The following is a 104,957-nucleotide window of genomic DNA, read 5'->3' on the forward strand; positions in this document are numbered from 1 at the left end:
ACTTTTGTCCCCGACACTGACATGCATGCTAAGTCGCTCAGTCATGTCTGACTCTTTGTAACCCTATGGGCCGTAGCCCGCCAGGCTCGTCACTCCATGGGATTCTCCAGGCAAAGATACTGGAGGGGGTTGCGATGCCGTCCTCCAGGGGATCTTCACGACCCGGGGATTGAACCTGCATCCCTTACATCTTCTGCACGGGCAGGCGGGTTCCTTGCCACTAGCGCCACCTGGGAAGCCTGCCCTGCAGGCTCCGATCAGGCCTCCGCTAAACCACCAGGGGAGCGTGATCACAGCCTCTTTTGAGCTGAATCTTGTATGAGGTCTGAGGGCGCATCCAGTTAGTTCTCTGTCTACAACAGCCAGCCGCGCCACGGCCACCTGGAGAGAGTCTGTACTCTGCTGGACTGCCTTGACGCTCTTGTCAAGAACTGTTACCAAGTCCAAGCCCCCTCTGCTCACCGCACAATAGGCCAATGAATCCAAGAGATGAGGTGGTGAGGCGAGGAAGAGACTTTTTTCAGAAAGCCAGCTGACCAAGAAGACGGCAGGCTAGCCCCTCAAAATAACCATCTTTTGGGGGTCTGGATGCCAGGTTCTTTTATAGATCAGAGATGGGGTGAGGTGAGGAAGCAAAGTAAAAAGGCTAGGAATCTTGTAAACACCTCCTAGAATGGCTAGCCTCAGGCAGGGGATGTGTTCATTTCTTCCCTCCTGCCATCTACAAGTGGACTGGATTCTGAACCAAAGCACTTTCATTTAACAGCCAGGCAGAGGGGCAGGATTATCTGAGGCAAACCATTCTGTAAGACTATAATCGTAAAAGCAACAAAAAGCAAGTCAAAGAAATGGTTCCAACCTGGAGTCAGAATGGCTTCCTCTCACAACAAAACCAGCGGGCATATTTGTCTTCATGCTTATGTGTTGTGATCAGCTCACAGAGCTGCTGAGAGTGTTACATGTGCAACGTGGACACTCAGATCTGTGCTGCCAATGGGCTGGTACACCTTGGTCAGCATGATGGTACAGGAAAGGCCAGGTCCCCATAGGCCTGCAGTGGCCCTCAGCAGCCTCCCGCCATCCCGCCCAGTGGCCGCTACAGGGACACACACAAGCCCTTGGTAAGTCCAGAGGGACTCAGCCAAAGCTCTGCCTGGACAAGCGTGCCCTGGGGTTGTCACCCCTTCACCACACAGGCCCCACTGCTAGTCTGATGGCAGAGGCACACAGGGGTGGGGGAGGAAGTATCCTTGACGTCCTCATACTGGGCACCAGGCATGGGCTCCACCCATGAGCTCTGAGTCAACCAGCTGGGCTCATTACCCCTCCCCGGAGCCCACATTATTAGGGCCCCAAAGAGCCCCTCCCAGCACCAGTCTCTGAGCTGCCCCCCTCTCCTGTTCTCTTGACCCGGGTCCCCTCCTACCGCTGAGCCATTTCCTCCTCGTTCCTTCCCTGAAGCTGAACAACAGCTGGGACCCATCTCTGCGCAGGCTGAGTGCGCAGCACCACCCCGACCCCTGCTCCATCTTCCCCTTTACAGCCCCAGGGTCCCCTGGTGTCACCTGGGAAGATCCATTGCCCCAAGGGCCGCTTGCTGCACTGCTGAGCCTTCTCCACTTGCTTCAAATTATGGTCGCAAAGGAAAACCAGTCCCACCTGGAGATAGGGCGGGGCGCTGCGGGGCTCCACTCAGCCCCTGTTTAATCAGCACCTACTATGTCCCAGGTGTGACTGGAAAGTCAGACTCAGGCGTGTTGAGTCTTTGTGACCCCTATAGCCCACCAGGCTCCTCTGTCCATGGGATTCTCCAGGCAAGAATACTGGAGTGGGTTGCCATGCCCTTCTCCAGGGGATTTTCCTGACCCAGGGATCAAACCTGGTTCCCCTGTATTGCAGGCCAGGAAAGCCCAGTATAACCGGGAAGGGTTAATTTTGAGTTCAAGCTGGATCTGCTTATGTGACTTCAACCCTCATCCTGCAGCTTTTGTTATTGTGTGTGTGCTGTGCTTAGTGGCTCAGTTGTGTCCAGCTCTTTGCAACCCCATGGACTGTAGCCCTTCAGTCTCCTCTGTCCATTGGAATCTCCAGGCAAGAATACTGGAGTGGGTTGCCATGCCCTCCTCCAGGGGATCTTCCCAACCCAGAGACTGAACCCAGGTCTCCCATATTGCAGGCGGATTCTTTACCATCTGAGCCACCAGTCTTGTCTGACTCTTTGCAACCCCGTGGCCTCTACAGTTCATGGAATTCTCTAGGCAAGAGTACTGGAGTGGGTAACCTTTCCCTTCTCCAGGGAATCTTCCCAACTCAGGGATAAAACCCAGGTCTCCCACAGCGCAGATTCTTTACCAGCTGAGCCACTAGGGAAGCCCAAGCTACAAGTTATTGTCGGCATACATAATGGCCTGCCTCAGGGAGGTAACCTGAGCCCCCCACCTGTGAAGGACTGTAAGCAAGGGAAACTAACACAGCCCCCTGCCTTGCGCTTGCCATTCTAGGGGGCAGTTGGAAGGACTGACAGTTTTTTCACTTCGTTTCCTCACCTCCCCCCCACCCATCTCTGATCCATAAAAGATCCTGGCATCCAGGCCCCAACAAGATGGTTATTTTGAGGCCCTAGCCTGCCATCTTCTCCGTCAGCCAGCTCCCAAATAAAGTCCCTTCCTTGTCTTAGGGACACCAGCTCGTCTCTGATTGTTGGCCTACCAGGCAGCGGATAGAGTGAGCTTGGACTTTGGTAAAAGGCAGGCTGCTCCATGCTGCAGGGCAGAGAAGTAGCCAAAGCACGCTTCCTTCCTCCCCGCAACGGAGCCAGGCTCTGACTGACGGAGAAGTGACGGTGGGCAAGGGGGGATTGGGTAAGGGTTGGAGCAGCCAGATATGCAGTGCTGTGGGGACAGGGGGCGAGGAGGCCAGCTGTGTTGCTGAAAGACCAGGAGGGCCTGGGCCCACGGCGGCCCCAGGAGTGTAGTCTCTGAGAGCAGGAAGGAGACACATCCGACTTCAGGAGGGGGAAGAAAGGGTTCAAGGGCTGCGAGTGGGGCAGGCAGGGAGGCAGGCTCACCTGTGGGATTGGAGGAGTCCTGCCTCCACCCCAATAACCCCCTTTAACACCGGCCCTGCTTGTGGCCCTGGGGCCCTCATCCCCCAGCAGGACGGAGGTGGTGAGGCATCACAGGCCAACCTTCCAGCACCACCCTGGAGTCACTGAAATCAAAGTCAGGGGAGGGGAGGGGTGTGGACTAAAGTCACTGAAAATGTTATTTTACGGTGATGGATTCAGCACAGTTCAGTTCAGTCTTTCAGTCGTGTCTGACTCTTTGCAACCCTATGGACTGCAGCACGCCAGGCTTCCCTGTCCATCACCAACTCCCGGAGTTTGCTCAAACTCATGTCCATTGAGTCGGTGATGCCATCCAACCATCTCATCCTCTGTCACCCCCTTCTCCTCCCGCCTTCAACCTTTCCTGGATTATGTAGTAGCAAACTTCACACGCAGGTTAAGGGTGACTGATAACAAGGCCTCAGAGAGGTCTCACCAGCCCAGCGCCCTGGAGAACGGGCTGCTTGTCCCCGTCCTCCCGAGTGGGCTACCTGGGGAGAAGTGTGAGAATTCTAGGCTTTACCAGGAAGCTGCAAGCACGCCCCTGGCAGAGGCTGCCTGTGAAGGGAGCAGCAGGAAGCCATTCCCCACGCGCTGAGAAAGAATCCCAGACCAGCGGTCCTGGGGGGCCGGAGCTGTGGAGGGGCAGGGAGAGTCAGGGGCTGGGGGCTTGCAGACACTGGCCCCAGGGTCACTGGGCTGGGAGAGAAGACCCCGCAGACAGCTGCAAAGACTCCCCGTTGTTAGAATCCGCCTAACGGGGGACCTGCCCCATCCTCACGCCTAACGAGGGTCTGGTCCAGCGGCGGCGGCGGCTCAGAGATCCTCCCGTGGCCACAGACACAGCCCAGCGGCCGTCTAGTCGGCACACAGTCACTCCCGAATGTCCTTGTCCTGAGTGAGTAAGGTTCCCGCTGCCCGTCACAGAAGTCCCTCCTGTTCCCATGAACAGAATGACTCCCCTCACCGTTCAATAAAGGCAGCATTTTGGTGACGACTGGATCCTGACTCGAGGTCATCAGGCTGCTCTCCCCATCTCTCTCTCTTCTGTCTCTCTGTCTGTCTGTCTGTCTCTCTCTCTCTGCCATTCAGCCCTGCTTGGCACAGTGATCGCCAGCAACACCAGGCTACAGCATCGTGCCATGAGGACCAGGGGTCTCCGTCTCCCAGGGCCCACATCTCACTCCCAAGAAAGGCTCGAACTGGCTCTTCTGGGTCACGCACTGCAGCCAAGAGAAAGGGACCCTCCGCTGGTCCAGCTCTGCTGGCGGGGACAAGAGACATCATAACTAGCCCTCCGTCAGCGCTTTCCAACTGTGTTTCCTGGACAGCAAGGAGATCAAACCAGTCCATCCTAAAGGAAACCAACCCTGAATATTCACTGGAAGGACTAATACTGAAGCGGATGCTTCAATACTTTGGCCCCTGAGGCGAAGAGCTGACTCATTGGAAAAGACCCTGATGCTGGGAAAGATTGAGGGCAGGAAGAGAAGGGAACGACAGAGGATGAGATGGTTGGATAGCATCACAGACTCAATGGACATGAGTTTGCGAAAACTCTGGGAAATAGTGAAGGACAGGGAGGCCTGGCGTGCTGCAGTCCATGGTGTCGCACAGAGTCAGACACGACTGAGTGACTGAACAAGAACAACAGCACAGAAGGCAAAGAGCAGGGCCCGTCCACCCCTCCCACACCCTCAGCCACAGACACTGATGGTAAAGAAGCTGCCCGCCAACACAGGAGACATCACAGATGGGGATTCCGTCCCTGGGTTGAGAAGATCTCCTGGAGAAGGATATGGCAACCCACCTCAGTATTCTTGCCTGGAGAATCCCATGGACAGAGGAGCCTGGGGGGCTACAGTCCATGGGGTCTCAAAGAGGCAGACACGCCTGAGCAGCTAACACACCGGGGGCTCAGATGATCAAGAATCTGTTTGCAGTGTGGGAGACCCAGCTTCGATCCTTGGGTCAGGAAGATCCTCCGGAGTAAGAAAGGGCAACCCACTCCAGTATTCTTGCCCGGAAAATTCCATGGACAGAGGAGCCTGGTGGGCTGCGGTCCATGGGTCACAGAGTTGGACACAACTGAGCTATATTACAGTTATAATAGCCGTTCTGATGCATCCAGGCACAGGGACAGCATCCTGATCACCTAGTCCTGCCTGGCACTGGTAGAATATGTGGGCCATACAGCAAGGGCCTGGTCATTCGCCATCCCTGCTCCTGCCCACAGGCTGGCAGAGCCTGTAGAATCCTTCAACTGAGGTCAAAATGTCATCAGCTCCCCAAATGGCTAATGTTCCTTCCCTCCACCACTGGCCTTGCTGAGAGTCATGCGTGTAGAATTATCGGCTGGAAAATGCTGTGTCCCCAGCTCACCTAGCCTTTGACAAAGGAAATCGAGACGCTGAGGCAGGAAGCCCCCAGTGAGAAGCCTGGTGCACCTGGGCGAGTGGCATGGCTAAAAATAGAGCTGACTCACACTTGGCTGGAAGGGCCAAACCGCAGCTCCAGCAAGGTTACCCGCCTTCAGCGCCACCCTGGGCGTCCAAGGGGCAGAACCGCATGTCCTGAGCGGACAGATAGGCGTGGGCAGGTCTTGCAGCCACACGTCCACCCAGACCGGGCTCCCGCCAGGAGTCACGTGGCTCCTCACATTACATGAGCGCATCCGGCACCACCTGGCCAGGCCTGGAGCCCACTCGGAGTCCCTACATAAACACGGCCGTCACCTAGGAAAACAGAGCTACGTTTTCCATAGCGATGAAACCAATCTCCAGGGGGTATTTACAAAAACGCCTGCTCTGTCTGCTAAGGGCCCGTGGGGTTCGTGCTGATTAACTAGAACAGGAAGGCCAGGGTCTTAGCACAACATAAAGGAAAGAAGTCAGAGAAGGAACCAGAGTGAGGAAAGGGAAGCCCAGTAGGTCCATGTTCAAATTAGACAAATGTTATAGTTACAGACAGTCCCTGATTTATACACAGGGCAAGTTCCAGGGCTGTGTGTGCAGGTCAGCCCTTTGGAGTTTGAGATGTATTTTCCCAAAGACACCATGTTCCTTGGTCATCCTTCCTTGTATTGTCAGGATTCTTACGGGCGGAGTGCCTCACGCTGGCCTCCAACACTTGGTCATGAAGTTAACCCATAGCTGTCTCTTCCTCTGATAACCTATGAAAATATGTTATCATTTTCACCTTTCCGTTTCCCTCAACATCAAGTCTAGCATTGTTTCTTAAGTAGATAAATTCTGAGGCCAGAGCAGGTTAAGAGAGGCCCTCTCTCCTGGTCAATCCTGAGGGAAATCAGTTCTGGATATTCATTGGAAGGACCGATGCTGAAGCTGAAACTCCAATACTTTGGCCACCTGATGCGAAGAACTGACTCCTTGGAAAAGACCCTGATGCTGGGAAAGACTGAGGGCAGGAGAAGGGGATCACAGAGGATGAGATGGTTGGATGGCATCACTGACTCAAAGGACATGAGTTTGAGCAAGCTCCGGGAGTTGGTGAAGGACAGGGAAGCCTGGCGTGCTGCAGTCCATGGGGTCACAAAAAGTCAGACACGACTGAGCGACTGAACTGAACTGTCTCCTGATGGGGGATGGAGGTGGAGAGGGCTGGGTGATGGATGACAAGCTCCCAGGAGCCTGGGTGGGAGCAGTGAGACTGGGTGGGTGGCCATCAGCTCCGTGCTTAAATCCCAGGACAGCCTGCAAGCTCTGGCAGGATCCGTTACCCCTTTACCTTGGTCTACTCATCTCTGAACAGTTCCTGCCTTGTGTTGTAGCTGCTGGGAGGATTAAGTGGCAGAAAAAGCATATGTAGAGTGCAAGATGCTGGGCTTGGCTCCAAACAAGACGAATGGTGGCTGTTAGTTTACTGTTATCTTTTGTGCGGGAGAGACCTTGATTGTCAGTTCTAAGCATCAGTGTTTAAGGGGTGTTCACTGAGTGTTTCCAACAAAGGGCAGGGCCACATCTGTTTTATTCTAATTCCCCTGCATGGCCCAAAGTAAGCTCTAACAAGGATCAGATGGATGAATGTGGATGGGTGGATGGATGAGTAGATAGATGAGGGGATGAGTGGATGGATAAGTGGATGGATATGGATGGGTGGCTGAATATGGGTGGGTGGATGGATGAGTAGGTGAATGCATGGGTGGGTGGGTGGATAATAAGTGTATGTATGTGTGTATGGATGGATAGATATGGATGGATGAATGTGGATGGGTGGGTAGATGAAGGGATGAGTGGATGGATAAGTGACTTGATGGGTGGATGGATGAATAGATGGACAGACAGAGGGATGAACAGATGAATGAATAAATGTATGAAGATCAAATATGTTCTGCCTTCTTCTCATTCACCATTGCCTCTGGCTTGAGTCTGGGGCCCTCCTCTCAGGGTCCTCTGCCCCTTAGCACTGTCACAGACTTTGATGTGTTGACTCCACCCAATCACTGAAACTCTTCTACTGTAGGCTCTGAGGAATTATCTCTTTGCACCAGCTCTTCCTTAGCCTTTTTCCTTGACAGTTAGTCCCTCGGGTGCCATGTCCATAGAAGTATTTCCTTGGCTCTCCCTCAACCCCATCCTCCCTTTTTCTCTACTCTCTCCATGAGCATCATTCTCCCATTGAGTCCCATTCTCCCATCTCTTTTATCCATTCATTTCCAGCCTTAGTCTCTTAAGCGTTAATTGCTCAGTAGTGTCCAACTCTTTCTGACCCCATAGACTATAGACCGCCAGGCTCCTCTGTTCATGGAATTCTCAAGTCTGGAATACTGGAGTGGGTTGCCATTCCTTTCTTCAGGGGACCTTCCCAACCCAGGGATCAAACCCAGGTCTCCTGCATTGCAGGCAGATTCTTTACCATCTGAGCCACCAGGGAAGCCCCTTAGTCTCTCATCTGTGCAGTAAATAAAACTCAAAATGCCTTATGGTTATTTATCTACTGTGATCCCATCAGCACCTTAAATCCCAAACCAGAATACTTTCTTTTTCTTGTTTCCTTCCCCAAACAGGTCTCCCCTCCTCCCAGGTCTCCAGCTCCCTCTGAGGACCATCTCACCCTCGCATTCACAGGCTTGGACTCTCAGAACCTCTGCACTTCCCTTATCCTTCCCATCTAGCCAATCAGGTCATGAGGACTGTTTCCGCACAGCCTCCCAGTCTTTGCACCTGGGCCACCAAGCAGGCCCTGCTGTCTCCTGGCTGGTCTGCTACGCTATCCGCTGTTACACCAAGGAAACATACACCAGCTGGTGCAACAAACACCCCCACCAATAACGGTACCACCAAGTCTCCTCTCTCACATCATTGGGTATCTATTGCCATGCACAAACCATCCCAAGATTCAGTGGCTCAAAACCACCCTTCTCTTTTCACTCATGATTCTGCCAGGCGGACAAGTTCAGCTGGGAGGTTCTTCTGCTCCAAGCATGTTGGCTGGGGAGGCAGTCGTCTTGGGCCCAGACTGGGCAGCAACGTCCAGCATGGCTCACCCAGAGATTTGGCCTCTTAGGAGAAATGGCCAGAACACCCAACTGAGCTGGGACACTGAGGAAGCTGAGCACATTTTCCCTCTGCGTAGCTTCAGGGCATCTCCCTCCACACCTGGTAAGTTTGGCAGGGCAGTGAAACTTCTTCAGTGGCATCTTAGGGCTCCCCAAATGGGAAAGCATCTGCTGCCAAGCCTCCCTAGAACTTGGCTCCATAACTGGTCCAATACCTCTTCTGGAACCTTCTACTGGCTCATGGGACTCAAAGGACCAGCCCAGATTCAGCTTTCCACAAGGACGCTCCATGCACTGAATGTCTCATCCCCACAGTGATGATGTCAGGAGATGTGAGATTTGAGAGCTGAGGCGTGGCTGCGTCACGAAGGCAGAGCCCTCAAGAATGGGATTAGTGCCCTTATAACAGAGGTCCAGTGAGTTCCCCTGCACCCTCCACATGAGAGGGCACTGGAAAAAGACAGCCATCTATGAACCAGGAAGCTCTCACCAGATTCCAAACCTGTCAGCCCCTTGATCCTGGACTGCCCAGCCTCTAGAACTGGAGGAAGTAGACGTCGATGGTTTATAAGCCACCCAGCTTATGACATTGTATTACAGCAGCTCGAAAAGACTGAAACAGGTGTGAAGACTAGGAAGTGTGGTTCCTTGGAGCCATCTTCCGAGACTGAGGACCACATGCCCTCAAGCCACAGCCCTCGGCGGGTGGGTGGCTCATCTGCATCTTGCTGCTAACATCATTTTCAATGTGTGCTTCCAAGGGCATCACGGTGGAGGAACAGAGAGAGGGGGCTGGAGGAGGAACAGTGGCTTTTAACAAACTCTGCTCAAAAGTGACACAGCACTTCCCACTGGCCAGAACTAATCCTATGTCACCCCCCACCTTGACCACAGGAAGGCATAGAAATGTGCACAAGGGGATGGCTATTCCCACATCATCTATCTCTTTAAAGGATAGTGTCCCACATGGGTGAACAGAGACCCCACTCTCTGCTGTGGGGACAGCCTTAGCTAGAGGACAGTGTGGCCCCCAGCTGCCTGCTTGCTCCTGGCTGGGTGTGGAGACCACATCATGCACAGAACCTCCAGCTCAGAGGCTCAGTGGGTATTACTCAGCCACGGACGACAAGGGCTGAGTAATGTCAGGACACCAACCTCCGGTCTTCTTTGCAGAGCTTTCTGTGTTGCTGGCTGGGATGGAGAGGAATTCATTCCTCTCAAGGGTGGAGGCTGCCTGGATGACCCAGCTGGTTCCCACCTAGTTCAGGAGGAGAACACACAGCGTCACTGCGGGAGGAAAATTGGCCACGGGGGGGGCAAGTTGATCTGTGTAGCCTTTTCACAACGCTGTGCCCGATTCAGGGTGCCATGTGAGCACAAAGGTGGAGAAACCAGAGAGGGATCCAAGAGCAACAAAACCACTTGACCTCTAAAGTGAAGGTGGAAGGGACTGGGATTAACTCGCCAAAAGAACAGGAAATGAATCAGCATCAATGCCTGTGAGCAGCAAGTCATCCAGAGTGTGGACCTGGTGTCCAGCAAGCCTGGTTCCGAGCGCTGACTCCATCCCTCCCAGGCTGTGGGGCCTTAGTCACACGCTAACATCTCTGGACGTCACTTTCCTCGTCTGTGAAATGGCCAGAGTCGTGGTAGCTCCCGTGCTCGTGTGACCGCTGGATTCGATGGGGTGTGTGCTGGCTCGTGCGTGCTAAGCAGTCAGTAAACGCGGGCAGTGTTCTGGCCGTGGATGCTGTGGATGAAAAGCGCCACCTGTCACATCAGGAAACAAAGTACGATGCCGCCATCAAGCCAGCAGCCACTGCAGCCGTCCCAGACTGTGCCCTGGGGGCATTCAGGATGAGAAAGCAGGAGATAGCCCTAGACAGGTAAGGTGCACATCAAAGAGATGACTTCAATGAGCCCAGACTCCGGCATCTTACCACACCTAGAAAAACACTAAATCCACTATGTATGTGTTAGTCACTCAGTCATGCCTGACTCTGCAACCCCATGAACTGTAGCCCACCCTGCTTCTCTGTCCATGGAATTCTCCAGGCAAAAATACTGGAGTGAGTTGCCATTCCCTTCTCCAGGGGATCTTCCCAACCCGGGGATCGAGCCCGGCTCTCTTGCACTGCAGGCAGACTCTACCACCTGAGCTACCTGGAAAGCCTGTTAACCTGAGATACTTGGTTTTTCTCTAATGAACAGTAATATTTTGATGTCCTGACACTTGGTTTTGGTTGCAAAAAGTCCTATATATCCTGGCTCCCCCCTCACCTCTTCAGAGTGGTCCCTTAGAATGATCTGAGAGGCTATATCCCGGGCTTAAATCCTCAGCAAGTCTGCCAAATAAAACATAATTCTCAGCTTTTAGTTTGTGCATCTTTTTTTAGCCAACAAGGTTGTTATGCCCATTTCCAACTCTGGTGGGTTAACAGGATGATTTCTGTGAGTTATCAGGTTAGTGGGGAGGGGAAATTGTTCACAGTCAATGACAGGACCGAGCCTCAGGGCTGCAGAGCAAACCCGTCCATCTCTCTGCAGTGACCCTAGCGCTCACCACACCCCCATCCCCGAGGAAGAGCTTACGGTTTGAACTAGTTATGGATCTTCCAGATGAATTTGGATGAACTTAAGCAAATGAGGGATGTACTGAAATCCAAAGAGTCACCTAAGGGTCAGGATCAGGAGAGGCAAGAACCAGGCAGCACTTGGTGAGAGGAGGACTTCAGAGGCTGTCCTAGGCACTTTGAGTTTCATATTCATGTGGAAGGCGGGCCAGGCTCGCAGGAAGACAAATGGGCTGGGATGGCTAGAGTGCAACTTAGAAAGGAGAACCAAGTTAGTGAGGGCTTCTGGGAAACCTGCCTCAGCACCGTCAGATGGGCACACCTGGTTTGGGGTGTGTGGGACATTAGGGTGAGAGGCGACTCTGAGGCTTCAGGCTCAAGTGTGCTTTATTCCCCTGGAGGAGATGGCAGCCCCCCGCCCCCCATTGTTCTTGCCTGGAGAGTCCCATGGACAGAGGAGCCTGGTGGGCTACAGTCATGGGCTCACAGGCAGCTGGACACAACTGAGCAACTGAGCACTCACTCGTGTCTTATTTTGTGTTAGAAAAAACTGCCGAGATACCAAACTCTTGGTTTTATGTGATTACTACTTAGGGATTGCGAAAAATAGGGCTTGACTTTAAAAGAATCCATTTCAAAGAGTAAGCAAATAGAGGCAGCACGTGGATACAAGTCACCAAAGGGCTTCCAGGATTCATGGAGCTGAAGGAATATGGCCTTGAGGGACGGCTGTAGGGGGCTCATTATACATACATGTGTCCTGATGAGCCCAGGGTCCTAAATACAGCTGTTTTCAGGGATGAGACAGGAACTCTGAGAAAAGTGGGCCAGGTGTGAGACAACACGGAGTGGTGGAGACTGGGGCAAACTGGGGGGGCCCCATCCCACCAGCTCGACTCCATTCAAGTGTTGTTGTGGAGAAACACAGGCCCAGGGTGGACAGACCTTCTGCTTGCAAAGAAGAGTTGGACATTCTAGAACTTTATGATAATTTTTCAGATTTGTCAATGTGAATAGCTAGCTCAAAAGTTGTAAAACAATGGGTGACTCACAATCGCAGAGCAGATCACAGACAGAACCCTGCTCACGGGCCAGCACCTCCGGCCCACCGAGACGGGAGAGAGACCCGAGTGCAGACAGCTGTGGGGCATAAATCGCCCCTCACTGTTTCTCTGCAAAGAGAAAGGAAGAACCGTGTAACCACGTTCTAGGGAGAGATGGTCATGCCAGAAACTTACCTGCCTCTCCCCACTGAAAGATGGAAATGTTCCTGAAAGAGAGCATTTCTTTTATCATATTTTATTAAGAGAATGTTTGAACATGCAGCAATGTTGAAAACCCCTCTCAGCGAATATCCGTAACTCCTCCACCCTGTTTCTACTGTCAGCATATCACTGTATTTGCTTTATCTCACGTCAGTCTATACATCCAGCCCTCCATCCACCCGTCGACATAAACTCATGATGCATTGTGGTTTAGTCGCTTAAGTCGTGTCCGACTCTTGCGGCCCCACCGACTGTAGCCTGCCAGGCTCCTCTGTCCGTGGGATTCTCCAGGCAAGAATACTGGAGTGGGTTGCCATACAGCTTCCAGGAAATTAGCACGGATGAGGCTGTGAACGGTCAGCTGAGAGTTGGGCAGCTGGTCAGCTCCCTGTTTTCTTTCAGATTCATTTCCTCATATTTCCTTCCTCTCCTCTGTATCAAAGGGAAATACAATTCCCAGGCCCTGTTGTCTTCTTTTAATTTCATGGCTGCAGTCACCACCCCCCACAGTGATTTTGGTGCCCGAGAAAAGAAAATCTGTCACTACTTCCACTTTTTCCCCATCTATTTGCCACAAAGTGATGGGACTGGATGCCATGATCTTAGTTTTTTTGAATGTTGAGTTTCATGCCAGCTTTTTCACTCTGCTATGACAGACCTAGACAATGTATTAAAAAGGCAGAGATATCACTTTGCTGACAAAAGCCCATATAGTCAAAGCTATGGTTTTTCCAGTAGTCATGTACAGATGTGAGAGTTGGACCATAAAGAAGGCTGAGTGCCAAAGAATTGATGCTTTCAAACTGTGATGCTGGAGAAGACTCTTGAGAGTCCCTTGAACTGCAAGATCAAATCAGTCAATGCTGCTGCTGCTGCTGCTGCTAAGTCGCTTCAGTCGTGTCTGACTCTGTGTGACCCCATAGACGGCAGCCCACCAGGGTCCCCCGTCCCTGGGATTCTCCAGGCAAGAACACTGGAGTGGGTTGCCATTTCCTTCTCCAGTGCATGGAAGTGGAAAGTGAAAGTGAAGTCGCTCAGTCGTGTCCAACTCCTAGCGACCCCACAGACTGCAGCCCACCAGGCCCCTCCGTCCATGGGATTTTCCAGGCAAGAGTACTGGAGTGGGTTGCCATTGCCTTCTCCGTCAGTCAATGCTAAGGGAAATCAACTCTGAATATCGATTGGAAGGAGTGATGCTGAAGCTGAAGCTCCAATACTTTTGCCCACTTGATGCAAAAAGCTGATTCATTGGAAAAGACCCTGATGCTGGGAAAGACAGGGCAGGAGGAGAAGAGGGTGGCAGAGGATGAGATGGCTGGATGGCATCACTGACTCAATGGACATGAGTTTGAGAAAATTCTTGGAGAGAGTGAGGGACAGAGGATCCTGGCGTACCGCAGTCCATGGGATCGCAGAGTTGGGTATGACTTGGCTGCTAAACAACAAACTGTCTTCTAGCTCCTAGCTGGGTTTAGACAAAGGAAAACACTGCGGGGGAGACAGGCAGGGGAGAAGTCAGGGTACTTCTACTTCTCTCTCTCTTTCTGCTTCTCCATTTTACGTGGCTGCCAACCTGACTACAAAGGACTGCCCACCCATCCATCCCGGAGCCCAGCTCCTATCTGCCCTGCCTGAAATGACTCCAGTGTCCAGCAGATGGCCCCAAATATCCGACTCCAGGGATAACTCCTTCTCCTGTCATCCCTCTGGGCCTAAAGGTGAGAGCTGCTTCCTCCTCTTGGTAATGTCCTGATTGCCTTATTATTCTGTGTTCTGCTTCTTACCTTTTTTCTGCCGCTTGTGGAAACACTTTCTGCACTGTGCCCTCTCTCTGAAATAACCAGAAGGAGTCCGTGGTCTTAGCTGGATTCTGGCTGAAATAAGAGGTTGGCAAGTATGTGACTCGTGGTCTTTGGGAGACATTGGCCATGCCAGAGGTGAGTGCAAGATACATAAGATACATGTGGACAATGCCTGGGAAGGAAGGAGGCGAGGGAGCAGGCGAGGCGGGAGACACCAGCAGGGAGGGGGAAGGGGAACAGAGATGGGGGTGCTCAGACTGCCGTACTGGCCGCAGCTGGCCCCGTGAGCTTCCTGCGCTGGGTAGAAATACCCAGGCCTTGAACCCCTCACTCTACCCAGAGTGTGTCCAGAGCTGCCCATGGGAGCAGCCTGAGCTCACGCACCAGAATGGATGCCAACAAACTCACTCTCCAGCTTTCCAGCAAGTTCTTTCTTAAAGGGAAATCCAAGTGGCTCACCTCCACGTTGGCAAGAGCAAGCTACTCTTTTGTAAAAAAAAAATTGTCTCAATTACATCTTGATTTCACCCTGGAGGAACCCCTTTCTAGTAAGAATAGGGGCCCGACCCTAAGAACCTGATGTGTGTAGCCCCAGAGCCAAACTTTCTTCTCCAAAGAAACTTTTAAATGGGTGATTAATCACATGAGCTGCAGGGGATGAGCGGGTTAGGGCCCAGCTGGGATGAGTTAAATTATCCTCAGAATGCAGAGGACTCTTTTAAGAGATAAATCTCATCCAGCTGTCAACTGGAACATGGGAAGAGCATGTGTGTGTGTGTGTGTGTGTGTGTGTGTGTGTGTGCACGCATGCGCAAGTGAGTGCTGTTGTGTCTGACTCTTTGGGACCCCATGCACTGTAGCCTGCCATCCTCCTCTGTCTATGGGTTTTCCAGGCAAGAATCCTGGAGTGGGTTGCCATTTCCTCCTCCAAGGGATCTTCCTGACCCAGGGATCAAACCCACATCTCCTGTCTCCTGTGTTGGCAGATGGATTCTTTACCACTGAGCCACGTGAGGAGCCCAACTACACTCTAAAACTGACGTCTATAACCAGCTCTGCCGCCAAGCCAAAAACCTCCTGCTCAGACTGAGGGAAGCCTATCCTTTACAATCATATATAATTTATGCCCAAATGCACTCATTCCAAATGGATATTTCAATGATTATTTTCTTTCTATTAATATGTAATTAGAGGGTATAAGAGAAACATTTCTAGTGAATTTACCCAGAAGCAAAAGAAAATCCTTGTTTTCAATTATATATTTTATATGAAAGGAGAGCAAAAACTGAAGTTCAGTGAATATGTACTTATTTATTTATTTTTATTGAAGTTTAGTTGATCTACAATGCCAAGTTAGTTTCTAGGCACATAGCATAGTGATTCAGTTTTATGTACACACACACACACATGTCCATCAACAGATGAATGGATCATGATTCCTGGTGAATGTGTACACCTGTGTACATTAAGTACATTTTTCATGAGTTTTGACAAATGTAACCATGGAGCCACTGCTTCAGTGAGGTCAGAGAACACTTTCGTCACCCACAAGGACCCCTCATGCCCCTTCTTACTCACCACCACCCTCAGCTCCAGACAACTTCTTACCTAAGTCAAATTTTGGAGCTTGCTGTGTGTGAATGCTCCGTGTCCTCTCGTGTCTGGCTTCTCTCCCGCAGCACGTCTGTGAGAACCGCTCAGGCCGCTCGGTTATCACCAGCGTGCCGCTTTTCACTGAGGGCCATCAGCACTGCGCGGCACAGAGGACCCTGTCTGACCCACCCTCACCTGTTGACAGACAGCCCCATGCTTTCCGACTGTGGGCAATTATGCCGTGAACTTTGCATACACGTTTTCATACCTCTTTTAACTCATTTGCTTCCTTTAACTTTTTACTTTGAGATCACTGTGGCCTCACATGTAGTTATAAGAAGTCACACAGAGATAGTTTCCATCAGTAGTAGCAATTTGCATAATAATACAGTGTCACAACCAAGAAATTGGCCTTGATACGATTCATCAGCTTTATTCAGACTTTACCAGCTTTGTGCACTTGTGCGGATACAGACGTGTGTGTGTGTGTGTGTGTGTGTGTGTGTGTGCGCCATGCAGTCTTCCCACACGTCCTGAATCCTGTAGCCTCCATCACAGTGAAGGTGGAGGCTCCATCACAGCGATGCCTTTCACAGCCCCAGTCGCATTCCTCTCCCTTCTCCTCAAACCTGGCAACCACTAATCTGTCCTCCCCCTCCATAAACTCATCATGTCAAGAAGGCCACTGAAATGCTGCCACTCAGTGTGTGACCTCTGGACACTGACTCTTTTCGTACAGCAGGACTCCCTTGAGATCAGTCCAAGAAGTGCCACACACCAGCAGTCCGTCCCTTTTATGCTGAGAAGCATTTCAACACACAGCTGCACCACAGTTTAAAGTCGTTTACCCTTTCACACATTCAAGGATGCTGAGTTGTTCCCATTTTGGGGCTGATACAGATAAAGCTTCTATGAACATTTGTATACAAGTTTTGGTGTGAGCATACATTTTCAAATTTCTGGAATCAATGGCCAGTCATGCAATTGCAAGGCCCTATGGGAGAAGGCGATGGCACCCCACTCCAGTACTCTTGCCTGGAAAATCCCATGGATGGAGGAGCCTGGAAGGCTGCAGTCCATGAGGTCGCCGAGGGTTGGACATGACTGAGCGACTTCACTTTCACTTTTCACTTTCACGCATTGGAGAAGGAAATGGCAACTCACTCCAGTGTTCTTGCCTGGAGAATCCCAGGGACAGGGGAGCCTGGTGGGCTGCCGTCTATGGGGTCGCACAGAGTCGGACGCGACTGAAGCGACTCAGCAGCAGCAGCGTGGTAAGGGCATGTTTACTTTTATAGGAACTGCCACCCTCTTTTCCAAAGGGGCATCCCATCTTACATTTCTAGCAGTGAGTATAAATGATCTAGTTTCTCCGTTTGCTGTTACCCCTACTTTTCTGTTTCAGCCACTCATAGTAATGATGTGTCTCTGTGGGTGTCATTTGCATTTGCCTAAAAACTCATGATATTCCCTCATAGCTCAATCGGTTAAGAATCTACCTGTGATGCAGGAGACCCAGGTTTGATTCCTAGGTTGGAAAGATCCCCTGGAGAAGGAAATGGCAACCCACTCCAGGGCTCTTGCCTGAAGAATCCTGTGGACAGAGGAGCCTGGCGGGCTACAGTCCATGGGGTCGCAAGAGTCGGACACAACTTAGGGACTAAACCACCACTACCAACGACAGTGAATATCTTTTCTGGCTTATTTGCCATCTGTGTGCTCTCTTTGGTGATATGCCTGTTCGTCACTTTTGCCCGTTCTGTAATTGGATTGTTTGGGGGATTTTTCACTGTTGAGTGTTGAGTTCTTTATGTACCCCAGATACTAATCCTTTGTTGCCTGTGTGGTTTGCAAATACATTCTCCCAGCATGCAGCTTTTCTTTCCATCCTCTTAACAGAGGTTTTCACAGAGCAAGGGTTACAGTTTGGGTACATTCTGGCTTATCCTTCTTATTTTTTTGCTGTTACAGACAGTGCTTTTGTTGTGAAGTCAAACAACTAACCCTTCACCTAACCCTTGGTCTAAAATACTCTCTTTTTTTCATTAAAAGTTTATTGGTTTTATACTTCAAAGTTAAGTCTGTGATCCAGGTGTAATTGACTTTTTGTAAAATGTGTCGGACTTGGGTTGAGGCTCATTTCTTTGCCCGTGGATGCCCACTTGCTCCAACACCATTTGTTGAAAAGTCTGTCCTTGCTGGATGGTGTTCTTGCATCTTAGGCAAACATCAGCTGAAGACATGGAAGCAATCTGACTATCAAGAGAGGAATGGATAAAAATGTGGTACATATATACAATGGAATATTACTTGGCCATAAAAATGAATGAAATAATACCATTTGCATCAACATGGAAGGACCTAGAGATGATCATACTAAATGAAGTAAGTCAGACAGAGAAAAGACAAATACCATATGATATCACTCGTATGTGGAATCTAATTTTTAAACAATGATATAAATGAACTGATTTATGAAACAGAAATTCATAAACTTCAAAAACAGACTTGAAATTTTCTGTTTTCAAAACAGACTTCAGATTTCAAGAACAAATTTGTGGTGACCAAAGCAGAAACATGAGGGGGTCAGGTAAATTAGGAGCTTGGGCTTAACACACATAAACACACATAAAGTAGACAACTAACAAGGACCCACAGTATAGCATAGAGAGCTCTAATCAATATTCTGTAATAACCTATATGGGGAAAGAATATGAAAAAGAATATTTATGTATGTATATGTATAACTGAATCATTACACTGTACCCCTGAAACTAACACGTTGTCAATCAATTATGCCTTAATAATTTTTTAAAGGGGAAAAAAATGTATCAATTGAGCATGTTTGTGTGGATCTATTACTGTTTCTCCTTTTTTTAGATTTTTCTTTTAATGTGGACCACTTTTTAAAGTCTTTATTGAACTTGTTACAATATTTCTTCTGTTTTATGTTTTGGTTTTTTGGTTATGAGGCATGTGGGATCTTCACTCCCCAACCAAGGATCGAACCTGCACCCCCTACGTTGGAAGGGGGTCTTAACCACTGGACCACCAGGGAAGTCCTCTCTCATTTTCCATTTTGGAGCCATTGATCTCCGTGTCAATACAGAACAGTCTTAATTACCATAGCGCTATAGTGGCCCTAACATCTGGGCTTCCCGGGTGGTGCTAGTGGTAAAGAATCCTCCTGCCAATGTAGGAGACACAAGAGGTGTGGGTTCCGTCCCTGGGTTGGGAAGATCCCCTGCAATTGGGAATGGCGACCCACTCCAGGACTCTTGCCTGGAGAATCCTGTGGACAGAGGAGCCTGGTGGGCTACAGTCCACAGGGTCACAAAGAGTTGGACATGACTGAGCATAATGATGACCCTAACATCATAGTGCATTCTTTTTTTAAGAAAGTGAAGTCATCTGAACTAAATTTGTATCCACATTTCCTCACATCCTTTGAAGGTCCTGCCAGAGTTAGGGCAAAGTGAGCATGCTGCTGCTAAGTTGCTTCAGTCGTGTCCGACTCTGTACAACCGGTATAGACGGCAGCCCACCAGGCTCCACCGTGCCCGGGATTCTCCAGGCAAGAACACTGGAGTGGGTTGCCATAGATGGTCCTTAACCCGGGCACTATAGTGAAGAGGCGTGAGGTCCTTGGGCGGGGGAGGGGATGGAAACGGCCAGCAGGGGGGTGGGGTTGGGGTGGGGTAGCCACTGGGCACTGGAGATCTGGGCACAGGGCAGGGAGTTCCAGTGGCACCCCTGCTGGGGGCTGGACCAACTGCAGGGTCTCAGGGCACAGGGAGAAATGAGAGCTGAGGGTCCATCTGAACCCGGTGCTGTGACCGGAAGTGATTTACTGGTAACCACAAGCTCCGTGCCTGAAGCCTCTGTCCTGAGGACGGACGGGAGTCGGTGGGTGAAGAGTCAGCACCCTCCGTCCAGGCTGGGATGACTCCGGGCAGGCACACCCCTCCTCCCCACCTCCCAGGAGGCACTGCTCCGATCGCCCATGGTGAAACTGACTTGGTAACATACTCCATGCCCTCAGTCCCCGGCCTCGATTCCCCTCTCCCTTACAGGTGCTTCCCTGGAATGGCCTCCCAAAATAAATCATTTGCATCAAATACGCTCCGCGTCTGCTCCTGGGGGACACAAGCTGAGAGCAGGGCCCAGGCTTGCTTTGTGCTGGTTGCCCTTAGTCTGTATCTGCACTGGCAGCATGGTGGCTTCCCTGGAGGCTCAGACGGTAAAGCGTCTGCCTGCAATGCGGGACACCAGGGTTCGATCCCTGGGTTGGGCAGATCCCCTGGAGAAGGCAACGGCAACCCACTCCAGTACTCTTGCCTAGAAAATCCCATGGACAGAGGAGCCTTGTAGGCTACAGTCCATGGGGTCGCAAAGAGTCAGACAGGACTGAGCAACTTCACTTTCTTTCTTTCTTTTCTTTTGATACTTCCGCACCAGATACTCCCTAATATTCAACCCGCACATGATGAAGCTTTCCGTCTCAGCCAACAGTAAGTGCAACCTGGGAAATTTTATCTAGAGGCTTCCAGAGGGGGGAAATTATTTGAGAGCTCTGTTTTATTCTCGTCTTACCAAAATGAATAGGGCTGTAGACTCAAGGTTCGCATCCCTTCAAAATTCATATGGTGAGCCCTAAACCCCATGTGACTGTATTTGGAGACAGGGCTCGTGAGGGGAGGGAGAAAGTTTACTGAAGTCATAAGGGTGGGGTCCTGATCCGATACGACTGGTGTCCTTATAAGAACAGGAGGAGCCAGGACAAATCTCTCTCCTTCTCTGTCCACACAGACTCACAGAGGAAAGGCCACGCGAGGACACAGCACAGCGAGGAGGCAGCCATTGGCAAGCCAAGAAGAAAGCGCTTCTCAGAAACCAGACCGGTGGGAAGCTTGATCCTGGACTTGTAGCCTCCAAAAGGGGGAGAACATTGCTTGCTACGGTTTAAGCCACCGAGTCTGCGGTGTTTTCTTACAGCAGCCCAAGCAGACTCATAGTTGGTAAACAGGAAGGAAGGGAGGGAGGGAGGAAGAAGGTGTTCCTACGAGTGATGTCTCTTTAACTCAGTCCAGTGGGACAGCGATGGAACACTTTAGAAGGGCCAGCAACAGAGAGCCCTTCACTTCGATCAACGCTCACTAGATCCAAGGAGAAGAACCATAAAGTGGGTAAGTTCGTCTCATCCAGCCAGCCCGGCTCAGCTCCCAAGCACCTTGTCTGCAAATGGACAAGGGTGGGGTGTGCCCCCTGGGGCTGGAACTGCCCAGCTGCTTCATCAGGGTCCGAACTCATCATGTGCAGGGACACACGGATGTGCCCAGTGGGCTCCGGCCACCAGATTTGGGATGCTTTCCAGGCTGGAGGACTTCCCGGCCGGCAGATGTCCATTCCGGACTTCACACAAGGGACGTTTTGGCAGGACCGTTGCAGGCTTTGCCCTCCAGACGTCTGAAGTCATCCTGCCTGTGAAATCAAGCATAGATGTGCTAGGGCTCCAAAGACCATCGAGTTGAAACCAGACACCTCCAGACCTGGCAAGCCATTGAGCAGAAGAATATAAACCTTAAAGCTCGCTGCTAGGTCTGCCCCGGAGAAGTCTGTGATTATAGAGGTGCCTCAGTCACTCATGGAGATCAGATAGGGCAGCCTGACAGCGCCCCCAAGCTCCTTGTGGTGGGGGTGGGGGCTGCGTGGGCTCCAGGTCAGGGCAGGTGGACAGAGGGCATTTGTGGGGCTGAGACCAGAGCCTGGGGATTCTGGGTCCCCGGGGTGAGCAGGGCCGGCTGTAGTAACCCACTCTGGCCAGGAGAGAGCAGCAGAGGGCAGCGGGAACCAGCCTGTGGACCACAGAGTCCCACAGGGGCTGGCCTGAAGGGTTCTTTCCTAGGTTCCAGGATGAACTTCCAGAAGGTACAGACCTCCAGGTCAGTGGCCACTGCCCTCCGTCCTGAGCTGCTGGAGGGCAGACAGCCTATTACACTCCAAGGCCAAGGGAGCTGTGGGAGAGAGACCAGGGGAAACCTAGCAAGTGGGCAGGGGAGATGCCCACACTAGAAGCTCCCTCTGCAGAGAGGTGGGGCATTTACTGGGTGAGATGAGGGTGGCTCAGATGCTAAAGAATCCGCCTGCAATGCAGGAGGCCCAGGTTCGATCCCTGGGTCAGGAAGATCCCCAGGAGAAGGGAATGGCTACACACTCTGGTATTCTTGCCTGGAGAATTCCACGGACAGAGCAGCCTGGCAGGCTACAGTCCATGGGGTCACAAAGAGTCAGACACGACTGAGCTACTAACACTCAATTTCTTGTTCACTAGGAGAACAGCTCTGGGGCTTTTTAGAGGGTACCAGTGTAACCTCCGGGCTTCCCTGGTGGCTCAGATGGTAAAGAATTTTTCTAGAAATGTGGGAGACCTGGATTCGATCCCTGGATTGGGAAGGTCCCCTGGAAGAGGGCATGGCAGCCCACTCCAGTATTCTTGCCTGGAGAATCCCATGGACAGAGGAGCCTGGTGGGCTACAGTCCATGGGATGGCAGAGTTGGACACCACTGAGCTGCCTGGGCCCCCTCCACAGGCAGGTGGTGTGAAAGAACCCTCCAGGGCGGACAAAGCCCCCCAGCCCTCTGTCTTAGTCTTAGGCTCTGTCTTGACTTAGTAGGACCCAACTAAGCACAGGGTACCCTCCAGGCTAGGGTGCGGGGGCCAGGTCTGTGGTAAGGGGTCAGAGAAGGGTCTGGAAGGGAAAGGTGATGGAGAGGTTGGAGAGACACGTGCTGGTGCCTGACCTCCACCCAAGGGCCAGCCCAGCAGTCACCAGACTGGGGGTCAGCAGAGTCTGGCCTCAGCTGTCAATCTCCCCGGGACCAGCATGGGGGCGCCAGTGGCCCAGGGGGGCCTTTCTGGTGGAGCGGTTCAGACCTGAGAGGGAACCAGCCCCACCGCACTGTCCAGTGACCTTTGGAGAGTCACTCCGCTGACACTCACCCTGCCTGAGCCCCGGCCTCCTGATCGGTAAAGCGGGGGTGTTTGCAGCAGTGTTTATCCCACAGGAGCGCCCTGGGGACTGAGGGACGTTATCTCAGTGACCCGGCACACGGCTGCAAGTGGCACCAGGGCCCCATGTCCCGGAGCCAGTCTTAGATTGGCGGTCACCACCTGACGGGCAGCGGGAGCAGTTGACTGCCACCTGGGCCAGGGCACCGCCCCGTTCACAGGGCCCTGGGGACACCAGCACTGCACCCCGGCCCCCGTGAAGCCCGAGGTCACCTCCCCCGCTCCCGAGGGGTGGTGTTTCTTTGCAAATGCGCAGTGGGACTCAGCACCCACTTACTCACTGGCCCCACAGCTGTGTGCTGAGCGCCGGCTCTGCAGACACCATGGTGGGTGCCCGGCCCACAGATGGGAACGAAATCAGGTGGGATGCGGGAGACAGAGGGGCGGGGAGGCTCTGTCCTCCCTGGAGCCTCCCCTCACATTGCCTTCCTGGGAGGGGTCCCGGGGCCAGAGGGCCGGCAGACTTGGGTGGGATCAGCAGCCTCTCACACCACCAGCTGCTGCTCTGAGGGACCCAGAAGCCTGGGCAGAAAGGGCTGCCGGGGACTCAGGGACATGCAGGGCCAGCCCACGGTTGGTGGGGGGAGATGTTTGCCCCTTCAGAGGCTCCCCACCCCGCTCTGGGTCCCAGGCCCTGACCTCTGTGGCCAGCATCAACTGCAGGCCTGCCTGCTTCTGGCTTCCCAGCAGACTCAGCCAGTGAGGGGTGCCACCAGGCCGGGAGAGCGCGCTCCTTGTCCCCTCCCTGCCCGCAGCGGCCCTGGATGTGCTGCCCGCACAGCGCTGGTGACACGGCCTCTTGCAGCTCCACACTCCACAGGCCTGAAAACCCCTCAGCTGCCCCTTAAAACCCAGCGTGGCAACGGCCTCGGCTCTGGCCTTCCTGTGGCCTCCTCCATGGCCTCGGTTGTAGCCTCCCCTGTGGCCCCCCACTGTGGCCTCCCCCATGGCCCCCTGCTGTGGCCTCCCCCATGGCCTCCCTTCTGGCCTCCCCTATGGCCCCCGCTGTGCCCTCCTCCGTGGTCTCCGCTCTGACCTCCCCCGTGGCCTCCGCTGTGGCCTCCTCCATGGCCTCCATCCTGACCTCCCCCATGGCCCCCACTGTGGCCTCCTCCATGGCCTCTGTTCTGACCTCCTCCATGGCCCCCACTGTGGCCTCCTCCATGGCCTCTGTTCTGACCTCCTCCATGGCCCCCACTGTGGCCTCCTCCAAGGCCTCCGTTCTGACCTCCCCCATGGCCCCTGCTGTGGCCTCCTCCATGGCCCCTGCTGTGCCCTCCTCCATGGCCTCTGCTATGACCTCTGCAGTGGCCTCCACTGTGACCAGCTCCAGGGCCAAGTCTGCCTCCTGTACTAGTTCCCTCAACTCGGCCCACTCCTCTGCCCAGGGCCCCTGGGCAGCAACCCTTCTGGCTGTTTCCTGCCCAGACCCTGGCTGTAGGGAGCAGGCGCTCAGGGTCACCTGTGGGGTGCACAGCCAGGCTGGTAGGAGAGCAGTTGTAAGACAGCAGTGGAGCAAACCCCGGGCTGAGGGAGCAGTGGTCCCAGGGCCGGCCGCCCCAGAGATCAGTGCAGCAGTGACAAGCGGAAGGACCCCGCCCTCGGGGAAGTTCCTTGGGTAGTGGGTGCTGGGTGCAGACCGTGAGAAGGAGGCTTTCCGGCGTCTCTGCAGAGCGCTGACTCAGCACCCTGCAACCCAGGACACATGTTCCCACAGCCTCAGCGGCCGGCCCCACGCCAGGAACCACAGAACCCGTGACACGACTGAGCCGCCAAGAGTCACGGATGGGCTCCCACTGTTTCCTGGGCAATGGTCGACCAAGGTCCCACCCGTCCGCCTCCCAAGAGTTAGGGTAACTCTGGCCCCTTCTCTCACCCAGCCTTCAGGCCCACCCACCTGCTGCCCCCCTGCCCTGCAGCAGTGGCCAGAAGCGACGCCCCCTCGGGTCTGCCCTGTTGGAGGGGGGGCAGGGACCAGGGCTCCTTGGGTGGTTCCAGACAGAAGGGAGTTTCCAGGAGCAACTTCCTAGCAGGAGCTGCCAGTTGGGGGTGGAGAGCAAGGGCAGCCTGGCTGGAGAGCCCCAGGCGTCATGGGGGAGGGGGGGTGGTCCCTGGAGGCCTCTGCTGGCCCCGAGGTCCAGGAGCTGTGATGGGCACCAGGCCAGGGATCTCAACCCCGGATGTGTGGGTGGAGGGAAATCCCGGCTCTGGTGCCGCCCCACCCTCTCCCAGCCCGGGAGGACTCGGGGCTCCCTCAGCTGTACCGGGAGCATGGGGCGGGGAGGGTGGGGGGCAAAGTGATGCCAGTCGGGGTCCCCGCAGTCGTGAATGACAGCCCTCTGGGAGGGGACTTCCCCAGGAGCCCAGCACTCGGGGGCCTGGGCCCCGACCAAGCAGGGCAGGTGCACCAAGAGATGAGATTTCCCTTAAACTCAGTTCTAAAAACAAAACAATAAAATACATTCAAGTAATGACTGTAGGTGAAAACCTTGGCTGGGATGGGTGCGGGCAGAGGGGGGCTGTTCCTAAATTGTCAGGACTGCTCCCTGGCCTGGGCTGGCTTTATCTCGAATCACACTGTGGGCAGGCGGTAATATACCCCATGTTCTAGGCTGGAAGGCCCTAGTCATCACTGATGCGCCGTAATTGTGAGGTTTTGATGAGGGTCTCCTAGTCAAAGGGCGGGAGAGAGGTGGGGGCTCCGTGTCCGAGGGGGAGTGAGTACACTGGAGAGGGGCACCCCCCAGGGTCGCAGGAGGCCCTGGAGAGCTCTGGGCTTCCCTGCTGCTGGGCTGGGATGGAGGATCTCCTGTGGGCCCCACCCCAGGGGACAGACGTGAGAGGGTGGGCAGGGCGCCCGCATGCTTGTGCAGGGCCCGCCCTCCAGCAGAAGCCGCGTCCCTGTCTTTAATTATGCGTTTGAATTAATCTCTTTGGCCACAAATGGAACGCCTCTGAGGCCTCAGGCAGGCCCAGATGGAGGCGTGGGTGGACTTAGTGGGGACGTGGGGTGGGAAGGAGGGAGCCTGGCTAGTGAGGGTGAGACGGGACCTCATTCCCACTGTGGGAATCCCGCTGCATGGGCACCCCCCTCCAGCTGCGTGGGTGCCCCTTCCAGCTGCCAGCACTTTCCCAGAGCCTCCTCATGCTCTCTGAGTGCAGGAAGGTGTCCCATTGTTAAAGGTGGGAAAGCAGGACTCACAGGCAAGAGACCGGGCCAGCCTCAGCGGACCTTAGAGGGTTGACCGCCTCCGCCCTGCGGCCTCCTTTAGAACAGGAGGTTGTGCACCGTGTGGAACCCACGAGGCCGAAGGTTAGGATGCAGGAAGGAGGCAGGAAGAGAGGTGGAGCAGGAGGAAGGTCAGTGCATTTCACACAAACACAACAAAGACAAAGAAATACTAACCGCTAAAGTTCACTGAGCCACACAAGAGGGGTGGGGCATACGCCTTCCTGCCCCTCCTTCTACTTACTGCGTATCTTTGTCAGGCGCTCACACCCCCTGAAATGGGGACAGAACTGGCCCCGACCTCCCAGGGTAGCTGTGAGGATTAAAGGTGACTGACTGTCTCACCTTCAGAATAGTTCCTGGCTCTGAATGAATTGTCACTAACGCTCCCTTCCTCACCTTCCTCATTAAATCAGCAGCACATTCTGCTACAATCTCAGAAAACCCAACGTATGCTGGCCTCAATAGTGGGTATTTGTTTTCTCCCCATAACAAGGAGTTCAGAGGTGACTGCCTGCCAGGAGCACCAGCCATGCCCTCAGGGCTCCAGGCTCATCTTTCCACCCCAGGGGCCTTAGCAGGGAGGCTTTCTACCCTTACCCTCTCCTCCTGGTTGCCAGATACCTGCTGCAGCTCCAGAGCTCACATCCAAGTTCCAGGTGGAAAGAAAGGGAAAGCACAATTCGCACAGGTTTACCCCAGTGAGGTTTTCCTGCTTTGTTCCGGAAAGGACTCTCTCTCCAGGAACTCCCACGTCTCTGTCATCCGGAACTATGCCTTGTGGTCCATCCTAGCTGCAAGGGAGGCTGGAAAGCTGTGTATTCTCAGCCAGGAGCACCTCTTCTCTCCCTGAGAACAGTGTAGAAGGGATATGGTCGTTGAGCGGGCACCAAAAGTGTCGCCAGAGTGTTGTATGATTCATCTCACTGCCAGATAAAGTACACTACTTCCATCTTGCAGACAGAGAAATAGAAGCTCGGTAAGGTTGAAAATGGTCCCCACAATCACACAGAAAGTAGATAACACCCTGGTCTCTTGATTCTAAGTACTAATATTTCATAAATCCATGACTTATAATTGATTATTGAGGGCTTTCTGACATTGATTTTAAAGCACTGACATTGATATATGACTGCTGCTGCTGCTAAGTCACTTGAGTCGTGTTCGACTCTGTGCAGCCCCATAGACGGCAGCCCACCAGCCTCCTCTGTCCCTGGGATTCTCCAGGCAAGAACACTGGAGTGGGTTGCCATTTCCTTCTCCAGGGGTGACTATGGGCCCACCCTAAAGAAGCTGGGCCCACCCCCAGTGAAGCTGGGCCCACCCCCTGATATGTGTCAGCTGCTTTAAAATCCGTGCCAGTTAAGTCCAACATCTGACTCATCTAAGTATTGGCCTCTGTTCACTGTCTTTTCTCATCCAGTAGTTTTCCAGGCTCTTGGTAGCACCAGTGATTTTGTATTATATCCGAGACATTTTGGCTATTATGTTAGGATACCCCATCCTAATAAAATCTTCGGTTTTAGCAACAGTCATCTGTTTAGTTGACGTGTAGGTCCTGGCCTACTTTGGGGGGCTTCAGTTCAAGACCTTTTAGTGTCCTGAGTCCTCACTGAGTCACACGGGTCTTCATTCTTCCTGTGCTGCTGGGGGTCCCACTCAGTCCACTTGGTCTCTGCTGGCTGTGTCTGTGGGGCCAGGAGGCACTGCTCTGGGCCACTTGCCATCACTAGGCGGACCTCAGGCTGGTGGGGAAGAAACCACTGGCCTGGGTCTTCTTATGCCACTGGGTGGAAGGCAAGGAGACACAAGGCCTTATAACAGAGCAGGACCCTATGTTATCTTCCTAGGACAGACTCCATATCCTCTGCTGTGGCTCCTCTGAGAGGTACCTACATAGGGACTTCCCTGATGGTCCAGTGGCTAAGGCTCCATGCTCCCAATCCAGGAGACCCTGGGTTTGATCCCTAGTCAGGAAACTAGATCCCACAAGCCACAGCTAAGTCCCAGTGTGACCAAATAAATAAATAATAATTTTTTTAAAAGACGTAAAGCTTCCCCTATGGCTCAGTGGGTAAAGAATCCACCTGCAATGCAGGAGACACAGGAGACGCGATTTCACTCCCTGGGTCGGGAAGACTACCTACAGAAGGAAATGGCAATGCACTCCAGTATTCTTGTCTAGGAAATCCCATGGACAGAGAAGCCTGGTTGGCTACAATCCATGGGGTTGCAAAGAGTCGGACAAGACTAAGCATACAAGCACAAAAAAGAAGTACCTAGGTAATAGAATCTGATGCACATTACCTGTTTTACAGATGCTAAAGCCTCCACCAAAGAGAAGAAATTGACTACTTGCTGATCATGACCTTGCAGCCCCGACCTATCGGTGCTGAAGGATGGATAATGTTTACCCCTGTGACGTAACCTTGTTATTGCACCATCAACCATCAGAGAATTGTGCACGAGCCAATCACACACCCTGGGATACCCCTCCCTCATCTGGTCTTTAAAATTGTTTTTCTGAAACCCATCAGGGATTTCAAGCCTGTTGAGCATGAGCTACCTGGACTCCTTGCTTGGTTCTTGCAATAAACATTGCACTTTCCTTCACCACAATCCTGTCAGTAGACTGGCTTTACTGAGCATGGGTGAGTGGGCCCAGGATTGGCTCGGTAACAGCTTCACAGCTGTGGGCAGATGGATTGCCCAGGGGCCCAGCTGTGGAGGAGCTGGGGTGACCTGGATGCTGTCACTGCTGCTCACAGATCAGAATGCCTGCTGGGATCGCGGTTGTTGAACGGGGAGGGCATCCCCTCATCAAGTTTCTATTGGACTTCCCCTTCCCCAGTACTTTAACCAGAAGGGTAGACTTTTCTAGGTGTGGGTTTTTTTTAAATCTATGCCTGTTGGAGGTTCTGGTTGCAGATTTCTCTGGCACCCATCCCAGGGCTGTGCAGAAGACCAGAGGAAACTGCAGGGAACTCACCACATGGTCCTTCCTCCAGTCATGAGGTCTCTGGCCCATCCACCCTCTTCCACCCATCTTTCAGAGTCCTTGTATCATTTGTTAAACAATTTCCAGGGTATTTATTTGCTTTTAGGATAGATGAGCAGGGAAAATTGAGTTTATGCAACTTATTCCAGGACCAAAATCCTAAATCCTTTTCAATTGAACATTCTAAATGCCTGGCAACCCCTCAGTTCAGTTCAGTTCAGTTCAGTTGCTCAGTCATGTCCGACTCTTTGTGACCCCATGAATCACAGCACGCCAGGCCTCCCTGTCCATCACCAACTCACAGAGTTTACTTAAACTCATGTCCATGGAGTTGGTGATACCATCTAGCCATCTCATCCTCTGTCGTCCCCTCCTCCTCCTGCCCCCAATTCCTCCCAGCATCAGAGACTTTTCCAATGAGTCAACTCTTCACATGAGGTGGCCAAAGTACTGGAGTTTCAGCTTTAGCATCAGTCCTTCCAATGAACACCCTGAAATGATCTGCTTTAGGATAGACTGGTTGGATCTCCTTGCAGTCCAAGGGACTCTCAAGAGTCTTCTCCAACACCACAGTTCAAAAGCATCAATTCTTCGGTGCTCAGCTTTCTTCACAGTCCAAATTTCACATCCATACATGACCACAGGAAAAACCATAGCCTTGACTAGATGGACTTTTGTTGGCAAAGTAATGTCTCTGCTTTTGAATATGCTATCTAGGTTGGTCATAACTTTTCTGCCAAGGAGTAAGCATCTTTTAATTTCATGGCTGCAATCACCATCTGCAGTGATTTTGGAGCCCAACAAAATAAAGTCTGACACTGTTTCCACTGTTTCCCCATCTATTTCCCATGAAGTGATGGGACCAGATGTCATGATCTTCGTTTTCTGAATGTTGAGCTTTAAGCCAACTTTTTCACTCTCCTCTTTCACTTTCATCAAGAGGCTTTTGAGTTCCTCTTCCCTTTCTGCCATAAGGGTGGTGTCATCTGCATGTCTGAGGTTATTGATATTTCTCATGGCAATCTTGATTCCAGCTTGTGCTTCTTCCAGCCCAGTGTTTCTCATAATGTACTCTGCGTAGAAGTTAAATAAGCAGGGTGATGATATACAGCCTTGATGTAGTCCTTTTCCTATTTGGAACCAGTCTGTTGTTCCATGTCCAGTTCTAACTGTTGCTTCCTGACCTGCATATAGATTTCTCAAGAGGCAGGTCAGATGGTCTGGTATTCTCATCTCTTTCAGAATTTTCCACAGTTTATTGTGATCCACACAGTCAAAGGCTTTGGCATAGTCAATAAAGCAGAAGTAGATGTTTTTCTGGAACTCTCTTGCTTTTTCGATGATCCAGCGGATGTTGACAATTTGATCTCTGGTTCCTCTGCCTTTTCTAAACCAGCTTGGACATCTGGAAGTTCACAGTTCACGTATTGCTGAAGCCTAGCTTGGAGAATTTTGAGCATTACTTTACTAGCGTGTGAGATGAGTGCAATTGTGCGGTAGTTTGAGCATTCTTTGGCATTGCCTTTCTTTGGGATTGGGATGAAAACTGACCTTTTCCAGTCCTGTGGCCACTGCTGAATTTTCCAAATTTGCTGGCATATTGAGTGCAGCACTTTCATAGCATCATCTTTCAGGATTTGGAATAGCTCAACTGGAATTCCATCACTTCCACTAGCTTTGTTCATAGTGATGCTTTCTAAGGCTCACTTGACTTCACATTCCAGGATTTCTGGCTGTAGGTGAGTGATCACACCATCATGATTATCTTGGTCGTGAAGATCTTTTTTGTACAGTTCTTCTGTGTATTCTTTTCTCCTTTGCTTTTCACTTCTCTTCTTTTCACAGCTATTTGTAAGGCCTCCCCAGACAGCCATTTTGCTTTTTTGCATTTCTTTTCCATGGGGATGGTCTTGATCCCTGTCTCCTGTACAATGTCACAAACCTCCATCCATAGTTCATCAGGCACTCTATCTTTCAGATCTAGTCCCTTCAATTTATTTCTCACTTTCACTGTATAATCATAAGGGATTTGATTTAGGTCATACCTGAATGGTCTAGTGGTTTTCCCTACTTTCTTCAACTTAAGTCTGAATTTGGCAATAAGGAGTTCATAATCTGAGCCACAGTCAGCTCCCTCCTGGTCTTGTTTTTGCTGACTGTATAGAGCTTCTCCATCTTTGGCTGCAAAGAATATAATCAATCTGATTTCAGTGTTGACCATCTGGTGATGTCCATGTGTAGAGTCTTCTCTTGTGTTGTTGGAAGAGGGTGTTTGCTAAGACCAGTGCATTCTCTTGGCAAAACTCTATTAGCCTTTGCCCTGCTTCATTCCATATTCCAAGGCCAAATTTGCCTGTTACCCCAGGTGTTTCTTGACTTCCTACTTTTGCATTCCAGTCCCCTATAATGAAAAGAACATCTTTTTGGGGTGTTAGTTCTACAATGTCCTGGAGGTCTTCATAGAACCATTCAACTTCAGCTTCTTCAGTGTTACTGGTTGGGGCATAGGCTTGGATTACTGTGATATTGAATGGTTTACCTGGGAAACTAACAGAGATCATTCTGTCGTTTTTGAGATTGCATCCAAGTACTGCATTTCAGACTCTTTTGTTGACCATGATAGCTACTCCATTTCTTCTAAGAGATTCCTGCCCGCAGTAGTAGATATAATGGTCATCTGAGTTAAATTCACCCATTCCAGTCCATTTCAGTTCGCTGATTCCTAGAATGTCGACATTCACTCTTGCCATCTTCTGTTTGACCACTTCCAATTTGCCTTGATTCATGGACCTGACATTCCAGGTTCCTATGCAATATTGCTCTTTACAGCATCAGACCTTGGTTCTATCACCAGTCACATCCACAGCTGGGTGTTGTTTTTGCTTTGGCTCCATCCCTTCATTCTTTCTGGTGTTATTTCTCCACTGATCTCCAGTAGCATACTGGGCACCTACCGACCTGGGGAGTTCCTCTTTCAGTGTTCTATAATTTTGCCTTTTCATACTGTTCATGGGGTTCTCAAGGCAAGAACCCCTAGTACACACCAATCCCAGGGACTGCTAGTGTCTCAATGCAGGGTACCATATAAAGGGTTTAGCATCAGATATTGGGCAACAGAAGCAACTAGATCAGCCGTGGTGAGAGGGACACTGTACAGCTGGACCCATACAGACACTAAGGTGGCCAAGCACAGAGGCTGCCCTCCTCAGGAAGGGGCTCCTAATATATCTATCCATTTAGTGTCCCTTCTGCTGGAGACAGCCTCTGCTGGGCACCGACTTGAGACACAAGAGTCACCCACGGTACTCACTCCCGAGATTCACACGCACGCCCCTCTGTCTCCAGTCTTCCCATCTTATTTCCTCCAGTTACCTGATCAGTCAGAGAAGCTTGCATTAATGCCTAAACCTGCGGCGGAATTCTCCCATCCTCTAGCCCCACTCAAACCTGCCAGACTTCCAAAAAATTTACTGAATGGATTGTAGCAGTATTCCCAAGCGAGGCATATGTCACCTCCAAAATCCAGAGTTTCATCCAGCAGGTGGCTCTGTCTCTGTGGTAGGGACCCCAAAGTGAGTAAGTTGCCTTTACCTTAGAGGATACCTTCCAGCCTACTCTAGATCATTAGAGCCCTAAAACGTCACCAAAGTTGCATCCCTCTGAATCTTTATAGGATCTGCTTCCAACTTCTGGAGCCTGTAAGTCTTACCTGGACAACCAGAGGGATTGCCACTTCCAGTACGCTGGATCTAAGTAGGAAAGGTTCATCTGTGTGCTGAACAAGCATGGCCAAGGTTCCCGAGGATGATACCGTGACAGGTACCAGAGACTTAACACAACCTTACATAACAGATCCAGTCTCACGTTCTTACTTCCCTAGGCCCTCTAAGCTCTTCCTTAATACTCTAGCAAGACAATCTCAGTGCCTACATCGCATTTACATCATGCTCAAGACTTGCAGAGCCCTTCCCACCCCCTTGAAAACTTGGGGAGACTGGGGTGGGTTAGCGGGTTTACAAAAAAGGCACAAAGCAGTGTGTTAAAATAATTTCTAAGTGTCCTTGCCAGGAAGTCCAATCCTGGCGCGTGGGAGCATTCTTGCAAACCAATAAACTCAATTCAGCATCTCCAAGGTTCACACCCGCACATTTCTCTCTGTCACTGGGTGAGACCTACTGGCCACGATCTGTCACTGTGTTGGTGAGGAGCATATTTGTTCCCAGTTTTATTTTCCCACTTAGGCTCTGCTGAGACCTGGCCCCAGTTCGTAATCTAGAGGAAATAAGGCGAGATGAGGACACATCTTGAGGACAAGCGTCTCATTGTAGGACATCCACCCCCAGTAAAGTCTTCCCATCTCTGGGTACCAGCATCTAAAAGGGCTGCTTCTCTATGCTCAGAGCATTCTGGGAAATCCAGGTGTTGAAGGTTAAACTCCCCCACCCAAATGTCCCCATCCTAAGGCCACAGGACGCCAGCACTTTCCTCTCAAGGTCCTGATGTTAGCATAGAAAACACACTCAGGGTGTTCCCTCTGTAGCACTGGCATGTATCTGCCAGATGTCAGTACCAGATGCCTGGTTAAATTCGAACTTCACATAAACAGCAAATAATATTTTAGTATAAGTGTGTATGCTCCATGAAAGACTTAGAACAAGCTGATGCAAAAGAAATTGTTCATTGTTTATCTAAAATTCAAATTTAGCTGGGCATCCTATGTTTTATCTGGAAACCGTCTAGTGGCAACTCCACGGTAAATTCTGCCTGATTATCAGCACAGTCTGCCCATAGGTGGCTGGACACGTGGGTTCTGCAAACACTGCCGTGATCAACATTCCAGCTTTCATGTCAAGCCCTGAGGACAGAGACCCAAGCCTGCTGCTCTGGTTCACAAGGGTGTTGGGTTTTTATTACAGTTTTTAAATGACTTCGAACCTGAACATTCTAATCAAGTGTGTCCAGAAACCCGAAATAACACTTACAAAGCTAATTTCAAAACCAGTGACCTAGCTTGGCCCCTAAAGCAGGTAGAATTTGAGCCAGTTTGGAAGGTGAAGGAGAAAAAAAGGAAAGGCATGAAAGCCCAGTTTGACATCAAGTTTCCACCCCGAATGGAAGGCGTAGTTTATACTCCAGGAAACAAGCAAGCCCGTGAGGCTTCATGGGGTCAGGAAGCTGGGAACTGGAAGTGGGTGTGGGGTTCAGGGAGGATGTGGGGAACTGGATAGTTATCACGAGTGTGGCAGAGAGCAGGGGGCTGGGGGAGAGGGCGGGGAGGCTCCATGGGCTGGGTGGGGTGGGGGCGCATTTCTCAGCTGGCAGCGGGCTTTGGCCGTGGGACGAGACACTGCTGCAAGGCACTCCTGTTCTGGGTCGCGTTTCAGCTGGCACTGACCCCCAAGCCCTGTGCTGGCACCAGACAGAGAGAGTGAGGGTGGCGGCGGCTCCAGGGAGAGGTCTTGTGACCGACTTCCCCGCAGGGAAGGGCATCAGCAACACTGCAAATATTCCGGAACATTCGTCCGAGAGTTGAACGTGAAGTGCCACTCATACGCTGTTGAAGCTGAATCAGGTCGTTCTGGGACTCACGGGCCTGAGTGCCGGGTTCACAGAAGGAACTGACATGGTCACACCGTGATGCGGGGACCCGGGCCTGGGGGTGATGAGGGCAGGAGGCCCTTGGGGGCTCGCCTGGCCGCTGCCCTCCGTGGGCCCTGGCAGGTAACCACCAGAGGGGCTCTGGGTTTGCTTTTCCAGGTCTGCTCGTCACAGCTTCTCCGCTCCTGGCTCTGGGGCGCTAACTGAGCAGGTCCCTTCCTCTGTAGGGAAAGTCTGACCCCTGGCCAGGTGGAAGCCTAGGCTTTGAGACACTCAGACCTGGGCTTGAATCTGATCTCCTGTCTCTAACTGCATGAACTTGAACTAGCGTCTTAGCTTCCTGACCTGCACAATCCAACTAAGTCAGGCACCTGTGTAATACAATACAGAGTGTAAAGGTCAGATACCCAACGCAATCGAGATTATATAAGTCAGGCACCCAGACGGTGCTCACTGGGCACGCAGTAGGTCTTCAGGCCAGTTCCCTCCATGCTCCTCCCCTTCATAAGCATGACTGCGATTTTCAGAAGGGAGGTCTTCTGAGAACAGAGCATAAAACTTAATCGCCTCAGTTCCTCTCCTTCAGTTTGAAACTTTTCTGCTCAGTTTCTGAATCCCTGATGGTGAAAGCTCCTAGTTCAGCTATTTTAGGGAAAGGCAAGGGCCCACCAGCCTCACATGACCTGACGCTTCCAAAACTCCCAAAACCTGCATGGTCTGATGGCTTTAGAGTCAAGGGTTTCATTCCTCAGGAGATTTCCCCCTCTTCTTGGCTAGCTTGGCTGGCTTGGCTGGCTATTTAGAGCTCCTTCTCAGCACTTATCAAAATCAATCCCTTATGTGTTCAGATGAGGGGGAAGCAATTTGCCAAAACGAGCACTTGTACATGGGGTAGAAACAGGCAAATGAATCCCCTGCAGGTTTGAGTAGACAGGGGCTGTTCGCGCCCTCCAACACACCCTTCCAGAGAGAAAATGCAAGGATCTCAGACCGAGACGGGGAGGGGCTGAGCTGAGCTGGGCGTTGGGCTGTGGAGGGTGAGAGAAATAGGGGAAGGACATCCCCAGAAGGTCTCCCTCTTCCATCCCTGCCACCTGCCTTCCCACCATCCTTCTCAACTGACCCTTCTCCCTGGGAAGATGCTATGAGCTCAGTCCACCAGGGCAGTGGGGGCAGGGCTCTGTTTGGAAAATACTCATCAGTCAAAGTTAAAATCAAGAGCATCCTCAAAACCTGCAATTATGATTATCAAGCAGCATTTATTCAACAAGTAGTTCTCAAAGGCCAACCATGTGCCAAGCACCGTGTACTGCAGCAAGAATATCCCACAGTCCTAGGCCCCAGAGCTGTGTGACTTTGGGTGCATACCACACCCTCTCTGATCACCAGTTTTCTCATCTGTAAGAGACAGGACTGAACCACACAGCCTTCCGAAAAGGAAGGTAGCCCCATGTATGGCCTCAGTTACAGAAAGTGAACATCCCAGACCTGGAGCTCCAGAGCTTAGAGCAGGGGAGCAAAGACGTTACCAGGCCTTCTCACGAATGTGGTGGGTAAGCCAGGAGACAGGTTCTGCAAGAACGCGCAGGCGAAAATGGGGAGTCTCATAGTGGGGAGGGGTGGACCATCAGGAAATGCTTTTCGGAGGGAAGGACAGCTGAGCTGAGACCCTAACGCAGTGGGGCTTACACGAGCAAGCAAGTGGGGCAGGGACATCATTTCAAAAAGGACTGGAGCCCAGAGCTAGAGGGAAGGAGGGCGGGGGCTGAGAGAGCAGCCGGGCGCTTTCCTGGCGTGGTTCTGACCCAAGACACACAGCTCAGGGGCCACTGTGTGCACTGCACCGAGTGGAGGGCAGTCACGGGGCCCTGCGTACTGAAGAGCCGGCGGGCAGCAGGTCAGGCGACACCTCCTCCAAGGCCCAAGGGTTCCCCGCCCAGAAGAACAAGCACAAGGCCAGGGGAACGCTTTCCAAAGCAGGACTCTCCTCAGTTTTTCAGATTTAAAAAAGAAAGAAAATTATTCAGTATCTGATGTAAATGCATTTTCTTCTGTAAAAATTTTTCTTGGTGTTTAGTTGATTTACAAGGTCGCATTAGTCTCCAGTATACAGCAAGTGAATGAGTTAAACATATACACATATCCACTCTTTTTTAGATTCTTTTCCCATATAGGTCATTACAGAGTATTGAGCAGAGTTCCCCGTGCTATACAGAAGGTCCTCATTAGTCACCTATATTATATATAGTATTGTGTACTTGTCGATCCCAGTCTCCCAACTTATCCCTCCCCACTCCCTGCTTTCTCCCCTGGTAACCATAAGTTTGTTTTCTACATCTGTGACTCTATTTCTGTTTTGCAAATAAGTTCATTTGCACCATTTATAGCTGAACACCGAATAATTGATGCTTTTGAACTGTGGTGTTGGAAAGACTCTTGAGAGTCCCTTGGACTGCAAGGAGATCCAATCAGTCCATCCTAAAGGAAATCAATCCTGGGTGTTCATTGGAAGGACTGATGCTGAAGCTGAAATTCCAATACTTTGGCCACCTGATGAGAAGAACTGATTCATTGGAAAAGACCCTGATGCTGGGAAAGATTGAAGGCAGGAGGAGAAGGGGACAACAGAGGATGAGATGGTTGGATGGCATTACCGACTCGACGGACATGAGTTTGAGCAAGCTCCAAGAGTTGGTGAAGGACGGGGAAGCCTGGCATGCTGCAGTCCATGGGGCCACAAAGAGTCGGACACAACTGAGTGACTGAACTGTGCCATTTAAATGTATTTTCTTTTAAATTATAGTTAACAGAGTGGCTTCCCTAGTGGCTCAGAGGGTAAAGCAACTGCCCACAATGCGGGAGACCCGGGTTCTATCCCTGGGTCGGGAAGATCCCCTGGAGAAGGAAATGGCAACCCACTCCAGTACTCTTGCCCAGAAAATCCCAAGGACGGAGGAGCCTGGTAGGCTATGGTCCATGGCGTCACAGAGTCGGACACTGAGCAACTTCACTTATAGTTTTCAGAACATGACTGGGGTTGAGGGTGATACTCTACATGTGTTCAACTTTCTGGGTGTTCATCTCAAAAATCCAGATGTTCCGGGAGGCCCAAAGGCAAACTAGCCCAGTGGATTCCGACAGGGGAGAAGGCAGGGTGGACTGAACTGCTGCTGCTGGTCAGCTGAAGAGGACCCAGGGAAGGTGGTGGACAGGGGACCACAGGCCTTTCAGCATGAACCCTGCACCTGCCTTCTCGGGGAAGCTGGCACTTCCAGACACTGTAGGATGCTCTCCAGCAGGCCAGGGTCCTCCTCTCCCCAGGGTGCCCTCTTCACCGCCAGAGATAAGGAGAGTCCCAGCCTAGCCCTCAAAGGGACTTGCCTGCCCAGCTACCCCCAGAGACAGGGATATTAAAGGGCCCTCCCCTGGGACCCACCTTCCATGCTGATCTTCCTGAAGGCATGGACAAGACAGCCCTCCGGCCTTGCTTGTCCTGTCCACTTCAAATCTCAGAGAAACCAGCGTCTCCAGCCACTTTGAGACAAGGAGGTGGGGAGGGGCCCTCTACTGCCCTCTGGTGTCCACCCACCAGGCCGACTTCTTGAAGGTCTGCCATGGCTTTACGCAAGTCTCCCTGTTGCGGAGGCGAGCCTCCCTGACTCCCTGTATGACCTTGGGTGTAACTGATGCTCCTCTCCGAGCATCAGTTTTCTCTAAGAGACAGGATTGGACCACATAGTCTAGAAAAAGAAAGCCAGCTCCAAGCAAGTGAACAGGAAGGACAGACACAGGGCAGAGGCAAAAAGTCAGGGAGCCAGAGAGCACCACCACGGCCCATGGGGGCCCCTGAGAAGCTCGGAAGTGGAGGAGGGGGCCAGGGCCCCAAAGATAAGGGCGGGGCAAGAGTGCCAGGAGGAGGAGCAACAACCCACCCCAAGGTCCTAGCCAGCGGCCACCAGGCTCATCTCCCCACTCCCCTGTCCTCTGTTCCCCCCCTCCAAAAGCTACATTAAGAAATCATTCTGAACCGAATCCTTCAAAATAAAGGATATTGTTGAGACAAATGACAAAACTGGAAAGAGTTCTCACGATTATACACAGCAACATATCGTTTACTGAGTTGGACGGGTGGATTGAAATTTTGTTGATTGTCCTTGTTTGCACAACCCACACTGAAGCATCAGGTCAGCAACTTACACATTGGAGGGAGGAGTTCTTTGTATAATACTTGTACATTTTTGTTATTTTGAGATTGTTTCAATAACTTAAACTTTTTAAATTCTAGTCTAGAAGTTTCTCTTAAGAATTGCATACGTCCTTTGACTCAGCAATTCAATTTTAGGACTTTGTTGGATAGATATAATTGTTTTCATTTGTGTGTTGAATGATACATATGTATGTATAATTATATTTATATATCACTTTTATATATCACATATAATTATATTTATATATCACTTATATATCACAAGATTCTCCTTAATTCAGCATGGCTAGCTGTCAGTTTAAAAGATTTAATAGATACTTATAACAAATGAGCATCTGTGTTCCTGTTGATGGATTTAGGACACTGGGGTGATTCACTGTCTCAAGCTAACTCAGCCGAAAGCAGGAATTCCTAAGATAACACTTCCTCAGATCTCAGTGATGCTTTATTGCGACTGCGCTAAGTACGGTTATCGTCTTGATTTTACATACTTTCATCACCTTTTTGGAAAAGGAAACGGCAACCCACTCCACTATTCTTGCCTGGAGAATCCCATGGACAAAGGAGCCTGGTGTGCTACAGTCCATGGGGTTGCAAAGAGTTGGACATGACTGAGCGACTAACACACACATATATCACTTTAAACATGTATATGTCAGTAATACTAAGTATTATCTGTAATATATTTATGGCAGAAATAATTTAAATAGAAAAAAACCCAAAGTTAACAGTCCATCAATAGGACAGTAGTGAAATAATGACAGTAAACTCATGGCAGTGGATACTCTGCGACCATTAAAAAGAATGAATTGGGTCTATACTAAACGTTGTTCGTCGCTAAGTCATGTCCAACTCTTTGCAACCCCATGAACTGCAGCGCACGAGCCTTCCCTGTCCTTCACTATCTCCCCTCCTGGAGTTTGCTCAAATTGATGTCTGTTAAATTGGTGATGCCATCCAAGCAGCTCATCCTTTGTTGTCCCCTTCTCCTCCTGTCCTCAATCTTGCCCAGCATCAGGGTCTTTTCCAAATAGTGGTTAATATTCACCAAGCATTCACCCCGTGGCAGGTCTAATCTGAGCGCTTTGTGTATATTGATTCAGAACAAGCCTGCTCTGTAGATCCTATTGCTATTCCCCACCATGTAGAAGTGAGAACTGAGCCGGGGAGGCTAAGTAGCAGCCCAGCGATGATGTACTCAGCTGGGGTCCAACTCCTGCAGCTGGTTCCAGAGTCCACATGCTTAACCACACACAGTAATCGGGAAGAGTGCACACACACCACTGCTAAAGATTGCTCTGGGGAAATGGGCTTGGGAGGGGGAATAAGGTTGAGCTTGACTTGTCATTTTATACTGGACAAGGTTATATTCTTTACGGTATATCTTTATCATATATCACCACATGTCAGCTTTGCACATTTTAAAAAACCCACTAATTCAAATAAATAAGCACAAACGCATAAAAAAAACATTTAAAGACTATGGAAAACAATATGGAAGTTACTTTAAAAAGTAAAAAAGAGCTACCACATGATCCAGCAATCCGACCATTGAGCGTAGATCTGGAAAAGATGAAAATTCTAATTCAAAAAGATACACGCGCCCCAGTGTTCATAGTAGCAGAGTTCACAATAGCAAAGACTTGGAATTAATGTAAGTGTCCATCAACAGAAGAATGGATAAAGAAGAAGTGGTATTCAAAATGTCTACAATGGATGCTGGAGAAGGTGCAGAGAAAAGGGAACCCTCTTACACTGTTGGTAGGAATGCAAACTAGTACATCCACTATGGAGAACAGTGTGGAGATTCCTTAAAAAACTGGAAATAGAACTGCCATATGACCCAGTGATCCCACTGCTGGGCATACACCCTGAGGAAACCAGAATTGAAAGAGACACATGTACCCCAATGTTCATCGCAGCACTGTTTATAATAGCCAGGACATGGAAGCAACCTAGATGTCCTAGATGGATGATAAGAAAGCTGTGGTACATATACACAATGGAGTATTACTCAGCCATTAAAAATAATGCATTTGAATCAGTTCTGGTGAGGTGAATGAAGCTGGAGCCTATTATACAGAGTGAAGTAAGTCAGAAAGAAAAATAGCAATATAGTGCATATATTAATGCATATATATGGAATTTAGAAAGATGGTAACGATAATCCTATATGAGAGATAGCGAAAGAGACACAGATGTAAAGAACAGACCTTTGGACTCTGTGGGAGAAGACAAGGGTGGGGTGATTTGAGAGAATAGCATTGAAACATGTATATTACCATATGTGAAACAGATCGCCAGTCCAGGTTCAATGCATGAGACAGGGAGCTCAAGGCTGGTGCACTGGGATGACCCTGAGGGATGGGATGGGGAGGGAGGTAGGAGTGGGGTTCAGGATGGGGGACACATGTACACTCGAGGCTGATTCATGTCAATGTATGGCAAAAACCACTACAATATTGTAAAGTAATTAGCCTCCAATTAAAAGAAATAAATTTACAAAAAAAAAAAAGAAGTGGTATTATATGCAACAGAATATTCAGTCAGTTCAATTAAGTCGCTCAGTCATGTCAGACTTTTTGAGACCCCATGAATCTCAGCACACCAGGCCTCCCTGTCCATCACCAACTCCCGGAGTTCACTGAAACTGACATCCATCCAGTCGGTGATGCCATCCAGCCATCTCATCCTCTGTTGTCCCCTTCTCTTCCTGCCCCCAATCCCTCCCAGCATCCGAGTCTTTTTCAACGAGTCCACTCTTCTCATGAAGTGGCCAACGTACTGGAGTTTCAGCTTTAGCATCATTCCTTCCAAAGAACACCCAGGGCTGATCTCCTTCAGAATGGACTGGTTGGATCTCTTTGCAGTCCAAGGGACTCTCAAGAGTCTTCTCCAACACCACAGTTCAAAAGCATCAGTTCTTTGGCACTCAGCTTTCTTCACAGGCCAACTCTCACACCCATACATGACCACTGGAAATACCATAGCCTTGACTAGAAGAACCTTTGTTGGCAAAGTAATGTCTCTGCTTTTCAGTATGCTATCTAGGTTGGTCATAACTTTCCTTCCAAGGAGTAAGCGTCTTTTAATTTCATGGCTGCAATCACCATCTGCAGTGATTTTGGAGCCCAACAAAATAAAGTCTGACACTGTTTCCACTGTTTCCCCATCTATTTCCCATGAAGTGATGGGACCAGATGCCATGATCTTTGTTTTCTGAATGTTGAGCTGTAAGCCAACTTTTTCACTCTCCTCTTTCACTTTCATCAAGAGGCTTTTGAGTTCCTCTTCACTTTCTGCCATAAGGGTGGTGTCATCTGCATATCTGAGGTTATTGATATTTCTTCCAGCAATCTTGATTCCAGCTTGTGCTTCTTCCAGCCCAGCGTTTCTCATGATGTACTCTGCATATAAGTTAAATAAGCAGGGTGACAATATACAGCCTTGACGAACTCCTTTTCCTATTTGGAACCAGTCTGTTGTTCCATGTCCAGTTCTAACTGTTGCTTCCTGACCTGCATATAGGTTTCTCAAGAGGCAGGTCAGGTGGTCTGGTATTCCCATCTCTCTCAGAATTTTCCACAGTTTATTGTGATCCACACAGTCAAAGGCTTACTCAGCCATAAAAAAGAATGAAATATTGCCATGCACAGCAACATGAATGGACCTAGAGATTATCATACCAAGTGAAGTAAATCAGATAGAGACAAATATCATATGATATCACTTATATGTGGAATCTAAAAGGAGGATACAAATGAACTTATTTTTATAAAACAGAAAGACTCACAGACACAGAAAACAAACTTATGGTTCCCGAAGAGGAGAGGAGGAGAGAGAGAAATTAGAGGTTTGGGATTAATATATAAACACTACTATAGATGAAATAATAAACAACAAGGACCTACTGTATAGTATGTGGAACATATTAAAAATCTTGTAATAATCTATAATGCAAAGGGAATCTGAAAAGCAGTATGTGTGTGTCAATCACTTTGCTGTGAAACTAACACCTGAAACTAACGCAGTGTTGTAAACCAACTATACTTCAATTTAAAAACAAAAAATAGGTGAAAGATTAAAAAAAAAAATTAACTTTTGCCTTAAGCAATTTACAGTTCTGATAGCAACTTTTAAGGGATCTGTTAATTTATAAGCAATTGTGAAGTTTATGGTAAGGAAATGACAAACACAAGAATTGTTCACAGGGTTTCTGGAAACTCTGGGTTAAGTGTCCCTATTTCTGGGCTCGCACACACAGTGGCCGGTGTTTGGCCAGAGCTGCTGCCACCCTGGGGGCCTGAAATAACCCAAATGCACTTACAGTGCTTCGCGCAGCAGACAACCAACACTCCAACCAGGGCAGAAACGTGTGGCTTTTGAAAACGCCTTGTAAATTATCCAATGTGAGGTCACAACAATCCTGTAAGGTATAATTTCCTCTTCTGCAAAATGGAGATATTCATGTCTGTTCACCTAATAACCCTGATCATTTATGTATTTCTTTATGTTCGTATTCCCATTTCACAGATATGGAAAAGTAGTTTCTGAGGGTAAGAATGTACTTCTTGTTCAATCTTCTTTTGGTAAGGGAGAGGGAGAAGGCGAGCATGGCTCTCCTGTGCCCTAGTCCGGAAAGGAGAGGGAAGGTGGTGATGCCTTTAATGTCCAGGGGATTTGGGAAGGACAAGCAGGCACGGTGGGCTGGAGCTGCTGGCGGTATTTGGGGACCTGTGGATTTGAGGTGCTCCTGAAATGGTATGGACCTAACAGAAGCAGAAGATATTAAGAAGAGGTGGCAAGAATACACAGAAGAACTGCACAAAAAAGATCTTCACGACCAGATAATCACAATGGTGTGATTACTGACCTAGAGCCAGACATCCTGGAATGTGAAGTCAAGTGAGCCTTAGAAAGCATCACTACGAACAAAGCTAGTGGAGGTGATGGAATTCCAGTTGAGCTATTTCAAATCCTGAAAGATGATGTTGTGAAAGTGCTGCACTCAATATGCCAGCAAATTTGGAAAACTCAGCAGTAGCCACAGGAATGGAAAAGGTCAGTTTTCAATCCCAAAGAAAGGCAATGCCAAAGAATGCTCAAACTACTGCACAATTGCACTCATCTCACACGCTAGTAAAGTAATGCTTAAAATTCTCCAAGCCAGGCTTAAGCAATACGTGAACCATGAACTTCCAGATGTTCAAGCTGGTTTTAGAAAAGGCAGAGGAACCAGAGATCAAACTGCCAACATCCGCTGAATCATCAAAAAAGCAAGAGAGTTCCAGAAAAACATCTACTTCTGCTTTATTGACTATGCCAAAGCCTTTGACTGTGTGGATCACAATAAACTGTGGAAAAATCTAAAAGAGATGGGAATACCAGACCACCTGACCTGCCTCTTGAGAAACCTGTATGCAGGTCAGGAAGCAACAGTTAGAACTGGACATGGAACAACAGACTAGTTTCAAATAGGAAAAGGAGTTCATCAAGGCTGTATATTGTCACCCTGTTTATTTAACTTATATGCAGAGTACATTATGAGAAATGCTGGGCTGGAAGAAGCACAAACTGGAATCAAGATTGCTGGAAGAAATATCAATAACCTCAGATATGCAGATGTCACCACCCTTATGGCAGAAAGTGAAGAGGAACTCAAAAGCCTCTTGATGAAAGTGAAAGAGGAGAGTGAAAAAGTTGGCTTAAAGCTCAACATTCAGAAAACAAAGATCATGGCATCTGGTCCCATCACTTCATGGGAAATAGATGGGGAAACAGTGGAAACAGTGTCAGACTTTATTTTTTGGGCTCCAAAATCACTGCAGATGGTGATTGCAGCCATGAAATTAAAAGACGCTTAGTCCTTGGCAGAAAAGTTATGACCAACCTAGATAGCATATTGAAAAGCAGAGACATTACTTTGCCAACAAAGTTCCATCTAGTCAAGGCTATGGTATTTCCAGTGGTCATGTATGGATGTGAGAGTTGGACTGTGAAGAAAGCTGAGTGCCAAAGAATTGATGCTTTTGAACTGTGGTGTTGGAGAAGACTCTTGAGAGTCCCTTGGACTGCAAGGAGATCCAACCAGTCCATTCTGAAGGAGATCAGCCCTGGGTGTTCTTTGGAAGGAATGATGCTAAAGCTGAAACTCCAGTAAGTTGGCCACCTCATGAGAAGAGTTGACTCACTGGAAAAGATTCGGATGCTGGGAGGGATTGGGGGCAGGAGAAGGGGACAACAGAGGATGAGATGGCTGGATGGCATCACCAACTGGATGGATGTGAGTTTCAGTGAACTCCGGGAGTTGGTGATGGACAGGGAGGCCTGGCGTGCTGCTATTCATGGGGTCTCAACGAGTCGGACAAGACTGAGCAACTGAACTGAACTGAACTGAGCCACCTGATGCGAAGAACCGACCATTGGAAATCCAAGACCCTGATTGTGGGAAAAATTGAAGGCGGGAGAAGGGAGCGACAGAGGATGAGACGGTTGGATGGCATCACCGACTCAATGGGCATGAGTTTAAGCAAACTCCGGGAGTTGGTGATGGACAGGGAGGCCTGGCTTGCTGCAGTCCATTGGGTCGCAGAGTCAGACACGACTGAGCGACTGAACTGAGCTCGTGGAGAGAGAAGCGGCGGCAGGCTCGGAGGAGGTTCCCCGGCTGCCCTCCGCTCGCTCCCCCGAGGGCACCCTCCGGTCTGTTCCCTCCCGGTCTGCGGGCGGATGCTGACTCCGCCGACTCTTCTTGATGGGCGAGGTCTCGGGACCCTTCCCGCGGCGGCGATCCTGGGGCTGGGGCTTCTCGCTCCAAAGTCCCCCTTACCCGCCAGCGTTCCCACGCGTTAGTCGGCGGCTTTAGGGAATGCGCCTTCCTGAGCCTCGGTGTCCCTTCTGTGAAGCCGGAGTGAATAGCAGAGTAAACTGCAGAGCTGGGATGGGAATTAAGTCAGAAAGCGTGCGGTCCGAGGGCGCGAGAGGCCCGCAGGTCCCTCCGCGCCGAGGGCTACCGCGGCGGCCGCGTTACCGGCCCGACTCCCCAGATGCGGACCCGGCCCTGTCCTCCCTTCCGCCGCCGCCTTCCTCCGCCAAGCGGGCTGTGGGCGAGGAGCGATGGTCGCTGCCCTGCGCTGGCGCCTCCCGCGCGGGCGCCCGGGTGCCCGCCCCGCCCGCCGCCCGCACCCGGAGGTGCTCGCTGCTCCCGGAGCTGGGTGGGGCGGGCGCGGCCCTCGTGATCCCCGCGGGCGCCCGGACCTCGCCCTCCCCCCGCCCTGCGCCCTGCCCGGCCCGATCGGCCCGCCTGGCCTCAGAGCCCCAAGCCCCGACGCCGGCCTGTGGCCTCTCTCTCCCTGGCAGGACCGGAGCGGGCAACCCCGGAGTCCCGGCGGCCAGGGCCGACACCCCTGGGAACGGAGTCGGTGAGTTCAGGGAGAACCCGGGCGGGTGGCGGGTCCCCGGTGCTAGCTGCAGCCCCGCCGGTGTGAAAACGCCCCCAACAGGCCCCCAGGCCTCGGTCCCTCCTGACTGATAAGGAGGACGCGCCCAGCCCCCCACCCATCCCCCCTCCCCGAACCCCAAAGCCAAGCTTCACCTGGAGAGCCTAACCGGAGATCTGGGTCCTCCGGAGCCCATTTTGGGCAAATTGGTGGTTTCCATCAGAAGTCCTGTTGGCGATGGCCCTGCAGACAGGGCTGAGCCTGCCACTCCGAGACTAAGTGGGGGCAGGTCACTCCGGCGAGGCTGTTTGGGGAGCAACTCCTGCCAGAAAGAGAGCCCTAGGGCGTCCTGGCATTGGAGGAGGTGTCCTGGATTTGGGGCCCCTGAAAGCCCCACTTGTATTGGAATTTTGTTTGCTGACAGGCCCACAGACCAGCCCACAGGGCCCAGGGGATGGGTCTGCAGGTGAAGGGAGTCAGGTAGTGGCCACTGGCCCCAGGCCCCTGCCCAAGCCAGAAAGTGAGGAACGCTTCAGCTGTGGCCCGCCAGGCTCCTCTGTCCATGGGGTGCTCCAGGCAGGAATACTGGAGGGGGTTGCTGTGCCCTCCTCCAGGGGACCTTCCCGACCCACCAGGGATCGAACATTTGTCTCTGGTGTCTCCTCTTTACATGAGCACCACCTGGGAAGCCTGAGCCAGCCCTGCTTACAAAGGCCCTCCGGTCTCCCAAGCTCAGACACCTGTGTCCTACCCACCTTAACCACATGTTGAGAACCCCACTCCATTTTCAGGTGGGCTGGGACCTTTACATTTTTCTGTTTTGATTTTTTTCCGTCTTAGTTCCATATTTCTTTCTGAGAGGCTGGAGAGATTAAGGGGGTGGCGAGGCCCCACTGGCCCACTGGGTGCAAAGGCAGCAATGCCCATCGCCATGAAGCCCAGGGAGACAGTCAGGCTTAAAGACCATGGTGGGGGAGCAGTGACATTGGCACCCAGGTTCAGCCACTCACGTCCATCTTTTACCATCTAGCCCTCTGTTGGCTGCTCCGCTAGGCCTCAGCAAGACCCAGCTTTCTTGGGCAAAAGCCCTGTACCTGGATCTCCAGGGCCTTATGCCTTAGAATCCAAGTACCAGTCATAGGTCCCTGCGCTCCGCCTACGTCTAAACTCTGGACGCAGTGGTAGGTGCCCCGCAGGAGTGACTGAGGACTGGTCCAGGTACACAGACTAGCAGGCAAGGGGCCTTATTGATTAAAGCATTAGTAACTGAAACATTAAGGCCAGCTCAGGGGGAGGCTTGGGGATTGGTGAAGAGGAGCCAGAGCCCCGCAGGCTACTCGGAAGGGTGGCTTTGGTGCTCTCGGATGGCAGCATGGTGATGGCCTATGGGGGCCCCCGCCCCTGCCATCAGGTCAGCGTTCAGGAGCTGCCTGTCTCATCCTCTGCAGAAGCAATCTCTGGAGGATGAGGCCCCCTCCCCTGCACCCACCCTATGACCTCTCCCTCTAATTCCGACATCCTGGCATCACTCAAGGCTAGAGAGAGCTGGAGAAGTCATGGCACAGCTGTAAACACTGAGACCACAGAGGAAGGGGACTGGTCCCCAGTCATGGGGGCCGGCTGGTGCCTGAACCGGGATTGGAGCCCAGCCCCTGATCCTCAGGGCATTCTTGTCCCGCAGCATCACCTGGGGCTCCATCCTTGCTCTGGAGTCTGTAGCTGAGGATTCGTGCAAGTGTGGAAGGATGTCCATGTAGAAACAAGGTTTCCAGCAGCTCCCCAGGGAGCTGAGAGAGTGGAGAGATGGAGCAAGAGGGAGGCAAGTGGCAGGGCCCGAGCTGCTGGGGTGATTTCAGAGCACCTGCAGGGGCAGGGTGCCTCCGGGGTGAAAACGTGCTCATGTTGCAGCTGAGGAAGGTTGAGGGGTTGGTTGCGTGTCTGGGAAGCCAGCCCTGCCTGCAGAAGTAACCGCACAGCCCCGCTCTGAGGACAGCATTTGGGAAGGATGCACAGCCCCCCTGCCCCCAGCTAGCACCCGGGCCTTCCTCCTGAATGCACCTGTACCTTTGTCGGTAGGGGTCACCCACCTGATTCTGAGTCAGAGCGCATTCCTGCCATTGTTAGTAGGGCGTTGAAGAGGAACTTGGGCTTGCTGGAAAGTTTATCAGCTCAGGTGGTGACGGCCGTGAGGACTCGTTCTTGCGTTTGTTCCCAGGCTCAGGGGGCCCCTCCAGCCCAAGTTGTGTGTAGGAAGAACCCCCACCCATATTTCCCCTCAATGGGGTCAAAATATGAACTCAAATCTTTAACAGACACAGATGAGCCACGGCTGAAATGCAGTGATCTGGGTTCAGGCTACCCACTTTGTAAAACCAGTTCCACTGTCTCTTTCCAACTCATTAACTTCCATGTAAGGTTCTCTTTCCTCCATTACAACTTATAAATGACTGAGGAGGGCTAACAGTCAAAGATTAACAATGTGATTAAATCTGAGCCCTGGACCAGGCACAAATTGAAAGCGTTTTGTTCAGGAAGCTCATGACTAGGCGTTATCTACACCCGAGTGGAACCAGGGGCAGATAGAGCCTGGGGAGTCCACCCTCCCCAGCACGCACGCCCTGGGAGGTTCCCCCGGGCCAGGGCAGGTCAGAACCCTGTCCGCTCTGTGGGTCGGGAACGACCCGCGTTAGCAGGGCACTTAGGCAGACCCAGGTCAGGCTCTGCTCCCACGTTCCCCCCTGACTGTGGTGGTTGGAGGGATACCTGGTGGAGACCAGGGTCTTGGTGAGAAAAGTGGGGGGTGGTGGGAGAGATGACCATGGCTGAAAGGCTGCCCCCTCCATGAATCCAGGGTCCTTATGCGTGGCCGTACCTGACAGAGCATCTGGCAGAGCTTCTACGACATCCCAAGTGCCCCATCAACATACCAGCCTGGCACAAGCCGGAAGGGCGCTAACGGCTCATGGCCCAATTGCCGGTGTCTTTTGGTTTATGCCCTTTGGTTGCTGAAATCAAGCATATTCTCCATTCAGTTTAAGGTTATTTTCTAAAGATAGTTTTTAAAAAGCTTTAGCAACCTAAATGTCTACCAACAGAGAAATGGATAAAGAAAATGTGGTACATACATACAATGGAATATTCAGTTCAGTTCAGTCACTCAGTCATGTCCAACTCTTTGCAACTCCATGGACTGCATTACGCCAGGCTTCCTTGTCCATCACCAGTTCCCAGAGCTTGCTCAAATTCATGTCCATTTTGTCCATGATGCCATCCAACCATCTCATCCTCTGTCATCCCCTTCTCCTCCTGCCCTCACTCTTTCCCAGCATAAGGGTCTTTTCCAATGAGTCAGTTCTTCACGTCAGGTGGCCAAAGTATTGGAGTTTCAGCTTTAGCATCTGTCCTTCCAATGAATATTCAGGACTGATCTCCTTCAGAATGGACTGGTTGGATCTCCTTGCAGTCCAAGGGACTCTCAAGAGTCTTCTCCAACACCACAGTTCAAAAGCATCAATTCTTCAGTGCTCAGCTTTCTTTATAGTCCAATTCTCACATCCATACATGACTACTGGAAAAAACCATAACTTTGACTAGACAGAACTTTGTTGGTTAAGTAATGGAATATTACTCTGCCATTAAAACTGAAATGCCATTTGCAGCAACATGGATGACCTAGAGATTGTCATACTGAGCAAAGTCTGTCAGAGAAGAAGAAATATGGTTTGACATTGCTTATATTTTTAATCTAAAAAGAAATTATACAAATGAATTTATAAAACAGAAGCAGACTCAAAGAGAATGAACTTACCACTGCCCTTGGAAAGATAGGAGGAAGGGATGGATAGGGAGTTTGGGACAGACATGTTCATGCTGCTATATTTTAAATGGATAATCAACAAGGACCTACTGTATAGCACATGGAACTCTGCTCAATGTTATGTGGCAGCCTGGATGGGGGGGGAGTTTGGGGGAGAAGGGGTACATGTGTGTGTATGGCTGAGTCTCAGCGGTTCACGTGAAACTATCACACTGTCGGTTAATTGGCTGCACCCTAATGAAAAATTAAAAGTTTAAAAAAAAAAAAAACTAGCTAGAACCAACTGGGTCCAAAATGGAAGGAAAAAAGATTTAAACTACCACCTCCGCCCACCCCCATCACCACCGCCACCAACAACAAAGTAAACTAACAAAAATAATTAAAAGCTTTAAGCCTCTGCACTTCATCAGCTCACTGAATGGGAAGGTTGGTCACCGTAATAAAGCCCCGTGTCGGGACCACAGGCTGCTGACCCCTGGCTGCCCTGGGAACCTGCTTCCCTGGGAGGCATCACCTCCCGGCTGCATGGCATAGGGTCCGATGGATGGGGTTGGTCTGAAGTTTCCAATCAGTCTCCTCCCCTCCTCTCCCAGCAGAGCTAAAAACAGGCACCAGAGTAAAAGTTTTCAGATTATGTCTACCCCATGAAGTACCGACAGTCCGCTCTTGGGTCAGCTACGTGGGATGCTTGTTCTTCAAACTCTGTATCACCTCATTCCTGGCTTCACTAAACAGCATCATGAACACACATCAGTTTCCCTGGTGGCTTAGACCGTAAAGAATCTGCCTGCACTGTTTGAGACCTGAGTTTGATCCCTGGGTCGGGAAGATCCCCTGGAGAGGGGAATGACTACACACTCCAGTATTCTTGCCTGGAGAATCCCATGGACAGAGGCGGGCTACAGTCCATGGGTATAGGGGGTGGGGGGGCAGTCACAAGCTGTCGGACACCACTGAGAGACGAACACTTTCACTTAACAACTCAGGGTCAACCCTGGCACCTCCGAGTTGGTGCTAAGTCATGATGCCCTGGTTCCCTTGAAGCACTGTGCCCTGGCCATCTCTCTCTGTTCACGTCTCAGCAGCTTCTGCCCGGCCTCACTCCAGGCAGCGGGCAGCCAGCCTGGGTGTCTTCCCCACCCCATCCCTGGCAGGCACCCTGCTCTCTGGAGGTGACTCCCTGGTCCAGTATCGCCAGTCCCTAGGCTGCGATCAACTTTGCTGTCTGCGCAGGGAAGCCAGGTGCCATCCTTGTTAGAAAGAAGCATCAAACAGAAGAGACAGGCTTGAGAGGGGCCCAGGGTGCGTCCTCTGGCTGTGAAGCCTCCAGGCAGGCGTTCTGACCCCTAGTGGGTCCTTCATCCATGGGTCATCAGTCACTGACCCACTCTAAGACAGTTAAACTTGCATGGCAAGGAAAATATACTGGTTTCTTTTTGTTTTATTTTTCTCCCTCACACCTCACAAGTTAAGTTTCTTGAAATGAAGCCTGAAATTGTGACTTTTCCTTTAGGAGAGGAGAGAGAATGCTGACTACTCAGCTGATAGTCACGGCTTTCATCTGCTCTGAAAATAGAATTTCAAATGAATGTTCTTCTTATGATAGAATTTTCTCAACGACAGTAAAAAGCAAAGATGAATAAACCCCAGGCATCCATCAAATGACTTTTTGTTCCATTTTTTAAAGACAAACAGAAGCTATGTGCTCTGGGGAAGCGTCAAGAGTCAGTTTGGGTTTAACGTTTTCACGTCCAAAAATCTCAGTTCAAGTGTAAAGAAAATAATTTGAATGATTCTGACCCATCAGGGCATCCTATTAATACAACATTCATAGCGCAGTGCTTGAGTTTGGAAATATTGAGAGGGTCAGTGCAAAAAAAAAAATTAGAAATTATTTTTCACCTATTTTAAGGCATAGTTTGACAGCCACCGGATCTCTGTGGCCACTTTCATTTCAAGTGGTATCTGAGTGTTACTCAGAAAATGACAGTCTTCATAATTAACCTCTTGTACAGCAAACTTGCTTTCTAGCACAGAGCAAGTGTTGCTTGCATTTGCACAGAGATCACTTTCAGGAGGTCAGCATCAGTGAATGGAGATGCTGCTCAGAATTCAGAAGCAGATTTGCGTCTTTGGTTGGTGTTTGAGGCTTCCCAGTGAGACCAGACAGACTGGGTCCCTTCTCTGATATTCCTGAAAAGCGGGTTTCGGTCCTTCATGAAGACTCGCTGAAGTCACACAGAGATTCTTGAGCTTTCAGTTCCCACCAGGATCCCATCACCCAAACAGAATCTGCCCCCCAACCCCGTCCCGCCAGAACAGAGCTGGACTGAGTGCAGCAATCATGGTCTCTGGCCAAGGGTCAGCTGTCCACCTGCCACAGACCAGAGAAGTGGGGGCACCAAAATGTGTCCCCGAGTGCCAGGGGGAGGTTGCGGTCATCACGATATATGAAATGATGCTCCACTAGCTGTTAGGAGGTGTGAAGACACACTCAAGGGGTGGGCGTGCTGAGGTAGGGGAGACAGGTGGAGGACCCCTCGAGGACCTTGTCAGAACACAGATTCTGAATCAGGAGGGCCCGGGCCTGGGAGTCTGCATTTCTCACAGGCTCCAGGAGATGCTGCTGGTCCACGGAGCACACCCTGAGTAGCGAGAAAGGTGGTTCTGCTTCTGCTTCTCTTGCTTTGTGACAGCTGGGTTTTCCTTCCTTTGTCCTCTTGGTGTGAATTGAGATCTTCAGTGTCCAGAAAGGGCAGTGTCATCTGAATTCTGACTCTGAGCTGTGGGGACTCTACACGTGGGTTCCCTTATTTTGACTGTGTGTGTTTCCAGACACATGTTTGCCTGTTTTCAAAAACGACCTAACCCAGGTTCCAGCTCCTGGGAAATTGGTGGTTTCTGCGTTGTCTCTTCCTTTGTGACTCGCCCGGCACCCGCACGGGCTTCCTGGGCTGACTGCTGGGCCCTGTGTTACTCCAGGTGTGACCTCGATGAGCAGCAGAGATGGGGAAGACACTGGATCTTTCCAAGCTCACGGATGAAGAGGCCAAGCATGTCTGGGAGGTGGTTCAACGGGACTTCGACCTTCGGAGGAAAGAAGAGGAAAGACTAGAGTGAGTGTGTGGCGGGGCCCTCGCAGCTGGGACCCGTGCAGCTGGGACCCGTGCAGCTGGAGCCCTTGCAGCTGGGACCTTTGCAGCTGGGACCCTTGCAGCTGGGGCCCTTGCAGCTGGGGCCCATGCAGCTGGCCCTAGCATCTCTGGAGGGGATCCCTGGGGGCCTCTGGGTAGGCAGACAGCAGTAACTCGGTGGAGGACACTGGATGAAAGTCACCTGCTTTCTGGCCTCAGTTCCCCCTTAATTAAAACCAGGAGCTCTGACTTCCCTCCTGATGGTCAGACGTTCCCTGAATAGTTTTATTTCAACTTGATCCAGTGCCAGGTGACATTCTTTGCTAATGCTGAGACCACGGCCTTGCATGAGTAAAGGTGATGAAGAGGGAAAGTCTTGATGCTGATCTGCAACACCCAGAAGCCAGGATCAAGGGCTTTCAGGACAAAGGCAGACTTTTACCTCTTCCCAGCAGAGCTGGGGGCACTCCATCCTCACTGTGGAGACCCCAGCACCATCTTGCAGGTCTCTCCCATGGGCTGAGCTAAAGCCCCCTTGGTGTTAAATGTTCTTCCTCTGCTTTGCTTCTTCCTCCACCAAACTTCCAAGGCTTAGCTGTTTCCTGGGCTCCCTTGTTGCCTTGGGGTATTTTGTGGGTTGGCAGGCCTATTGCAAAGGAGAAGTTAAGTGAAGACTCAAGGCAGGTGGGAAGTGGCCAAAGAAAGGCCTGAAAGGCTCCTGGCGGTGGAGGGCAGAGAGGAGGTCAGAGCTGGGGTGGGGGCCGAGGGTCTAGCGGGGACGTGGACTGGCTGTTCTCTGCGTGGCCGCAGGCCTTTAGGCGAGGGAGTAACAAGACCCGGACTCTGCTCTGCAGCCGGCGGCTACTGAGAAGTGGTCAGATGAGCTGACAAGGGGGAGCCGGCAAGTTTGCCGAAGGGCTGGCTGTGGGGTCTTGATTTTAGGGGCGGCGTTGAGGTCACGGATGACTCCAGAGTCAGGGCCTGAGTAACTGTGGCTGTGGAGGGGTCCTCACTTCACCCGGGGAAGCTGAGTGCGGAACAGGTGTGGAGGGAACCAGGACACAGATCTGTGGACACTGGGTGGCCCATTAGACACGAGGTGGACAGGGCGGCCCCCCACACACCAGACGGGAGCCCAGCAAGACAGGAGCCCAGCAAGACAGGACTGTGGGAGTGTCCACCTACAGAGGCCATGGCTACTGTAATCAAGCCAAACCCCGTGGCCTAAAGCAAGCACACAACTCTCTTCTGGGCCTGGAGCTTAGGAGTCAAGGTGTTGACAAGCTGTCCAGTGAAACAAGTTCAGTGGAGCCCAGCACCCCTTGGTGATGGTGGGGAAGGGTCTGGGGCAGCACCAGGAGGCTTCTTGCTGCCTCTCTGCACAGCCTGCCTCCCCTCTGCTCTGTCCTGGGCTGCAGGTCACCCCCAGGGTTTTCATTACAAAGCAGCTTTCACCCCACTGGTATCTGGAGCCCTGACTCCCATCAGTTGCCACAACCCCAGGACCAGGGCCCAGAGCCAGCCTCGGGCGTCGTCCCGGTCCTGACTGGGGCAGGCGCCCACCTTGCCTCGTGTCTCCTGTCTTTGCCTCAACCTGGAAGCTGCACCTAGGACCACGGCCACACGCTCTTAGTGACAGAGCCCGCCTGGTCCTTCCTGTCTGGGGATCACAGACCCTCCAGGCAGCCCAGCTGTTGTCACTCTTATTTTTAATGGCAGCTCAGACCCTCCCATTCCATGCCTTTATAGAAGCACAGATCGATCGGAGGGCAGGGGATCCCAGTTCTCCAGGGAGACCTTTGAGGGCGTCAGCCCCTCCCTCTGTCCAGGCAGAACCCAGGTAGTTTTGCAGAAATTCCTGTTTCTTGCCTATTGGGAGCACCACACCCTGCTGACCCCCATCACCCTATTTTCCATATTTCTTGTAGCCATTTCGGGTTGCAAAGGGGAGACACACCCTGGTAGCCTCCAGTTACTGCTAGAAAGGAAGTCTCCAAAGGATCCCGCTGGTGACACCTCTCTCCTGGGGGTGCCCATGGATCAGGTCAGGTCCCTGGTCAGTCGTTTAAGGTCAGGGTGACGTCCTTGTTCAGAAGGCCCCGAAGCCTCCTGCTCAGAATTTAGCGTCTTCTCGGCCAGACATGTGACAATCAGGGGTGAGCTTCTTAAATACAACAGCGCAGGACGTGGTCCCTGGAAGTGTCCGCGTGCGGAGAGGTGGTGGTTGGGAGAATCCACGCCAGAGCCAAGGCGAGGATGCTGGCACCCCGGAAGTGCTGCTCTGTTAGCTCCTGTGCGCACCGGCCCACTGGTGATGCACTTGGAAAAGATAAGCCGCGGGGCTGAGTGAAGGGCGTTCGTGGAAACACCGATGTGCTTGTCTCTTGCTCGGTGTCGTTGGCTATCTGTGCAGCAAGAGGTGAAGCCACCTCTGCCTGTGCAAGCCTTTTCCCCAGTGTCCCCCTGACCCCCAGGGAGCAGGACCCAGGCATGTGGTCATGCGGCTCCGTGAGGCCAGAGCCCACGGGTTCACATTCCACTCGGGCGGGGCTGAGACTTAGGAAGGGCACAGCTCAGAATAAGGACCGTTTGGCGTGTGGACACACGTTGGTTCTGTAGAGTGCATTGGCTAAAATACCAGCAGTCTGTTATGAAACTGAAGACATTTTAAAAATCATAAACCTCCTTCTTCCTGGCCTTATCTCAGTGTTAATCTCTGCATTTAACCAATTTCGATGTTAACCATCCATTTCCTGCAACCACAATATCCCAGTCTCTGTAGCACACTGGGGTTTCTGCATGGTCCCTTGGGGTCCTCATTGTGCTCCCAGTTCCTGGGTCTCTAATCTCTGAGTCAACAACTGCCTGAATGCAGGCACTGGCCCTCAGCTGAGCACTGAGCAGGTGCCTGTAACAAACTGAGCAGCTCGGGGGTTGTTCAGATGAGCAGGGTTTTTTTTAATTGTTATTGAAATATAGTTGATTTACAAGGCTGCGTTAGTTTCAGATGTACAGCAATCAGATGAGTTTCTGATGTCTTTGACACACTCCAAAAGAGAGGCCAAATGGATGGGCCAGCTCAAAACCTTACCAAGGTCATTGAGAGAACAAAGTCAATAGGGGGGAAAAAACTGTGAAACCAAGAACCAAACATATTCGTTACTCGGAAAGAACTTTCCCATCCTGAGTACACATCAGGTGGACACAGTGTGTGCGCTCAAGGTCGGCTCACCAGCAGCAAGGTCGATTTACTGAGAGACGATTCACCAAGTATACCCATTAGGAAACAATCAAACAAAAATGCGTTTCATTTCATACTTACAAAGTGAACAGAAGTGTGTGTTAGATGGGTTGCTGTTCGGTTTTTCTCCCCAAGTGGGAGCATCCCCCTGTAAAGGATACTGGGGCAGGGCCTGGGCGAAGGTTCCAGCACCCTGTCCCACGTGGCAGGACCAGCACTTTGACTTCTCCTGTCAAAGTGAGTGACCAGTGAGCTGGCCCAGGCCCTGACCCTAATTCCCAATGCCCGGTAGACCATCCCCACAACATGAAAGCCTCTGACCCCTCGGCCAGGCCTGACCTCCTGCCGTTTGTGGGGGACACTTGCGGCCCCGTGGGGAAGACGGATGCCAGCCAGTGTTGAAGGGCACAGGCTGGAGCATCTTGGTCTGTGTTCGCTGCGAGCCTCCTAACGAGATGTCCCGCACAGAACACATTTGTTCCAGGGACCACCAGGCCTGCTGGTAGACCTCTCGGACAGCTCCCCTCCAAACTGACCAGGAGGATGTCCCTGGGAGGCTAGCTCCTGAGTGACAGAGGCCTTGTGGAGCTTCCAAACAGCTTTCCCTGCAGACTATTTTGGGAATTTAAGGAGGAAGGGGGAGGCTGTATAGCCTCTGATTTAGCCCCAGGCAGATATAATGTCTCCCTGAAGTTGGCTTGTGCGACTGGGGAGTGGGGTATTTACTGTGCGGAGTGTGATGTTATTCTTGGCTTCCCCTCAGAACACAGGGCTGCACTCCAGAGGACCCCAAACCCCAAAACGCACAGAAACCTTTAGGCAGTTCATCAAGCCTTCACTCCCCTCCAAGACCCCGGGCCTTGGAATGAGCTCGCCTGCTTCCTCACAGAAGGCTCGAGGCTGCCAGGCACCACCTCCCCCATCCCTGCACTTACCATATTCACATCCACCCTGTCTTCCTTCTCCGGGTCCTCGCCGGCACTCTGGACCTTTCCTCTGCTCCCCGCTCCTGGAGCTGCCTCAGCTACTCCCTTTCTGTCCTCTGGCTTCTGCTTGGAATGTCAGTAGGGTCTAGCACCACATTGAAACAAACAAAGCAAAAGCAAGAACAAACAAAAAACATGGAAAGCCTTTCCTTTGGCCCCAGCGCCCCGCTGAATGCTGGCACATCTTGCTCACTTCATTTCAGATGATCCAAGTGCTGCACATCCTTCCATCTGCCTCACGACCCACTGGTCTGTCTTGGCAGCTACGCCTCGGGGCCCACTCGAAGCCCCTTCTCAGCCCCTAGTCTTCCCTGACCTTGGACTCTGCCCTCCTCACCGATCCCGTGTCTGTAACTGGTGTTTCTTTTCCCACACCTTCCTGGCTTTTCTCTGTGGTTACTTTGAAGGCCCCTCGTCCTTCTTCTGGTGCATTAAAGGGATAAGTTGCCTAAGACATGTCTTCTCAAAGTCCATGAAAGCATATGGACCCCTTCAGATCTTTAGTCTTTCACATACCCAAAGGACAAAGAATTCCTACGTTGTTTAAACCGCTTCAGACCGGGAAAAAAAATGTTCATTAGGCTCACTCTGATAGCCTATATTAACAAAGATAAAGGAGGAAAAATACAACTCAGTTAAATCACCATTTTAATATGCCTAAGGCTGTCATGGAGGCCACTAGCCACGTGTGTCTATTTAAATTAATTGAGTGCAACTTAAAAATCAGTTTTTCTGTCTCATTAGTCAGATGTCAAATTTTCAGTAGCCACACACATGGATAGTGGCTGCCACACTGGACCAGCAAATATAGAACATTTCCATCATCACTGAAATTGTATTGGACGTCACAGGCTAAGGAGACAAAACTTACGCTTATCTCAGTACTGTGGAAGAGTGTTTGGTAGCACACTATTTTTGATGATTTTTTTTTGATGATTTTTTAAGTAATAAAATTGAAATTAAAGGATACTTTTTTAACATGATGAAAAAATGCTTCAAACAAGAGCCGTCATGATACATTAATGTTAGAAACAAGAAAAGAATTTCTTTCATTGCCGCTTATCATGACCAATTTAGAATGTTCTATTAGTGCTAGTCAATGCAGTTAGAGAAAGTAACAAAATACGGAGTATACCAATGGACAGGGAAATCCAAAACTATTACCTGCAGAAGATAAAAACTAAGATAGTTACCTACAAAATTAAAAAAAAGAGAGAGAGAGAATTTAGTAGTCTAGTTATATAAGATACAAGAATATAAAAGAAAATCAGTGTCCCCTTTGTAGACATCAGAGGCAACCAATCAGAATGTACATAGAAAAATCCTATTTATAAAAAGAAAATATGAAGTACCTAAGGAGGAAGGGGAAGGTGAGGTGAATTGGGAGAGTAGCTTTGACATAAATACACTCCCATGTATAAAATAGCTAGCTAGTGGGATCCTGCTGAATAGCACAGGCAGTTCAATTCGATGTTCTGTGATAACCTAGATGGGGGAGTGGGTGGGACGTCCAAGAGGGAGGCGCTATATGTATACATACGGCTGACTCACTTCATTGTACAGCAGAAACCAACAGAACACTGTAAAGAAATTATACTCCAATAAAAAAAGAAATATGTAATAGCCACATAAAGAATAGTATAAAACATCCTTAAACAACATACCAAAACTGTAAATTGTAACAGATGGTATCCCATCCTCTGTATGGGAAGAATGCGGCAATGATGTTGGCTCTTGAGGAATGAGTGTCAAATTCCTAAGGCATTTGGGGGAATATGAAAAAAACATTATAGCAAATGAAGACGTAAGACACTGCAATTTAAATAAGACTAATAAGCAGGGCCGTATTCCAGGAGATAACAAAAAGTATTTGAGGCTACATTAATTAGCATAGCATGGGTCTTTCACAGATGTAAGTAATCAGTGCACCAGCGTGAAAGCTCTAAAATGCAACCCAGTGTGTGTAACAGTTTCCAGTACAGCGGCAGCATTTCATATCAGTGAGAAAGGGAAGGATTAATTACAGCGGAGTGTCGGGACAGTTGACCGTGAGTGCAAGACTGGGGGAGGGAGTGTGACCTAAGTTCAATTTCTAATTGATATATTAAACATGTAAAGCATGAACTATGAAAATTACTGGAAGAAAATATAGATGAACATGTACCTAATCTTGAGGTGGGAAAACCTACCTGTGACAAGACAGGTACAAATCACAGCATATCGATAAGTATTGACTAAACATGTACATCTGAAGTTTAAAAGACAATGTTTACTGTTTAAAAATTAGAAGAAAGTTTTAACAGAAATGGCAATGAGTTATATCTTTGACCTATAAAGAAAGTCTTAAAATTAGAATGATAAAGAAGTCTCCAAATTAGAAAAACACAGAAACCCCCATGTTCAAAAAGGAAAGGGGTAAATGAGAATGTGTGGGTGACTCATGTCGCTGGGTGAGGACCCGAATTTTCCTACATAGAACACTGTTTCCAAGGGCACAGCCCACAAGTCAAATATTAGGCTGTGAACCACCCCCAGAAAGGCAAACAGGTGGTGATGTGGATTTGTAATCTTTGCAAACAAACCCAAATGCCTGAGATTATCCATGAAAGATCTCCTGGTGTGAGGCATGGCTTGCAAACCATAACTTGCTTTAAAAATAAATAAATAATAAGGAATTTGAAGTCACCCTTTGCTGGGCCACTTAGCACCACTGACAGACAACTCCAGGGTTGAAAACACAGAAGCTGAACCAGGAAGTCAGCTGCCAGCAAAGCCTGGAGATTAACTTTGGTCTGAGATCACTTACGAGATTTCGGTGAGGCTCCCTCTCAGCAGCCTGTCGTTCACACATCACTATATAATTCCTCTTTATCCTTTTTTTCATCATTTGCTTATGCTGTTCAGAAGACTTCAAAGAACTTTGCTGTTGTTGTTCAGTCCCCAAGTCGTATCTGACTCTTTGCAAGCTTATGGATGCAGCACTCCAGGCTCCTCTGTCCTTCACATCTCCCGGAGCTTGCTCAAACTCATGTGCATCGAGTCGGTGATGCTATCTAACCATGTCATCGTCTGCTGCCCCTTCTCCTCCTGCCTTCAATCTTTCTCAGCATCAAGGTCCTTTCCAATGAGTCAACTCTTCGCACTGGGTGGCCAAAGTGTTGGAGCTTCAGCTTCAGCATCAGTCCTTCAATGAATATTCAGGGTAGATTTCCTTTAGGATTAACTGGTGTAATCTCCTTGCTGTCCAAGGGCCTCTCAAGAGTCTTTAGCACTGCAGTTTGAAAGCATCAGCTCTTCAGGGCTCAACCTTCTTTATGGTCCAACTCTCACATCCATATATGACTGCTGGAAAAACCAGTGAACTTCAGCAAGTTTCCGTTTCCCTCATTAAATTTCCTGATACTTATTCGTATAGTCAGGACCTTAGATCATGTACTTTCTTTTGATCCTTACTACTTGATGCTTGTCCTCTTTCAGCAATTCTCTCTGACACTTATGTTTCATCTGGTTGACATACTTTTAATACTATTTTCCCTCAGTTCTTTGTCCCATTGGTTCTTTCACACTCATTCTTAAGGGTCATACTAGAGATTCGGTTTTCGGTCCTCTGGAGCACATCTTCAAGTTGTTTTCTCAGGAAAGACGGGGTAGGAAGTTCATACTTGAAATCTCTCAGTTGGGAGTAAGATCTCTGCTCACACACTTTCCCCTCTGAATCCTGGCAGAATAACAAACCCCAAAACATGCCCATTTCCTAATCCCCCAATCTATGAGTATGTTGGGCTATGTGGCAAAGGGGAATAAAAATTGCAGGTGCAATAAAACCTGCTAGTCAGGGGCCTGGGTGTCGGGGGACAATCGGGTTAACTGGGTAGGTCAGTATGATCACAAGGAGCCTGATAAATAAAGGAAGGGGGAGACAGGACAACGTATAGGTGTCATTTATTGTGAGAAGGACTCAACCCACCACTGCTGACTCTGAAGATGGAAGAAGAGCCATGAGCCAGAGAATGCAGGTGCCTTCTAGAAGCTGGAAAAAACAAGGGACCAGACCTTCCCCCAGAGCCTCCAGGAAGGATCACACTCCTGCCAACACCTTGATTTTAGGTGCCATCTAGAACTTTCATAGCTAGAGAGGAGAAGTCAATGCCTGGCTTCAAAGTGCCAAAGGTCAGGCTGACCCTCTTTTAGGGGCTAATGCAGCCGATGACTTTAAGTTGAAGCCAGTGCTCATTTACCATTGTGAAAATCCCAAGGCCCTGAAGAGCTGCCAGATCCACTGTGCCTGTGCTCTGTAAACGGAGCAACAGAGCCTGGATGAACAGCGCATCTGTGTACAATATGGTTCACTGGATATTCTAAGCTGACTGATGAGACCCACTGCTCAGAAAAAGATTCCTTTCAAAATATTACTACTCACTGACAATGGGAAACATCCCCCAAGAGCTCTTATGGAGATGAACAGTGATATTAATAGAGTTTTCATACTTTATAACACACGTTCACCCTGCACCCATGGTTCAAGGAGGAATGTTGACTTTCAAGTCTTATTCTTTAAGAAATCTCTTTCAGGAGGCTATAGCTGCCGTAGGTAGTGATTCCTCGGATAGATCTGGGGAAAATAAATGGAAAACCTTTTGGAAGAGACTTGTCATTCTGGATGCTTTGAAGAACACCCGTGATTCATGGGAAGAGGTCAAAGACCAACATTAGCAGGAGTGTGGAAGAAGTTGATTCCAGCCCTCACAGGTGGCTTTAAGGAGTTCAAGACTTCAATGAAGGAAATCACTGCAGATGTGATGGAAGTATCAAGAGAACTAGAATGAGAGGTGGAGCCTAAGATGTGAGGGAATTGATGCAATCTCATGGTTCAACTTAAACAGATGAGGAGTTGCTTCTTACGAATGAGCAAGGAAAGTGGTTTCTTGAGATCCTGGTGAAGATGGTGTAAAGGTTGTTGAAATGATTTTTTTTTAAAGCATTTAGAATATTCATAAACTTGATTGGCAAAGCAAAACGGAATTTGAGAGAATTAACTCCAATTTTGAAAGAAGTTCTACTATGGGTAAATTGCTGTCAAATAGCATTGCATACTCGGAGAAGGCAATGGCACCCCACTCCAGTACTCTTGCCTGGAAAATCCCAGGGACAGGGGAGCCTGGTGGGCTGCCATCTATGGGGTCACACAGAGTCGGACATGACTGAAGTGACTTAGCAGCAGCAGCAGCAGCAGCAGCAGCACTGCATGCTACAAAAAATCTGTTCGTGAAAGGAAGAGTCCATCCACAAGCAGACTTCATTGTCTTATTTTAAGAAGTTGCCACAGCCATCCCAGCCTTCAGCAACTACTTCCCTGATCAGTCAGCAGCCATCAGCACAGAGCTGTCCCCCCACCATCAAACAGAACATGACTCAGAAGATGGTTAACAATTTATAATGCTTAAGTACTTTAAAGTATGTGCATTGTTTTTTCAAACATAATGCTGTTGCGTACCTACTAGACCTCAGTATAGTGCAAACATAACTTTTATTTGCACTGGGAAACCAAGAAATTCCTGTGACTCACTTTATTGCAATACTCGCTTTATTGTGGTGGTCTGGTGCAAACCCACAGTGACACCGAGGTGTGCCTGAATTACCCGCCAGGTGTTTGCCCTTCTCTGCCCTGGCCATCATCTTCTCTCCGCACTCCTATCTCTTCAGCCCTTTCCTCTGCGTTCAGGAGAGTAAACGTGTGGCTTCAAAATAAGTGGTTCTCAAGCATTTTGCCCTGAGGGACCTGATAGATTCTTAAATTTTTGAAAACTCCAAAGAGGTTTTGCTTACCTGGGTTATGTCTGTCTATACTTACCCACCAAAAGTTGCAACTGGGCATTTAAAAAGTAGTTGTTCATTTATTTAAAGTACAATAGCCCCCTTATAACATAATAAAAATGTTATGAAAAATACATTTTTCCACAACAAAAACATAAATGAGGACAATGGCATTGTTCTGTGTGTTTTGAAAACCCCTTCCATGTCTGGCTTGATTGGAGATGACTGAATTCTGATACTTCCTCTGCACTCAGGGTGTTGTAATGTGTTGTTGAAGAAATTCGGACTTCATACAGATGTAGTAGGAAAAAGAAGGAGGAGCCTTTCCAGATGATTATGGGTGTTATGTTCTGACAATACATGAAAACCCTGTGACTGGTAGTTTCTTAAAGTTGTAATGTGGAATCTGAAGCCATGTCAATGAACTTCCCCGTTACATTAAGATCCACTGGTCCGTGTCGCACATGGAATGGTTCTTCTATCCACATGTGCTTTGCTGACACCTGTGCAGACTTTCCCGATGTCAGTACGTTTCATTATACATAACCAAAGCAATTCATCATTATCGCTGCTGATCTCATCAGAAACCTCTCTGTGACAGAAAACTCTGAAGCTCAGGGCAGCAGAGACAAAAGTTTTCCAAAAGTCTTTTCTGAGCTTGAAAGCCTGGGTTTCGTCACCAGCAACTAATACCATCACTTGACATACTCTTTAATTAATTAGTTTATTTTGGGCTGTGCTGGGTCTTTGTTGCTGCATGCAGGCTTTTTCCAGTTGCAGTGAGCAGCGGCTACTCTTCATTGCTGTGTGAGGGCCTCTCATTGCGATGGCTTCTCTTGTTGTGGAACTCTAGGGCCAGTCCATCCTAAAGGAAACCATCCCTGAATATTCATTAGAAGGGCTGATGTTGAAGCTGAAGCTCCAACAATACTTTGGCCACCTGATGCGAAGACCGGACTCATTGGAAAAGACCGTGATGTTGGGGCACATGGAGGGCATGAGGAGAAGGGGGTGACAGAGGATGAGATGGTTGGATGGCATCATCGACTCAATGGACATGAGTTTGAGCAAGCTCTGGAAAATGGTGAAGGGCAGGGAAGCCTGACATGCTGCAGCCCGTGGGGTTGCAAAGAGTCAGACACGACTGAGTGACTGAACAGGGCAGGTGGGCTTCCATATGGCCTGGTGGCATGTGGGATCATCACAGACACAGAAGAACCCGTGTCCCCGGCATTGGCAGGCGGATTCCTAACCCCTGGACACCAGGAAAGTCCCACGTGGCATGCTTTCAATCAAAGACACAGTCATAAGACACGCTTTCCTTTTCTTTCTGAGAGCAGAGGGACAGTCTGCTCCTCTGGCTTGATCTGTTCTGAGCCCAGAACTTTCACCCACCACCACTTTCACACTGCCAGTGCAGGGGCCCAAGAGCAGAAAAGACAAACGTTAGTGTTATTATGAAAAGACTTTTGACACTGTGGCCCCTGTTGAGGGGTCTGGGGTACCCCTGGCGGCCCCTGGACCACACTTTGAGAACCACTGTTCTGAATCACTGGACTTGATGTTCTGCCCGTTCCCCTCATCGTCACCAACTTCAGTTCCTTTCCATCTTCACTTTAGCCCAGTCTTCTCCATCTCAGTGGATGTGGTCTGTGGTCTTCCCATCTCAGCCTGGCTTCTTCTTACCTCCTGCTCCTCCCTCTTATGCCCACTCAGCACAGCACACAGATGGCTCCAAGCCTTCCTCTGTTTCTGGTGGCACATCTCATTCAGGCATCTGTATTCCTGAAGGTGACCTTTACCTGCAGCTTCATGTTGGGCTTTTGCCCGCTGAAGCGCCTGTAGTGCAGGGACATCTGGTCAACCCCGTGTTTGCTGTCAGCAGGCTGTGGATGTCTCTGGCCCCTCAGATTCTCCAGGTTGGTGGATATGCTCTGTGGCTGGCCGGCATCTGGTGTTACTCTGCTGGACCAACATGGGGTCCCCCTCTTCCTGCCTTCCTGTTCTCCAGCTGTGAAGAAGAGAAGTTATGTTTTAAAGAGTCTAAAGCAGAGTATCTTTATCTGTTCCCCCCAAAATTCAACACCTGAAATGCATCCACCTCCTGTGGACTCTATGAGCTCTTATTTAAGAGGACCTCATGCCCTGTACTTGCACTTTCACATCCTGAGCTCCCCCTACCTCCCCATATCCTGATCTTTCTTCCCAGGGGGTCTGACTCTACCTGGATGGAGAACGAGGACACTTATGGAGAGAAGCTGGACACGGCCCTGCCGAGCCAAGGCGTGGCCTCTAGGTTCTCTGGCTGAAGTAGAGACAGCAAGAGTGAACCTGAAGACTAGGCCCTTCCCCCGGGCCCAGGTGCTCCGCTGGGCCAGGTGGGAAGCCTGAGGCAGACCCTTTCTTTGCCTTGTCAATGCAGTTTTATCTAGACTGGCAGTGAATAATAGTATTTTTAGGTTCTTGCTACCTCTAGACTGTGTTTCTTGGCTTGGGGGGCCAAGTTATTTTGTCTGTCTTCATGCGTACTTTAGTGCACAGTGGGGAGAGGGAAGTCAGCGCAGTGCAGCCAACGCCTAGCTCGATCAGGAGGTTCCCAGAGCTCCATAGAATCACTGCCTTGTCTTAGACCCCCACCCTGCTCTGGGGCGTCGCCATCAGAAACCACAGTTTCTGCGGAGTTCTCTGGGGACAATGGCATCTAGTGTCTGGCTAATCTCTGTCACTAAGAATGGATTAATTTTATCTCATCTAAAACTAAAAATATTACGTTTGGCACACATTCTCTGCAGCCAGAACAAGAGCAGTGTGTTCATTGTTGGGGGCACATTTACCAGTCAGTTCCACTTGGCAAGTTCACCGGGAAGCTGCGACTGAACACTTGCTGGTGTGAAGAACTGGTTTGCCTGGGACTCTTCAGTCTTATTCAGGAGAACCAACTTGGGGAGTCAGCTCAACCTGCTCCAGGAGGAAATACTGTCTGACTTTGCCCTTAGGACTCTCTGTGTCACCTTTTTAGGGAGGTTATTCGGGCAGTTCAGACAGTAAAGAATCTGCCTACAATGCAGGAGACCAGGGTTTGATCTCTGGGTTGGGAAGATCCCCGGAGAAGGGAATGGCAACCCACTCCAGTATGTTCACCCAGAGAATCCCATGGACAGAGGAGCCTGGCGGGCTACAGTCATGGGTCGCAAAGAGTCAGACACGACTGAGGGACTGAGCATATTCAGGCAGCAGTGGGACCATGTGATTCTGAACCTTTATGGCTCCCTTAACCTGGTCTGGGTTGAGCTTCTCAACTCTCACAATCAGGTCCCGACCTGACCTCCACTTACCTAGTATTGTCCCCAGCTCAGCACCATTCACTCAGGCCAGGGAGGCAGAGCAGCTGTGGCCAGCCAGGCCACATCTGGAGAAGGCAGCATCACCCAGACATCTGGATGAGGCTTCTCACATCGTCCTCTCTGACTCCTGCTGCTGTTCCGACCAGACCAGGACCTCCTGGATTTTCTGTCTTCTCTAACCTCCTCTTCTGTTTATTTATTTGGCTGTGCTGGGTCTTAGTTGCAGCATGAGCGATCTTCGTTTGCAGCACTAGGAATCTTTAGTCAGAGCATGTAAAATCTTAGTTGCGGCCTATGGGATCTAATTTCCTCTTAAACAATGAAACTGGGCAACAGATTTACTCTAGATAACCATGTGGCCTGACCAGGGTGCACCCCTCCAGAATCCCCCCTGGCTCCATCTCTGCTAGTTTCCTGGAGCCGCCGACCCCACCTGGTCTGAGGGAGCTTGGACCCTGGGTCCTAGTGGCCACAGGTCCACGCTCGTCCAGCTGCACAGGGTGCCTGGGTAGAGCCTGCAGGCTGTGGGCTTTGCATCAGAAAATCCCTGGGCTCAGGGTCAGAGCTGGGGGATGAACCTGGGCTCCAGGACCTCTGTCCATCCTCATGTTACACTGAGTCACGTGAGATTGTGCGGGCCGTGGTGGGGAGCCCCTCCCATGAGGCTGAATCTGTACAGTTTGCACCCCTTTGGCAATGAAAGAAAGTCATGGGCACACTGCCTGGGGAAACGTAACCTCATAGAGAGTCACAGAAGTGCTCAAATGCAATTTCACATCTATGAACGTAGCAGGTTTCGATTCCAGCCTACCTGGATGGCACGTGTTTGAACCCAGCTTGCTGGTCTTCCCTGGAGTGGGATGGGGCGGTGCTGTGGACAGTAAGGCCTGCCTGTGGCGCCATTACCTGACTTTGGGGTCGCTATTGTCTGAATCTCTGAATGTGATAGCTCTCTGTGTGTGTACACATTTAAAGCTTGTTGTAAAAACAAGGGGTCCAATATTTTCTTGTTTCCAATAAAGGGGGTTGAAGGGCAAGATTAAGAAGGAAAACTCCAAGAGGGAGCTGCTTTCAGACACGGCCCACCTGAACAACACCCACTGTGCCCGCTGCCTGCAGCCCTTCCGGCTCCTTGAGACCCCCAAGAGGCAGTGCCTGGCCTGCCACCTCTTCACCTGCAGAGGCTGCGGCCACCCCCACCCAGAGGAGCAAGGCTGGCTCTGTGACCCCTGCCATCTGGCCAGGTGAGTGGGACCTCGAGGTCGGAGGGTCCTGCAGATGAGGGGCTTGGCCTGTCCCTTCCAGGGACTCGTGTGTGTGTGTGTGCACCCCCCAGGGCAAGGCATGGGCCTGAGCTCCATGTCCCCGCCTGCAGGGTCGTGAAGATGGGCTCACTGGAGTGGTACTACAGCCACGTGAGAGCCCGCTTCAAGCGCTTCGGGAGCGCCCAGGTGGTCCGGTCCCTCTGCGGGCGGCTGCAGGGAGCAGGTAAGGAGTGGGCCTCCTCCCTAGGTGTCTGATTTGGCACCTGGACTCTGTCTTTTCAACAAACATTTCCCGTTGAGTCTGATGATAATCAAGACTTGAAGAGATGGATTATAACTCAATCAGTGGCTTTTATATTTTGAATCCAAGTATTTATTCCATGAAGAACTTGAAATTCAGACTGTGCTCTTACACTCAACGTGTGTTCACCTGTATTGTCCACCTTGAAGCCATTTGGGTAGACGAATATTTCAGAGAAGGCTCTGAGGTTGCCTGAACTTGAAAGTTCCTCCTAAACTTGGATGGGGAGAACTGAGCAGTGTTTTCAGGAAGCACTAGCCTGTCACCCTGTCACCTGAGCCCCAGGCTGGGCAGTTACACCTGGCCAGGCATCCAGGCCACGAGAGCTATTAGGCCGCTGTCTGGGGGCTCAGCATCTTGACTGTCTCTACCTGGGGAACCAAGGCCAGTTCCCTCGGGTCTGGATCCCCTGCAGGTCCAGAAAAGGTGCCATGCTCCTGAGACTGAGGGTGTCCTCACTGTGCCCCAGCCTGGCCATCTGCCCGGGGCCTCCTGGGGAGGTGCCGCCTTGTGTCCTGTGACCCTTAAAGCCTCAGGTTAATGGGAGGATGCAGAAGTTGGGCATGGCCACCCCCAGGGCATTTGCACACGCACTGGGCCTGGCACAGGTTTCAGAGGGGTCTCAGCACACTCTTGTGTGTTTTTATTGTATTTGTTCGTATTTCTTTGGCTTCCCAGGGTCTTAGTTGTGGTACTTGGGGTCTTAGGTCTTTGCAGCACACGGGATCGTTGCACCATCTGAACCCTTAGTTGCAGCATGAGGGATCTACTTCCCTGACCAGGGATCGAACCCAGGCCCCCTGCATTGGTAGCTTGGAGTCTTAGCCGACTGGACCGCCAGGGCAGTCCCTTAGGACACTGTTGAATTTAGCACAGACCACCCAGAGGCACCCTCACCTGTAATAGCTCTTGGCACCTGGAGGAACAGACCACGGCGGGGTGAGGGACCTTCCCTGGGCGGGGGCTGTGGGGGCATGTGATAAATCATTGAAACCAGGACATTTTTAAGAGTAAAGCAGCCCTCCTGAGAACCACACTGAGACAGCCAGCATCACTAAGGGTGCCCCGGGGACATGGGAAGGCACCGTCACCCTATTCTTGTGAGGTTTCCCCACCTCCTCCCTGGGCTGCTTCTCCATGACCCATATCTCTGTCTCGGCTGGAGCGTATCAGTAAATCCCCGTGCCGGCTCGGCCAGCCAGCCAAGGGGCCCCCTGCGCAGGGCTCAGGCGTGGGAACCACAGGCAACGTGGGAAAAGCCATCCTGCGGAGCATCTGATAATCTCAAGTCCCCGCTCGCGGTGGGTAACCACAGCCACATCACAACCCTGAGGACCTGGGCCTCGCTCCGGTGTAGGGGGCGCTTATTTCTAGAGACCCGAGTGGGCTCAGGAATCCGCCTTAGGTAAAAAGCCAGGAGGATTCTGACGGCCCAGCCAGGGCCCTTTAAAGCTGCAGGAGCCGGTACCACCCGGAACCTCCCGTTTCCGAACTGTCAACGCTGCCGGCCAGGAGGTGGCGCTGCGGAGCAACCAAAGTCCTGGTTCCGGCCGCTGCCGGTGGGGGGCGGCGGGCAGCGCGGCGGGCCCAGGCCGGGTGATGGTTCCGGGGGGCTGCCTTCTCCCTGCTGGCCCCTGTCAGTGCAGCAGACAAGAAAGGGCGCCGGGAGCGAGCGCGAAATGGGGAAGTCGTGCCTTTAAAAAAAGTATTCAAGCTTACAGAGAAGAAAGGATCAAAGTGAATGTTTTGAAACCTGGCCCAGGCAGGGTAGCAGGTGGGGGGCCCGCTGGGGTCTTCCCTGCGTGGGAGGCTTCAGAGCGGTGGGCGCGTTCCCCACGCCCCCCTCCTCCGCCCCCGAAACAGGACGGGCAGGCAGTGGGGGGGGGGGGGGGTGCAGGAAAGGAAGCCCGGCTCGGGCAGGTGGCTCCCGGAGAATGCCGGTCCCCTCAGCGCCTTTTCCTCCATCGTAGGTTTACCTGATAGAGTGCGGAGTGCGCCCGACGTCCACAGTAAGTCCTTCCTGCTCACACAGGTGCCAGGGTGCCCTCGCCCCCTGAGCAGGGGGGATGATCCCTGAGGCTGCCAGACTGAACCCCAGAATTCACGGGGTCATCCTGGTAGTGTCTTAAGAGAAGAACCCAGGCCGGGCCAGGGCGAACAGGAGAAAAGAGGGAAAAATGAGGTTGCAGTGGGGATAACGGGGGATGGGGGGGGCCAGGCCTGGGGACGCAGGTGAGGAAACACCGGGGTCAGGAGGAGAGAGGCGGGGAGGAGCGCCAGGGGCTGAGCCTCGCCCCGCAGTCTTGGGGCCCTGCTGAGAAGGAGGTGAATGGACTGCAGGTGAAGAGGTTTGTTGGGCTAAGCAGTGACAGCTCCAGGGCCCCTTCGCCCACCGCACCGCAGTGTCTTCAGATCCCTAGGAGGCGGTCAGTGAAGGCGGCTGTTGGTGAAAGTGATGCGGGGCGTTGGTTTCCTGCTGTGGATTCAGACCAGCCCTATGCGATGCTCTGACAGGGCTCTGGAGGCCAGCAGAGGGCCTGGTCGGGTAGCTTCACAGCAGGTGGAGGTGGGGGGATGGACGGATGCGTGGGTGGGTGGGTGGATGAATGGTTTGTCCCGGTCTCTCTCCCTGGTGGAGTCACGCAGGCATCCACTGCAGGTGGGCCTGAGCAGATGCCCGGACACCCAAGTGGAGAGGAAGAGCAGACTGATGAGGATGGAGAAGGGGACACAGCGGCCCAGGCCCAGCCCCTTGGCAGCCAAGTAGGTCTTCCCGCAGCCCCGCCCACTCCCCCCCCCCCACTCCCCCGCCCCGAAGCTGGAGCCTCTGTTCTGATTTCCGGAGAAACCTCAGGCTCTGTGTTCCTCCACTAGCTAACCTGGCAGGAGCCGGGAGACTCAGCCACCTCCGCCGTGCTCCGGGGTCTCTGAGATGGCTGGGTACCAAATCCAGATGTCCTCTCAGCTCTCAGCATCGGTATCCCGGTGGGAACCCAGAGCACGCAGCGGAGGGCAGGGCCTGCCTGGACCTCCAGCCTGGCCCATCCGGCCAAGAGTCCTGGGTCTTGTCCTGAGGGCACGGGTGTCCCCGAGTCAGCCTTTGTACCTTTCAGGGAAGCAGCCCCCTCCCGCTCTCCTCTGTAAACTTTCTTGCTTTTGTTTATAGCCAACCATGAGTCTTGTTTTTATTAGTCTATGCCTGTTTTCACCTATTTTTTCAAGGCTGTGTTCTTTATTTTATTTATTATTTTTGGCCCTGCCCAGGCTTTGCGGCTGCGTGTTGGCCTTCTCTAGTTGCGGCGAGCGGGGCTTTCTCTCTAGTTGCAGTGCTCATCTTTCTCACTGGAGGGGCCTCTGCTGTTGCAAGGGCTTCCCTTGTGGCTCAGACGGTAAAGCATCTGCCTGCAATGTGGAAGACCTGGGTTCGATCCCTGGGGTTGGGAATATCCCCTGGAGAAGGAAATGGCAACCCACTCCAGTCTTCATGCCTGAAAAATCCCACAGACAGAGGAGCATGGTGGGCTACAGTCCACGGAGTTGCAAAGAGTCGGACACGACTGAGCAACTTCACTCACTGCTGTTACAAAGCACGTGCTCTGGGCTACACGGGCTTCAGGACCTTCAGCACAGGGGCTCAGTAGCTGTGGCTCCCGGGCTCTGGAACACAGGCTCAGTGATTCTGTTGCTTGGGTTTAGTTGCTCCTTGGCACGTGGGATCTTCCCACCAGGGATCAAACCCGTGTGTCCTGCATTGACAGGTGGATTCTGCCACTGAGCCACCAGGGAAGCCCCGTTTTCACTTAGTTTTTAACTTATTTTTGGAGACAAAGGCAGGAGAGAGAACCTCTGGGGGTCTGGGCGGGACGACAGAAGAGGATCGGGGCAGGGGCAGGGCAGGGTGGGCGGTGCTGGATGGAGACCCTTGGAGAGTTAGGGGGTCTCTGAGAGCCACACTGGCAGTTCTGCCGGCTGCTCCCTGGGGAGCACATGCATCTTCTTATGAAAATAAAACTGTACTCGTGCTATTTACTGGGCTCCGGAAACACTCTCTAGTGTCTGAAATATTCCCTGCAAATACATTCAAAGGGTGGAAACCCTTATGAAGGAAGGATTTGGAACTCAGCTCTGCTCTAGCATCTAGAGGTGAAGGAGCTCTTGGGGGCCCCATTCCCCACCTTCTCCCCGTGCTGGGCGCCCCTCTTTCACCAAGGGGGGAGGGCCAGGAGGCCCCCCCCTTAGCCCGAGAAACCCTGCCTGCCCCCCAAGGCTGCGGCCCAGGCCTGTGACCTCAGTGCCTCTGAGCAGCCAGGTGCCCGTCGGAGGCCCAGCGGGTGTTTCCCCCTGCTCTTCTAAGAGGGGCTGGGCGTGCAGATCCTGTGATGGGGGTGGACTCTGGGCGGCCCTAGGAGCCTTCTCGGGGTCTGCTTGGGTTCGTGTCTAGCACAGAAGGCAGATGGGTCCGTGGAGGAGCCCTCCCCCGCCACCCCCTGCTGCCCGGGGTTGGGATGTCTGGCCCCCGCCATCAGGCTGACCCTCCCTCCCCTCTCCCTGGAATCCCTTTCTGCTCAGAAAAAGCGCCTCATCCCCATCCATGGCTGGGACTTTGAGGCCGACTCGGACGACTCTGATCCATCCTGTGGTCACCCACCAAGCCTGTCCTCAGTCTCAGGGGCCACGGACGGCCTGCAGGTCAGTGGGCTCTCTTTTCGCCCCTGAGTTAACCTGGGGGACAGGTTTTCGGGCCCCAGGAAAGGACAGCATTCTGGGGGACAGTCTGATGGCCCTGCAGGCATAGCATCGGGGGGAGGCAACTGGAGTCGGGGTACAGAGGCCTCACACCCTCCTGTCCTGGAGAGCCTGGGTGGACTGCTTTGAGAAGAGGGGTGCGGGGCCAATGAGTCGGGGGCCTGGGTTGTCTGTCCTCTAATGAAGGCAGACCCCCCGTGACTCAGGAGCACAAGGTAGAGGAGTCAGACGGTCCCCGAGTCCAGCACCCCTGGTCTGATCCGCAGGGCTCCTGTACCTTATTGCCCAAGCTAGGACGGTCTTGTGGTGGAAGAGGCTGTTGGTAATCACACCAGGACACGGGGCCTCCGCAGGGCTGCCGGGGAGAGCCCGGCCGTGTGGTCCCTCGGCTCCTTGGCTCTGTGCCCTTGGTCTGGGCAACCTGTGTGAAGCTCCCCACCTCTCACCTCATCTGGTAAAGGGGTGATCTCTGCCTCACAGAATCCCTTCCACGAGGGATTGGAGACTGAGCCTGGCACACCCCAGCCTCAGAGTGACGGTGCCCCAGCTGGAGCCCTGACATCTCAGTGCCCTGGCTCGGGTGGTGCCAGCCCAGGATGGGGTCCACCCAGGGCGATCTATGGACCCCTGGGTGCAGGGTCCAATAGGGAAGAGAGCTGGGACCCAGCACCCATCAGGTCTTTGGTCCACGGTCCTGCTCTGGTAGCAAGTCCAGCCCTTTGAAATGAAAGGGAGTTGAATTGCTGGGGTGCAGAGGAGGGGTGACTTGTGTTTGGTCGGTCGAATGATACCTGAAAACTCTCAGTCCTTGGACTGGAAAGACATTCCAAGGAGCTGCCTGTTCCTAGTGAAACCTGCTGACCATTCCCGTGTGCTCAGGCCCTCACAGATGACCCCTGCGTGGAGGAGACCACCTCCCAGGAGGCCAGGATCCTGGACCAGGCTGATGCCAGGGCCCCCGGGTGCCACCCCTGTCCAGAAGAGCAGAGGGTCGGCCTCTCACCTGCTGGACCAGACGAGCTCTCGGAGCTCTACCTGCCGGGAGAGTCCTGCACCGCAGGCCCAGGGGTCGCTGCCACTCCCGGTAAGTGTGCTTGACCGTGGTCTTCCACACAGGCTCCACACAGGAGCAGGGGGTCGCCGGAGCCCGGCCCCCCGCAACGCCGGGACACTGGCTGATTGCCAGGAGCCCCTTCCTTCCTGGGATTGTCCAGCGTGTGCAGTCCTGGCAGACGCCGTTGTCAGCGGAGCTCCCTGGGGTGGGGTGACTCCCCATAACCCTCAGAGGTACCAGCTCAACCCCCTGGCTGGCCACACAGCTCACTGCCGCCTGTGACGGGGGATGTCGAGTGGGAGTGGGATAGAGACACGCAGGTGTCCCTGAAATGCCTAGGGTCACCGGTCACCTGGACCAACTTTCCTGACCGCTGGACCAGGCAGTTCCAAACCTGGGACCGAGATAGGGCGCAGGTCCATCTGGGCTGCCTGCCTGCCTGCTGTGACTCGGGAGGTCTGCAAGTGCTGAGACCCTGGGTTCGCTCAGTTTGATTTTGTTGTCAGTTGGCTTAGAGATGAAATCTCGAATCGCTGTCTGTGTCTGTGCCCTGTGGGAGTGGGCACCGGGGTCCGGGGGGTCAGGTGTCCGAGTGATGTAGAAGCCGATGAGACCATAGACAGCCCAGGCTGCCCGCCACGATGTGCTTCCGCCTGACCTTACCACAGTGGGGACCAGCTCCCGGGAAATGTAGTTAAGACGGTGTCTGCCAGGAAACGGGCCTTCTTTCCATTTTCCCTTTTCATTGTATTATAGGGACTCTAATCTCATGATCCACACACCCATTAAGATGCTGGAGGCATTTGGGGGGTGGGGAGGGGACTTTTATTTCCCCATAAACAATGGATAAGTGAATCTACATTGACTGAGTCTTTGGATGAAGACGTAGATCAGCACATTTCCTCCCAGGATCCCTAATCACCCCCAGCACGTGGATGGCGGGGGCAGTGGGAGGGGAGAGGAAGACAGACTCTGTGGAGCTGGGGCAGGTGCCTGGGGGGACAGGCAGCTCTGAGTACCAAGCCCAGCTCTGCTGACCAACTCGCCACCCTATCTCACGGACTCTAAGACACATTCTGTCACCTTGCCTCTTAAATTGGGAGCATCTTACAGCAAGTGTGGGAGATTGATCCGTAGTGCCATCTCAATAAATGTATCAGACAAGCCACAAGGTCTGAGCTTTAAAGGAGTACGGTGTGTGCTTGATCAAACCCCTTAACCACCGGGCTCAGTGTCCTCATTGTAAACCAGGGCCAGCACCTAACTCACCACACTGTTGGGGACTTTAAATGGGATGGTGTATCTGTTAGCTATTGCCGAGTAACAACTTATCACAAACGTACTGGCTTAAAGCTACACACGTTGACAAGCCCACAGGGGCCAGGTGTCTGGCAGGGCTTCCCCAGGTCCTCAGCACAGGTCTCCTGGGCTGCAACCACAGGGTCGGCAGGGCCAGAGCCTCATCCGAGCTCAGAGCCCCGCCCCCAGGCCATGCAGGGCGTCGGCAGAGCCCCACGGCAGGTCAGGCACAAGAGCAGCTTGTGGACGCTGACTCCCGGGACACGGGCTTCTGTGTGTCCTCCCACGCAAGCTCGCCCCCTCCCTGTTCCAGCACGGCTGTGTATGGTGCGCTCCAGGCCAACTTGGAGCTTGGAGGGTACTTCCTGGTGAGGACTTGGGGGATCTTCCACCACCAGAGCCCAGGAATAAGTCTCTGAAGCCACACCTTCGGTGACCCATGCCCATGAGTCTGGGAATCACTAGTCTGGCAGGAAAGCCAGCCCCCAGAGACTAAGGTGGAAAGACTTCCCAAAGTCACGTCCACGCATGGAAACTTGCCGGGACCCACGTCTGCCACACCAGGCACCACCTGGCTTCCAACACTTGGAGCCCCCAGTGAGTGCCGGCCGGGCCAGGGGCTTCTGTCCCCAAAGTTCCTTGTGGGGGGGACAAGGACTCTGCTCCCTTCTTATCTTAGTTGAGGGATCTTCAGCCCCGTATCATCAGTGGAGTAGAATCATGTCTCTGTTGTCTTTGATCTCTCATTTTTCTTCATTGGATAAAACACCCACTGGCTTCAGTTTTTCACCACAACCCCATTCTTACTCCACAGGGACAGACATCCTCAGGAATGAGCAGCTGCCCTCCCAGTATCTGGCCGACGTGGACACCTCGGATGAAGAAAGCATCTGGACTCAGAGAGTGGCCTCTCACCATCCCAGACAGAAAGGCTGGACTGCCTCTGAGAGCCAGGTAAAGCGGGGCGGAAAGAACGCATTCTGGTTGCTTCTCTGGGTCTGAAGTCTTTTTACCTTAATGTCAGTTCACCTCTGAGAGCTTAAAGCTCTTACAACTTTTAAACTACAAGATTGGCAAGCCTACATAACAGAGATGCGGTGTCTTCAAAATATATTTTTTATTGACATGAAATTCACATAGCACACAATGAACCATTTTAAAGTGAACAGTCCAGGGCTTCCCTGGTGGCTCGGTAGTGAAGAATCCGCCTGCCACTGCAGGAGACACGGGTTCCATCTCTGGTCTGGGAGGATTCCACATGCTACGGAGCAGCTAAGCCCATGGGCCACAAATACTGAGCCTGTGCTCTGGAGCCTGCCCGTGCAGCAATGAAGACCCAGCACAGCCAAATAAATAAATAAAATTTTAAAAATAAAATAAACGATGCATTTAGCAGAATAAACGTTTAGCAAAATAAACAATCTGCACCTAGCAGATTCACAAGGTGGTGCAAACACCCCCTCTGTCAGCTCCAATCCATCTCTGTCACCACAAAGGGAAGCTTGTATCCTCCCGCCCCACAAACACCGGCCTGCTTTTTGTCTCTGCGGACTTGCCTCTTCTGGACAGTCCACATACAGTCCGCGACCGTACAATCTGTGACCTTTTGTTCCTGGCTTCTCTCACTGAGAGCAGTGTTCTTGAGGTTGATCGCGTTATAGCAGGTATCAGTACTTGATCCCCTGAAATGAAAATATCTATTTTATACTTTATCAAGTATTGTGTGTTTAGGGAATTCCCTGGGTGTCCAGGGGTTAGGACTCTGACCTTCCACTGCAGGGGACTCGGGTTCCATCAGTGGTTGGGGATCTTAAGATATATATATATATATATTTCACAAGAGGAAGAAGCAACCTGTTATTCCAAAGCCTTTCAGTTCAGTTCAGTCTCTCAGTCATGCCCAACTGTTTGAAACCCATGGACTGCAGCATACCACGCTTCCCTTTCCATCAGGAGTTGGCCTGGAGCTTGGTCAAACTCATGTCCATTAAGTCGGTGATGCCGTACAACCATCTCAGCCTGTATCCCCTTCTCCTCCTGCCTTCAATTTTGTCCAGCATTAGGGTCTTTTCCAGTGAGTTAGCTCTTCGCATCAGGTAACCAAAGGATTGGAGTTTCAGCTTCAGCATCAGTCCTTCCAATGATTATTCAGGACTGATTTCCTTTAGGATGGACTGGTTGGATCTCCTTGCAGTCCAAGGGACTCTCAAGAGTCTTCTCCAATACCACAGTTCAAAAGCATCGGTTCTTCGGCTCTCAGCTTTTTTTATAGTCCAACTCTCACATCCATACATGACTACTGGAAAAACCATAGTTTTGACTAGAGGGACCTTTGTTGGCAAAGTAATGTCTCTGCTTTTTAATATGCTATCTAGGTTGGTCATAGCTTTTCTTCCAAGGAGCAAACATCTTTTAATTTCATGGCTGCAGTCACCATCTGCAGTGATTTTGGAGCCCTAAAAAATAAAGTCTCTCACTATTTCCAATATTTCTCCATCTATTTGCCATGAAGTGATGGGACCAGATGCCATGATCTTCACTTTCTGAATGCTGAGTTTTAAGCCAACTTTTTCACTCTCCTCTTTCACTTTCATCAAGAGGCTCTTTAGTTCCTCTTCACTTTCTGCCATGAGGGTGATGTCATCTGTATAACTGAGCTTATTGATATTTCTCCCGGCAGTCTTGATTCCAGCTTGTGCTTCATCCAGCCTGGTGTCACAGGCTACCAACTGCTCCCCAGGGCCTTGGGGATGAGAAGTAGGGCTGCCCAGCGGGTAGGGCCTTCGCTGAGCCCCCCGCCCCAGCACTGACAGCAGGAGATCTGCTCTTCTCCAGCAGGGAGGGTGGGGTGCCGGCCTGTCCTCTGTCCAAGCCTGGAACGGGCGAGGGGCCTTTCCAGCCTCAGGCCCTTCGTGACTGCACTCGGAAGGTGGCCTGACTTGTAGGAGGAGCCTGTTTTTGCCTGGCTCTTTGGTGAATCAGTGTCAGGTTTGGGCTAAAGCATCAGTGGGGCAGATGCTCAGCTTCAGCTCTGCGTGTCTCCCTCTCCGGAGTCCGTGCCCTCAGCCCACTGGCCCTCGTTCCTGTAACACCGCCTGGAGGTGTCGCCCGACCCGGGGCCAGGCATTCCTCCTGCTCCCACCTCCATCCCCGAGAGATTTCGCTGACCCTTTGCCCTGAGCGCAGCAGGGTGTGAGAGGCCCTGAGAAGGCCTGCGGGGAAGGGCAGTCTCTCTCTGCCGTGCGACCCAGGGGGGTCTCACTTCCTTTGGGGAACAGCTGGGGAGATTCTGACACAAAGGAAGTGTGCTTTGATTCAGACCGGGGGTCACTGGCTTGGCCCCTGCGGGGTGGGGGAGGATGGTGGTGGAGGGAAAGGCCACTCCAAGACAGAGACCTCCCCCGACAGAGACCTCTCCAGGACAGAGAACTCCCCAGGACAGAGACCTCCCCAGGCAGAGACCTCTCTAGGCAGAGACCTCCCCAGGCAGAGGAGGGTGGGGGAGGATGGTGGTGGAGGGAAAGGCCACTCCAAGACAGAGATCTCCCCCGTACAGAGACCTCCCCAGGACAGAGACCTCCCCAGACTGAGACCTCTCCAGGACAGAGACCTCCCCAGGACAGAGACCTCCGTGGGTTGCAGAACACATCTGGCAGAGCAGTTCCCAGTTCCCAGGGACAATGGGATGAAGACTAGAATTAAACTGTCTATTTTCAGCAAGTTTTAAATTTAGCAACTTCAGTGACTTTCAGGAAAACACAGATCCCAGTATTAGCCCTCCTGACACCAATCCTCCTTCTTGCCTCCTTGAATTTCATGCTTGTACCTTGTCTCTGGAGTTCTTCTCCATTTCTTTCTCTTGACTTTATTTACTCCGACTAACATTTCCCCTGCAGGGTGTCCTCCACATCTTTATGAACAGGGAGTTGGGCAGGATGAAGAGCGACCTCCCAAGGCAGCAGCATCCCCAAGTGTCAGTGAAGACCCAGGGCCAACCCTTACAGGGTCTTCGTGGAGGAGCTGCTACAGGGCCCTGGAGGAAGGTCTCTGCCTCCACCCACCTCTCAGAGCATCTCTTCTAAACCAGGTCTCACAGACATGCCTGTGGGAGGGCAAGAGTTCTCGAGAATAATCTTTTGTTGGGGTCCATCTGAATGGTCCTCATGTGACCTATTGTCTGTCTGAGTCTGTACTCATGGTCAGGACTTTCTGGGTGAGGGACTCAGCAAAGACTTTGTATAAACAATCATTCATGCCAAGAGGAAGCCGAAGATGGTGCACTGGTACTGAGGATGGATGCTCCAAGGCCCTGAGATGGCACGCCATGGCACGCACCCCACCCCGAGTGGTGGGTGGTGAGCGCTGGGGACCTGAGAGCTTGGGCTCCAGACACTGACTCAGTTTCCCCACAAAGGGCCTCACCAGCAGCAAGTGACAGCGGTTTGTTTTCCTCCACGGCCTGTGTCTGTCTGGACTGTATTTGTACATTGTTTGTTTACGTTTTGCTGCAAAGGAGCTGAAAACACTAGGAGTTTATTCCGAGTTGCCACCCGTGCGTCCCGGGAGCGTGTGACTTACCTCGACACGGAGCTCACACGGGGCAGAGTGACTCCCACTCTTGCAGAAGGGAGGGCCAAGAGCGTTGGGTTCCTGAGCGCCTGAGAGGCAGGTGCTGGGTGGGCGGGGCGGGGGGGGGTTGTCCACACGGGGCCAGTAGCTCTTGATCCCAGGTGGAAAAGCAGGATGGTGCTCTGTGCATCATGTCCATGCCGTCCAGGAGGCAGATGGCCGAGTCCTTTCCCAGAGAGCAGCGTGGAGCCCGAAGCTCACCTCCTGGACTGGGGACTGTGGCCTCCCAGTGGCTCCACGCTGCCCACCCCCACCCCCCAGCCCCTCTCTATCAGGACGAGAACTTCCTGATTCTCATCATGGGTGTGCTTCCTTCTGTTTCACTGTGGATGTGACATTTCACTGTGCCTGTGTTGGGCTCTGGTTGGTTCAGCTCTTACCCTCTGGCCACGTGTTCCAGACCAGCCATGCTCCCTGGGGACACGAGGCTGTCCTCTGAGCACCCCTCCCCGCCCTGCCAGGGATTGATTGTTGCTTCTCAGATGACACAGAGTGCGACCAGAGCTGGTTCCAGTTGCCAGCAGTCACTTGAGGTGACGGCGGGGCCCCTCCTGCCTGAAACCTTCATGCTTAAGTTTCTCAGCTCGTGTTCTTCTCCGGGCAGACTTGCCCACTCAGGGCCCTTGCTGCTGTGAAGATCAAACTAATTAATTACCTATGAAACTATGTGGAAGAGTCTTCCCAGCCCGCTGGTGCCATTTGCCTCTTAAGACAAGGCGGCCCACGGACAAGATAATGGCAGGAAAGATACATCTGCTGGGCTCAGAGGAAAATGGAAGAATTGATTTCCTCTGTCCCAGCCTGGGAGCTAATAGACTGTGACTCAAGATTCAAGAGCTGGTGACTCAGGGATGAGAAGGCCGTACGCTGAGTCACTTCAGGTCGTTACCTTGGTGCCTCCTGGCCCACGGTGACCCGGGGCACTGGCCGTTTCGTCCCATCAGGCTGGCGCGATCAATTCCCACCTTCCTGTGTGGCTCATGATCCGTGGTGACGGGTCCACTGCCCACGGCAGTGACGCCGAACGTGTCACCTTTCCTGCTTTAGTCATGTTCCCCAGGCCCTGCTGCCCGCTCCTGCTGCAGCTTGGCGCCCCAGAGCCCTGTGGTCAGAACAGAGGCCTCCCAGTTCCCTTCCCAGCCTATGTCCCTGATGGTGCGCTTAGCTCTCCTTCCACCGCCTGGCGTCTGGAGCACCCAGGGTGGTGGGTGTCAGTGTCCCAAGGCAGGTGTGGCTCCATCTTCCAACCACTGGGTCCCACCCTCTGCTCCAGATCTGTGAGCGGACATGCAGGTGTCAGCTGTGGATTTCCTGCTGAAACAGTCATGCTTCTGGCAGCCAGGTGACCCCCAGGGGCCAGGAAGGTCCCAGCCAAGTAAGGAGAGAGAGCTGAAGCCCCTTTGTTAAGGGAGGTTGAGGCACCCACCCAGATCTCTTGAGGTTTCCTGGGTTGTGAGCTTATGCATGGTGCTTAGAGAGCTGGGGTGGGGGCGGTGGTGGTGTGAGTGGAGTCCCCTGCCCCATCCAGGCCCCCTGCCATCAGCTGTACCTAGAGCCTGTGCCTCAGTGGGCCCAGCAGAACGTGCAGGAAACTCAGAGGCATGCAGGGGTGCAGTCTTAGTCATTTCAGTTCAGTCCCGTCTGACTCTTTGCGACCCCATGGACTGCAGCACGCCAGGCCTCCCTGTCCATCACCAACTCCTGGAGTTTACTCAAACTCATGTCCGTTGAGTCAAGGATGCCATCCAACCATCTCATCCTCTGTCGCCCCCTTCTCCTCTACCTTCAATCTTTCCCAGCATCAGGGTCTTTTCAAATGAGTCAGCTCTTCGCACTAGGTGGCCAAAGTATTGGAGTTTCAGCTTCAGCATCAGTCCTTCCAATGAAGATTCAGGACTGATCTCCTTTAGGATGGGCTGGTTGGATCTCTTTACAGTCCAAGGGACTCTCAAGAGTCTTCTCCAGCACCACAGTTTGAAAGCATCAATTCTTCAGGGCTCAGCCTTCTTTATGATCCAACTCTCACATCCATACATGTTGGTTCCCTTCTATTCCAGCCCCTGTTTATGCTGCAATCGCAACTGCATTTATAACAGAGACTTTAACAATTTTGACCAAATAATCCCACCCTGAAAATTAGTTTTGAGAAGCACATACACAGATAAGAGCCTGGAGCAGAGATTGCCAGATACAAGCACTATTTTCCTCTGTGTTTCTCAGCAGCTGAGGCAGATAAGTAGACATTCTGGGTTGTATGAATCTCATCCAAGCCAGATGACAAACTTCTCTGGCTCTAGATTCAAGAAGGGACACGTGGCAAAGGTGCTGCTCACGGTGTCATAGAAAACATGCCTGTGATGCTCACGCAAGAGTCACAGATATGCTGTGGACACGTCTCAGCTCCAGGCAGGCATCTGCGACTCTGACTCACCTTGCAAAGCCGACAGGAGGCGTGGGCACAGAGCCTGGCAGGCAGAGACACGCCGTGGTCAGTGGACGTGAATGCCACTGTTCTTATGCAAGTTCAGGACCCACCCCTGAGCCCTACTTCAGTATAAACATGAAGCGGACAGAGGAAAACCCAGAGAATGTGTCAACTCGCTGGGCCTCAGCCAACCAGTTCCAAACAGTCCAGGCCGAGATCTTGGTTTGGCACCTTAACAATGACGCTAAGCCCTAGGAAATAGCTTGGGGACCCAGTTTGGGGACAGAGAGATATTCAAAATGGTGCCTCTCCAATGGCCTGGATGCTGTTAGGATCTTCAGGACACCCCACCCTGCCTGGTTCTGGAGGCTGGGGTGGGCAGCACCTTGGCCATGCTCGTGTGGGGGGTGGATGAGACCACAGCTCCCCGAGTCCCAGGGGGGCGGAGGACGGGGCGCCTCCTGGAGCCCTGCCTCTGAGCACGGTGATTCCAGATGACCTGCTGAGTGAGACCCACCCGCTTGTCCATTTCAGCATCCAGGTGCTGACGAGCCCACAGATGCCGACGCAGAAGAAGCGGCCCTCAAGAGAAAGCTGGAGGAGTTGACCAGCCACATCAGTGACCAAGGGGCCTCATCCGCGGAGGAGGAGGAGGGCACGGATGCAGGGGCTGAGATGGGCAGAAGCAAGACCTTCAAGGACCACCCTGGAGTCACCCGGGAGGTGAGGTCCCCCGAGCGGTCTCAGCAGGAGACGGGGAGGCAGGGCCAGGGATCAGCAGTTTGTGACTAAGCCACCAGCCCAGACACAACCGTTGGTGGGCCCTGAGGGCCCCGGGTGCCCGGCCGCCCCTGGAATGCAGAGAGAAGCATCGTCAGGACGGGACGTGCGTCAGTGAGAGCCCTGCGGCCTCTTTGCCTCGTGGTCACACTTGGGGCTTCCCTGTCCTAGGTCCGCACGGCTGCAGGCCAAACGCCCAGCCAGGGAAAGGACCCGCTGAGTCCTGGCGACCCCGAGCAGCCCAGCAGGACCACGGAGGCGGAGCTGGCAGAGCTGGAGGGCCGAGTGGCTGCCACAACTTGCGAGGTGCGGCGGACGGAGAGCCAGGTAGGCGGCTGGCCGCGTGATGCCTGCCCCGCTCAGGAGATGGAGCACTGTTCGCTTCACGAGAAGGAATAAGTGAACCCGGAGTCCCCAGGCTGGCCTGCCGCCTGGAACGTGCATGGCCTGGAGACATGACCTTCTCCTCGGGGACGGAAGGGTGCCCCAGACAGGTGGTGGGGGCCCTGAAGGCCGGGGAAGGGCCCTGAAGAGCTCGCATAGCAGAGCCCACCCTGTCAGCTCCAGAGCAGGACTTTGGGGGTGTCTGTGGGAACCACCCTCCGTCCACCCCCAGCACCCCAGCCCTACCTGTTCCCCTTCAGGTCGGCAAGAGACAGGCAGTGTGGAAGGAAGAGGCTGACCCTTCCCCTCCCTGTCCTGGGAGGGCTGTCCAGAAGGAGGCTTAGATTTAGGATGGCCCCAGGGCTCAAATTCTGACCGAGGGTCACCCTGTGTGTTTGGGTCCAGGGCCTGAGTTTGGGGGTGGGGGTGGGTCAGCGGTGTGCAAAGATCAAAGGATGGAGCAGGGGCTTCCAGAGACAATGAAGGAGCCTGGGCTCTACTCTGCCCGCCCCCGGGGACCCTGGAGAATAGGGGTTCAGCCCTCAGAGTGGGGGGAACCCAGCCCCCACTGCCCATTCATTCCTGTTTCTGTTCTCTCCAGCACGTGCCCTTCCATCCCCAGGAAGAGGGGTGTGTTGCCAGGCTGGGCAGGCTATGGGGAGCAAGCTAGCCTGGGAACTCTGGGTTCACTTATTCCTTCTTGTGGGGCAGACAATCCTCAACCTTCCGAGTGTGGTGGGTGTCATGTAGACACACAGATGCAGCAGTGAACACCTCAGACCAAGCCCCTGCCTTCATGGAGCTCACATCCTTAGTGGGAGGAGACAGAGAGCAAGTTCGCGACAAGGAGGTCATCTCGGTTCATGAGGAGAGGAGAGCCCGAGGGAGCACTTGGACAGGCCGCTTAGAAGGGTGGTCAGGAAGGGATAACACTGGAAGAAGGCATGGGGCTTCTCTGGTGGTCCGGTGGCTAAGACTCCGCTCTCCCAATGCAGGGGGCCTGGGTTCGATCCCTGGTCAGGGAACTAGCTCCCACGTGCTGCAAATACAGGTCCTGCACGCCGCAACCAGGGCCTGGTGCAGACAAATAAGCAAAGACTAAAAAGAAGAAGGCAGCGTGTGCAAAGGCCCTGCAGTGGTGTGAACGAGGCATGTTCAGGGATCAACAGTGAAACCCTGACACTAGGGGAGTGAGGTGTGAGGGGCGGGCCGATTCCAGAGAACCCTGGGGACCTCAGGAACGACGACAGGCCTCAGGAGGCATCTGAATGGAGCTGACGGGCCCTGGTTCCTGTTCCCGGAAGCTTCCTCCTCCCACTCTCTCCCCAGTCACTACCGTCTTCCTTCCAGCCCTCAAGGATGAGCCTCCAGACAATGTCTGGAACCCCTCTCCTCACCTTTGGGGATGGGTGACCCTTCCGATGACCATGGAAGATGGGTGAAAATGAGGTCCCCAGGAAGCACCCCTGGTCGCGACACCCATCTCAGGGGGAGTATCATGTTAGCAAATTCGATGAAGCCAGAACAGCTGCTCTTCCTGGTCCGCAACATTGAGAAGGGACTTCCGAGTGATGTCTATCTGTCGTTCCTCCAGGTTTCGAATATCAAGTCCAGGATTGCAGCCTTGCAGGCAGCGGGGCTCACGGTGCGGCCCTCGGAAACGCCCCAGAGGAAGTCTAACCTCCCGGTGAGTGCAGGGACTTCGGGGCCCTGGGGGGTCGTGCCCGGAGCCCCGGGAGGGGCATGGAGTGGCCTGGGGCAGCAATGGCCCCCACCAGCCGCCTTCCTCTTCCCTCCCCTGATGTCAGTGACCTGGATGGGATTCTTTTTCATCTGTTACTGCCAATTCTGACATAAAGAGCACTTTACCCCGGGGAGGCAGAGTAGGGGGGCCTGGACAGGCTTAACAGAGCTCCGCTTCACAGCGGGTGAGATCGAGGGTCAGGGTGGAGATCCGCCCACAGCAGAGACCTGAGAGCGGCATCCTCCTCCCCGATTCAAGTCGGGAATCTCCAGGCAGACCACACTGTGAGGGAATCTGGCAGAATGACAGGTGCTCCCAGGACACCCCAGTTGAACCTGAACTTCGGATGTGCAACAAGTCATTTCCTCGTATAAGTACACCCTGTGCGCTCTTTGGGGCCTGCATATACTGCAGTTGTTCACTCATGATCTGCAAATCAGAGCCAGCTGGGCATTCCGTACTTTAATCTGCGGAACCCAGCAGCACTGCAGTGGTGTGTTTGGAGGGCTGACAGGCCATCCCAGCCTTTCAGGCCGAGTATCAGAGAGCACATCCGTCCTTAGTCCCGCTCACCTGCCCTGTGGCTGGAGGTCAGACAGGCTGTCGTGACGCCCAGACGCCTTCCTTGTTCTCCAGATCTTTCTCCCCCGGCTTGTCAGGACATCTGGCCAGAGTCTGAAGGATCCAAACACAGACCCTTCGGATGAGGCCGAGGTATGTGTTCGCTGCACCCAGGCTCGACAGGGTGGGAGAGGGTAAACGACTGGCCTGACTTTTGTAGCAGCAGGACAAGCTGGTGGGCGGTGGAGCTGAAATATTGAGACTTTAAGAAGCCTGGCGAGTCTCCCAGGCTGGCTTTCCCCAGAGGCACGGCTTGGGGTAGGGTGTCTATCGGGGGTGGGGAGGGGGGAGCTGGGAAAACCCAGCAGGGGAGTGGGAGGGTGGGACAGAGGGCAGGGCTGGGGTAGGGGCTGGGGAGGAGGCGGGTAGACCTCCAGGCAGGGCAACCGGCTCAGGGTAACACAGAGCCCCGGAGACACTGCAGGTCACAGGGGAGCCATCCTGCATCTGGACCACGTGCTGGACGTGTGCCCCCTGCGTGCTCACCGGTCACGGAGGACACGTGTCCACTGGCACAGGGTCTGGGGACGGCCCTGCTCTGGGAGCCGCGCGTCCAGCCCGTGGGAGGGAGCACAGAGCCTCCGTGCAGGCAGCAGCACAAGGGTAGACGGGGTTGGGGGGGCAACACCCCTCAGCCTGCCCGTCAGGAAGACACGGGGTGGGGTGGGAGGGAGGGGGCAGCGCCTCCCAGGGCCCCATGGAGAGCGGCATCTGCCCCATGTCCTGCCAGCTTCTGGGGATCTCCAGTGCCCATCTAGTCGCTTCTGCTTCTCATGACAGCAGCGCTGGGTTGCTCTTTCCAATAAACACAGTATTTTTCATCCCTTCCGTCTGAGATTTACAACACCTGGTGAGCCGGGGCGGATGCCACCCCTGTTAAAGTGATGGGGAGACTGGGGGTCAGGGAGGAGACCACACAGACCACCGAGCTAGAGGGTCTCAGGCAGGACCCCTGGCCCCAACTCCAGCCTCTTTTGGGGCCAGACCTCCCTGACGTGTCCCGGGATGCCCGGCCCTGGAGGCGTCCACGGCCAGGCCCCTGGTACAGCCCCAGAGCAGCTGGGCTGAATCCCAGGGGGCCGGCGTTGGCAGGACTTCCCGGGAAGTCAGGCTGTTTGGCTCTCGCTTCCCCCTGAGGAGGGGGAAAGAATTGTCCCAGAGTAGAGAGTTGAGCGACAAGAAAGGGCGAGGGAAGGGAAGGTGTGAGTCAGCAACCGTGGGTGCTGGGCAGGTATCGTTGTTGTTCAGTCGCTCAGTCGCGTCCGACTCTGCGACCCCATGGACTGCAGCACACCAGGCCTCCATGTCCTTCACCATCTCCCGGAGTTTACTCAAACTCATGTCCATTGAGTCGGTGATGCCATCCAACCATCTCATCCTCTGTCGTCCCCTTCTCCTCCCGCCTTCAGTCTTTCCCAGCATCAGGGTCTTTTCCAGTGAGTCAGTTCTTTGCATCAGGTGGCCAAAGTATTGGAGTTTCAGCTTCAGCATCAGTCCTTCCAATGAACATTCAGGATCGATTTCCCTTAGGATGGACTGATTGGGTCTCCTTGCAGTCCAAGGGACTCTCAAGAGTCTTCTCCAAGACCACAGACTCTTGAGAGTCCCTTCCCAAAATGGGCAGTTCCCCAAAAGGCATACATCTCTTTTATATTCTGGTATTTGGTGATTTATTGATAACATGCATTTTAGTACTGTTTAAAGTTCTAATACTGCCAAAGAACAGAAGACAGTTACCCTCACTTGTCAGAATTTGCTTGAATGATGAGAACTTTGCGTTTAGCTCCCGGTGCCCCTACAATCTCAGCGACATAGTGACACCCAGAGACGGGCATTCTCCCAGGTGGAGGCTGCGCCCCATCCCATGAGGAGGGAGCTCAGCGATTACCCCAAAAGCCAAGGTAAGTCACTTGCTCCCCTCATTCCCCAGGCCTAAGAGAGCATGAAAATAACCGATCAGGGCCCCAGATTTGTAAGTAAGCCAGGGGACACCCACAGGACACCCCATTGTTCCCTGGCCACCCCCCGGGACTGTTGCAGGGAGCTGATGCCTGGACCCCTGGGATTTGCTACTTTAAGCACGTAAAAGTGGAGGTGTGGCGTCTGTGTCTGTGATATGATTTGTACGTACATGGTGTGGCGCCGTGGTAAAGAATCGGCCTGCCAGTGCGGGAGACACAGGAGACACAGGTTCAATTCCTGGGTTGGGAAGAGCCCCTGGAGAAGGAAATGGCAAGCCACTCCAGTATTTCTTGCCTGGGAAGTCCCATGGACAGAAGAGCCTGGGGGGCTACAGTCCACGGAGTGTGGAAGAGTCAGACATCACTGAGCAGGCACGCGCTCGCACAATGCTCAGCTCCAGACCTCACACAGAGCGTGGGACACAGTTTCTTGATGTCTTGGTGGTGACAAGGACGGCATTCGTCCTGGATGATGCATTTGTTTTCATGCTCCTTTTAAAATTTCTTAGGAGGCAAAGATGCTTGTTTGAGGTAAGTGTGTGATTAGTAAACAAGCCCCCTTCTGTTTTCCCCAAAGACAAAGATGATGACTCCTTCAGTCGGAAGTCCATGTACCGTGGGTCCCTGACCCAGAGAAACCCCAACGGCAGGAAGAGAGCCGCCAACCACAGCTTTGCGGTGAGTGTTCTCTGTTCACTGGGGCGGCTTTAAAATTCTGTGACCTGTCCGGCTGACACGTGAAGTCTTCCAAGTAAAGAATTGGGATAAACTCACAAGAAAAGTAAGATCAACAAAAGATCTATAGGAAAATGGAAAACATATCTAAAGGTACCCCAGGGTCAGGCTGATTGGGGGGCGTCACCCCCCCGGGGGTCTGGGCTTGGGATCCAGGACAGCCCACGAGGCAGTGGGGGCTCCCCGCCCAGCCCCGCGTGCCTAAAGGTCGAGCAGCCGAGCCACCTGTGCAGATGCTGGGGTCGGCGCTGTCCCCCTGCTTCCCTGGGAGGGACCTCCGTGCAGAAGGAGCCTGGGGTTCCTCCCCAAGCCCAGGGAGCATCAGGCTGGCCCGGGAGTGGCTGTGGCCTTGACGCCTGCAGGAGCACCTCTGGCAGGCCTTCTCCTACACCACGGTCCCTGGTGTTTCCAGCCGCACGAGATCCTGGGGGAAGCGTCGGGTTCTCTGATGGAGGTGCCACCTTCCTGGGGCCCCCACAGCGGTCCACACACACACGGTGCTATCACAGTGTGACAGCCAACCTCGAGGGACCAGAGTCACGCCCACAGCCCAGGGATGGGCAGGAGGCCTCAGTGGCCACCATCAGGGTCCCAACACCCTGGATCCCCACCGCTGTCCACACCCACACCACACCTGCCGGCTGCAACCACCCAGCAACAATTCCGACATCATCCCGGTTAAGCAAGTCTGAGCCTATGCCTTGGCTGTCCGAGAAGATGAAGTGCCCGCTCTGTTATTTCCACGGACTCCATCTTTAAACGGATTTCAAAGGATTTCACAACACTCATTGCTGATGCCTGGGGCTGGGAGATGGGCAGGCAGGTGGGCCCCATGGGTCCGACACAGCCAGCGTCAGCCCCAGCCCAGATGAGGCTCCCCGCCCGGCCCCATGTGAGCCGGGCAAAGGCCGCCTGGGCCGTGGCCAGAGCAGGGCCACTCACTGCAGGAGACTGATAATGAAATCGCCAATGGGGCCTTGAAAATCTAAGTGCTTCCAAATGAGAACACACCTTCCTGTGTTTCAGCGCTTCCAGTTGTCAAAATACTTTGCATCTTCACAGCCCATTTGATGAGGGCCAGTGTCATGGACCCAAATTCATAGCTGGGGAGACTGAGGCAGAGAGGGGTTGAGTGAAAAACCGGCCGGGGGTTGACTGATGCCTTCTGACCGCAGGTCCATGGGTTCGTGTGCAGCTGTGTGCCCTCCTGCGTGTGTGCGCGTGTGCGTCTGTGTTCACACCCGTGTGTTTTTATGTGCACACACTCATATAGCTAAGTGCGTCTTTACTCGTGTGCACACCTGTGTGTCTCCATGATCCTCTGTCCTCACCTGTGAGTTTCTGTGCCTGTGTGTGCCTACGTGTATGGCTGTGTATCTCACACCCACTTGTGCATATGGTGTGTCCATGTGTGTTTGTGCTTCACAGAAACCCGTGATGACCCACCAGCCCTAAGAGGAGAGGTTCGCCTGAACGGGACACCCACCCTCTTCCCCTCCGCCTCGGTCACCGCGTATCCCCTCCTGCCCCACGCTTTCCGCTGCACACAGCCCAGTGGAGGAAGAAGAAGAGACCCCGGCCCGTGCTGGAAACCCACCCACAAGCTGACAGAGGTTCTCAGATCGTCAGCTCTTCACCCAAGTTCACAGACCACCTCCAAGGCCCCCTGGTCCGTGGCTGCTCTGATTCGTAAGAGGCATCTAGGCTGTACGTCTTTCCTCCAGGGTGCTGTGGTTTAAGCTTTCTGAAGAGCACAAAAATCTTTCTCAGTGTGATTTTTTACCCACTCCCTGCTGGCTTCCTAATGCTGCTTTCATGACCGGCATGGACAAGAGAGGACGCAGTGACCGCCCTGGCTGTCTGTGTCCTCGTGAGTGTGTCTGCGTGAGCGTTGCCGGATGTGTGAGTGCTCCTGGACATCGGGACAAGTGACTGGACTCTTGTCTCTCTGAATGAGAAGGAGGGACAGGCTGTCAGATCTCCTTACACACACACCCCTGTCTTCAAGTCCACCCGTGCTTCGCAAGCTGGGAGAGAGGACCCTTTGGTTGAGGACAGAGTGTGCAGGGGGAGCAGGTGGGCGTCCACTCACAGCCCGGGTGTTGGGGCACACCACCTGCTGGGAGGCCCTGGTGGCACTCTGGACGGGCGGGCAGAAGGCTGGGCTCCAGCCTAGCACTGCCGCTCACTGTGGTGGGATCCAGTGGGGCAAAGGACCAGCTGGTGACACCCGCCGGCCACCTGCCGTTTGTCCGTAGACAAGCTCCGAGTCCTCCTCCACCTCGGACAATCTGGGAGTCAGAGTGAGGTCCAGCTTTAAGGGGAGCCCCCTGGGACCCTCTGCAGCTGCCTTGGGCACGATAACCGCATCGCCCCCTCCAGGGCGTGGCTGGGGGCCTCACGGGGACCTGTTTGTACGACCGTCAGAGCAGCCCATTTTGCAGAGTGGAGCCCCGAGGGTGAAGCAGCCTCCCTCTGGGCTGGAAGCCACCTCGTGACCCTCTAATGCTTTCCGAGGTGACTTCAGGTCAGCTTTCACTTCCCTCTCGCAAATGCTTGGTGCTTGTGTTCAGTGGCAACTGAAAGGAGATGGTGAATCTGTGATGCCCAAGAGCCTTGCCCGCTAAGATTTTCTTCCGACTTGACTGTCTCACTACGGCTTACGGATTCTGCACCACGAGGTCTGATCCCATCCCCACTGACCCCACAGGGTCTCAGTCCCCGCAGGGGCCACATTGCCCACAAACTGGCCCATGGCCGCTCCAGGGGGACTTTTAGAATTGGCTTCCGCATTGATCCAGATGACTTGGGCTTTGGCAGTGTGCTGGGGTTTGTGGAAACGATGGAGGTGATCCTCCTTCTCCGAATGAAAGCTGCTTCAAATAGGCAGCTCCTCAATTCAGTGCTGGAAATGATTAAAGACGCTTGTACGTGGAAGAGGGCCGGTCCTTTGTGATGTGCAGTCCTCCTTATTCACAAAGTAAACAGGGGGTTGCTGTGAGTTCCTAGCCTTGGGGGGAGGTGGTCCTGGCTGGCCTGGAGCCCTGCCCTGGTGGGTGAGGGTAACAGGCCCACCGAGGACCAGAGTGGCCACTTCGCTCCACGGCTAACTTAAGTGCAGAGGGCTTCCAGCCTGGAAACACACTGGTCCCTCTTTCCAAGGCCCCTCGCGGGGCTTTCCGATTAGGTCCAGAGCTGTACTCACTCATTCACTCAATCACCTGACGGTGCACACAGCCCAGGACTCTGTGTTCATCTGTGGCCATGGCCAGGTCATCAGGGATGTGAGTTCTCCAGGTCCTGTGCTGGCTCCCCGGCCCCTCCTGCCTCCTCTCCTTCCCTGTTAGGACCATGGCTTTAGATGCCCATGGCTGGTCTGCCGGCCAGACGCCCCGAGGTCCCCTGCACAGACCAGCCACCCCTTCCTCCAGCATCTCAACGTCAGCCCATCCTGCTGACCTCAGATCTCATCCCCCACACCCTGCTGTACCCACTCACGTCAGCTCTGTCCTCCCCGGGGCTCCGGCCAAGGCTCTGCCCTCTCTTCAACCTCACGTTCTGTCAGGAAAGCTGGCCTCTGCCTTCTGCATGCACCTCCGCCCTCCCACTCCATCAGCAGCTGTGTCACTGATTCGGGATTTTTCTTTCAGATTTATTTTTGATGTGGACCACTTTTAAAGCGTTTATTGGATTTGTTACACTATTGCTTCTGTTTTATGTTTTGGTTTTTTTTGGCCACGAGACATGTGGGATGTTAGTTCCCTGACCAAGGATCAAACCTGCTCCCCCTGCATTGGAAAGTGAAGCCTTAACCCCTGGGCATCCAGGGACATCCTGGGGATACATTTTTATGCCAAAGGCGTGCACTCCGCTGTTTCTAGGATGCCAGGCCTGGTCTCACGAGCCCCCTGGCCTCTGCCTGCAATGCCTTCCTGTGCTTGTTTTATACCGGCTTGTGTTGCATGGATGCTGTGCTTTTGTTTCCAGGGCGACCTGTGGTCCAGTGTGTGACTGTCCTCTCGAGAGCGTCCTTGTGTCTTGTGGACGCGGGTTTCCCAGGACCACTGGCTGCTGCCTGCCACACTTGGGGCGTCAGAAAGGTCACCAGAACCCCACTGCCGGCCCCCTGCACCTTGCCTTTCCAGCCCCGGGGAGCTTGAGAGGAGGCAGCCCCCTGGCCTGGGCCCCATGGTCCTGTCGGTTTGGAGGGACGACATCCAAGGCAGATTAGCCCTTCCCTTTTCTCCAGAGCCCCTCTGCTCCTGTCCCCTCCTGAGGCTGCCCACCCCAGCGGCCTGGGTCGGGTCAGCAGATCTGGCCACGTCCCTGTGTTTCCTTGTGTCTGTGGTTGCTTCTGTGCTACAAAATCAGAGCTGAGTGCGTACGGGAAATCTGTGCTGACCCCTGGTCCGGGCCTGTGGCATTGACCTGGGCAGCAGGGGCTGGCAAGCATCATCCCAGGCAGTGCCAAGCAGGGAGGAAGGACCAGACCATGTTTACCTCCTGCATCTTCACCCCAGCCTCCCCGCACCCCGGCTTCTGCCACCACCACCCAAACCTTCCCTCCCAGGTGCCTGTCTGCCCCCCGCCCCGAGGCTCTTCTCAAAGTCTGGCCTTGTTTGTTCTCTCGTTCTATAATTACTGCAAGTTTTGTTTGGTGAAGAAGCCAAAAGCGAGGAATAAGTGATGAGTTAGTCACTCAGTTGGTCTGACTCTTTGCAATCCCATGGACTGTAGCCTGCCAGGCTCCTCTGTCCTTGGAATTCTCCAGGCAAGAATACTGGAGTGGGTTGCCATTTCCTTCTCCAGAGGACCCTCCCAACCCTTTGGCAGGCAGATTCTTTACCATTTGAGCCACCAGGAAACCCCAAAGGAGCCAGAATGAGGAGAGGATGAAGAAGCCAGCATCTCCCATTCACTCACAATCTCGGCAAAAAACCGAATATGTTGTGTCTTGGAAAACACAACACACACAGCCTGATCTCCATGGACCCCCAGCTGCTCGAATAGATTGCTACAAACTGGGCAGCTTAGACGACAGAAGCGTATCCTCTGGCAGAGGCCAGAAGTCCACAATCGAGGTGTGTGCAGGGCCGTGCTCCCCGCAGAGGCTCCAGGAGAGGCTGTCTGCGGCCTCTGCCCAGCTCTGGAGACTCCCGCTGTCCTCGGCCGGCGGCCTCCTCCCTCCAGTCTGCGACTCCACCGCCACCCAGGCTCCTTCCCTGTGTCTCCTGTCTGTCCCAAACCTCCCTCTGCCTGTCTCTCGCAAGGACCCTCATCGTTAGATTTAGGGCCCATCTGCATTCTCCAGGACAGTCCCCTCATCTCAAGATCTTTACCCCAATCGCACAAGCAAAGACCCTGCTCTGGAAAAGGTCACGTGTGGACTTCCCTGGCAGCCTAGTGGCTAAGACTCCATGCTTCCAATACAGGGAGCACGGGTTCGATCTCTGGTCGGGGAACTAAGATCCCACGTGCCATGTGAACAACCCCCACTCCCCCCCAAAAAAAAATCTTGCAGGCACTCCCTGGGGCTCAGGGGTCCTGGCAAGAGCAGCAGAGCATCTCACCCGCGTTTGCCCCACCAGCTGCCATGACATCTTCAGCTCCCCAAGGGCCCCTCAGTCACTCTGGGTCCTCTGATGACTGCCCCCAGAGACTACGGGGTGGGGGGCATCATTCCGCTCTGTCAGCTGGGCCGAGCTCTCTGCTCTGAGAAGAAGGGGGAGGGCTGGAGCCGTGCCACCGCCCACTGGTGGACCCCCGAGTAAAGTAAGCAACAGGAAAGTAAAGTCAAGTGTACAGAGGGAATGGGAAAGGGCTTTATCTGAGCCAAGCTGAGGGCTACAGCCCGAGACATGGCCTCTCAGATCACTCAGAATCTGCTCCAGAGAAGCAGGCTTTCAGCAGTTTCATGTCTCGCCAAAACAAAAAAACATTAAACAAGTCAGGGATACATCCCTTCAAGGTTTCAAAAGCAGAACAGATCAGCCCGTGCACAGGGGGTCAGCATGGCCTTGGCACCTGAGAGGGGAGTCTTATCAAAGGAGGACCAGCCTTACAGTCCCAGGATGGGAGGCATCTCATCTTTATTTTGAACATGGACATTCTTAGTTGGGAAGCCCCCAACAATGCAGGAGGCACAGAGTCGCGGGTTCAGTCCCTGATCCGGGAAGATCCCCTGGAGGAGGAAATGGCAATCCACCCCAGTATTCTTGTCTGGGAAATCCGATGCACAGAGGACCCGGGTGGGCCACAGTCCCTGGGGTCGCACAGTGGGACACGGCTGAGCATGCACAACAGTGGCGTTCTTTCCTGGTGGGCAGTGAGCCTTTTCCTGTTTGAGTTTAAGCAGCTGCACAAAGTATGTTTGATGGGCCACAAACAGGCTGTTCTAGTTGATTTCAAATTCAGGGTAACTCGCATACAAGTGGGGCTTCCCTGATGGCTCAGTTGGTAAAGAACCCACCTGAAATGCAGGAGATCCCAGTTCTGGGTTCCATCCCTGGGTCGGGAAGATCTCCTGGAGACAGGAACGGCTACCCACTCCAGTATTCTGGCCTGGAGAATTCCATACAGTTCACAGGGTCGGAAAGAGTTGGATACGACTGAGCGACTTTCCCTTTCCCCTATAAGCCAGCATGACTTCCCCAGGCCTCAGCATGTGGATATTTCTTTCATCAGCACCAACCCTGCACTGTGGCGAAGATGCTTGGCTGAAAGGGGAGGGTTCACTACCCCACACACTCACGCGCGTGCACACACACACACACAAGCACACGCTCCCCCAACGGTCTGCCCAGGAAGCTGCCTCCAGCTGCCCTGGTCTCACGGGGTCTGCTCCCCCGAGGGCCTGATGCCGGGCAGCCCTGCAGGGAGAGGAGGAGAGGACCCTCCGGACGGGGCTGGCCTCAGCAGCGCTTCCAGAAGCACTCCTCAGCACAGCCACTCTGACCCCTGCTCACCCCGTGCTCCCCAGGGATCTGGACGGACTCCATCCCAGGGGCCTCAGTTTGCAGCCGGGGTGTGGGCCGGGCCCCTCCTCTGCCCCTCACACTCTGTGGACACCCCCCTCACCAGCACCCCTCCCCCCGACCTCCACTCCAGACCCCCAGGGAGCCCACCTGTCCCCCGCAAAACCTTCTTCACCGGGAATGGGCAGCCATGGGAGGAAAGAGAAGCACACTTGACCCTCTGAGGGCTGGGAGCTGCTCTGGAACTTTCCTCAAAGTCTGATGGAGGCTGGGGAAGGGCCGCAGGGCCCCTGCACATGTCTGGGGGAAACAGCCGGGAGGGGTCCCCCCAGGATGGGCTCCTCGGGTTGATGTTCAGGGGGGTGTAAATGACCTTTGTTATGTTGCTGTTCAGGCTCTCAGTCGTGTCCAACTCTTTGTGACCCCATGAGCCGCAGCACGCCAGGCCTCCCTGTCCATCACCAACTCCCGGAGTTTACACAGACTCATGTCTGTTAAGTTGGTGATGCCGTCCAACCATCTCATCCTCTGTCATCCCCTTCTCCTCCTGCCTTCAATCTTTCCCAGCATCAGGGTCTTTTCCAATGGGTCAGCTCTTCGCATCAGGAGGTCAAAGGATTGGAACTTCAGCATCAGTCCTTCCAATGAATATTCAGGGTTGATTTCCTTTAGGATGCACTGGTTGGTTCCTATCATTATTCAGAATATGAGGCCCAAGTGAAATGGAGAACAGTGTGTAGTTATTTAAAATGGCCTAAGTGTACAGATTTTTTCACAACTTGAGGATATGATGGTTAAATGGAAGTAATGAGATTCAAAAATGCATGAATCCAATGAACCTACCCAGAATATAGGTGAAAAGCCTATGAAAAGGAAGTGCATCACATGGGATCAATGGCTGACTTCTCTGATACATGGGTGTTCTTAGATTCCTATTTTTCTGTATGTGCTAAATTCTATCCAAGTGTATGTAAATTGCTTTTATAATAAAAATAAGCCTCTTCATTATTTATTTCATAATAGAAATACAGGTCTTTGTTTTATAATCGGAGCTTCCCAGGTGGTGCTAGTGGTAAAGAACCCTGCTGCCAATGCAGGAGACATAGGAGACACAGGTTCGAGTCGGGAAGATCCCCCAGAGAAGGGCACAGCAACTGCCTCCAGTGTTCTTGCCTAGAGAATCTCATGGGCAGAGAAGCCTGGCGGGCTACGGTCCACAGGAGCGCAAAGAGTCAGACACCACTGAAGCAGCTTAGCATATGTTATTTATTTTATAATAGAAATGTACTCATTCATTTTATAATCATAATGTGTGTGTGTGTTCATTGCTCAGTTGTGTCTGATTCTTTACAACCCCATGGATTGTAACGCACCAGGCTCCTCTGTCCATGAGATTTTCCAGGCGAGAATACTGAAGTGGATTGCCATTCCCTTCACCAGATAATCATAATAAACTTCTTTCAACTGTAATTATGATGACTCTGGAAAGGGCTGGAATAAACACAATTTTTCAGTGGTAGAAACAGGACGAAAGTGGTTTGTATGTAATAAATGCAGCTGTGAAAAGGCACGTGGGTGACGGACTGGTCAGGGAAGGGTTAGGAGGGTGTCGTTCAGCTGTGATGGCCTCTTTGGGTGACTCTGCACGGGAAGCGGTACTTAAAGGAGGAGGGAGGTGGCTGGAGGGTCACCTCTGTGTCAGCCGTCTTGTGGCTCGGAGCACCCAGGCCAGTGGTGCCTGGCTCTGCAGTCTACCCAAAGCGTGCAGAAGGAAAGCTAATGTGTTTTAAAACCACTCAGCCCAAATGAAATTATATAACCCAGGAAAAGACACATCACATCGGTGATGAGAGTTAAAAAAAAAAAAAAAATTAGAAGAAAAGAAAAAAGAAAATGACTCTTCCGATGTGGCCCAGTGAGGGAGGCGGGCGGAGAGGGAGGGAGGGGGTTGGGTCAGCTGCTTCCTCCCGGGCGCATAAAAGGGGCGAGAGCCCCACCTGGGTCCCTGCTCCTGTCCACAGCACTCGCCAGCCGCTGGGAACCTCGGTGAGTAACTCGAGGAGCGCTGGAGAGGGCGGGGGTCCCTGACGCTCCAGCCTCCTCCCCTGCCACCCTTCCCTCCCTATCCGGGCACGGCTCTGTCCTGGCAGCCAGGACCAGCTCTGGTGGGGACCCCACCCCGTTTGTGCATCCAGAAGCCACCCCTGCCTGTCCGGGCCCCCTATCCAGTCGGCTGTCATGGTGGAAACGAAAGGTAGAGCCATCCAGGCAACTCCGCTGGGAACACAGACCAGGAGTCCCACCAGCCAGGAGACAGCGAGCCCCGGGCTCTCAGGAGGCCGGACCTTGAGGGTCAGGAGACAGGCTCCGCCAGGGCTCTCCTAAGGCGCCCTGCACCCAGCAGGGGTCCTAGCCAGGGGACAGCGAACAGCCCAGCCGGTCTGGGAGCACCTCTTTATCACTCTACTTTCATGATGGCGCCTCCATTTCCTCTAAGTTGGAGTCCCCCTGCCAACAGGTCTCTAAAAAAGGAAGGGGTGGACATTTTAAATCTCTCAGTTGGAGAGCATGTTCCTTGGAGCTAGGGCTTCCCTGGTGGCTCAGACGGTAAAGAATCTACCTGCATTGCAGGAGACACAGGTTCGATCCCTGGGTAGGGAAGATCCCCCAGAGGAGGAAATGGCTACCTACCCTAACCTAACCCTAAGAATACACTCCAGTATTCTTGCCTGGAGAATCCCAGGGACAGAGGAGCCTGGCGGGATACAGTCCACAGCGTTGTAAAGAGTCGGACACGACTGAGGGACTAACGCTTTGACTTTCCGCTGGGCTCAGGGACAGGCTGGAAAGCCAAGGTCAGCAGAGGGGTCTTCCCTGAAAAAGACAAGCTCTCTGGCGTCTTCTGCTGGTTCCTTAAGTGCTGGGGGAGTGGGGAGCGGGGGAAGGAGCCAGCCCTGAGGTGAGGGCACCTGCAGAAGGAGTTGCCAGGTTTGCCAGGTGGACGCTGTTTCGGGCTCAGCCCAGCAGGGTGAGAGGCAGATTTCTGGGTGCCTCTGTCACCCACAGCTCTCCCCCACCTGTACAAGGCTGTCCTGCTGCATGAGGGCAGGTCCCCACGGTCTGCTGGTTGATCTTGGAGACTCAGCGGCTTGGATCTGGGGTCAAGGGGGCTGGTGAGCACTCCTGGCAGGGATGGTGAATGATGACCCTTCTACAGTGCCCGGCTGTCAGCGGGCAGAGGGCAGGATGGAACTGGGCTGAGGGAGGGAAAGAGCCCTGCACCGGGGTCCCCTGCCCTGAGCGAGGTCCGGGTTCAGCAACCCCCAGGCCCCCACCCCCGGCTGATGGCTGAGGTTAGGCCACCCCCTCCACCTCGGCAGCCACCTGGCTCCTCCTGGCAGGTCCCCACCAACCTGCTCGCCTCTGTCGTCCCCCCTCGCCACCCCACCAAAGCCAAGTGTGCACACCCACAGTGGAGCAGAGGCCTCCCACACTCCTGGCTCCCTGACACAGATGGACAGGCAGACAGACCGAAGCACATCCAAGACAGCCCAGCTCTCTGCACCCACAGCTCATATTCCCCCCGGGCTCCTTCTGATGACAGACGGTCCTTGTAAACACGACTGAGCCCAGGAGAGGCCAATACACACATGGTCACCTCATCGAACGCTCACTGTACAGAGCAGAGACTGGGGTCCCCGGGGGAGCGAGGGACTGTGCACACAGTCAGGCACACCTGCTGCTCCAGGCTCACTGCCATCCCAGCAGAGAAGTGCACACCGGAGCCCGACTGGGTGTGCACACGCGTGTAACCCCATGCACACCTGCCGCACACCTGTGCACACCCATGTGCGTGTACATGCATGTGTGCACACACTCACGCACATCCACTCTGACACACACAGAGTGTGTGAGGCGTTACCCGAGGCACCCCGCTTTGCGCACACGCCCTCATGTGCGCTCACCTTTGCCCCCAGGCTGCACCCTCCCAAGCGGGGCCTCTGCGAGGAGCAGCGAGTAGGATGACGGCGGTGGGGGCCTGGCTCCTCTGCCTGCTGCTGCTGGGCCTGGCCCTGCAGGGGGCTGCCAGCAGAGCCCACCAGCACTCCATGGAGATCCGCAGTGAGTGTCCAGCCCCGCCCCCGCCCCCAGGGGTCACAGGGGGTGCCTGGCCACTTCCTGGGCTGGGGCATCCTTGCTAAGCATCCCGGAGTTGGGGTTTGGCCTCCTGTTCCCCAGACCCTTCCCCCAGGTGGCCCCAACAGCTGCTCCCAAGGGTCCCGGCCCAGCACATGGGGGAGGGTCACTCCTCACCACACGGGTGGCCTGGGGCTGAGTGCACGTCACCCATGAGAACGGGGCTGTGGGGACAGGAAAGGAAGGGGAGTGTGTCCTGGTGTGAGTCTGAAATCCTACTTCCCAAAGCCACCCCAGCACCAGAAATGGACGCTCCGGGCGAGCCTCCTGTGCGGGTGGGTGGTCCTGGCACGGCCTGGGTGACAGGCAGCCGTGAGCTGAGCACACACCCAGCCCGGCCACCAGGGCTGCACCCACCAGGGCACAGGCCTCCATGCGCTCTTCTCGCTGTTTCCAGCCCCTGACATCAACCCTGCCTGGTACGCGGGCCGCGGGATCCGGCCTGTGGGCCGCTTTGGCCGGCGGAGAGCTGCCCCGGGGGACAGACCCAGGCCTGGCTCCCGGCGCGTGCCGGCCTGCTTCCCCCTGGAAGGCGGCGCTGAGCCCTCCCGAGCCCTCCTGGGGCGGCTGATGGCCCAGCTGGTCCAGGAGTAACAGCGGGAGCCTGCCCCCCACCCCTCCTCCTCCACCAGCCACCTTCCCTCCAGTCCTAATAAAAGCAGCTGTCTTGTTCACATGTGTCTGCATGGCGACAGAGCACGCGGTGCTCTCCCTCACAGGATGTTAGCCTGGAAGGACCCTCAGAGCCCAGCAGCCCAGAGGCTCCAGGACTCGCCCAAGGGCACCTGGCACTGAGCAGGGGGCTGGGGCGGCCTTGGCCACCTGCAGCCCATGACAACCTCCAAGCCGCCCTGACCAGTTGCTCAGGCTGTGCACTGCATGAGGCCGCTGTGCAGAGGCCCCAGGGAGGGCATCACGGCCCCTCGGCCTCACCTGCCCCGCTCTCTGCTGCAGTTCTTTTTGCCTCCCTGTTGGTACTTGTGGAAGAGAAAGAAACAGGGGTGCTTGTCTCCAGTACTCTTGGATTCGAGTATTTCAGCCCCACCTGTGTCCCTTTCAAATCGCACGGGGATGCCCCTGCGTCCTGTTTCAGGCGGAGCTCGCTTTGGTGTCGGGGGCACACAGCCACTGATGGGACAACTGAGCTCCATCCCCACCTCCTGGGGGCCCCGGTTCCCACACGAATCTGGGCCTGTGAACACCCTCCTCAGTCCTGAGCTTGGGTGGCGCGGCCCCTGTGTACCTGCCAACAGGTGTGCATGCTCTGTGAGCATAAACCCCCTTCCCCAAGGTGTGCCCACCCCTCCAGCGCTGGGGCCAGGAGCGGGCGGGCAGGTTTAACCAGTTGCTTCTGAACCCAGAGCTCAGGCCCGTCAGGCCTCTGCCTGCACCCTGCCTGCAGGATCTCAGGAACCCCCAGGCCTCGGGACTCCTTCCATCCACACTCAGCAGGGGCAGGGACACAGAGCCAGCCTGCAGGACCCCGGCCCGGCTGCCCTGCCCAGATAGAGGAAGGCAGGGGTCCACGCTCACTGGCCAGCTGGAGGAGGCTAAACTGGCCCAGACCGCCCGGATTGGGCTGGGTCAGGGCTGCCCCCTCCCCAGCCCCAGGGAGGCTGGAGGGAGGGCAGGGGCCAGTCCCCCCCCAAGGAGAGAGCTCCTGCTCGGTCAGCACTGCCCCAGGCTGGACGCGCACGTAGGAACAGGAGTGCGGCCAGTCCCCTCCCAGGGCAGGCAGGTGCTGGGCCCGGCCCAGAAGCATGGAGGACCAAGGAAAGCAGTTCAACCCTAAGTGACCACATGGCCCCCTCCCACCCGTGGGGACACTCCCCAGGAGCTGAGAACCGCTGTTCAAACACTTATATAGGACAGTTCCCAGCAGCACAACGGCCAAAAAAGGTAGAAACAACCCCAACCCCCATCAACAGATAAATGGATACCAAAACGCGGTCTACGCACACGTACCACGGCTTATTACTCAGCCACGGAAAGGAGTGACGCTCTGCCTGATGCTGCCACATGGGGGAATCGTGAACACAGGACGCAGCACGGCAGAAGCCGGGCACCAAAGGCCCCTCGCTCATGATTCCATTTACAAAGGTCCGGGGAGGCAAGTCCACAGGCAGAAAGTGGTCTGGTGGCTGCCGGGGGCTGCTCCATGGATGCAGGGCTTCCTTTAGGGGTTGAAAGTGTCTGGGAACTTGGCCAAGGTGGTAACCAGGCTAAACGCCACTCAGCTGCGCACTTTAAATAGAAGCACTCACAGCCCCATGTGCTGCAGACATGGAAACATCAGTGTGGCAAAGGGCTCCGGATTCCAGCCACACAGTACCTGGTACCCAGTCAGGGCAGCCCCTGGAACACATCTTCTGGGCCCAGAGAGTCGGGGAGATGGGATATTTTATGTATTCTCCAAACTCCTACTATGGAAGTTTTAAACACACAAGAAAGTTCAAAAATATTATGATGATAACTTATATCCTCCACTTAATTTTTTTTTTTTTTTTTTTTTTTGGCTTCAAGGCATGTGGGCTTTTAGTTCCCTGACCGGGAATCGAACTGGCTCATTGAAAGCACAGAGTCTTAACCACTGGACTCCCAGGGAAGTCCCTACCCTCCATTTATAATAGCTGGAGTCTGAGAAAATGTAACAAGCCCTTAGAAGTGAAAGTGAAAGTGGCTCAGTTGTATCCAACTCCTTGTGACCCCATGGACTATACAGCCCATGGGATTCTCCAGGCCAGAATACTGGGGCCTTTCCCTTCTCCAGGGGATCTTCCCAACCCAGGGATAGAACCCAGGTCTCCCGCATTGCGGGCAGATTCTTTACCAGCTGAGCCACAGGGGAAGCCCAAGAACACTGGAGTGGGTAGCCTATCCATTCTCCAGCGGATCTTCCCAACCCAGGGATCAAACCCAGGTCTCCTGCATTGCAGGTGGATTCTTTACCAACTGAGCTACCAGGGAAGCCCACAGTCCTTAGAAAAGACCATATAAAAAGGAGGAAATGGGTCAAGAGTAAAATTCTGATAAGGAGATCAAAATGATCCAATGTTTGGATCGTGGTGGGCAATTCCAGCACCCTGAGAATAGCATCGCAAGTGAGTCCGTAAAGACGATTGTTTCAAAGCCTTGTTTGTGAAGGGAAAGGAGAGGGAGATAGCAGTGAAGGGGAGGGAAGAGGAAAGGGCTTGGTTCCGCTTGTTTAAGATGGAAGGGCAAGGATTCCAGACCGGAAAAGAAGAAGTAAAACTCGCACTGTTTGCAGATGACATGACACTGTACATAGAAAATCCAAAAGGTTCCACCAGAAAATTACTGTTGCTGCTGTTGCTGCTAAGTCGCTTCAGTCATGTCCAACTCTGTGCGACCCCAGAGACGGCAGCCCACCAGGATTCCCCGTCCCTGGGATTCTCCAGGCAAGAACACTGGAGTGGGTTGCCATTTCCTTCTCCAATGTATGAAAGTGAAAAGTGAAAGTGAAGTTGCCCAGTCATGTCCAATTCTTCGAGACCCCATGGACTGCAGCCCATCAGGCTCCTCCGTCCATGGGATTTTCCAGGCAAGAGTACTGGAGTGGGGTGCCATCTCTATAAAAATACTAATAGTGTCCACGATTATCACTGCATTTACTTTCTCTCCCGCACTCTCCCCTCTTCTCTCTACCCCTTGGAAGTGAGTTATAGATATCATATTTCCCTTAGACATTTCTGTGTCTTTCTCCTCAAATGAAGGGCAATCTCCACCATAACCACAAAATTATCATGCCTCAAACATTTTGTAAGAATTCCATAATATCATAGAGTTTTTCATCCATACTCAAAATTCCCCAAATAAGGCAAGGAACTCTTAGCTGCCTTTTTTTCTTTTTTTTTTTTTTTTTGGAAGCCAGACTCCAGTCTAGATTCAGGGTCATGGTTAGTTATTTCCTGTTCATCCCCCGTCATCTGATTTTGTCATGACACCAACTCTTACAAGAGCCCAGATGCGTTACCTGGTAGGATGATCCACGCGCAGCACATGGCGCCTGCTCCCCCAAGTGCTCTGACCTCCTCCTTCCGTCCTGCCCCTGTATTTCCTGTTATCTGAGCAGTTGGGTCCAAGGGCAGAGTGGGGCTCAGCCATCGCTGAGGCACGGACACTCCGTGTCTGTCCTACAACATGGTATCTGATGGTGGGCTCCAGGTCCCACTCCGATAGAAGCCAAGCATGACCCTTTGCAGACTGTAAGACCCTCTCAGTTTCCCGTCTGCTCAGAAACGATCTTCAGAAGTCCTGGGGCCCTGTGACAGCAGCCTGTCTCCCAAAGAGCTTCCGGCCAGGGACTCGGGCCCCCAGGTACCCTTGCTGAGACCAGCTGTCTTTCGTGGGCTGCATGATGCTGATCCTCTGATTCTTTCCTCCTGAGCAGATTCTTCTAAAGGAGGTATTTCTCCTTTTTCCCCTTTCTTCCTTTTTTTTTTTCTTTTCATTCAACATCTTACAAATGGTAAGATGATTTCAAGTTGTTCTAAATGTGACCTCCAAAAAGGGACTATTTTAAAAGGAAAAGAATGGATTCCTGAGTCAGCCCCTCCAGGCACAGGGGGCTCTTCCAGGGGAGACGGAGGAGGAGCTAGAAATAGAGCGGGAGGGGAAAGGTCAGGACCACAGGAAGGAAGCAGGGTTGCTCCCAGAGGCTGCTTCTCAGCTCTGCTGTGCCTCCTACCTCCACCACGAGCACACATGCGTGCGTGCACACACACACACACACACACACACACACAGAGTCTCTGGCTCGTGAAAAGGGCTGGAGCGGCTTTCCCAGCTGCAGACCGGAGAGAGCTCACATACTGGCCTCCCCCAGGACCGTTTACCCTGGAGAATCTGTGCCTGGAACACCCGCAACCCCAGGGACTCATCTCCCTCCAGGCTCCACACCCACCCCGACCTCATGGTCCAGGGCGGGCTGAGCTCAGGTGTGTGCAGCAGACACAGAGGCTCCAGAAACACCTGTCCCTGGGTGTGGTGGAGGCTGTTTCTAAGCAAAAACCTGCCTTTTCTTTACAATGCTGGGGAAAATAGCCTCAGTCCTCTCCTGGGACACATTTGCTGAGTGCTTGGCATATG

General features: G+C 52.7%; 2 protein-coding genes across 6 annotated transcripts; both read left to right on the top strand.

Annotated features, from left to right (window-relative positions):
• Positions 1-46,229: 46,229 nt before the first annotated feature.
• On the top strand, positions 46,230-91,611 carry MLPH (melanophilin). Of its 5 annotated transcripts, none has more exons than XM_025289206.3 (16): positions 46,230-46,379; positions 53,197-53,330; positions 67,756-67,977; positions 68,109-68,221; positions 70,270-70,308; positions 70,938-71,062; positions 72,869-72,988; positions 73,925-74,129; positions 76,213-76,352; positions 82,987-83,175; positions 83,404-83,559; positions 85,211-85,303; positions 85,997-86,074; positions 87,765-87,882; positions 88,520-88,620; positions 90,106-91,611. In XM_025289206.3, exons 2-16 carry the CDS (start codon positions 53,221-53,223, stop codon positions 90,130-90,132), a joined length of 1,836 nt encoding a protein of 611 aa, XP_025144991.3. In that variant the 5' UTR covers positions 46,230-46,379; positions 53,197-53,220; the 3' UTR covers positions 90,133-91,611. The 5 variants fall into 5 exon arrangements, 4 of the variants coding, with proteins under 4 accessions (XP_025144991.3, XP_025144992.3, XP_045022135.1 ...); XM_025289207.3 differs by having other exon boundaries at positions 70,959-71,062; XR_006552019.2 differs by lacking the exon at positions 87,765-87,882.
• Positions 91,612-99,439: 7,828 nt separating this feature from the next.
• Positions 99,440-102,613, top strand: PRLH (prolactin releasing hormone). The gene is made up of 2 exons (XM_025289208.3): positions 99,440-99,773; positions 100,246-102,613. The coding sequence occupies exons 1-2, from the start codon at positions 99,605-99,607 to the stop codon at positions 100,440-100,442; spliced, it is 366 nt and encodes a 121-aa protein (XP_025144993.3). The 5' UTR covers positions 99,440-99,604; the 3' UTR covers positions 100,443-102,613.
• Positions 102,614-104,957: the final 2,344 nt, after the last annotated feature.

Source organism: Bubalus bubalis, chromosome 6, assembly GCF_019923935.1.
Source record: "Bubalus bubalis isolate 160015118507 breed Murrah chromosome 6, NDDB_SH_1, whole genome shotgun sequence".
In the NCBI taxonomy this organism is placed as follows: Eukaryota; Metazoa; Chordata; class Mammalia; order Artiodactyla; family Bovidae; genus Bubalus; species Bubalus bubalis.

Coding starts and splice junctions, on each gene's coding strand:
- PRLH (XM_025289208.3), top strand. CDS start 99,605: ATGTGCGCTCACCTTTGCCCCCAGGCTGCACCCTCCCAAGCGGGGCCT. Junction 99,774..100,245: donor GCACTCCATGGAGATCCGCA/GTGAGTGTCCAG, acceptor CGCTGTTTCCAG/CCCCTGACATCAACCCTGCC.
- MLPH (XM_025289206.3), top strand. CDS start 53,221: ATGGGGAAGACACTGGATCTTTCCAAGCTCACGGATGAAGAGGCCAAG. Junction 76,353..82,986: donor GGACTGCCTCTGAGAGCCAG/GTAAAGCGGGGC, acceptor TGTCCATTTCAG/CATCCAGGTGCTGACGAGCC. Junction 86,075..87,764: donor ACCCTTCGGATGAGGCCGAG/GTATGTGTTCGC, acceptor CTTTGCGTTTAG/CTCCCGGTGCCCCTACAATC.